The 144179-nt window shown below is 42.8% G+C and overlaps 5 protein-coding genes, 2 long non-coding RNA genes and 3 pseudogenes across 23 annotated transcripts in view; 3 read left to right on the forward strand and 7 right to left on the reverse strand.

Annotated features, from left to right (window-relative positions):
* Window positions 1–9314: 9314 nt before the first annotated feature.
* On the reverse strand, window positions 9315–13187 carry LOC118389258 (keratin, type I cytoskeletal 13-like). Its single transcript, XM_035779142.2, has 8 exons — window positions 12604–13187; window positions 12039–12121; window positions 11728–11884; window positions 11411–11572; window positions 11095–11220; window positions 9899–10119; window positions 9739–9752; window positions 9315–9639 (listed from the first exon to the last, which is right to left on the reverse strand). Exons 1-8 carry the CDS (start codon window positions 13093–13095, stop codon window positions 9590–9592), a joined length of 1305 nt encoding a protein of 434 aa, XP_035635035.1. The 5' UTR covers window positions 13096–13187; the 3' UTR covers window positions 9315–9589.
* A 19649-nt stretch (window positions 13188–32836) lies between these two features.
* Window positions 32837–37919, forward strand: LOC118389400 (keratin, type I cytoskeletal 50 kDa-like; annotated as a pseudogene).
* A 1129-nt stretch (window positions 37920–39048) lies between these two features.
* On the reverse strand, window positions 39049–75527 carry LOC118389259 (keratin, type I cytoskeletal 13-like). 7 transcript variants are annotated; one of them, XM_052527704.1, is made up of 8 exons: window positions 75500–75527; window positions 42116–42486; window positions 41622–41704; window positions 41137–41293; window positions 40702–40863; window positions 40437–40562; window positions 39897–40117; window positions 39049–39739 (listed from the first exon to the last, which is right to left on the reverse strand). In XM_052527704.1, the coding sequence occupies exons 1-8, from the start codon at window positions 75522–75524 to the stop codon at window positions 39502–39504; spliced, it is 1383 nt and encodes a 460-aa protein (XP_052383664.1). In that variant the 5' UTR covers window positions 75525–75527; the 3' UTR covers window positions 39049–39501. The 7 variants fall into 7 exon arrangements, with proteins under 7 accessions (XP_052383664.1, XP_052383660.1, XP_052383658.1 ...); XM_052527700.1 differs by lacking the exon at window positions 75500–75527 and adding an exon at window positions 63584–63843; XM_052527698.1 differs by lacking the exon at window positions 75500–75527 and adding an exon at window positions 63521–63843 and having other exon boundaries at window positions 42116–42429.
* LOC118389266 (uncharacterized) lies at window positions 49325–50140 on the reverse strand. Its single transcript, XR_004826700.2, has 2 exons — window positions 49953–50140; window positions 49325–49841 (listed from the first exon to the last, which is right to left on the reverse strand). It is a non-coding gene; the product is annotated as an uncharacterized LOC118389266 (long non-coding RNA).
* Window positions 71784–75422, reverse strand: LOC118389401 (keratin, type I cytoskeletal 13-like; annotated as a pseudogene).
* A 2787-nt stretch (window positions 75528–78314) lies between the features above and the next one.
* Window positions 78315–82158, reverse strand: LOC118389263 (keratin, type I cytoskeletal 13-like). Its single transcript, XM_052527705.1, has 7 exons — window positions 81529–82158; window positions 80941–81023; window positions 80461–80617; window positions 80062–80223; window positions 79797–79922; window positions 79252–79472; window positions 78315–78956 (listed from the first exon to the last, which is right to left on the reverse strand). The coding sequence occupies exons 1-7, from the start codon at window positions 82093–82095 to the stop codon at window positions 78758–78760; spliced, it is 1515 nt and encodes a 504-aa protein (XP_052383665.1). The 5' UTR covers window positions 82096–82158; the 3' UTR covers window positions 78315–78757.
* A 20894-nt stretch (window positions 82159–103052) lies between these two features.
* LOC118389268 (uncharacterized) lies at window positions 103053–112996 on the reverse strand. Its single transcript, XR_004826701.2, has 4 exons — window positions 112962–112996; window positions 106387–106580; window positions 104189–104304; window positions 103053–104030 (listed from the first exon to the last, which is right to left on the reverse strand). It is a non-coding gene; the product is annotated as an uncharacterized LOC118389268 (long non-coding RNA).
* A 2153-nt stretch (window positions 112997–115149) lies between these two features.
* Window positions 115150–144179, reverse strand: part of LOC118389261 (keratin, type I cytoskeletal 42-like) — a 68035-nt gene continuing 39005 nt past the window's right edge. For 2 of the 10 annotated variants that reach the window (XM_052527717.1, XM_052527716.1), the window contains exons 2-9: window positions 119036–119164; window positions 118554–118636; window positions 118168–118324; window positions 117654–117815; window positions 117374–117499; window positions 116860–117080; window positions 116108–116196; window positions 115150–115984 (exon numbers count right to left, since the gene is read on the reverse strand). In XM_052527717.1, the coding sequence (XP_052383677.1) occupies window positions 115878–115984; window positions 116108–116196; window positions 116860–117080; window positions 117374–117499; window positions 117654–117815; window positions 118168–118324; window positions 118554–118636; window positions 119036–119164 (1074 nt within the window). In that variant the 3' untranslated portion in view covers window positions 115150–115877. Of the gene's footprint in view, window positions 115985–116107; window positions 116197–116859; window positions 117081–117373; window positions 117500–117653; window positions 117816–118167; window positions 118325–118553; window positions 118637–119035; window positions 119165–121035; window positions 121231–121257; window positions 121305–132846; window positions 132890–143718; window positions 143762–144179 lie in introns of those variants that run through there. The other 8 variants (XM_052527715.1, XM_052527714.1, XM_052527713.1 and 5 more) reach the window with 8 other exon arrangements.
* Window positions 121438–144179, forward strand: part of LOC127932301 (uncharacterized) — a 24968-nt gene continuing 2226 nt past the window's right edge. The window contains exons 1-2 of one of the 2 annotated variants that reach the window (XM_052527719.1): window positions 121438–121516; window positions 144131–144179. The exon at window positions 144131–144179 is cut by the window's right edge and continues 136 nt beyond it. In XM_052527719.1, the coding sequence (XP_052383679.1) occupies window positions 121453–121516; window positions 144131–144179 (113 nt within the window). In that variant the 5' untranslated portion in view covers window positions 121438–121452. Of the gene's footprint in view, window positions 121517–143814; window positions 143978–144130 lie in introns of those variants that run through there. The other variant, XM_052527718.1, reaches the window with a different exon arrangement.
* On the forward strand, window positions 132942–135532 carry LOC127932303 (uncharacterized; annotated as a pseudogene).

Genomic DNA, 144179 nt, shown 5'->3' on the forward strand with positions numbered 1-144179 from the left:
TGTCCATTCCATACTGTCCTATTTTTAGGATATGTTGTTTGTTAATGAGTGCCATTTTGGTTAGGCTATTTAATCGGAGAAATCTGAGAAAATGTAACAAGTGTCCGTCTCATTACATTGTCATATATTTTATCTCCAACCTGTAGGCTACAGAAAAGGCCACATACTCTTTTTAGTTGTTGTTGATGAAACGATGGTGGAGCGCATCGGAGATGCATCTCTTCAACAGCACCCTGGGGAATGGACAAGCAAAATATTTTTCGCCCTTTCCTTTGACAAAGTGGGCACTGCTTATCAAAGGGCGGAATCAGCGCTCACCTAAAAAGCCCATTTCCCACTGGTTGAGAGAAATTGTCATTGTTTTTGGGCAGAATTACATGAGGTTCTATGTGTTGTTGTTGGAGGTGTATCTTGGTCAGTTGAGCTCGTCAATCTGCCATCATAGGCAGCCGACTAATCCTGCCTAATGAGCGTGCCGGCCGGCCGGCCGTGCCAGTGTCATATCATTGATTCACAGAGTCATATCATTGATTCACAGAGTCATACTATGGATGCCTTGTTGATGTTTATTACAGACCTATCCTCTACCTCCACCCCCACCTCCCACCATGAGCCCAGGATATCCAGGGGATCCAGTTGGTCCTCTAACACAGCTGTGCCAAGAAGTTTTACTGAGGGAAAATCAGCATCAGGCCGTCCCCCCAGTTGTGGCTGAGATTCCTCAATGCAATGAGGTGATGGGCCTGGAGTTGGGCCTGGAGCCACCCAAGGTAGAGGTCTCCCTGAAACAGAGGGAGCAGCTGAGTCATCAGGGGAGCGGTGGCTTGGTGTGCCTCCCAGCAGTGAGGGCCCAGGCAGAACCCAAGCTCTCTATGGAGGCTCCAGTAGCGGCACCGTCACAGCCAATGTACTCAGTGAGGAGGCTCCCAAAGGTAAATTCCACGGAAATGACAGATCTCACCCAGTGCTCTATCCATCGATGTACAGTACAACATATTTATTTCCCATGAAGCAGGCAATATGTAGCTTATACTTCAAGATGTATATTCAAGTCACTCAACTCACTCTTTTTTGAAACAGCGAGGTGTCATATCATTGATATGCAGTGTCATGTTAATGATAAGAAGTGTCATATTTTGCTTGTTTGGTTGATGTTTATTACAGACCCATCTTCATCCACCACCACCCTCCATGAGGCTCGGATGGCCAGGGGATCCCTGTGGTCCTCAACCTGTTCCAACAACCTGCGCACCTGGAAGAGGTGAGTAAAGACAGTCTTTTTGTTTAACAGCAGTGAACCTAGAGGCCTCCCATGTATGACTTTGAGTAAGCGTGCCAGTAACTAACAGGAGTAGTGTCATTTATGGAGACTGAGGCTTCAACGTTTATTGGCATGAATCTTGTCCTGGAGGCAGCGCTGAGTGGTTTCTGCTAGATTGGCCAGCCGCAATGTCAAAATTGGCTGTATCGTAAAAAATGTATGGAAACAAAATGTGCATTTTTGTCTTCATTTAAGGTTGGGGTTAGGCATAAGGTTAGCAGTGTGGTTAAGGTTAGGGGTATGTTTTAATGTGATTTTATGACTTTGTGATTGTGCCAGCTAGTGACCACCCTGAAGAGCTGCCTTCAGTACATGAATCATCCCAATAAATGTCAACCTGCCTTTCATGCTGGTGCCCTGTACTGCCTACAGAGGGTTGAGGTTGTGTCCGTCTGTCCTACTTGTCACAGACCCACGGAGCAGATACGTGGATGTCCTGAGCCAGGAATGGAAGAACAGCCCGTGACTAAATCTCCTGTGGTCCCCAACTGCCCCGCTCAACGACCCGTGGTCCAGAGCGCACCTGCTGCTGAGCCTCTCATTGTGAGGGCCAAGACCAGCGGAGAGGGCTGGCTTGGCTTTTTCCGTAAGAAGGAGGCACTCCTGCCAGAGGATTCCTCAAATCTGTAAGAAACCTGCTCTTCATATCCTGTCCTGAAACATTAGTGGACTAATACACAGAATCTTTGTATATTTTGCACACTGAGTTTGTAGATGGAAAATGTATATCGAGGGATAGTTAAAGATAGAGAATGGTAGATGGCTAAAGATTGATTCTCATTCCTATAATTTTCTTTGTCAGATTGTCTTGAATCCTATGCTCAACAGGTGGTTGGATATGAGCGTACCACGGGAGGAGGTATGAACTTTCAACTGACATTTTAAATCAGAGCAAAGCAATTGAATGAACTGTGTGTTATTAAATTGCTTTTACTAATTGTTTTTCAATTGTATTGATATATCTTTTTACAGACAAGCCTCTACCACGTCCCTCACCAATTGGGATGTACCCCCCTCCACCAATGGGGAACACAAGCTATCTGGGGGACTCTGGCAGTATTCCCAAGGGAATAAGTATTCCCAAGACTTAACTTCTCATACTGCTTCAGCCAATCAATGGTAGATGTCTGGTTTCTAAGTTTTCCCCCTACTTACAGCAGATCTGTGGGGTGACCCTAACCCCCAGGTGAACCCGGATGGGAACATAACTGAGGCCCTCAGCCAGAGTGGCAAACCCGGACCACAGCTGTTCGTGACAGACATGTAGGCTCTGATGGCACCGATGGAAGTCCCACCTGATGGTCAGTATTGATTATAAGTTGTTCTTGCTATTCTTCTACATGCTTGATAGGCTGGTGAGCTAAGGAAAGCTCCCACCATTTTGACTCCCTATTTGCTGGTAGTGGTCAGACTCCCATCAGTGCTTTTACTATGGACCTCCCAGTATGCCGTAAAGTTAGACAGCAGCCTTTCGGCCACAATCTACATGATTCCGTCATTCATTCAGTCTACAATCGTATTCATTCATATTTGAGCTAAGTGTTTAGAAATAGTGAGATATAGAATGTTTTTTTCTCTCTGCAGATTCAGAGAATTCAGCATGGTGGAATGGGAACCTTGCCTAAAATGCCATGCCCAAATGCCACCCTAATTCAAGAATGATCTATCAGCTACCAAGCATGAGAACCAAAAGGGCAGTTTTAATAAAAAGTAGTAGTATTTATAGCCTCTGGATAATTAGGAGTACAGCGATACCTTCCATCCCTGGATTGGAGTACGAAGTTCACAGAGGTGCAAACATATTGGCATATGGTCATTTCAACGAGGAGAGCCTTTATTCGAGTGTTCTTCCACTAGAGGACACCATCCACTTTGGAAAACCACCTTGAACTCAATGCGATTGGTGTGAGGCATAGAGATGGATAGAGGGCGCACTTTCCACAAAGATAGGGTGTGTGCTCTCTTTCGCTCTCTGTCTCACACTCATTGGTAATGGAGAGAATCAAACACTGGATGTCAGTGTGGTAACACCGTGGTACACTAAAATCCTTATCTGAATCAGTGAATGTGTTAGTCACTAAGACCAACACCAGTGATTTATGGAATTGTAAACATGCCAGAATGAAAGCACACTATAGAAAAGTAGCTAGTTTGTCAAAGTCCCACTGGTCAGGTAAGTGCACTAGACTTTTACAAAAGCATTCAAAGTTTGAATTGAGTCGTACCTTCACTTTCAGTGCCAACTTGATTGGAAAATGTGTCTCACAGCTCACATTCCTTTCTGATAGTTACTGTAGCAGTGTTATTCAATACTGTCGCTGCATCACTGTTAGGTAACTTGCTATATAGGCCTACCATTATTTGTACCACATTTGGTTGAACCAAACAAATATCAATGTTTATCTTGTGACAAGTATGTTGCATTGTGTACACTGTGCGGTTCCCTGTGGAGAATGCCTGTTTATGGGCATATGAAGGCAAATGACTTTCCACTAACTATAACAGACATATTAATGAAGAACAAATCAAGACTCATGTATACTTATCATCTTCCACTTTGTTACATGCTTATCTATATGTCACACCTGTTCACGATTTAAAGTATTAGTCCAGATGAGATGGACATTTGTCTTCTGCTTTTTTCCCCATCCCCTCCGGTACACACACACACACACACACACACACACACACACACACACACACACACACACACACACACACACACACACACACACACACACACACACACACACACACACACACACACACACACACACACACACACACACACACACACACACACACACACACACACACACATTAGGTTGGAGAGCCTGGAGCTGAGGGCATCCACAGTGCAGTGCCCAATGAGCAGTTTAGGGGGTTAAGTTCCTTGGTCAAGGGAACATTACATGTTAATGCAACAACAGAATGAAGACTAAATATCCTGGATGGCTTTGCTTTTTGATTATCTCGCCACCAAGAGTGATACATTATCTTATTTTATTAAGGATGTCATAATGTGTCTTCCTTCCACTATTTGTACAGCAGCTATGTATAATCACGGCGGTTAGCTAAATGATGGTAAGCTGTGATTGGTCTGTCTTTCTTGACCCCACGTATTTCTCACAGCAGTGTAATAGCTACTGTCAGTAGCATATAGCTGATAAGAACAGGCTGTGGTTGACACAGAACCAGTCTGACTGTTGCCTAAGTCAACTGGCTGGCCCCTTACCAGCCTCCATTCCTGATGTGTTGTCAACTTTATCCACTGCAACAACACCCCTTCATAATAGCTGTGAAACAAACTGCTCCCTTGTCATGGCAGTTATTGCGGCACATTTTCTATGGTCGTATGATGAATCACGCTATGATAAACAAGGAGAGAGATGTGGTGTGATGTCAGTGGCCGTCTATCTCAATGACACAACAGGGATGCTAGCACTGGCACATTTATGATAGTGTTTGATCCCATGGCACTGTGTGCAGACCCAAGTCAGAGCCGCGCTGTTGAAATTCACATCCAGCTATTGCTTGGCTATCTTGCATTGCCCTTGGAGATGCCCCAGTTCCACTGAGACCTGCATTCCAGTCGTTGTTTTGACTTTCACAGATAGTTATTGATGCCAATCATGCCATGCTGTGTCTGAAACTCTGGGCAGAGGTCAAGGGTTTTCTCCTCTCCTTGTCTATTCAGCAAAGTTAGAATACGCTAACATGAGGGCTATGAGTAGAATTCGTCACCTATGAGAAATGTTCCTTCTCTCACCTCACATAAGTCCCAAGCCAGATACATTTCTACAGACTTTTTGGGATGAGGAGGAGAATGTGTTCAACTTACTTTTGATACTAATCTGAACTTTGTACTGTACTGTAACAAGAAAGCACAATTTCTTCTAGGGATGTTTCAAACAAGTGTGTTTCATGATTGCTCTCATATTTATGATCAAAGTATCATGAGCAGAAATTCCACTACGCAAAAACTGGTTGAATTCATGTACTGTATGTTGACAAACAAATGTTAATCAAATTTGGATTTTGAACTGATGTCTGTGCACAGTGGGATGTGATGTAAGGGAGCTGGTAATTATTCCTTCAAAATAAATTAGATGAGATATTATGACAGTCCAAGCCATGTATAAGATGTACAGTTGAAGTCGGAAGTGTACATACACTTAGGTTGGAGTCATTAAAACACGTTTTCCAACCACTCCATAAATTTCTTGTTAATAAACTATAGTTTTGGCAAGTCGGTTAAGACATCTACTTTGTTCATGACACAAGTAATTTTACAAACAATTGTTTACAGATAGATTATTTCACTTATAATTCACTGTATCACAATTCCAGTGGGACAGAAGTTTACATACACTAAGTTGACTGTGCCTTTAAACAGCTTAGAAAATTCCAGAAAATTATGTTATGGCTTTAGAAGCTTCTGATAGGCTAATGTCATAATTTGAGTCAATTTGAGGTGTACCTGTGGATGTATTTCAAGGCCTACCTTCAAACTCAGTGCCTCTTTGCTTGACATCATGGAAAAATCCAAATAAATCAGCCAAGACCTCAGAAAAGGAATTGTAGACCTCCACAAGTCTAATCCATACTTGGGAGCAATTTCCAAAAGCCTGAAGGTACTACGTTCATCTGTACAAACAATAGTATGCAAGTATAAACACCATGGGACCACGCAGCCGTCATACCGCTCAGGAAAGCGACGCGATTTGTCTTCTAGAGATGAACGTACTTTGGTGCGAAAAGTGCAAATCAATCCCAGAACAACAGCAAAGGACATTGTGAAGATAACTGAGGAACTCAGAAAGGAAGAAGCCAAAGCTCCAAAACCGCTATAAAAAAGCCAGACAACAGTTTGCAACTGCACATGGGGACAAAGATAGTACTTTTTGGAGAAATGTCCTCTGGTCTGATGAAACAAAAATAGAACTGTTTGGCCATAATGACCATCGTTATGTTTGGAGGAAAAAGGGGGAGGTTTGCAAGCCGAAGAACACCATCCCAACCGTGTAGCACGGGGGTGGCAGAATTGTGTTTTTACATTTACATTTAAGTCATTTAGCAGACGCTCTTATCCAGAGCGACTTACAAATTGGTGCATTCACCTTATGACATCCAGTGGAACAGCCACTTTACAATAGTGCATCTAAATATTTTAAGGGGGGGGTGAGAATGATTACTTTATCCTATCCTAGGTATTCCTTAAAGAGGTGGGGTTTCAGGTGTCTCCGGAAGGTGGTGATTGACTCCGCTGTCCTGGCGTCGTGAGGGAGTTTGTTCCACCATTGGGGGGCCAGAGCAGCGAACAGTTTTGACTGGGCTGAGCGGGAACTGTACTTCCTCAGTGGTAGGGAGGCGAGCAGGCCAGAGGTGGATGAACGCAGTGCCCTTGTTTGGGTGTAGGGCCTGATCAGAGCCTGGAGGTACTGAGGTGCCGTTCCCCTCACAGCTCCGTAGGCAAGCACCATGGTCTTGTAGCGGATGCGAGCTTCAACTGGAAGCCAGTGGAGAGAGCGGAGGAGCGGGGTGACGTGAGAGAACTTGGGAAGGTTGAACACCAGACGGGCTGCGGCGTTCTGGATGAGTTGTAGGGGTTTAATGGCACAGGCAGAGGATGTGTTGTGGGGGTGCTTTGCTGCAGGAGGGACTGGTGCACTTCACAAAATAAATGGCATCATGAGGAGGAGAATTATGTGGATATATTGAAGCAACATCTCAAGACATCAGTCAGGAAGTTAAAACTTGGTTACAAATGGGTCTTCCAAATGGACAATACTTCCAAAGTTGTGGCAAAATGGCTTAAGGACAACAAAGTCAAGGTATTGGAGTGGCCATCACAAAGCCATGACCTCAATCCCATAGAAAATGTGTGGGCAGAACTGAAAAAGCGTGTGCAAGCAAGGAGGCCTTACAAACCTGACTCAGTTACACCAGCTCTGTCAGGAGGACTGGGCCAAAATTCACCCAACCTATTGTGGGAAGCTTGTGTAAGGCTAGCATTTTTTTTTTATACCCAAGTTAAACAATTTAATTCAATTCTACCAAATACTAATTGAGTGTATGTAAACTTTTGACCCACTGGGAATGTGATGAAATAAATAAAATCTGACATAAATCATTCTCTCTATTATTATTCGGATATTTCACGTTCTTAAAATAAAGTGGTGATCCTATTTGACCTAAGACAGGGAATTTTCACTAGGATTAAATGTCAGGAATTGTGAAAAACTGAGTTTAAATGTACTTGGCTAAAGTGTATGTAATATAATAATAATAATATATGCCATTTAGCAGACGCTTTTATCCAAAGCGACTTACAGTCATGTGTGCATACATTCTACGTATGGGTGGTCCCGGGGATCGAACCCACTACCCTGGCGTTACAAGCGCCATGCTCTACCAACTGAGCTACAGAAGGACCATATGTAAACTTCCGACTTCAACTGTATTGTATTGTGTGGATTGACAAGGAAATGGTCCGGAACTGATAAACATTCAATTGTCAATAGAAAATACCAACCACATTAGTTCCAGGCATCTGCCAGGTGATCAAAAGAAACCAATTGTGATTGCAGCTTTACAGCTGTAAACAATGGCACCTAAAGTTGCTGTCACTCCCCCACAAGACTCAAGCCTTGGTTTCTGTAACCAAGGCAGCAATTACAGTGTTTTAACAGGAAAAGATGACATATGATGAGAGCAGTTAAACATTTCATTTGACCACAATGTAAGCTAGGTGGTTATCCATCCCTTCTATGAACTCACCCCTATTCAACAAGCAAGAGCAGTGTGTGTGTGTGTGTGTGTGTGTGTGTGTGTGTGTGTGTGTGTGTGTGTGTGTGTGTGTGTGTGTGTGTGTGTGTGTGTGTGTGTGTGTGTGTGTGTGTGTGTGTGTGTGTGTGTGTGTCGGTGGAGACGACAACAGCAGACTCACCAATATAACAGCAATAGCAATAATAAGAACAGCCATTTTAAAGGACATTATTTAGAACCCGGCCTGACTATGCGTTTTTTTATTAATGTATTGTGTGTGCGCATATTTGGTATGTTTTGCACAAGGATGTGTGTATGCGTGTGTCTGTGAGTGATTGCGTATTTCAAACATGGTCCCCTTGCAGGAACTGCAGTTTCTAAATGTCCTTTTGATTCTGCTCCAATATCAACATTAGTCATATCAGTATACCACTGGAGAACTTTCGCAATTCTCATTTATGCATAGCATAGACAGATACACCTGTCAAGCATAAACATACAAAGTGTGTTCACACAGAAACAGACACAGGCAAGTACACACCCCTTGTGTGCTGCCCCCCCTCACTTCTGTACCCGACACCTCTGATTAGTTCCACTCTACTCAATCAGAGTTCCACCGAGAGCAAAGTGCAACACGGATACCAACCCTGTCAACAAAGACTTTCTTTGTTCAGCCGGTCAGCATTTGCCTCCTCAGTCAATGTTTTTCCACTTGTCTCTAGGCAACAATGCCGCTTGGTGAGTAGGAAACTCGGCATGTTGTGACACTGTGTCGAAATGCTAAAGTACGTCTGAGGGCATAGATTAGTTGTCCAGTTGGGTGTGTCCCGACTCACTTTTGAGGAGTCATTTTACCACACCCAGGGTCATATACTCCGTTCCGTGGTCACGGATACTGCTCCCTGCTCCCTTCTCCATTCAGTGGTGTTTGAGTACATAAGCTGCAAGGCACACAATACCTTCAGTAACCTTCAATGTCTCTCTCTCACATGTTCTGTTTTCCACAGTTGAGTTTTCAGCCATTGTCCACGACATCCTGACAACCTCCTGACAACCCCATTGTTATATCTAACACAGAGCCCAGAGAGTATTATTTGGTTGTCATGCTTTTGAATAAATACAGGCAACAGATGGGGTGGGGGGGGGGGACAATACAGGCTTATGATAGTCAACTTTTCCAAAAGCTGTCTACTTTATTGGAATAATTTCAGCCACACAATAGCGATTCATATTCACCAGAACATTTATTTTCAGAAACAGGATGGTCACACACACTTTGATAGCAAAAATGGTTCATTATTCCTACTTTCTCATCCTGGAACTCCAGTAAGGCTTCCTATGATTGGCAGATATCTTAAAGACAGGTATAGAGGATGAGAGGCATTGCAGTTTTAACGGTACTTCTCAGGTCTTTTATTTGACCGCTCTTAGTTGTAACAATGTGTGGTGTTTGTGGGTGTGTTTCTGATAATATTATGCACTGCCAGTAGAGATGGACACCTAGCTGGAAGAGCGCACTGTGGAGGTTGTAACTGTGGTTTTCGATCCCCCTGCAGAAAGAAAATGAGTTACAACATGCTGATAACCTACTATTACAACCATCATATATTATCATTATAATGCCATTATATAAAATAGATGATATTTACCTGAGCCAACAGTTCTGAAAAGACGGATGGTGAAAAAAATTAGTAGGAGTCGGTAGCCATTTTGTATCTGTCTGAATGACTAATAATAATAACTATGAGTATGGGCCGTGTTAAGTGTATGGACGTTTATGGGCATTTCCAATAAATTTGCAGGGTTTACCTGGACTCCTCCCCTTCCAGGAGGCCCCTGTAGGTGGCGATCTCCTGCTCCAGACGGGACTTGATGTCCAGCAGCATCTTGTAATCGTGGCCCTGCGTCTCGATGCTCTGGCGCACCCTGTTTAGCTCCTGTTCCAGCATGTCGATCTGGTTCTGGTACCCCGAGAGCATGGCGCTGTAGCGGCCATCTGTCTCTCTCAGTGTGTTCTCAAGAGCTGCTTTCTGTGTGGCGACAGAGGTGATACAGGGTCAGTAACAGGAAATGGATTTTTTGAAATAATGAAAATACAACTAAAACCAGCCATAGTTATTGCACTTAAACAACTTTAATAAGCAAATGTCATCAAACGTCTTCTAATAAACCATACCAAGACTATGTTGAGGGAAACAAATATGCCAGCTCCACCAAGCACAGCAAGGTCACTTTTTGAGGTGCTTATTTTAAATGAGATACTGAATTCTATGTATTCCCAAAAAATAAAAAAGGAACCGCAGCAGATATTTATTTTCTTTTAATGGCCTTTAGTGGGGGATGACTGCTCATAATAACGACTGGAACGGCGCTAAAGGGAATGGCTTCAAACACACAGAAACCATGTGTTTGATACCATTCCACTGATTCCACTCCAGCCATTACCACGAGCCCATCCTCCCCAATTAAGGTGCCACCAGCCTCCTGTGCTTTAGACCGACATGGAATGTTGCCTTGTTACTGCAGCGGGATGGATTGAGATAGCTTTACTGAGTTTGATAAGCCCCAGCTAAGTTTCCATGGGAGTTAGGCTCTGGCTCTGTCACCTCCGCATTCCTCTGGACACACTCATACTCTTGCTGTCTTCCAGAGAGAGTGCAGATGCCCGCAAAAAGCAAAAAACCTCTTCATAACCCTAACATCCCCTTGTCCACTAATCCCACCCCTTTAGCCTTTCCCCACTGCTTTCCCATTTCCCCTCTCCTACTCCATCCCTCTCCAAGCCCTCCCCTTTCTTCCCTCCCTTTTATCTCGTCAATCCCTTTCAACCATGTCTGTCTCGCTCTTTCCCTCTGCTGAAAGAGAGAAACTAAACTCCAGAGGATTGATAAAGAAAATGGTGAAAGAGAGTCAAATGTTGACTGTTGCCAAAAGTGGCATAAAGTTGTGTAAGTTATGGCCCATAAATTGTGGTCCGTTGCTAGACGTTAGTGATTCTGGCTCACCATGCTGAGCTGTGACTGCAGCTCGATCTCCAGGCCCTGCATGGTGCGTCTCAGGTCGTTGATCTCCGTTTTGGTGGTCTGGATGATCTCTGTGCTGGTGGCCACCTCCTTGGACAGGTTGGCTGACTGAAACACAAACAAACCAGGGCCGCCATTTTAATCCCACTGTAGCTCACTCTCCTGAAGAATTGAAACCACCATCTTCTAAATTATTACAGTTAATGACGGTCAGTTACATATTTTGGTTTTGAAGATTTAATTTCAAAAGATTAGTGTGGTAGACAGTTGGGGAATTTTGTGCCATGGCAACGGTTACCTTGTCATTGAACCATGTCTCCTGGTCGCGACGGTGTTTGTCGATGATGCCCTCGTACTGGGTGCGGATCTCCTCCATCGTCCTGGACATGTCCTGCTGGGGTGCTGCGTCCACCTCCACGTTCACTGTGCCGGTGAGTTGAGCACGCATGGCTGCCAGCTCCTGTGGAATCATGGGAAATGGAGTCACTCTCATCCCTCTTACTTTCTATCCAAATTTTAAAAACAATCCCCACCACTAACTTTCTCCTCTCTATTGTCACTGGGGTGTGTTTATATTGAATTACTGCAATGGAAAAAAGGGAATTGCCCCCACACCTCTATGTGGTTCTTCTTGAGGTAGGCCAGCTCATCCTGCAGCCCCTCGATCTGCATCTCCAGGTCGGCCTTGGTCAGAGTGGTCTGGTCCAGCAGGCGACGCAGGTTGGCGATGTCAGCCTCCACCGACTGGCGCATCATCAGCTCATGCTCGAACCTGATTGGTCGGGAGAAAGTGAGGAAGCTATCATGAGACATTTGAATCCAAACTTGTAGATAAGACCTATTGAGTGATGATTTGCTTGTTTGCCTCTAATAGCCTAGTGTTGTAAAAGCTGATACTATGGAGCTGATTGAGGAAGTGCCCTTACTTGGTCTGGAAGTCATCAGCAGCCAGTTTAGAGTTGTCAATCTGCAGCAGGATGTTGGCATTGTTGCATGTGGCACCGTTGATCTAAAAGAAAACATGAAAGACTTTCTTTGTTCACCATGGTTGAGTCGCAGTTAGTCAACTTGGAAGCTGATAGTATTTTAATACGCTGTTGCGTCTGTCCCAAAGCTTGTTGAATACACATTTCAGGAGTTATAGCATGAAACCTAAACATGAATCTACCAGAAAAAGCCATCTGTATCAGCTCCTGGAATGACCATGTCACCTTCATGCTTGAGATGTAATAAATGAGCTAAATTTGTTTAATTAATAGACATCATCTATAAATGTCAGTGACAGCTCATTGTTTGTATAACCCTCTGAACTCTGATTAAAAACTATAAGTCATTCCTGAAGTATACTTTATGAATTTTGTGTTTCTTATTCCTACATACTGTAAGCTGATTGTAGTTTCCATGGTAGCCTGTCAGCATGGCATACTTAACAATGCAAGGTACGAAATGATGGATTTGAACAGGCCATAGTAGACGAGGTCAGCACACTACCTTGTCCTTCAGGTCGTTGATGATGGCCCAGTATTTGCTGTAGTCCCTCTCAGCGGCAGGCCCTTTCTTCTCATAATACTCTCTGATCTGAATCTCCAACTTGGAGTTGGCCTCCTCCAGCGAGCGCACCTTATCCAGGTAGGTGGACAGGCGGTCATTCAGGTTCTGCATGGTGGCTTTCTCGTTCAGGTGGATGGCGCCGCCATCCAGGGCGCTGGACAGGTTGAAGCCACCACCACCGCCGGATCCATAGCCTCCACCACCGGATCCATAGCCGCCACCGAAGCCGGCCCCACCGCCGTACCCAGAGGAGACTGAGCGGACAGAGGAAGAGGAGATCCGGGTGCCACCGCCGGAACCACCTCCGTACACGCTGAAGGCCTTGGGGGCGCTGGACACGTAGCCCACCCGGCTTGACATGATGTTGGAGCCCCCGGAGAAGTTCATGGGGCCGCCGCCGCCGCTGGAGCTCTTGTATGAGTAGTAAGACATGCTGACTTGCTGGCTGCTGTAGGTCAGTGGGGTGGCGACGAGAGGAGAGAGGACCGTTGTAGAGCTGGAGCCTCCAGGAGTGTGGAGTTGGACAGAGGGAGGCTGGCTCCTGATATAGTCTGAGCCCTGGGGCGGGCCTCGTGGAGGTGGGAGAGGAGGACAAAACAGGGAACGGTCAGGGGGAGGAGAAGGTGACTTTACAACACTCTCCAACAGCCTTGGCACCGCCACAGTCTGTTTGCCTTTAAGGACCAGCGTTCAGTTTCCACCCCTGTGAGGAAACTGTAATGGAATGCCTGTGTGTGTGGGGGGGAGGGAGTGTGTGTGTGTGTGGTGTGTGTGTGCGAGAGGGGGTGAGTGTGTGTTATTTGCCAGTCGTTAGGTATACATGGTTGAAGTATGCCTTTTTTCCAAGCTAAAGTAAAGTGTTACCTGCCACACCTAAAGTAAACATCTTATTACAGGATAAGTGCTAAGCATACTATATCTATCATTAAAACTGTGGGTGTCTTTCATTAAAGAAATTAAATGTAGTGAAACCGTTAAATGGTTATTCCAAGTTACCTATATTGGTACATGAACTGCGTAGATATTTCAACGTAATCAGCTGAAGACCATTTTGTTTATTCGTCAACGAGTGATGAAATGCATCTCAGAGGTGTGAACATACTGTATATCAAAAATGTGGATTTTATAAAGAAGCAATGAATCTACCCATAAAGTGTTGCCATGCAGTCAATTACTATTGAGCACTTTCTTGATTGAAACATAATTTATATAGTAGAAAACATGACTGTATGAAGACCCCCAGACCTCTGTTGTTTTCCATACATACGCCCATGGACACAGCCCATTGTCCTCCTTCTACTCCAAACTTCCCCTTCAGCCCCATGGGCCGTGTCCTGTGTCTTTGTGTGTTAACGTGCAGTGTGCTAGTGTGTGTTAGTGTGTTATTGTTTATGTGTGTGTGTTAGAGTACAGTGTGTGTGTGTGTGTGTGTGTGTGTGTGTGTGTGTGTGTGTGTGTGTGTGTGTGTGTGTGTGTGTGTGTGTGTGTGTGTGTGTGTGTGTGTGTGTGTGTGTGTGTGTGTGTGTGTGTGTGTTCTGTGTTAGTGAACTGAGAATCCCAGTGCGGATGAAGTATGTTGTTTTTGGTCGGGTTGAGGTAGAGTGTATGAGGGATGAAGGATGATGAGGGAGAGAGAGCCTCAGGGGGGGTTGTGACTGTGTGTGAGATCAGCCTTGGACACTGGCCCGCTCCCACTCACATCTGGTATCAGCTGCTGAGAAACAGGGAGCAAGGAGGGGAATAGGGCCTCATACCTCATACAATCTCTGATAGGGTTGTGCCTGAGTTGGAGGGGGAGGGGAACGCCTTCAATTTTTCTTCATACATGTGAGAGATGTGAGTAAATTTGAGGGGAAACCACTTCCTGAATGCAAAGGAAGAAGAATTACACGCAAAACCTTGTTGCAGAATAATCCAACAATCCATTCAGCAGTATACCCACTTTAGACATTGTGAAAGCTGTGCAGGCTGTGCAGGCTGTGCAGGCTGTGAAGTGTACGATTAGTTTTAATCTACAGTAGAAATTGAAACATCTCCAATGTAATTTTGTATTCAAAACATTTCCAATGTAATTGTGTATTAATTCATTCCTTGAATTGCAGTGAATCTTCTGCATTCATTGGATTGAAAACAAATACAGAATATAGAACTCTGGTTCTAGAAGTCTCTCCGGTTCATGGAAGTTTTCTACTCTTGCACAACCCGGGGGATGAAAGTACCTGGCCTTGGCACAGGTGAGGTGAGAAGTGGGCATAGCGGGCAGATACCGGGCCGGTGAGTCGTCTGGAGCAGCAGAAGGATGCGGTCACTGACTCACACAGACACTTCAACAACCAACCCATTGTACCGTGTCACGTCGGAGCTTGCAACCTGTAAAAATCAACAACGTGACTTAGGCTCACGTCTGGGTGCCTGTTTTCACTTGCACTGAAATAATAATTCACCTTTACAGAGGTGAACAGAACTTTCTCTACTGTGTAGATTGTCTGTTTGCCTGCCGTAAAGATACTGTAGAGATTGTTATGAATATATGCTGAGTCTCAATTCTAAATTGACAAGACAATAAGGGGATATTTGCTGATGAAAAGCAGGTGATATAACAGTCGCAAAAGGTGTGGCTGACCTATCTGAACTCTCCAATGCGACTCTCTCTTTGAAGTATATGGCAGCTACTGTAGCTATGGTGCTACTACGAATGGAATAACAACCCCAAAGAAATCCTTAGGTATCGGGCATAAAACTGAATGAGGGTCCATTTATTTCACAATGCATTGAAACCCTGTGCCGTTTCTGTGTGTTTCAGTGCAGCTAAAAACTGGAGATATCCTATCCTTGCACGTATTGATAACAAGCTGTAGGGTGAGCAATAATTTCACTGTATTTTTCAAAAACTGACCTCAATCCAACTCTCATATCTTCACTGCTGTAACATCTATAACTTAACTGAAGCCTGTAACTGCGTATAACTCAGCTATCACTATACTCTTAATAAAATACATCTACGTAGAAGCCTTTTTGAAAAAGAGTTCTACCTGGAACCAAAAAAGGTTCTTCATGGAACCAAAAAGGGTTATCCTATGGGGAAAGCCTAAGAAACCCTTTCAAAATCTTTTTTTCTAAGATTGTATGTTTATGATGCTTTATGCAAAAGATTCACGGCTCTATTCAATCTGTATTGCTGAAGTGTTACAGATTGAGCAATAGAAATGTAAAGGTCATTTCAGATTGAGCCGACATATGCAGCGTTTACCGTGAATGCAGTCTCGCCTAAAAAGCATGAACATTTCCTTTAAATTAGAATCACGCAGTAAAGCTGAATTGCTGCGATGCAGATTGAATAGAGCCCTCCACCTGGACTGAATTGACTCAACTTGCCTTGTCTAGAACTAAGCTCTTGACGTTTGTGTAAGGTGCACTCAAGTCTGGCTTTGTCTGAAAGGGGTTTAAATCAAATGAGTTTAAGCCGTAGCTAAGAATGAGTCACTGTAGAAACACTGCTCCACCCATGCACTCTCTTTCTTTCCCCATCCCCCACTCTCTCCCCGGCCCTACAGCTTAGTTAAACACAGGGATAGAAAGGGAAGATAAGAACTCTTGAGAAATGGACTACCTTTGGCATGGGTGTTTTCGACCTGGGACTGAGGGAATGAATTTGGGCCAAGAAACTTATTGTTGGCATGACAACAAATACAAGGCAGATTGTCTTGTGTTTTTTTTATGGTTTACACTTGTTAGTAGTGTTACGGTCTAAAGATCAATAGGTTTTACTAGTTGGTAAAAAAACAACATAAAAACTGATTCAAATTACCTCAATTACCCTCAATGGGGTCCATGGAATCTGAGACATGCATTTATAGTGAATCAAAATGTAAATGTTGGTATGAGACACTTTCCTTGTACTTCAATAGCCATTATCAAGGATACCTCACTGATTTATAAATATCCTAAATCAGATTATAGAAGAGGCCATGGTTGAAAAATGATGGAGAGTTGGAAGGGGGATTGGCTTTGGTCTATACAGAAACTGAACAAGAACAGGTGGCTGCATATCCTCCACCAGCTCTCGTCCCTTTTTTGTAAGTAGGGATGTGGTTACTGTTGAATACCTCATCTATGATGTGAAATATTACCTTCGCTAGTTTGAAAAACAAAAAGCTGGTCGAAGTTAGTTCCTCCCCGGAACTGCCCATGAAAAAAACAGGCTTCTGGGAAACAGTTGTGCCAAATATTTTGGCCAATTTGCCACAAATCTGCCATATTCTGTCATATTTTGTCATCTGTGATATTTTCGAATGCAGATTAGTTTTGTGGCAAACTGTTGCAGAAAATTTGTGGTGACTTGGGAATTTCTGGCAAATAATTCTAGGAAATTCTACTGTTTGCCGCAAATTTGCTGCAAGAATATGCAAGGATTAATAACAATATTGAAAAAAAAATCACATATAACTTGCTTCTCACAGAGAAAACTAAACTAACCCTACAAAATGTACTAATATACTAAACAACATGTATTCAATTTCTTAACAGATAAAAATAAATCCAGCACAACTTGAACTCATCAGACATCCGGACGGGCTGGCCTCAGCTGGTGAAGGTAGGCAACAACACCTCTGTCATGCTGACCCTCAACATGACGGCCCCTCAGTGGTGTGTACTTCGTCCCCTCCTGTACTCCCTGTTCACCCACAACTGCATAGCCACGCACAACTCCAACACCATCATCAAGTTTGCTGAAGACATGACAGTGGTAGGTCTGATCACCTACGGCAATGAGTCAGCCTACACGGAATAAGTCAGAGACCTGGCAGTGTGGTGCCAGGACAACAACCTCTCCCTCAACGTCAGTAAGACCAAGGAGCTGATTGTGGACTGTAGGAGAAAGAGGGAAGAGCACGCCCCCATCCACATCGATGGGGCTGTTGTGGAGCGTATCGAGAGCTTCAAGTTCCTTGGCGTCCACATCACTAAGGACCTAACATAAGAATGGTCCACACACCCGCACAGTTGTGAAGAGGTCACAGCAGCGTCTCTTCCCCCTCAGTTGGCTAAAATGTTTTGGCATGGGCTCTCAGATCCTCAAAAGGTTCTACAGCTGCACCATCGAGAGCATCTTCACTGGCTGCATCACCTCTTGGTATGGCAAATGCACCGCAAATTGACCGCAAGCGCAACGGAGGGTGGTGCAGACAGCCCAGCACATCACTGGGGCCGAGCTCCCTGCCATACAGGACCTATATCAGGCTGTGTCAGAGGAAGGCCCAAAAAATTGCGAAAGACTCCAGCCTCCCAAAACAATAGACTGTTCACTCCGCTTCCGTCCAGCAAATGGTACCGGAGCATTCGCTCTCTGACCAACAGGCTCTGAGACAGCTTCTACCCCCAAACCATTAGACTGCTAAATAGCCAGACTGTTAAATAGTCAATTAATGGTACCTGAACTATCCAGCACTGACCCTACGCACACTCACTAGATTATATATGCAAACCATATATACTCATACACACTACAAACCCCACACACATTCACATACACTACACTTTTATGCTCCTACTCCTGTTCTTTATTTTACTCTTATTGTTATCTATCCTGATGCCTAGTCACTTTACCCTGCCTTCATGTACATATCTACGGCAGGTAGCCTAGCGGTTGGAGCGTTGGGCAAGTAACCGAAAGGTTGCTGGATTGAATCCCTGAGCTGACAAGGTAAAAAATCTGTCATTCTGCCCCTGAGGAAGGCAGTTAACCCACTGTTCCCCGGGTGCAGTGGATGCAGCACCTCTTTGATTCAAAGAATGTGGAAGACACATTTCAGACTAGGTATCCCCCTTTCCCTACCTCAAATACGTCATACCTCTGCACATTGATCTGGTACTCCCTGTGCATTTTGTTGTATTCCTCGTGTTACTATTTTATTTTTAAACTCTGCATTGTTGGGAAGGGCTTGTAAGCAAGCATTTGACTGTAAAGTCTCCTCTAGTTGTATTCAGCGCATACAAATAATATTTGATTTGATTCGATAGCTATCTGTATTTGTCACATGTGCCGTATAAAACAGGTGAAATGCTTTACTTTACAAGCCCTTAACCAACAACAAAAAATGTTAAGAAAGTATTTACTAAAATAAACTGAAGTAAAAAGAATACATATCTAAAAAAATACATTCATTAACAGTAGTTAGGCTATATACAGGGCTATCACATCAATTGTGCAAAATATGATAGCTAATGTTAGCTAACTAGCTAGCTAAGAGCTAGCCACTACTAACGTTAGCTAGCTAGCCAGTCAGTGGTGCTGACAAATTGAAACTGATATTGCAACAACATGTGTTTCACCCGATCCCATAAAGCATGACATTTCTAACCAGGCATCAATTAGCTAACACAAGTTTAGTAGGAAGTATATTTAATGAGTTAGGCACTAATGGGGGGTCATTGGGAAGGAATGTTTGTTTCCCCCAATTTATGGGCTTGGTCGAGGGGAATTCCTTATTATTACGTGAATATCAACCCAAAGTGATCCGATTTTTTTGTTGTTGGTTAAGGGCTTGTAAAGTAAAGCATTTGTTATGCAGAAATAACAAAACATACCCAAAAATGTAACCAGGTCAAAAATCCCATCCTATAGTTCGCAATGCTCCCACGTATGGAAATAGAGCCTGCGAGAAGAGCCCTGTGGCTTCATGCTATTTGATGTCAGAGATTGGGAAATGTGGGGAACCTGTGTCCAAGTAGGCTACACATCGCTATGTGTTTTGAAAACATTGAATCACAGGTAAGACATTGAACTTGTTTAGTATAGTTTGTTTGTGACGCCACTCACTACTTCCCAGCTAGCAATGAGGAATCCGCCCAGAAGCGGCCCTCTTCCAGGGGACCGGACCTGATTGAATCTGGCTGGAATCAAAATTAATGACTGCCCAGAATTGGCCTAAGTACATTGGGCCGTTTCCATCTACCGGAATTCAGTCGACTTTGCCGGCATCTTACCAGAATCCCCTAACAAGTGGCCTGATGCAAATTTAAATAAATGTATACAAAATTACCCAATTTAGTCATTTTAAATATTACTATTGTGCATTTTATGTATATAAATTAAACACATCCACCTCCAAAATAATTATGTCGGAGGAAACACCATACATCTGGTGATTGTGTCTGCGTGAATGCACCTGGCCCACCTCAGGAGTCGCTACAGCGCAATGGGACAAGACCATCCCAGGCGGCCAAACCCTCCCCCAACTCGGACGACGCTGGGTCAATTGTGCGTCGCCTCTTGGGTCTCCCGGTTGCAGCCGGCACGTGTATCGAACTAGCATCTGTAGCAACGCAGTTTGCGCTGCGATGCAGTGTCTTAGACCGCTGCGCCACTCGGGAGGCTCCAGCCACAAAGTTTTTAATGCTTATCAATTGCACAAAGTATCAAAATACAACAATGCAACTTAAACAGGACTCTTAAAGAATTCAATTTAAACATTAACTGTATTTTTTGATCACAGAAACAATGAGAAAATATGTTTACATTTTTTTTTAAATAATGAAATGTTAATTATATAAAGCAGGCCGTGTAATCAACTGCCAGAGAGTAGCCCTAATTGGCCCGAGACCCAAGTAATACATTTGGGCCAGATAACTCAAACCGGAATTCGGCCCGAGCTCAATCCCTGCATCCTAGCCATAAGAAATATTGCCTAAGGTGGCCCAGACGGCCGATTCTGACTTTGTGTTTTTTGGTCTAGCTTAATGTTCTGGTCGGTAGCTAGCTAGCACTCACATGGCTCGTAACAAGATCATGAAAAGGAGCATGGCGGAAGCCCTACAATATTACGTTTTTCTAAGTAGTGACAACACCCGGGAGAAGGCAATGTAGAAAAGTAATCTTAAGACATGCTGTACTTTTCTTAAATGTCGTTTTGTAATTCACTAAAACAAACAGACAACAAGAAAATTGTGTTTGAAAAAGGTGACGTTTTTTCTGTGAGCCCATGGGGTAATGTGGGTAACCACAGGTTGTTTTTCCCACAGGTGGGCAGGGCTGTGTCTTTCCATCTAAGATCGACTGGGACTATTGCCAAAGACTTTTAGAACTAACCCAAGATAGACCAGAGCCTGTTGTTTCCAAGGGAGCAAATTAATCATGATGGGCAAATATGCATTTACTTGCATATTTCTGTTAGGGAATGCCTGCTCTGTGAAGTGTGTGTGTGCAATAACACATTTTGCCCTTGCATTCCTTCTAAACAACGCAATTTTTTGAAACTTTGGCAAAGGGTAAATAAAGTCTACAAAAAGCAGTCCACTCTTTGATACAGATTCTACTTTTGGAAACAGAAAACTGTGTGGAGGTAAAATGTTTCATCGATGAGAAGATTAACAGAATGTTGGCCAAAATCCACCTCACTCCATCTTCTCCCACTGCCAGCCACTGGGATTCCTCTCATCACGATTTGGTAGTGTGTGGAAACGCCAACCGGATGCTTCACATTTATACATCCAGTTAAATATCTGTCTTGTTGTTCTATCTGTGCTATCGCTTGGTTTCCATTTTCCAACTGGATTTTCTTCTCCCACTGACTGGTCGTCAACAGTTACTCATCTTGGAACTCATGTCTTCACCAGAAACAGCTTCTGGTGAACTGTTTGCCACTAGTGGCAAAAAAAAATATTATTGTTGCCAAAGGTTTGCCGCAGATTCACCACTGGTGGCAAATATTTGAAAACTTTTTGGCAGCATTTTCTTTGCACACCTTAGTTTGCAGCAAATTTACCAAAACTTTGCAGGAAGTTTGCAACAACAAATAACTTTTTGGAAGGGTACCCACTGTTTTTCTGGAAATAAACAGTTTACTGTTCTGTATATCACTTCTACCCATCTGTCTCTAGTATGTTCTGTATCTCTCTATGGCATGGCCCAAACCAGGGGCCTGTATTCAAAAAACATAGACTAGGAGTAGGAGTAGTCAGATTAGGAACGCTTATCTAGGACCAGTTTTTTCCTTTAATGGATAGGATTATATGATCACTATATATGAGATGCTTTGTGAATATGGGCCATGGTTACTATTTATTTACAACATGGCTGCCATGGCGATTGCACCTGATCACCAGAAGGTGAATATATCATCATTGGGTATGAGTGTTTTCCTTACTCATTCCTGAATGTCTCCTTGTCTATTGTTAAAGTCTCGATCGTCTGGATTCCTATCATGAGTACAGACGGATACAGTGTAACAGTTTTGTTGTCATCAATCACAATAACCAATGACACAGTGAGAGCTGATGGCCGGTACACCGTTCCCATGCCTATCACAAGCCTGTAATTTCCTGTTCCTTCATTTCTGAGTGGCAGGTGAAGTTGTTAAATATGTTTGGGCTGCAGCATTGAAACCCAATGGTGCGTCTATTGTCACATACATAAACGTTCACGTAGCTTGTGATTGGACTGTAACAAAAAACATAAAAACAACTGAGATGCATCAAAAAAGACAACAAAGAAGTTGTTTATGTCTTTAATGCAGCTGTTTATCACCTGTGAATATGGTAAACAACAAAGGTTGAAGAGTACAATGGTGTGAGTATGGCAATCATATGTGTTGGGAACTAGCAGAAATACAGTATACAGTATACTTTATGTGAGACTCAGTGCACTGTTTGAGTGTATAATTAAAATATTTGAATTACTCCTCCTTGAGGTGCTTGTCATTAATAGTCATGAATGCTAAGCATGAATTCAATGTGCATTCATTAATTATATTGTGTCTTTTATGAGCTTAATTTGAAGTCACATACCATCATCTTTAGATACCCAAAATCCGCCATTGTGTTGTGCCTCCGTTGAGTAAACCCCTGCAATATAAACAAGGTTATTGTAAGCCGATTTCACTGGTATATAGGCCTACACTACATCATTGTAGTTTTGGATGTAAAAATGCATTCAAACATGATGTTGAAAAGGCTGGTTTTCATCTTTATCAAACTTAAGTTTGGAAATCTTTCAACGTCAATTCGACATGATGAGAAAATATTTTTGTATGATTATGAGCAAGCAGACAAAATATACAGACAATGTTTTTCATAGCAGAACATATGCTACTCTGTGATAATGGTAGAATAACATGATCATGTGGGTGTACATATCTATGTCTAAAATGTTATCCCAGGGCTACAGACAGTACAGACAGTACATTGCCGCAAAGCATAAAGAGTTGTTTAATTAAAATTTGATCTGTTCTTTTCATTGCACGTATCAACAGAGACAGAGTGCCTGTGTTGTCTGGCCATCCTTCGTCACCTATCCACACCCGTACAATAAGTCTCTATGGCCACACCCTACTGCAAGTCAACCTGATTGGTGGACATAATACCTGTGGTTATAGTGCGCACTCTAGTGGTAGCAGAGAGAGACATCAAAACCACTGAACCTTCCAGATCATATCACAACTGTTGCGTAATCATTGCCAGAAGTAAAGTCTATAATCCAAGGCACGTCCTTTTTTTATTTAGCCAAGTAGGACATGATCCTTGATCATGATTGTTTTGGTACCTGGATCAACAGTACAATACCAACAGGGTATAAACCAGGTTGTTTGGCTCCTGGATGCTGATTGTCTGAAAGCTGTGGTATATGAGACAATATACTATGAGTATGAGGAAAAAGTTATTCTTTACTGGTCTAATTATGCTGGGAACCTGTTTATAATAGCAAAAAGTCACCTCAGGGGTTTGTGGTACACTGTGGCGATCCTTCATTCAGAGCCCCACTTCATTTGAACCCCACCTGTTTAGCAAAAAAATATATACGTATATATACAGCACCAGTCAAAAGTTTGTACACAGCTACTCATTCAAGGGTTTTTCTAAATGTTTTACTATTTTCTACTGGCCTTCGTCCGTGGTGGCTTCCCAATCAAGATTGGATCCGGAGATACCTGCGTCAGCGTCCACGGCTCTGTCTCCCTCTCCGGTGGCTTCTACCGTGAGACTGCCAGAGAGACCGGCCCATTCAACATGACCAGCTATCATCATAGGCAGCTCTATGGTGAGAAACATCTCGGTCCCCAAGGCAAAAACCCTGTGCTACCGAGGAGCACGCATACAGGACATAACAAGGCTGCTTCCGACTGTTCTACCACAGATGCCGGGAGCTGACACTGTCGTTGTCCATGTGAGGTCAAGCGACATCAGGACGGCTAGCTCAGAACATTTGAAAATGGATTTTATATAACTGATTTTAGCATTAAAAGACTCAAAAAAACGGCCAATAATTTCAGATCCAATACCATCGTTGGGCCGCGGGTGTGAAAGATTCAGCAGATTGCTGGCATTACACATCTGGCTAAAAGACTACTGTAGCTCTGCTGGAGCCACTTTTATTGATAACTTTGACACCTTCTGGAAACAGAAGATACTCTCAGGAATGATGGAGTCCATCCAAATCATCTTGGCTCCTGGACTCTGTCCACGCATTTCAAGGCTGCATTGAAACAATGACTGGTAAATGAGCCAAGACCAGCTCAGTTAATCTGTTACACTGTTAGCACTGAGGCGATGTGCAATAGTAGGAAGACCACTTTATGCAGCTCACCCTGCACTATCATCTCCAATGTAAATAACATGAGTAAGTCTACCTCTGATAAGCTTCCCAGTAAAAGCATTAAAAACAATCAAGCAACCCAGAAAAGTGCTAAAAATAGCCCATATTAACATATGTAGCCTAAGAAACAAGGTCCATGAAGTCAATAACTTGCTTGTAAACAGATGACATTCATATTCTGACTATCTCTGAAACTCATTTAGATGATACATTTGATAATACAGTTGTAGCAATACATGGTTATAACATCGACCGAAAAGACGGAAACAGAGGCGGTGTTGCGGACTATATTCAGAACCACATTCATGTAAAGCTTAGAGACAATCTAATGTTAAATACTGTTGAAGTAATATGGCTACAGATTCATCTGCCGCACCTAAAGCCCATTCTTGTGGGAAGCTGCTATAGACCACCAAGCGCTAACTGTCAGTATCTGGATAATACGTGTGAAATGCTTGATAATGGTTGTGATATCAACAGAGAAATATATTTTCTGGGTGATTTAAATATTGACTGGCTATCATCAAGCTGCCCACTCAGGAAACAACTTCAAACTGTAACCAGTGCCTGCAACCTGGATCAGGTTTGTCAGTCAACCTACCAGGGTAGTTACAAACAGCACAGGAATGAAATCATCAACATGTATTGATCACATTTTTACTAACGCTGCAGATTGCTTGAAAGCAGTAGAAATATCCATAGGATATAGTGATCACAATATAATAACCATATCTAGGAAAACCAAAGTTCCAAAGGCTGGGCCTAATATAGTGTAAAATAAATGTTGTAGTGATTCATATGTTGATGATGTGAAGAATATTTGCTGGACTGTGTTGTGTAATGAGGAGCAACCAGACACAGCACTTGACGCATTTATGAAACTACTTATTCCAGTTATTAATAAGCACGCACCCATTAAGAAAATGACTGTTAAAAACTGTTAAATCCCATGGATTGATGGGGAATTTAAAAATGGTAAGGTTGAGAGGCATGAGGATAAAAGGTATGTCAATGGTATGTGTCACGAGTCCTACCGAGGGTGTTTCCCATTCCCGGGCGGTGGAGCTCGGCGGTCGTCGTCACCGGCCTATTAGCTGCCACTGATTGTTTTTCCTCCCCCTCCTTGTATGTTTAGTGGTAGCACCTGTTCATGTTAATTAGTTTGTCTTTATTAGACAGCGGGCCCGCCTGGTTGTTCAATTTGTAAGTCGCTCTGGATAAGAGCGTCTGCTAAATGACTTAAATGTAATGTAATGTAAATGTAAATGTTGTTGTGCGGGATTATTTCAATGTAACCTTCGGCTCTGTTGTAGAGGTACGTGTTAGTGCCTGGTCGTGATTTTTTCCATTGTATTTTTTGATTCCCTGTGTTTGGGAACGTAGCTTTTGTGAGCACCCTGTGGTGCGTTGGTACAATTAAAAGACGCACAGCATTGAACTCTGTCTCCTGCATTTGACTCCACACCCACGACACCCGGAACATTACAGTATGTCAATTAAGTCTGGCAGCCCAACTGATTGGAAAACGTACTGCAAATTAAAAAATCATGTGACTAAACTAAATAAAAATACAAATAAACTACACTATGAAACAAATATAAATTATATAAAGAATGATAATAAAAAGATTTGGGGCACCTTAAATGACATTTTTGGGGGAAAAAGCCATCTCGGCTCCATGAAACCCCATCTCTTTAAGGAATACCTAGGATAGGATAAGTAATCCTTCTCACCCCCCTAAAAGATTTAGATGCACTATTGTAAAGTGGCTGTTCCACTGGATGTCATAAGGTGAATGCACCAATTTGTAAGTCGCACTGGATAAGAGCGTCTGCTAAATGACATAAATGTAAATGTAATGTAGAATGTAAATTTATTGAATCAGATGGCTCATTCATCACAAAGCCCACTGATATTGCAAACTACTTCATGACTTTTTCATTGGCAAGATAAGCAAATTTAGGGATGACATGCCAGCAACAAACGCTGACACTACACATCCAAGAATATCGGACCAAATTATGAAAGACAAGAACTGTACTTTTGAATTCCGTAAAGTCAGTGTGGAAGAGGTGAAAAAATTATTGTTGTCTATCAACAATGACAAGCCACCAGGGTCTGACAATCTAGATGGAAAATTACTGAGGATAATAGCAGACGATATTGCCACTCCTATTTGCCACATCTTCAATTTAAGCCTACTAGAGAGCGTGTGCCCTCAGGCCTGGAGGTAAGCTAAAGTCATTCCACTACCCAAGAATAGTAAAGCCCCCTTTACTGGCTCAAATAGCCAACCAATCAGCCTGTTATCAACCCTTAGTAAACTTCTGGAAAAAAATGTGTTTAACCAGATACAATGCTATTTTACAGTAAACAAACTGACAACAGAGTTTCAACATGCTTAATAGGGAAGGACACTCAACAAGCACAGCACTTACACAAATGACTGATGATTGGCTGAGAGAAATTGATGATACAATTATTGTGGGGGCTGTCTTGTTAGACTTCAGTGCAGCTTTTGACATGATGGAAAAACGTATGTGTTATGATTTTACACCACCTGCTATAATGTGAATAAAGAGTTACTTGTCTAACAGAACCCAGAGGGTGTTCTTTAATGGAAGCCTATCAAATATAATCCAGTTACAATCAGGAATTCCCTAGGGTAGCTGTTTAGGCCCCTTGCTTTTATTTATTTTTTACTAATGACATGCCACTGACCTTGAGTAAAGCCAGAGTTTCTATGTATGCGGATGACTCAACACTATACACGTCAGCTACTACAGCGACTGAAATGACTGCAACACTCAACATAGAGATGCAGTTAGTTTCAGAGTGGGTGGCAAGGAATATGTTAGCCCTAAATATTTCTAAAATTAAAATAATTGTATTCGGAACAAAACACTCACTAAACCCTAAACCTCAACTAAATCTTGTACTAAACAATGTGGAAATTGAGCAAGTTGAGTAACACTACATTGTAAACTGGGGCGGCAGGGTAGCCTAGTGGTTAGAGTGTTGGACTCGTAACCGCAAGGTTGTGAGTTCAAACCCCTGAGCTGACAAGGTACAAATCTGTCGTTCTGCCCCTGAACCCACTGTTCCTAGGCCGTCATTGAAAATAAGAATTTGTTCTTAACTGACTTGCCTGGTTAAATAAAGGTTAAACATTTTTTTTTTTAACTGTCATGGTCAAAACATATTGATGCAGTAATAGCTACAAAAAAGGACTTAGGAAAATTGCAATTGGCTCAGAACAGGGCAGCACGACTGATGTACACAGAGAGCTAATATTAATAATGTGCATGTCAATCTCTCTTGGCTGATAGTGGAGGAGAGATTGACTTCATCACTACTTGTATTTATGAGAGGTATTGACATGTTGAATGCACCGAGCTGTCTGTCTTTCTAAACTACTGGCACACAGCTCGGACACTCATGCATACCTCACAAGACATGCCACAAGAGGTCTCTTCACAGTCCCCAAGTCCAGAACAGACTATGGGAGGCACACAGTACTACACAGAGCCATGACTACATGGAACTCTATTCCAAATCAAGTAACTGACGCAAGCAGTAAAATTACATTTGAAAAAACAGATAAAAAAAACATCAATACATTACCCATCCTCCAACACTGTCAACCAAGAGTCAAGAGTAAACCAATTCACCTTGGTGGTGTGCAGACTGGTTTTATACTATTCTTAACGATTTCACACAAACCAGAAACAATGCAACAATGTGTTTGTGAAACTACATATTCACAGTATTATGAATGAATTGTGGTTTGTTTGGTAACATTTCGTAGTGTGACTGATTTGACTAATTGCATTAGTACTGTACAAAGTTAGAGGTGCCCTATTTGATAGATTCTCCTGCTCCCCCTGCCTCGGGTTTCCAGTGGGAAGACCTGAGGTCAAACTACCCCCGCTCCCCTCCCCTCCCCATCATGCACTTATGAGTGGGAGATCTTTCCAGGCGGTAGCCTGACTAGCTCACAAACTAGAATCAGGGCGTTCACTCCGACAAGGTTAATTGACCCACAGTTCCACACGGTGACTGTGGGTCATTGACGAATCTCACCATTACAATTTTTTTGGTGCGGGCGGCCCGTACCGCCCCCACCAAGATGCCGCCCTGGGCGGTTGACCATGTCAACCATACCTAAATCCGCCGCTGTCTTTTTAATTTGACCTTTATTTAACTAGGCAAGTCAATTAAGAACAAATTATTATTTTCAATGATTGCCTAGGAACAGTGGGTTAACTGCCTGTTCAGGGGCAGAACGACAGATTTGTACCTTGTCAGCTCGGGGATTCAAACTTGCAACCTTTCGGTTACTAGTCCATGCTCTAACCACTAGGCTACCCTGCTGCCATAGAGTTACATGAGAAGTGCCCATCTAAGAAGGCTCAAGGTCATTGGCCACAGATAAAATGACGTCAAATCACGTTGCAAATCAAATCAAATTGTATTTGTCACACACGTGTTTAGCAGATGTTGTTGCGGGTGTAGCGAAATGCTTGTGTTTCTAGCTCCAACAGTGCAGTAATATCTAACAATACAATAAAGTAAAGTAAATGAATGCAATTAAGAATATATAAATATTTGGATGAGCAATGTCAGAGCGACATAGACTAAGATACAGTAGAATAGGACAGAATACAGTATATACATATGAGATGAGTAATGCAAAATATGTAAACATTATTAAAGTGACTAGTGTTCCAATTATTAAAGAGGCCAGTGATTTCAAGTCTATGTATATAGGGCAGCAGCCTCTAATATGCTAGTGATGGCTATTTAACAGTCTGATGGCCTTGAGATAGAAGCTGTTTTTCAGTCTCTCGGTCCCAGCTTTGATGCACCTGTACTGACCTCACCTTCTGGATGATAGCCGGGTGGACAGGCAGTGGCTCGGTGTGGCGGCAGCTAGCCTAGTGGTTAGAGAGTTGAGCCAGTTACCAAAAGGTTGCGGGATCGAATCTCTGAGCTGACAAGGTAAAAATATGTCGTTAAGAAGTTATTCTTAATTGACTTGCCTAGTTAAATAAAGGTTAAATAAAATAAAAAAATAATAATTAAATATCTACCGTGGCTTTGATTGGACTGGTCGTGTCAACATCATACTTTCAAAATAAATCTTAGCTATTAAGCTAGTCATCATCATGAATCACGTTGACAATCTACCAGCAAATCCTTTTCTTTTCAATCCGTGTCATATGAATAGAAATTATAGATAAAACGTATGAGTGCTCATTGGTCATTTGACATCAACATTACACAACAAGTTGCAATTTGCAAATTCAACAATGAGTGGTTTGGAAAGAATCAGTGGTTAACTGCAAAGATTGAAATGAAAAATGAGCTCAGACTGGAAAAATACGTTTTGAATGGTCATCCAACTCGGAATTCCAAGTCGGGAACTCTGGCCTCTTTCTAGATCTCCGACCTGAAGATTACTGACATCATGATTCAACCTTCTTTTTTCCCAAGTTCCCAGTTGTCTTGAAAGCACCATGAATCCAGAGAATGCCAGAATTTGATGACAAAGTTTGATGACAAAATATCCCCACAAAAAGGACCTTCCGCACTACCTTCCTGTTCAAGTGATCACAGCACTTGAGTACAGAGCACAGTGAGTCAAATTTACTGTATGCTGCATAAATTATGTATTATGCCAGGGAGATATGTATACTGTAGTTAAGAAAGTAATACTAAGTGTATGTTGTGTTGTAAGCTGTTACTACCCTAATAAGTTGGTCCCCTTTCCCCTCATAATTTAGCCTACTGTTCTTACTTGGTGGTGCACATGTAGCCTATAGCTTTTAGAGAAATGTACATTGAATATTGTAAGCGCTTTCATTGTCTGCTTATATGCTCCCTTTATTTATCCTATGGTTCTGACTTAGTGTACAGGGAGAATGCTGTAAGAATAGCCCATGTTCTGAATTCTGTCGCTGTACATTTCAAAAGTGCAAATAGTTATATTGACTGCGTCCATCCTAGCTCGCTCATTAATGTCTTATTGAAAATTACAGATTGCCTCTTATCAGCTCGTCTTCCCCTTATGCCATAGCTTGTACATATCAATTGTCAGGAGAAATCACATTTGTTTAAGCAAGTCATCCATATCAACTATGTTTTTTAAAGGCAGTAAATGAGGCTGAATGAACTGTTTTGCTGCCAGACAAGGCTCTGCTGATAGCCAGGTGTAGCAGTGGTCAGGATTCACTCCATGGTGCTGAAAAGAAAGCTCTGCTGTTGGGACAGCTTTATGTAGGTTTGTGGGCACTGTTATAGTGCAGTTAATGTATTGTTTAGTGCTGTGTTGTGTAGTGTCTTTGCTGGCATGCATCTACAACATTTGTTTTGAGTTTGCCCCACCAAGATTTACATGTTGATATTGCCACTGGTGGTATACAGTTGAAGTCGGAAATGTACATACACTTAGGTTGGAGTCATTAAAACTTGTTTTTCAACCACTCCACAAATTTCTTGTTAACAAACTATAGTTTTGGCAAGTCGGTTAGGACATATACTTTGTGCATGACACAAGTAATTTTTCCAACAATTGTTTACAGACAGATTGTTTCACTTATAAGTCACTGTATCACAATTCCAGTGGGTCAGAAGTTAATATACACAAAGTTGACTGTGCCTTTAAAAAGCTTAGACAATTCCAGAAAATTATGTCATGGCTTTAGAAGCTTCTGACAGGCTAATTGACATCATTTGAGTCAATTGGAGATGTCATTGTGGATGTATTTCAAGGCCTACCTTCAAACCCAGTGCCTCTTTGCTTGACATCATGGGAAAATCAAAAGAAAATAGACAAGACCTCAGCATTTCTTTTGTAGATCTCCACAAGTCTGGTTCATCCATGGAAGCAATTTCCAAATGCCTGAAGGAACCACTTTCATCTGTACAAACAATAATACGCAAGTATAAACACCATGGGAGGTTTGCAAGCCGAAGAACACCATCCCAACTGTGAAGCACGGGGGTGGCAGCATAATTTTGTGGGGGTGCTTTGCTCCAGGAGGGACTGGTGCACTTCACAAAATAGATGGCATCATGAGGAGGATAATTATGTGAATATATTGAAGCAACATCTTAAGACATTAGTCAGGAAGTTAAAGCTTGGCCGCAAATGAGGTCTTCCAAATGGACAATGACCCCAAGCATATTTCCAAAGTTGTGCCAAAAGGGCTTAAGGACAACAAAGTCAAGGTATTGGAGTGGCCATCACAAAGCCCTGACCTCAATCCCATAGAAGATTTGTGGGCAGAACTGAAAAAGCATGTGCGAGCAAGGAGGCCTACAAACCTGACTCAGTTACACCAGCTCTGTCAGGAGGAATGGACCAAAATTCACCCAACTTATTGTGGGAAGCTTGTTGAAGGCTACCCGAAACATTTGGCCCAAGTTTAACACTTTAAAGGCAATGATACCAAATACTAATTGAGTGTATGTAAACTTCTGACCGACTGGGAATGTGAAATAAAAGCTGAAATAAATCATTCTCTCTACTATTATTCTGACATTTCACATTCTTAAAATAAAGAGGTGATCCTAACTGGCCTAAGACAGGGAATTTTTACTAGGATTAAACGTCAGGAATTGTGAAACACTGAGTTTAAAAACGTATTTGGCTAAGGTGTATGAAACCTTCTGACTTCAACCAGCATACTGTACCACGGCTAAGGGCTGTATCCAGGCACTCCGGTTTGCGTCATGTGTAAGAACAGGCCTTAGCCGTGGTATTTTGGCCCTATACCAAAACCCCTCTGGCATTATTGCTTAAGTGTAGTTCAACCTGTTTAGAAATAGGATATTGTAATGGTAATTAGGCTACGGAAATAAGTATTACATCTAGATTTAAGTGGTGGTTGAATAACAGGCGAATTAGGCTTCCTGATAATTATATAACATAATTACATCATTACATCATTATATCATTACAAACAGCAACAACTATTTGGTTGTTTTATGATTAATTTAAAATAGCACCACCTGCAAGACAGTTTTTTTCTGGTTAACACAGAACATATTACAAACATATTTCTTGCTTTGCAAACACAACAGTGGTAAAATATGTTTTTATGAATGTGACAACACTTGTGACACCATGGATTACATTTGGGACTCCGCGGATTACATTTGTGACTCCACAGATTACATTTGTGACTCCACGGATTACATTTGGGACTCCATGTGTGTTAGAATTAGGGGTATTTGACAGCTGACAATGTTAACTTATTCCCACTAGCACCTACTCCATCATCTCTGTTGATTTATTTGCTGGCTCTTCTGTGTACAGGCAGTTAGTTATTGCATCTGTTCCTCTCTATGGGGGTGAGGAGGGAAATGTGTGTGAGATGGGATGGGGGTGTTTCAGCCAAAAGGAATTCTGGCAGAAGACGTTTTTGTTCTGTTCCTTGAAGGCCAATGCAGGTTACGTACTAAAATAATGTCATTAACTACAACTTCATACAACCAAATCTGAGTCGCAAATGGCATGATATTACCTCAAATGTTCCCTAAATTTGACCAGAGCCCTATGGGTCCTGGTCACAAGTAATGCACTATATAGGGAAAAGGGACACAGCCCAAGTCTCATTTTTGGAATTCCTGCTGCAGGTCACAGTCATCCAGACCCATTTGGCACCCAGGTCCAATACCAAGACTGTGCTGGACATTGACAATGCCAAGCTTGCTTCTGAGGACTTCAAGATGAAGTAAGGGGCTACTAACGACTATGAATCATGACACACTATTCATATAAAACCTTTGTCTTTCACTCAAGACTTTATACAACACACTCTGAGTCAAAGTTACCCTTTTAGATACAGAACCATAATCAGCCTACCCAAGCTAAATCTTATCCATAACTATTAGTGAGGAAAAGGCAAAACTGATCAATGGTCGTGTCCGATTACCCACACTAGCTAGCGTATTACATACTTAAACTGCATACTAATTTTGGCGTTTGATCTACCTGTAGTAGAATTCACTTGTCTTTTCCCGACTCACGTGTTGGACAACAGATTAATTGACATGCTGTACCAAAATGAACGAGTGGTGGGAGTCAATGCATTCGCGCATTAGATGATGCATTTGGATTACTATTTTCAAATTTCATTTATTTTTTGCACACTAATTAGTACGCTAGTATGGGTGTTCAGACACTGCAAGACTACAATCTTAAAACATATTGGTAGCCTGTGTGACCTTAGCATGACCTTTGACCTGCTCAGGTATGCGAAAGAGCAGGCCATGAGGATGGCAGTGGAGGCAGACATCAGTGGTCTGAGGAGGGTCCTGGATGACATGAACCTGGGCCGCTCTGACCTGGAGATGCATTACGAGGGTCTGAAGGACGAGCTCATCATGCTCAAGAGGAGCCACCAGGTGGTAACAGATTGTTCCGGGCCAACAGTTATTCACAGTACAACCACACTGTATAGCACAGGGGAGCTGTTTTTCACAGTACACCCATTCAAAACCACAAAGCGTTAGCAACACCAATCTAACAAAATGCTATACCTTCTTATCTTTGATGTCCACCAACGCCAACACGTTTTTACCTCCCTCCTCACATCCACACCTACAGTATAACAGATATGTTTGTTCTAGTGAATCTGAATAGGAATGACATGCATATGTTTACTTGGTAATACTGACCTAATAGTGCAAACAGTACTAGAACAATATATTGTTTATTTGCTTCGTGTTCAGTGACGATATACAATGGACCCTACATGTATTTCATTCCACTTACAGCAGCATAAAACTCACTTCAGCCGGCATCCACATGACAGTTGCTAGGCGGAAGGATATCATTGGCCACTAAGGAGTACTTAGCCCTGTTTTGTATGGGGTGTTATTAGAGCAGTTAATGTTCAGTACACAAATATGACATCTACCTAACCACTGCTGATATCACACCAGGATTTCCTTTACACAGATGGATGGGTGTTTTTTTTTTACAACACAGTTCCTCTCCCCCTCCTCACACTTCCTAGTATTCTTACTTTCTTCCATTAACTCACTATTACCCTTTGTGTGACTTTTACATGCACAAATTCACACATAACAGTTCATGTATGGTGAATAATGGGTAATATATTGACCAGTAGGAGACATTAGATTAGTTGACAATAGCTTAGTCCAGTAGGTTAAAAGTCCTCTGGTTGAAAAACATGTAATCACACGTGTGGTGCTGCACTGTAATAGCAAATACTCAGATCTAAAACATTGAGACCTGTTTAATCGCAGTCAAGCTACTGTTGGTTGTTATGGTTACTACCTGAGGTTACGCCCTCTGACCTTTGACCTACAGGAGATTGCCCTGGTGAAGACCCACGTGGGCAGCCAGGTGAATGTATCAGTGGATGCTGCCCCATCCCAGGACCTGAACGCAGCGATGACCGAGATTAGGAAGCACTACGAGTCTGTGGCCATCAAGAACCGCAAAGAGCTGGAAGCCTGGTACCAGGGCAAGGAGAGCTGAATGACCAAGATATCTTTACTATATGAAGTCATTTATCTAAAAGAGTTATTCTCTAAAGGTTTTTTTTTTCTTCATAAGAATAATGCAATTCAGCTGCCCTAAAAAATGTTACATTTGAAGTGTCAATTAAAAAACATGTTTAAAGCATGAAGAAAGTATATTCTCTGTATAGGATGAGGTCAATGATCTATTGATGCATGGAAATCAATTTAGAGAGTGAATGAGTTGGCTCTGAGGTAAACTGTGTTGACTAATGCTATTTCTTTTAACCTGTATAGCTGGCCACAGTGTGGATTGAAGTCATGACAAACATTGAGCAGCTGGTGAGCCACCTCACAGAGTCCGAAGGACACATACACACACACACGCACGCACGCACGCACGCACGCACGCACGCACGCACGCCATAAATACCCAGGCATGGGTGATAGCATGTATGCCAGGTCTCTCTGCATGTCGTTATTCTGACACCCATAAATACCTTACTGACATTTTGAACTTGGCAACATGTCCACCTCATGTCTGGACTTGCCCAAACATTTTTCTGGGTGTGTAGTCTATTGGAGCACCAGATTCACAACCGCTCACACAGTTTTGTGCAACAGAGTTATACAATAATCAAATATTATCCATGTGTGTAGTGCATTGGAGAGGGCACCCACTCTATCCCCCGCGAACAGAAGCAAAACTTGTGCAACAGTATCACATACTGTGGTAGCATGTCATTGGACAAGGCACCAGTATACTAACTAGTCCGCTCCAGGGGGAAGTTTTCCCTAAGTAAAGATCTAGGATCAGCTTCCTCTCCCCCAATCCTAAACTTAACCATTACTGGGGAGAAATGCAAAACTAACCCAAGATCAGTGTCTTGGTGCTACTTCACTCTTCACCCACTCATCCCTTCCTCTCCCTCCTCCCCTGATAGAAATCCTCCCTGGAGGCCACGCTGGCAGACACCCAGAAACGCTACTCTGCTCAGCTGGCAGGGCTCCAGAGCATGGTGACTAGCCTGGAGCTCCAGCTCTCCCAGCTCCACGCCAACATCGCCCACAACAAGCAGGAGTACGACATGTTTCTGAACCTCAAGACCCGGCTGGAGCTGGAGATTGCAGAGAACAGGAGGCTGCTGGACGGAGAGGACGACAGCTCCACCCAAGGTAAGTCATTGTATACAGCGGGCAATAAGCATTTGTAGGCTTCTTGCCAAATGCATCATCATGAGACTGATGAGACTTGGTCTTGCTTTATTTTAAGCTGAAAGCAAAATACTGTATCTTCAAAACTTGGAAGTTGACAATTATTTTGGACTGTATCAAAAGTGGACTAATGAAGAAGATATGAAGAAACAAAAATTATTCTAAAAGTATGCTTTAAAGTGCTCAGTATGAGTGTTGCAATGAGATTTATTCCATGTCCATTTTTGACTCCACAGTGGTTATAAAGATGATCACCGTGACCCAGACCATTGTGGATGGAAAGGTGATGGTTCTGTTAACAGAACCATCAATAAAGATTATGTGGTTGAATGAGAATGGGCTGTGTGGTTTAACTTGTTTCAGAGATATGAATGCTTTATAATAGACTGACTATATGAATCTGTGAGTATGGATGTCATAGCAGATACATTTTGTGTTCTCATTTCATATGACTTGATTTCAATTCGACATCTTCCCACCAAAACATGGTGTCCAGCACTAGAGTTGACTCCACAAACATCCTCTACACATTGTATATCTCTGAATCTAATGCTTGAAAAACTAAGAGTTTGATTACCTGTTGGGGATAGGGCTGTTTACTGCCCCCTCGAGTAATTGCGTGCCCATAGTAAACAGAATTTATTTTTGTCAAAAGTTGCTAATATATGCAAATAAAAAATATTATTGAATAGAAAACACTCTAAAGCTTCTAAAACCGTTTAAATTATGTCTGTATGTAAAGCAGAACTCTCAGGGCAGTCATTCTCCCAAACTCTCTCTTGTCATCAGAAAAGTTGACCCAACTTTGACGTCATCGCCCCCACCCTTCCCAAGCACCTACAGGTCTGGGAACAGTCTCTTTGTCTTCAGCGCGATGTCTGCTTCCAATGGGGCTTCTCATTGTGAGAATCGCGCACTCACGAGAGTTTTGGCGGGCCGAAACCTTTCGGTCACGCGAAAAAACAGGTTACTCTCATGCGCGCTCTGTCTTTTTTCCAAGATCGATTAAACGGTGCCTGTGTTTCTGTTCGTCCTCACAATTGCTGTACACCTTTATAACATGTTAAAGCTTGATTATGAACTTAGTTTGACAAGTTTAGTCGACATATAATATGTAATTTCAACGTTTTGGTGCGCATCCACTTGACTTTTGGCTGCATTTCAACCGAAATGTGTCGTGTTTGAGAACCGAAAGACACAGACTGCAAAACTAAACGCTGTTTTTGGTAAGTATAATTCCTTCCAGGTCTTCTGATGGAAGAACAGCAAAGGTAAGGGAGTATTTATGTGGTAAATTTGAGTTTCTGTGGACTCCAAGATAGAGGAGCCATAATGCTACTTTTGAGCGCCGACTCATAGTATAGCCTAGTGAACGAAACCTGTAACGTTAAAAATAAATGTAACACAGCGATTGCATTCAGAAGAAGTATATCTTCCTATATATATGTAGAACATGCATATTTAGTCAAAGTTTATGATGTATATTCCTTGTTAGCTGACGTTATCTGCCGGAGCTATCGTCATTTCTCAGGACATTTGAGTAGCATTTTTGAACGATGCATCATTGTAAACAGAGATTTATGGATATATATAGCATATTATTGAAAAAAACATAAATGTACTGTGTAACATGTTATATTACTGTCATCTGATGAAGATTTCAAAAGGTTAGTGAAATTATTTTTCTTTTAATCCTGCGTTTGTTGATTGCATATTTTTTTCAACTTGGCTATGCAAATTAGCTGTGTCTTCGGTGGTGGTTTGACATAAATATGTGCTATGTTTTCGCCGTAAAACATTTTAGAAATCTGACTTGCTGGGTAGATAAACAAGGTGTTTATCTTTCATTTGAGCCATTGGACTTGTTAATGTGTGGAGGTTAAATATTTTTAGGAATATTTTTGCGTTCCATGCGCCACCTTCCAGCTGAACGTGGGGGGGGGAGTTCCCAAATTGGAACCCTAATCCCCTTCTGGTTAATAGAGATAGAATGATGTAATTTTGCCGACAGCCAGTGTGGCGGCCCTGCCACTCTGTCTGCCGAATTCTTTCTCTTTGCTCGTTTTCCTTGGTAGGATGTCAGGGGGCGGAGCCGGGAGGGTCGTCAGCGAGGTGGGACGCACCTGGGCTCGGGTGTGTCCTGGGGATAAGTACACCTTTCCCTGTTCATTGAGGAGACTCTCTCCATGCAGACACACTGTTATTTTTGGTTGTGGCATTTTGTGGTTTGTTTGTTTTGGCACCTCTCAACACCCCTCATTTTCACCATCTATGCATGCAACCACTCACTGACTACACACACCATTGTTACTTGTATATAGTTTTAGTTAATAAATATTTAGTTAATAAATATATTTTTGTTTTTCCTTATCTCCACGTTGTCTCCCTCATGACTTCCACCGAAGGTGGTTCCTCTCCCTGTTCCGTCGGTGCTTGGGGGTCGGCGTCACCGGCCTACTAGCCATAACCGATCCATGTTTCTTTTTCCATTTGTTTTGTCTTTGGTTCATTCACACCTGGTTTTCATTTGCTTTAATTTATGTGTGTATATTTACCCCTGTTTCCCCGCTTAGGTTTGTGCGGGATTATTTTTCTTGTTGCTTGTGGAGGCTTTCCTCAGTGTATTTCGCATGCGGTTATTATAGTAAGATGCGTTGTGTTTTTGCACCTTACGAGAATACTGTTACTTCCCATTGTTTTGGGGTATTGTACTGTACCGTGTTTTTGGACTTGCCCAGATTAAAGTATACGCTACACTGACATCTCTGCTCTCCTGCGTTTGACTCCTCACCTACCTTCAGTGCGTAAACGCAAAACCCTCTTTGTAACTGGTTACGAGCCGGTTCGTGACACTAGCAATCAGACTTCTTATATTCACATTTCTATATTGCCAACTTTTAAACTCAACTCAGCAGAAGTGAATGTCATAAATTACACTATTCAAGATCATTCTGACACATATGCTTTCTCAAGACCATAGAATTGGCCTCATGTGCAAAAGATGACACTCTATATGATAGTCAGATGTATAGGAGCATGCCAGATCAGATACATCAAGTTGAAAGACACAGAAAACAGGATGATGAAGTCAGCAAGTCAGAGCATCTTTATTGTATTCACAATGGGGTCTGTTGTTGGTGTCCTATCCAGATGTAGTAGAATATGTTGTTCTGGAGGTGTTAACCATAGAAATAGAATTACCAGAAAATAAATCACCATTCAAGTCAATGTACCATGATAGGTGTCTGAGGGGCTTTAGCCATTCTAGAATGAATAGGAGGACGATATGCACATCTTTAACTACAGTTAACCCAAGCTGGCCTAAACAAATAATACAGATAAGGAAGACAGGGATTTTTCATCTTATGAAGACACTGTATAAGTTGAAACGTTGAATTTTAGGTTTCATGAACAAAGCACTGGGGAGCAGCAATATTCCATGTGATGGCCTCTAATTTCCTATACCCAGTCTAGCAATTATATTTGTATGGGGTTAACCCATTGCTTACTGCAGTGCTCGCTGTGTGTGTGGGACCTTAAGAGGTGTGTTTGGTTTCACTTGAGGAGACAACCTTGCCATCCACCATTTCCTCTGTGACGATCACCACCTTGCGTGTGGTGGAGGTGGATGAGCTGGGGCCGGAGCTGGAGGAGCTGAGGCCAGAGCTGGAGGTGCTGAGGCCGGAGCTTAGGCCGGAGCTGACGCCGGAGCTAGACGAGCTGATGTGGGAGCTGGAGGAGCTGTGGCCAGATTTCGAGGAGCTAAGGCCAAGGCTGTGAGGAAGAGAAAACGATGGTGAGCATAGTTAGGATCTATGATCATAATAACTATTTATTAAAGATCACATAGCTGATGATTCATGTCAAAAGTAACCATGGCTCATACTAAGGTCAATTCCAAATGAACATTGTTTATTCCATCCTGCCTTACCCGCTAGCCTCTCCGTCCAGCAGCCTCCTGTACTCAGCGATCTCCATCTCCAGGCGTGTCTTGATATCCAGCAGCATCTTGTACTCCTGGCCCTGGCGTTCCATGTCGCTGCGGAGAGACACTAGCTGCTCCTCCAGACTGGTCACTTGGTTCTGGAGGTGTCCCAGCTGCATGGAGTAACGGCCTTCAGTCTCCGCCAGCGTGTTCTCCAGGGAGCCTTTCTATTGGCCGGGAGAGATAGAGATGATGGGTCAAAAACATGTGGGAGTAGGTTTGGAATTTGAAATGTTTACTGTCATACTGAAAAAGTTAGCTCTCGTAATTGAATGTGTAGTCAGGTAGAGAGGTTGGCTATAGTAATGTAGAGGTGCTTGGCTATAACATCTTGAGGGACAGTGGAAGAGTCCAGGTGAAAGTGAGATACTTGAGATTTGGTAAAGAGAATGATGAGAGTCAAATGCTGATTATTGAAGAAAGTTGTAGAAAGTTGTGTAAGTAATGTCCCCTAAACTGTGGTCTGTGTAAATAATTACAGCTCACCATGCTGAGCTGTGACTGCAGTTCAATCTCCAGGCCCTGCAGTGTGCGACGGATCTCCGAAATCTCTGACTTGGAGGTCTGGAGAACCTCTGTGCTGGACGCCACCTCCTTGTTCAACGTCTCTGTCTGTAAAACACAATAAGTGGTCAACCATCACAGAAACAAACCAACATTTCAGCTCATGATAGAATGTGACAACGTTACCAACTAGAAGTAAAGGAACATCTACACCATGAACATAGTTTTGGGGTTCTAAAGGTTTCACCTTGGTCTGGAACCAGGCCTCCAAGTCGCGCTGGTTCTTGGCACTACCGGCCTCGTACTGCTCACGAATCTCAGCCATGACTCTGGACAGGTCCTCCTGTGGTGCTGCGTCCACCTCCACGTTGATCTGTCCAGTCATCTGAGTCCTCATGGCCAGCAGCTCCTTTGGAGAAAAACATAGAGGTGAGTGTAAAGGACTAAGAAGTGACTAACCTCTGCCTGATGTTAACAACTTGACCTGCCCTCTGTCTTCATTATACATTTGAACACCATTGCTTGATACAGATGTGCTTGAAAGCCAGCAGTGGTGTTCTAGTGGAGACTCTAGTGGAGACTCTAGTGGAGACTCTAGTGGAGACCCATAGCAGGTTGACATGGTCAATAGATGTAATACATTAAGGGACTGTATGGATATGTCCCATCAGCCCACACCCACCTCCTCGTGGTTCTTCTTGAGATAGATGAGCTCCTCCTTCAGTCCCTCGATCTGCATCTCCAGGTCAGATCTGGCCATGGTCATCTCATCCAGCATCCTCTTCAGCCCGGCGATGTCCGCCTCCACTGACTGACGCATGGCCAGCTCGTTCTCATACCTGAGAGATGGAGAGAGCTTAGGTCAAAGAACTGCCTGATTGTGTTCCTCTGTGAGAATAGCAGGGGAGTTATAGATTCTAGTATTCCATTAAGTTTGGGGAAAATAACAGAAAGTAACACCAGGCTTCTGATATGTCTGTTGGGAGGGTGTGGTTATGGTGTAGCTGAAGGGTAATGTCATTTGGTTTCTATTTTTGTAGATTCAATACAAAATGTAATAAAAAACAGTATGAGTGTTTTTACAGATTTGGGGTTATTCCATGTGGTTAGGTTAATGTAATGTACCAGCAGTGTACTGTATCTGTGGATGGTGTTGGATGTACTTACTTGTTTCTGAAGTCGTCTGCAGCGAGCTTTGAGTTGTCGATGCTGAGATAGATGCTTCCGTTCAAGCAGGTGGCAGCCTGGATCTGAGAGGTGGAGGACGGCAAAAACATTTCAGGATGGGGTATGCATGGAATATGACACGAATGCAGTACACACAAACAGTGATCCCACACTGTAAGCATTGAGTTCTGAGTTTCAGCTGCACTGTAAATTAGAGCTCATGGAAGCATTACAGGGAACCTGTGGTCGTTATGACCGTAAAGCATGGCACCTTTTGCAATCGCCTAGGGGCTCTTAAGAGAGAGGAAGGAACAGCGTCAATTATCTGCTTTATATACAATGCTGCAGCTAAAAATATGCATACTGTCTTTGCATCTATCTTTGGTGCAATATCTTGGTTGAATCAATTTTGGTTGAATAAAAAAAAATGTAATTTTGCATTGTCCAATATTCATAGGCATAACATTCATCATTGAATGCTTTCGCTTTCATACCTTGTCCTGCAGGTCGGCGATAGTAGCATAGAAGCCAGAGTAGTCGCGAGCGCTGGGGGACGTCTTGCTCTCAACGAACTGACGGATCTTCAGCTCCAGCTCGGCGTTGGCCGCCTCTAACAGGCGCACCTTCTCCAAGTAGGTGGACAGGCGGTCGTTCAGGTTCTGCATTGTGGCCTTCTCATTGACCGACACATGGAGGTCGGCTCCACCGCCGCCACCACCACCCCCACCACCCCCACCCATGCCAAAACTAAAACCGCCACCGCCGCCGCCCCCTCCCATTCTGAAACCATAACCGCCACCACCACCACCTCCACCACCGGAACCGAACGAGGAGCTAGAGATGCGCACCCCAGAGCCTCCTGCTCCTCCATATACACTGCCGGCCCTCATGGCAGTGACGCGGCCTCCTCCACCTCCACCACCACCACCCATCGAGGAGAAGCGGGAGGAGCCCATACCCATTCCACCTCCACCTCCAGACCTCATGGACATGGTGCCACCTCCGCCTCCACCGCCGCTGCTGCTGTAGGACATGCTAGATCTGGAGAAGGACATGGCTGCTGAGAGCGAGTCTGCCTGCCTGGGATGAGGAGAGAGAATGTGGTGCACGGCCCAGCCACTGTTCTCTTTTATGCTGCACAGGGCAGAAGGAGGGAGGGTGGGAGTTGGACATGGGTGGGAGAGGCAGAAGGGATGAATACAGGTAAGCATTACCTCATGTAGGGCAGGGCAGGACTCCTCCACCCACTTTGACACCCTGCGGGCAGACGCTAGGATGCAGGAGATGGAGGAAGATAGATAGATATGTGCTTTATGTGTTGATATTGAAAATATACTATTGCTGTGCAACTCCACCCTCCCCCATCTTGCTCTATATATGGTGTCTGCCTGCACAAACATATATAAGTTCACACCCTGTAAACAGATGGAATTCCTCTCCCATAAATAGCGTCTGGTAGAAAGCACAGACACACCTGCTTCTATTAGCCCCAGGTAGGTCAGTCAATCAGTCAACACACACAGTTTAACTTTGACAGGTGAGCTTTTCCGTGTTTCCTGATAATATAGATTGACACACAGAATGGCTATTTATCTGTACCTGTTATGTTACTAAGACAACAAGTTGCAAAGAAACTTCACTTCGTAGAATATGATCTATCGCTTGACACCCGGACAACATTCTCCCTGAACAGACCTGTCTTTGTCTCACACACTGATGTCTTGCAAGAAAATCTCCTGTCCTTTTCCCTAAAAGCAACAATCCATTGTTCCTTTTATGCACATACTCAGTTTACCATTGTATTAAGTTTCACTCAACTTCATGCATTTCCATCAACAGTAGGAGTCTGCAGGACTGACAAAAGTACCACTATATAGCCCCCATGGGATGAGTCATTACTCCAGGCATCTTACCCCAGGAAAAGAAACCTCAGATGGGATTAAAGTACCGTTCTTTTCCCTTAACACCTTGGAAGGGAACTTGGCATCTGCAACATGCAAGAACAAGCTGTCGCTTGTTTGCATATTTCCATATAACCAGAGCATTTCTTGCAGATGTGTTTTTATCATGCTCTAGAGGTTTCCATTTGAGTCTGACATTTAGTATGTGGAAAAGATGATTTGCATTTGGTTAATGCCAAAGAGCATTACAGCATTTATGTCCTCATGTTAATGATTTGCAGTAGAATGGATTATAGTCGCATTGGCGGAGATGTTGCACTATATACAGTGTACAGTTGAAGTCAGAAGTTTACATACACCATAGCCAAATACATTTAAACTCAGTTTTTCAAAACTCCTGACATTTAATCAGTTAGTTAGGATCACCGCTTTATTTTAAGAATGTGAAATGTCAGAATAATAGTAGAGAGAATTATTTATTTCAGCTTTTATTTCTTTCATCATATTCCCAGTGGATCAGAAGTTTACATACACTCAATTAGTATTTGGAAGCATTGCCTTTAAATTGTTTAACTTGGGTCAAATGTTTCGGGTAGCCTTCCACAAGCTTCCCACAATAAGTTGGGTGAATTTTGGCCCATTCCTCCTGACAGAGCTGGTGTAACTGAGTCAGGTTTGTAGGCCTCCTTGCTCGCACACACTTTTCAGTTCTGCCCACACATTGAGGTAAGGGTTTTGTGATGGCCACTCTAGTACCTTGACTTTGTTGTCCTTAAGCCATTTTGCCACAACTTTGGAAGTATGCTTGGGGTCATTTTCCATTTGGAAGACCCCATGTGTTATATGACATGGCAAAGTGCAATGTCATCTCATGCCTATACCTGCACTCTGCAGATGTAGAGAGGCTTTTATTCTCTATTTTGGTTAGGCCAGGGTGTGACTAGGGTGGGCAATCTATGTTCTTTTTTTCTATGTTTTTGTATTTCTTTGTTTTTGGCCGGGTATGGTTCTCAATCAGGGACAGCTGTCTATCATTCTCTCTGATTGGGAACCAAACTTAGCTCTTGCCCACATGGGTTTTGTGGGTAGTTGTTTTCTGTATTGTTAGTTTCCTTACAGAACTGTTTGTTTTCCTCTTTGTTGTTTTTTGTTCTAGTGTTCTGATTTTAATAAAATATCATGAACACGTCTCATGTTCCAGTCATTCACAGGAAGAGGATCGTTACAGCAGACTTTTACAAACCCTCAGAAACCGGCATCTGGGTGCTGGCTGGGGATTTGGGATTGTGGGAGGTGGGAGGGGAAGAGAATTAATAACGAATATAATCCCAGAAACCTGTATCTGGGTTGGTTCGTTCCATCAACACATCTCATTCTCCACTAGGAGCGATAAAGTCCTAGACCACTGTTACTCTATCCGCAAGCAAGCATACAAGGCACTTTCACGTCCCCCCTTCGGAAAATCAGATAATGACTCTATATTCCTGCTTCCTATCTACAAGGTCAACCAGGAAGTATCTGTGATGCTCTCCATGGAGAAATGGTCCTCTGAATCGGAGGCTATGCTACAGGACTGCTTTGCTAGCGCTGACTGGAATATGTTCCGGTACTCCGCTGATAGCATCGACAAGCTAACCACCTCCATCAATGGCTTCATTAGGAAATACATCAGCGACGTTGTCCCCACAGTGACGGTTCACTGCTTCCCCAATCAAAAGCCCTGGATTAACACAGAGGTTGGCGGTTTACCGCACAAAGGGCTATCGCTGCCAACACAGAGTCTACGGCTGAGGACACAAAGTCCCGCTACGATCTCCACTGAGCCATCAAACAAGCAAAAGAACAATATAGGAACAAGCTGTAATCCTATTACATAGACTCCACCGCCCACCGCATGTGGCAGGGGCAATAGTCCATTACGGATTACAAAGGAAGGCCCAGCCATGATCTGCCCAATGATGCCTCTCTACCAGAAGAACTCAGTTAATTTAATGCACGCTTCTACAAAAACAACACAGAGTCATGAATGAGGGCCACCCCAGATCCGGAGGACTGGTGGATCTCGGTAATCAGGTAAACACTCACAAGGCCGTGAGGCTGGACAGCATTCCAGGGCACGTTCTCAGAACTTGCGCAGAACAGCCATTTACAACCTCTCCTTGTCTCAGTCTCTAATCCCCGCATGTCTCAGGCTGACCACCATCATTCCTGTTCCCAAGAACTCTAAGACTACCTGCCACAATGACTATCGCCCTGTAGGACTCACATCTGTAATCATGAAGTGTTTTGAAAGGCTGGTTATGGCACACATCAACTCTATCATTCCAGACACCCTAGAACCTAGACCCACTCCAATTTGCATTCTGCCCCAACAGATCCATAGATGACGCAATCTCAATTGCACTCCACATTGATTTCACCCACATAGATAAGAGTAATACCTATGTGAGAATGCTGTTCATTGACTACAGCTCAGCGTTCAACACCATAGTCCCCTCCAAGCCCACGAGGAACCTGTGACTGAACACCTCCTTCTGCAACTGGATCCTGTATTTCCTGACAGGCCGACCCAAGGTGTTGAGGGTAGGCCTCCGCCACACTGATCCTCAACACGGGGGCCCCACAGGGGTGTGTGCTTAGTCCCCTCTTGTCCTTCCTGTTCACCCACGACTGCATGGCCACGCACGACTCCGACACCCTCATCAAGTTTGCTGACGACACAATGGTGGCAGAAGAGGACTGGCCACCCCTCAAAGCCTGGTTCCTCTCTAGGTTTCTTCCTAGGTTTTGGCCTTTCTAGGGAGTTTTTCCTAGCCACCATGCTTCTACACCTGCATTGCTTACTTGTTTGGGGTTTTAGGCTGGGTTTCTGTACAGCACTTTGAGATATCAGCTGATGTAAGGTCTATATAAATACATTTGATTTGATTTAATTTGGTAGGCCTGATCACAGGTGACTATAACACCGCCTACATGGTGGAGGTCAATGATCTGACAGCGTGGTGCCAGGACAAAAACCTCTCCCTCAACATCAGTAAGACCAAAGAGCTGATCATGGACGACATGAAACAGGGGTGTGAGCACTCCCCCATTCACATCTACGGGGATGTAGTGGAGTGGGTCGAGAGCTTCAAGTTGCTCTGTATCTAAATCAGTAAGGACTAAAAATGGCCCACACAGCCGTGAAGAAGGCATGACAGAGCGTCTTCCTCCTCAGGAGGTTGAAAAGATTTGGCATGGGCACTCAAATCCTCAAAAAGTTATACAGCTGCACCATTGAGAGCATCATGACTGGCTGCATCACTGCTTGGTATGGCAACTGCACCACCCTCGATCGCATGGTGCTACAGAGGGTGGGGCGGACAGCCCAGTACATCCCTGGGGCTAAGCTCCCTACAATCCATGACATCTATATCAGGTGGTGTGAAAGGAAGGCTCGGAAAATTGTTGAAGACTCCAGCCACCCAAGCCATAAACTGTTCTCTCTGCTTCTGCACGGCAGGCCGTACCAGTACGTGATATCAACAGGCTCCAGAACAGCTTCTATCCCCAGCCATAAAACTGCTAAATAACTCATCTCAGTTACCCAGAGGTTTCTCATGAAAGTTTCCATTTCCTGTTTTACTTTTGGAGGGATTATGATTACCTTCTTGCCAAGGAAGGAAGCGAAGTCTCCTCCCTTGCAAATGGAAACTCTCGGCCAAAGCCCTCCCTATCATGGCTAAAAAGAAGGGGGGGAAATGATATAGCCAAGTTTGACTTTGTGGCTGTGGAATCTAGTGGAAACCATTTATCATCTGCACACAGGCCTGAAAATCACTGCACCAGTTTACGCACTGCCTTCGCCCCAATTCTCATTCATCCAAATAATCAATGATGAAAACAGAAAACCAGGAACCACTGCCGCTCGTAATCACATTATTCTATGTGAGCCTTGACAGATTCTCGCCATTTCATCTGTCCATGAGATTTGACTAAAAAGCTAACAATCACTACACAGACAATCTGCATTACCCGTTGTATGTATTCTTTTTTTTTCCTGCACTGACTCAATGTACACTCACAGGACTCTACACACTCACAGGACTCTACACACTCACAGGACTCTACACACTCACGGGACTCTACACACTCACAGGACTCTACACACTCACAGGACTCTACACACTCACAGGACTCTACACACTCACGGGACTCTACACACTCACAGGACTCTACACACTCACAGGACTCTACACACTCACGGGACTCTACACACTCACAGGACTCTACACACTCACAGGACTCTACACACTCACAGGACTCTACACACTCACAGGACTCTACACACTCACAGGACTCTACACACTCACAGGACTCTACACACTCATAGGACTCTACACACTGACTCAATGTACACTCACAGGACTCTACACACTCACAGGACTCTACACACTCACAGGACTCTACACACTGACTCAATGTACACTCACAGGACTCTACACACTCACAGGACTCTACACACTCACTCACACACACTCACATCGATACTCCAACACACACACACACACACACACACACACACACACACACACACACACACACACACACACACACACACACACACACACACACACACACACACACACACACACACACACACACACACACACACACACACTTTGTTAAAATTTGTTAGATTACTTGTTAGATATTACTGCACAGTCGGAACTATAAGAACAAGCATTTCACTACACTTGCATGAACATCTGCTAACCAGGTGTGTGTGACAAATAAAATGTGATTTGATTTGACACACACAAACACTTCATTCTCTCACACACACACACATTCATGCTGACTCTACACACATACACACACACTCACACAATCACCATACACGCTGCTGCTACTCTGTTGATCAGACACAAGTGAAGAATGTTCATGTTTGACAGGAATGAACATGCAGGACCCCCCGGAGAAAATATATGAAGCATGAACTATGTAAAGTGACCTCTGCCTGTCCTCTCCCCTTCAAAAAGATGACAGACCGCACAATCTAGTGTGCCATGATTATGTCCTAGCTAAATTCCCAAATCTGTCCCTCCTACCGGGATGACTATCTTTCATCCCCTCACCTCTCCACTGCAACTTTTCATAAGTGGTTGCTATAAATAAGAATGTGTTCTCTTCTCAGTCAATTCACCTGGTAGAATAAGAGTTAAATAAACTCCCCACCTCTCAGTTTAGATTGCAGGATGTGCCTAACTGTGGCAGGTAGCCTAGCGGTTAGAGAGGTGAGCCAGCAAGCGGGTTGACGTCATCGCTACTTGTTTTTGTATGAAGTGTTGACAAGCTGAATGTACCGAGCCGTCTGTTTAAACTACTAGCACACGTCTCGGACACCCCCAAGACATGCCACCAGAGGTCTCTTCACAATCCCCAAGTCCAGAACAGACTATGGGAGGCGGACAGTACTACATAGAGCCATGACTACATGGAACTCTATTCCACATGCAAGCAGTAGAATCAGATTTTAAAAAACAAGTAAAAATGTGTCTCATGAAATAGCGGGGATTGTAAAGAGACACACACATGCATACATAGTAATAGGTTTATACGGTGGTTATATGACATTTTGTATCGTACATTTTGTATCGTCGATATGTAGTGGTGTAATAATGTTATATGATGTACTGTTTAATCTTTCGTTCTCTATGTAATGTAAGTGCTTTAATGTGTTTGGACCACAGGAAGAGTAGCTGCTGCCTTGGCTGAGGGTAATCCAAAATAAAATAAAAATTAAAAATACAGAAAACAGAATGATGGTGTCAGTAAGTCAGAGCATCTTTATTGTATTCACAATGGGGTCTGTTGGTGTTCCATCCAGATGTAGTGGAATATGTTTTTCTGGAGGTGTTAAGCATAGAAATAGAATTACCAGAAAAGAAAACCCATTGAAGTCAATGTTCCATGATGGGTGTCTGAGGGGCTTGAGCCATTCCAGAAAGAATAGGAGGATGGTATGGACACCCCATACTAGAGTTAAACAGAGCTGCCCTTAACAAATAACAAAGATAATGAAGATCGTCGTTTCAGGTGAATATTCCCTTTGTATAAGTTGAAACGTATTTTAGGTTGCATGAATAAAGCAATGGGGAGCAGCAATATTCCATGTGCTGGCCTCTCATTTCCTATACCCATTCTACTAATTATATTTCAATGGTGTTAACCCGTTGCCTACACCTTGCCGTCCACCATTTCCTCTGTGACAATCACCATCTTGCTTGTGGTGGAGTTGGAGGAGCTGGGGCCGGAGCTGCAGGAGCTGAGGCAGGGGCTGTGAGGAAGGGAAACCAATGATTAGCATAGTTAGCATCTATGAAAGTTGTAGAAAGTTGTGTAAGTAATGCCCCCTAATGTGTGGTCTGTGAAAATAATTATGGCTCACCATGCTGATGGAGTGGTGCCTGGCTACAACAACTTGAGGGATAGTGTTAGAGTCCAGGTGAAAGTGAGATACTTGAGGGATGGTAGAGAATGATGAAAGAGTCAAATGTTGATTATTGCAGAAAGTTGCAGAAAGTTGTGTAAGTAATGTGCCCTAAACTGTGGTCCTCGGTCAGATGTTTGTAATTACGGCTCACCATGGTGAGCTGTGACTGCAGTTTGGCTTCCAGGCCCTGCAGTGTGCGACGGATCTCCGAAATCTCTGACTTGGAGGTCTGGAGAACCTCTGTGCTGGACGCCACCTCCTTGTTCAACGTCTCTGTCTGTAAAACACAATAAGTGGTCAATCATCACAGAAACACACCAACATTTCAGCTCATGATAGAATGTGACAATGTTACCAACTAGAAGTAAAGGACATCTACACCATGAACACAGTTTAGGGGTTCTAGAAGTTCTACCGTGGTCTGGAACCAGGACTCCAGGTCACGCAGCACCAGTCCTGCTGGCCATCCTCATGGCCAGCAGCTCCTGTGGAGAAACACATGGTGCTGAGTTTAAAGGATTAAGACGTGACGGACCACTGACTGATGGTAACAACTTGACCTGCCCTCTGTCTTCATTAGGAATTTGAACACCATTGCTTATCACAGATGTGCTTGAAAGCCACCACCACCCTCCCATGATGAAACCATAACCGCCACCGCCGCTGCTACCCCTTCTATGACTTCAGTTTCTGGATTCTTTGACAATTTTTGGGGCCTTCCTCTGACACAGCCTAGTATATACTGTAGGTCCTGGATGTCAGGAAGCTTGGCCCCAGTGACGTACTGGGCTGTACGCACTACCCTCTGTAGCGCCTTACGGTCAGATGCTGAGCAGTTGCCATACCAGGCGGTGATGCAACCGGTCATTACCGCCTGTCCTTTTCCTTAAACTTAACAGTCCATTGTTGCTTCATAGTGTTTGTGATTTTATGCATAGACTCAGGTACCATTATATTAAGTTTCACTTAACTTTATTCATTTTCCATCCACTGTAGTTGTCTGCAGCTCCAACAAAAGTAGTTTTCCTTCCTTTTCCAACTTTATAGCACCATGGGAGGAGTCATTACTCCAGGCATTGTACCCCATGAAATATCACCCCAGATGTGATTAATGATAGAACGTACTGTTCTTTTCCCTTAACACCTTGGCATGGAATTTGGCTTCTGCAGCAAGCAAGAACAAGCTATTGCTTGTTTGCATATTTCCATATAACCAGAGCATGCTCCAGATGTTGCCATTTGAGTCCCATGTTCTGAATGTGGGAAAGTTGATTTGCATTTTGTTAAAGGCCATGAGCATTGCAGAAGTTATGTTCTCATGTTAATGATTTGCAGTAGAATGGATTATTGTGACATTGGTGGAGATGTTGCACTGCAAACAGCTATTGCCTTTAAGTCAACACGGCCTAACTAGAATATGTAACAAAAAAGTTACATTTAACCTTTGTTGGTAAATTGTCACCATAGCTGACATATTATTAACATGCAAGTTGCAGTGATATCTCACTGGGCTCACCATGTAATTTCTGTGACGAACACGAGGGAGACAGAGAGCTGGTTTCAAGCGCAGGGCACAGCAGATGTTTAATGTAAAGGAACATAGCAGGAGGCAGGTAGCTGGGTCCAGGGGCAGGCAGCAGGTCATACACAGGTGGTCCAAAAAGGCTAGTAAACGTAGTCCGGGAGATCAGGAAATAGGTAGATAACAGGAAATCTGATAGGCTAAAGACATCGTTAGTGAGGCAGGCAAAAACTATCATACATAGGAGGATTACGTCACGTGAAAACCAGCGCTCCAAATAGAAGTGTGTCAAAACCAAACAATACTTCACAACGATTGGGTGCAAAGAAATGAACTAAATAGTGTGTGATAATGACATACAGGTGTGTGAATAGGTGATCAGAATTAGGTTGATTGGGATCTGGAGAGTGAACTGTATGCAGGGGATCTATGTGTTTGAGAGTGTGAGCTGGAAAGTGGCCTGGGAAGTGAGCTGCATTCAGGGGATCTACGTGTATGAGAGTGTGAGTTGGAAGCAGACGTTACAATTGCAACATGGACAATTGGGTGATATTTGGTTGAGATGTTGATCAATGAGATTATAAACTATATTCACCCATTGAAAAAGACCAACAGTTTGTTGAATTCCCAATGTGTTATCACTATGCTTTAAACCATCCAAAAACAATGGAAAAACATGGTCAGATTTTTTGTTTCGTTGTTACCTAAATGTCTTATATCTGCACTTTCAACCGTTTAGCACAAGGTTCAAATGGCAAAACAATGACAAATGTTGTGTATTTGTACAACTCAATGTGTTGTCACTGTGCTTCGTCTAATAGCACAACCAAATGAGCTGAATTGCAGTTTGCATTAAAAGTACATGGTGCAAGCAAGGGCGGACTAGAACCAGAAATGTGTCCCTGGCATTTCTGTTTCAAAGCTAAGTTCCTGCAATTCTACTTCGTTTAGCATGACATCTATTGTTGGGTATGCTATTTCATGATAATAATTATGATCAAATGTAGTCTAGAGTAAATTGCACAGCCATATCCCACTCTTATCCCTCCATTCCCCACTTTCTTTCGTACCCACATTACTCTCAAACCCAGAGGAGTAAAATTATGCGAGGAGTGTTTTTGCCTCTGGTCACAAAAGTTTAAGTTTGCATTAGTCAAACATTTCTATCTCTATAACATCTCCTAAACTCTCCTGGTTTGTGTCATGCATATGTGCATCTCTCAAATATATAGAAAAACATGTGCTATGACATGGCAGTGTGCAATGTACTCTCATGGCCATACCTGCACTCTGCTGGCTTTTACAAACTCAGAAACTGGCATCTTGGTGCTGGCGTGAGATCGAGGATGGTGGGAGGGGAAGAGGTTCATGTGGTCCATAATAACCTTTTTCTTTTATACACTTCATTGTCTTCACCATCAGTCTTTGCAACCTCAAAAAATAAAATGTTCTGTCTGCATGTTGTTTTTAATGATTGGTATTGATAATTAATATATTCATAGAAACCTGTATCTGGGATGTTTTTTCCATCAACACGTCTCCTTCTCCAGTTGGGGCGATAAAGTCCTAGACCACTGTTACTCTATCCACAAGCAAGCATACCAGGCCCTTCCTCGTCCCCACATTGGCAAATCAGATCATGACCCTATACTCCTACTTCCTGTATACAAGGTCAAACAGGAAGTGCCCGTGACATGCTCCACAGAGAAATGGTCCTCCGAATCGGAGACTAAGCTACAAGACTGCTTTGCTAGCTCTGACTGGAATATTTTACGTTACTCAGCCGATAATATAATTCCATGGGGTTAACCCATTGCTTGCCCCTTGCCATCCACCATTTCCTCTGTGACGATCACCACCATGCGTGTGGTGGAGCTGGAGGAGCTGGGGCCGGAGCTGCAGGAGCTGAGGCTGGAGCTGAGGCTAGAGCTGGAGGAGCTGAGGCCGAAGGTGAGACAGGAGCTGAGGCCGGAGCTGTGGCCGGATTTCGAGGAGCTGAGAAAGAGGCTGTGAGGAAGGGAAACCAATGATTAGCATAGTTAGCATCCAAGAAATGTGTAGAAAGTTGTGTAAGTAATGCCCCCTAAATGATGGTCCGTGTAAATAATTACGGCTCACCATGCTGAGCTGTGACTGCAGTTCAATCTCCAGGCCCTGCAGTGTGTGACAGATCTCCGAAAATCTCTGACTTGGAGGTCTGGAGAACCTCTGTGCTGGACGCCATCTCCTGGTTCAACGTCTCTGTCTGTAAAACACAATAAGTGGTCAATCATCACAGAAACAAACCAACATTTCAGCTCATGATAGAATGTCACAATGTTACCAACAAGAAGTAAAGGAACATCTACAAAATTAACATAGTTTAGGGGTTCTAGAGGTTCCACCTTGGTCTGGAACCAGGACTCCAGGTCACGCTGGTTCTTGGCACTAATGGTCTCGTATTGCTCAAGGATCTCAGACATGACTCTTGTCAGGTCCTTCTGTGGTGCTGCGTCCACCTCCACGTTGATCTGTCCTCATGGCCAGCAGCTCCTGTGGAGAAACACATGGTGGTGAGTTTAAAGGATTAAGACGTGACTGACCACTGCCTGATGGTAACAACTTGACCTGTCTTCATTATACATTTGAACACCATTGCTTTATACAGATGTGCTTGAAAGCCACCACCCCCTCCCATGCCAAAACCTTAACCTCCACCACCACAGGTTAGTTGAGGTCATTTGTAAAAGTGACTATGCATAGATAATAAACAAAAAGTAGTAGCAGTATAAAAACAAAGGTGCAGGAGGCAATGGGAGTTGGGGGTCAATGTAAATAGTCTGGGTTGCCATTTGATCAATTGTTCAGCAGTCTTATGGCTTGGGGGTAGAAGCTGTTAAGGAGCCTTTTGGTCCAAGACTTTGCGCTCCGGTGTCGCTTGCCGAGAGAACAGTCTATGACTTCGGTTTCTGGAGTCCTTGACCATTTTTGGGGCCTTCCTCTGACACAGTCTAGTATATACTGTAGGTCCTGGATGTCAGGAAGCTTGGCCCCAGTGACGTACTGGGCTGTACGCACTACCCTCTGTAGCGCCTTACGGTCAGATGCTGAGCAGTTGCCATACCAGGCGGTGATGCAACCGGTCATCACCGCCTGTCCTTTTCCTTAAACTTAACAGTCCATTGTTGCTGCATAGTGTTTGTGATTTTATGCATAGACTCGGGTACCATTATATTAAGTTTCACTTAACGTTATGCATTTTCCATCCGCTGTAGTTGTCTGCAGCTCCAACAAACTTAGTTTTCCTTCCCCTTACCAACTTTATAGCACCATGGGAGGAGTCATTACTCCAGGCATTGTACCCCATGAAATATCACCCCAGATGTGATTAATGATAGAACGTACTGTTCTTTTCCCTTAACACCTTGGCATGGAATTTGGCTTCTGCAGCTTGCAAGAACAAGCTATTGCTTATTTGCATATTTCCATATAACCAGAGCATGCTCCATATGTTGCCATTTGAGTCCCATGTTCTGTACGTGGGAAAGTTGATTTGCATTTGGTTAAAGCCAATGAGCATTGCAGAAGTTATGTTCTCATTTTAATGATTTGCAGGGTCAAACAGGAAATATCCGCTCCATAGTGAAATGGTCCCCCGAATCGGAGACTAAGCTCCAAGACTGCTTTGCAAGCGCTGACTGGAATATTTTACATTACTCAGCCGATATCATCGACAAGCTAACCACCTCCGTCAACGCCTTCATTAATCGAAAGCCCTGATTTAACACAGAGTTTGGCACTAAGCTAAAGGACAGGCTTAGCTCACACAGGGATATCGCATCCAACCCCAAGGCTATGGCTGAGGACACAAACAAGTGCAAGAAGTCCTGTTACGATCTCCAGACAGCCACAAACAAGCACAAGGACAATATAGGAACAAGCTGTAATCCTATTACACAGACTCCGACACCCGCTGCATGTGGCAGGGGCTACAGTCCATTACGGATTACAAAGGAAGGCCCAGCCATGATCTTCCTTCTCTACTAGAAGAAAATGCATTTAATGCACGCTTCAACAAAAGCAACACCGAGCTGTGCATGAGCACACCCACCATTTCAGAGCCCTGGGTGATCTCGCTATTCAGGTAAACACTCAGTATTCCAGGGCACGTTCTCAGTGCTTGCGCAGAACAGCCATTTACAACCTCTCCTTGTCTCAGTCTCCAATCCCCACGTCTCAAGCTGACCCCCATCATTCCTGTTCCCGAGAACTCTAAGACTACCTGCCACAATGACTATCGCCCTGTCGGACTCACATCTGTTCATGAATTGTTTTGAAAGGCTGGTTATGGCACACATCAACTCCATCATTCCAAACACCCTAGACCCACTCCAATTTGCATACCGCCCCAACAGATCGACACATACTCAATTTCACTCCACACTGCTCTCACCCACCCAGAGAAGAGGAGTACCCACGCGAGAATGCTGTTCATTGACACCTCCCTCTCCAACTGGATCCTGAATTTCCCGATAGGCCAACCCAAGGTGGTGAGGGTAGGCAACATAACCTCCGCCACACTGACCATCAACATGGAGGCCCCAAAAGGGTGTGTGCTTAGTCCCTTCTTGTTCTCCGTGTTCACCCACGACTGCTTGGCCAAGCACGACCCCGACACCATCAAGTTTGCTGACGACACGACGGTGGTAGGGCTGATCACCGGTGACTATGAGACCACTTACAGGGAGGAGGTCAGTGATCTGTGTGGTGCCAGTACAACAACCTATCCCTCAACATCAGTAAGACCAAGGAGCTGATCGTGGACAACATTAAAGAGGGGGGGTGAGCACTCCCCCATCCACATCGAAGGGGATGTAGTGGAGTGGGTCGAGAGTTTCAAGTTCTTCGGTTTCCAAATCACTAAGGACTTAAAATAGCCCACACACACAGTCGTGAAGAAGGCGTGACAGTGCGTCTTCCTTCTCAGGAGGTTGAAAAGATTTGGCATGGGCCCTCAAGTCCTCAAAAAGTTATACAGCTGCACCATTGAGAGCATCATGACTGGCTGCATCACTGCTTGGTATGGCAACTGCACCAGCCTCGATTTCATGGTGCCACAGAGGGTGGGGTGGACAGCCCAGTACATCCCTGGGGCCAAGCTCCCTACAATCCATGACATCTATATCAGGCGGTGTGAAAGGAAGGCCCAGCCACCCAAGCCATAAACTGTTCTCACGGCAAGTGGTACCAGTACGTGACACCAATGGGCTCCTGAACATCTTCTGTCCCCAGCCATAAAACGGCTAAATAGCTCATCTCAGTTACCCAGAAACTTATCGTAAAGTTTGCCATTTCCTGTTTTACTTTTGGAGGGAATGTCGTTAACAATTATGATTACCTTTGTGCAATGGAAGGAAGCAAAGTTTCCTCCTTCGCCACATGGAAACTCTCTCAGTCCTCCCTTTAACTAATTTCACCAGTATTTATCATGACTTTGTGGCTGTGGAATCTAGTGGAAACCGCTTATCATCCGCACACAGGTTTAAAAATCACTGCACCAGTTTACGCACTGCCTTCGCCCCCATTTCTGATTCATCCAAATAATCAATGATAAAAACAGAAAACCAGGATCTACTGCCGCTCGTAATCACATTATTCTACGTGAGCTTTGACAGATTCTCGCTGTTTCATCTGTCCATGAAAATCTGTCGACGAGATATTACTAAATAGCGAACCAAATCACGACGCGGTCTATCTGTACTGACCCTTTTTATGGATTTCTTTATTTTTGCACTTACTTTATGCACACTCACAGGACTCTACACACTTACATTGATACTCCAACAAACACACACACACACACACACACAGTCTTGCACAGCTAACCGTGTGGGGACATACATTTCAGTCCCACTCAAAATCCAATTTTCCTTAAAGCCCTAACCCTAACCCGTAGCCTTACCTTAACCATAACCTTAAACCCATACCCTAACCTTACCCTAAACCTAACCCTAGCTCCTAAACCTAATTCTAATTCTAACCCTAACACTAATTCTAACCTTAACCCAAACCCGCTGGAAATAGCCTTTGTCCTTGTGGGGATCAACAAAATGTCTCCAGTTGGTATTCTTGTGGTGATTTCTTGTCCCCACAAGTATAGTTAACACACACACACACACACACACACACACACACACACACACACACACACACACACACACACACACACACACACACACACACACACACACACACACACACACACACACACACACACACACACATACACATACACACAGACATTGTTAAAATTTGTTAGATTACTTGTTAGATATTACTGCACTGTCGGAACTAGAAGAACAAGCATTTCGCTACACTCACAGGAACATCTTCTAACCATGTGTATGTGACAAATAAAATGTGATTTGATTTGACACACACACACACACAGAACACACACATTCATGCTGACTCTACACACATACACACACACTCACACACAATCATCATATACGCTGCTGCTACTCTGTTGATCAGACACAAGTGAAGAATGTTCATGTTTGACAGGAATGAACATGCAGAACCCCCCCCCAGGAGAAAATATATGAAGCATGAACTATGTAAGGTGAACTCTGCCTGTCCTCTCCCCTTCAAAAAGATGACAGACCGCACAATCTAGTGGGCCATGATTATGTCCTAGCTAAATTCCCAAATCTGTCCCTCCAACTGTGATGACCATCTAATCATCCCAAGCTTTCTAATCGACCTTTTCACCCCCTCACCTCTCCCCTGCAGCTATTCCCAGGTTGTTGCTATAAATAAGAATGAGTTCTCTTCTCAGTCAGTTCACCTGGTAGAATAAGGTTTAAATAAAGCAATGGTGTACACCCACCTCTAAATTGTTCCTACTGTGCAATCACCCATAAAGGGTGGCAGGTAGGCTAGCAGTTAGAGAGGGGAGCAAGATTGAATCCCGGGTCTGATGGGAAAAATCAGTCGGGAAGTGAGCTGGCAACCGGAGGGTTACTGGTATCAAGTCTTAGACATCATTGCCTGCTGTTGTGCCCTTGAGCAAGGCACTTAACCCCCCACAACAAAAGCTTCCCGGGCATCCAGTGTGGCAGCATTTTCTGGAATTGTCCAAGCCGTTTAAAGGCACAGTCAACTTCTGACCCACTGGAATTGTGATACAGTGAATAAGTGAAATAATCTGTCTGTAAACAATCATTGTGAAATTACTATTACTACACCTCTCCAGAAAATCTGTATGTATGTGTGGGTCGGGTAAAAAGAGGAAGTCATTTCGGATTGGACATTGTGTGCAATTGACCAATATAAAGTTCTTAATCTTAATCTTAAAAACAATAGAAACTGAAAGCAGATGAACAAGGTTTTGCAAAGTAAAGGAATACTTTTATTATTATTCCCCCTACTAAAATGTACTTTACAATGACATTCAGCCAGTGGCATGAAGTGTTCAGTTTTATTTTTAGTTTGATTATTTATATAAATAGAGCATGCAATAGCTTGTTTGTGTGTAAACACTACCGCTTAATTTTAGCCTCAACCTTTTATAATTCATAACTTATTATCTGGTTGTTCATGGATGTCACACGGAGCAGAGTACAGCAGTGCAACATAGAGCCGCTGTCACTCACCAGATTCACCTGTAACTCAACCCCTGTCCATTGGCATTACGTAACTGGTTCTTCCAGACATACAATGTAGAAACAAACAGACCCTCTTTGCCTGAACTAATATGTAATGAAGAAGACATTCTATAGCAATATTCTCTAGAACACAATCAAGTGATATTATGGCTTTTATAAACAATGCTAAATCAGAAATGAGCAGTCAGTCGGTCAGTCCGCATTGACATGTTCACACATAGAAGGAGCCAGGGAGAAGCAATCAGTTTAGATAAAAGCAATTAATCTGAATGCATGAATTACTATATTGGATGAAGGCAGAATGCATTTAGTTGTGCAACTGACAAGGTTTCTCCCTTTCCCTTACATGTGGTTTGCATATTGACTGATGGCTGTGCACCACCGTAAGTAGAGCACTACTTTTCAAGCCTTGTACGAGTTTCTCAAGTCTCCCACAGTCATATCTGTCAACACTAACTCACTCCACCGTGTGGTTTCACTGGTTTCAGAGATATGAATGCTTTATAATAGACTGACTATATGAATCTGTGAGTATGGAAGTCATAGCAGATACACTTTGTGCTCTCACTTCATATGACTTGATTTCAATTTTTACATCTTTCCACAAACACTCTTCATACAGTATATAACTCTGAATCTAATGCTTGAATAACTGAGAGTTTGATTGATAGAGATAGAATGATATAATTTTGCATTCAATGTTGCATTCAAATTTCTACAATCAGCATTTCTAAACAAATATTGGCAAGTATTAAACTCAGTACGAGTAAATGTCATAAATATATTCAAGATCATACTGACACATATACTTCCTCAAGACCATAGAATTGGCCTCATGTGCAAAAGATGACACTCTATATGATAGTCAGATGTATAGGAGCATGCCAGATCAGATACATCAAGTTGAAAGACACAGAAGACAGAATGATGGTGTCAGCAAGTCAGAGCATCTTTATTGTATTCACAATGGGGTCTGTTGTTGGTGTCCCATCCAGATGTAGTAGAATATGTTGTTCTGGAGGTTTTAACCATAGAAATAGAATTACCAGAAAATAAATCCCCATTCAAGTCAATGTTCCATGATGGGTGTCTGAGGGGCTTTAGCCATTCTAGAAAGTATAGGAGGACGTTATGCACTTCTTAAACTAGAGTAAACCAGAGCTGGCCTAAACAAATAACACTGATAACGAGGATAGGGATTTTTTATCTGACAAATACTTTTTATAAGTTGTAATGCTGTATTTTAGGTTGCACGAATAAAGGACTGGGGAAACGCAATATTCCACGTTCTGGCCTCACATTTCCTACAACCATTCTAGTAATTATATTTCTATGTGGTTAACCCATTGCTTGCTGCAGTGCTCGCTGTGTGTGTGGGACCTTAAGAGGTGTGTTTGGTTTCACTTGAGGAGACAACCTTGCCATCCACCATTTCCTCTGTGACAATCACCACCTTGCGTGTGGTGGAAGTGGATGAGCTGGGGCCGGAGCTGGAGGAGCTGAGGCCGGAGCTAGAGGAGCTGATGTGGGAGCCGGAGGAGCTGAGGCCAGATTTCGAGGAGCTGTGAACAAGGCTGTTAGGAAGGGAAACCAATGGTTAGCATAGATAGCATCTATGATCTATGATCATAATATCTATTAAAGGTCATACAGCTGTAGATTCAAGTCAAAAGTAACCATGGCTCAAACTAAGGTCAACTTCAAATGAACATTGTTTTTAAAATCAAATGTTGAGGGACACATCCAATCCCATTCTGCCTTACCCGCTAGCCTCTCCGTCCAGCAGCCTCCTGTACTCAGCGATCTCCATCTCCAGGCGTGTCTTGATGTCCAGCAGCATCTTGTACTCCTGGCCCTGGCGTTCCATGTCGCTGCGGAGAGACACTAGCTGCTCCTCCAGGCTGGTCACTTGGCTCTGGAGGCGTCCCAGCTGCATGGAGTAACGGCCCTCCGTCTCCGCCAGCGTGTTCTCCAGGGAGCCTTTCTATTGGCCGGGAGAGACAGGGATGAAAAACTGTGGGAGTAAGTTTGGAATTTGGAATGTTTACTGTCATACTGAAAAAGTTATCTCTAGTAATTGAATGTGAAGGCAGGTAGATGTTAGCTATAGTAATGGAGTGGTGCCTGGCTACAACAACTTGAGGGATAGTGTTAGAGTCCAGGTGAAAGTGAGATACTTGAGGGATGGTAGAGAATGATGAAAGAGTCAAATGTTGATTATTGCAGAAAGTTGCAGAAAGTTGTGTAAGTAATGTGCCCTAAACTGTGGTCCTTGGTCAGATGTTTGTAATTACAGCTCACCATGCTGAGCTGTGACTGCAGTTCAATCTCCAGGCCCTGCAGTGTGCGACGGATCTCCGAAATCTCTGACTTGGAGGTCTGGAGAACCTCTGTGCTGGACGCCACCTCCTTGTTCAACGTCTCTGTCTGTAAAACACAATAAGTGGTCAATCATCACAGAAACACACCAACATTTCAGCTCATGATAGAATGTGACAACATTACCAACAAGAAGTAAAGGAACATCTACACCATGAACATCGTTTAGGGGTTCTAAAGGTTCTACCTTGGTCTGGAACCAGGCCTCCAGGTCACGCTGGTTCTTTGCACTACCGGCCTCGTACTGCTCACGAATCTCAGCCATGACTCTGGACAGGTCCTCCTGTGGTGCTGCGTCCACCTCCACGTTGATCTGTCCAGTCATCTGCGTCCTCATGGCCAGCAGCTCCTTTGGAGAAAAACATAGAGGTGAGTTTAAATGACTAAGAAGTGACTAACCTCTGCCTGATGTTAACAACTTGACCTGCCCTCTGTCTTCATTATACATTTGAACACCATTGCTTGATACAGATGTGCTTGAAAGCCAGCAATGGTGTTCTAGTGAAGACCCATAGCAGGTTGACATGGTCAATAGATGTAATACATTAAGGGACTGTATGGATATGTCCCATCAGACCACACCCACCTCCTCGTGGTTCTTCTTGAGATAGATGAGCTCCTCCTTCAGTCCCTCGATCTGCATCTCCAGGTCAGATCTGGCCATGGTCATCTCATCCAGCATCCTCTTCAGCCCGGCGATGTCCGCCTCTACTGACTGACGCATGGCCAGCTCGTTCTCATACCTGAGAGATGGAGAGAGCTTAGGTCAAAGAACTGCCTGAATGTGTTCCTCTGTGAGAATAGCAGGGGGGTTATAGATTCTAGTATTCCATTAAGTTTGGGGAAAATAACAGAAAGTAACACCAGGCTTCTGATATGTCTGTTGGGAGGGTGTGGTTATGGTGGAGGTAAAGGGTAATGTCATTTGGTTTCTATTTTTGTAGATTCAATACAAAATTTAATAAAAAACAGTTTGAGTGTTTTTACAGATTTGGGGTTATTCCAAGTGGTTAATGTAATGTACCAGCAGTGTACTGTATCTGTGGATGGTGTTGGATGTACTTACTTGTTTCTGAAGTCGTCTGCAGCGAGCTTTGCGTTGTCGATGTTCAGATAGATGCTTCCGTTCAAGCAGGTGGCATCCTGGATCTGAGAGGTGGAGGATGGCAAAAACATTTCAGGATGGGGCATGCGTGGAATTTCACACTAATACAGTAAACTGTTAAATCACACACAAACTGTTAAATCACACTGTAATCACTCAGTTCTGAGTTTCAGCTGCACTGTAAATTATAGCTCACAGAAGCATTACAGGGAGCCTGTTATCTTTGTGAACATTGTAAAGCATGACACAAAGAAACTAATTGCACCTTTTGCAATCGCCTAGGGCGATTAAGAGAGTAAGGATTGGCTTCAATTATCCGCTTCATCTTCAATGCTTCAGCTGCAAATATGCATACTGTCTTGTCATTTATCTTCGGTGCAATATCTTGGTTTAATCAATTATTATATCATCTTGCATTTTCCAATGTTCATATATCACTCTCAGTAACTTGTTGGAAAATCAAGCCGATGTCACCTGTACTCTCTAGCAAAGGATAACATTGTCACTTTGCAGACATTATCATGTTTTGACATGCCGTGCTCTTGTCATCTAGGAAACATGTCACGTACCTTGTCCTGCAGGTCGGCGATAGTAGCGTAGAAGCCAGAGTAGTCGCGAGCGCTGGGGGACGTCTTGCTCTCCATGAACTGACGGATCTTCAGCTCCAGCTCGGCGTTGGCCGCCTCCAACAAGCGCACCTTCTCCAAGTAGGTGGACAGGCGGTCGTTCAGGTTCTGCATTGTGGCCTTCTCATTGACCGACACATGGAGGTCGGCTCCACCGCCACCACCACCACCCCCTCCCATGCCGAAAACAAAGCCGCCGCCGCCACCACCACCCCCTCCCATTCCGAAACCATAACCGCCACCACCACCTCCGCCGCCGGAACCGAACGAGGAGCTAGAGATGCGCACCCCAGAGCCTCCTGCACCTCCATACACACTGCCGGCCCTCATGGCAGTGACGCGGCCTCCTCCACCTCCACCACCACCACCCATCGAGGAGAAGCGGGAGGAGCCCAAACCCATTCCACCTCCACCTCCAGACCTCATGGACATGGTGCCACCTCCGCCTCCACCGCCGCTGCTGCTGTAGGACATGCTAGATCTGGAGAAGGACATGGCTGCTGAGAGCGAGTCTGCCTGCCTGGGATGAGGAGAGGGAATGTGGTGCACGGCCCAGCCACTGTTCCCTTTTTATGCTGCACAGGGCAGAAGGAGGGAGGGTGGGAGGAGGACATGGGCGGGAGAGGCAGAAGGGAGGAATAGAGAAGGGAGGAGTACAGGGAGGATTTACCACATATAGGGCAGGGGATCCTCCCCCACACTTTGACATGCAAGGATGCAGAAGGAGATGGAAGAGGATAGTTATGTACTGTGTGGATATGCAAATATTGAAAATATACTATTGTTGTGCAACTCCACTCTCCCCATCTCACTCTATGTATGGCATCTGCCTGCACAAACAAATAAAAGTGCACACACGTGTAAATAGTTGGAATTCCTCTCCCGTTTATAGCGTCTGGTTGAAAGCATAAACAAACCTGCTTCTATTAGCCTCAGGTAGGTAAATCAATCAGTCAACACACACAGTATAACTTTGACATGTTGTGACAGGTGAGCTTTGCCACGTTTTCTGAGCAAATTTTTTAAAACACTGAATGGCTATTTATCTCTAACTGTTATGTACCAAGACAGGGACTGGGGAATTTGTCAGGATCAAAATAGACATGAAAGGAGCAAAGCCCAGGTTGAACTCTTTATTTCACAACGGGAGAATTACACATATTTTAATGCCAAGGACATGCCAGAATGGCTTTCCAAGAGGTGTTGAGTTATCCTGAGTGGTCCAGCCTCAGTTCAAAAACAATGGATAAATGTTGCCCTAAGACTTGTCTAAAGTTTGTAAAAACTAAAATATACCTCATCACCTTACTTTGCCTTTTAATTATTCATAACTCATTTCCTGGTTGTATGTGGCTGTATACAACCCAGGCACAGAGAGCTGAGCCGAGCACATAGAGCCACTGACAGTCACTAGATTCACCCAGAACTCAACCGCTGTCCATTGGAATTCTGTAACTGGTTCTTCAGGACACACAATGTCCCCAACGTAGGAACAAACAGACCTCCTTCACATGAACAAATACAGTTGAAGTCGGAGGTTTACATACACTTAGGTTGGAGTCATTAAAACTTGTTTTTCAACCACTCCACACATTTCGTGTTAAGAAGGACATCTAATCAGGACATTACTTTTTGCATGACACAAGTCATTTCCACAACAATTGTTTACAGACAGATTATTTCACTTATAATTCACTGTATCACAATTCCAGTGGGTCAGAAGATTACATACACTAAGTTGACTGTGCCTTTAAACTGCTTGGAAAAGTCCAGAAAATGATTTTGGTTTTAGAAGCTTCTGACAGGCGAATTGACATAATTTGAGTCAATTGGAGGCATACCTGTGGATGTATATCAAGGTCTACCTTGAAACTCAGTGCCTCTTTGCTTGACATCATGGGAAAATCTAAAGAAATCAGCCAAGACCTCAGAAAATAGACCTCCACAAGTCTGGTTCATCCTTGGGAGCAATTTCCAAATGCCGGAAGGTACCACTTTCATCTGTACAAACAATAGTACGCAAGTATAAACACCATGGGACTAGGCAGCCGTCATACCGCTCTGGAAGGAGACACGTTCTGTCTCCTAGAGATGAACGTACCTTGGTGCGAAAAGTGCAAATCAATCCCAGAACAACATCAAAGGACCTTGTGAAGATGCTGGAGGAAACAGGTACAAAGTATCTACTTCCACAGTGAAACGAGTCCTATATCGACATAACCTGAAAGGCCGCTCAGCAAGGAAGAAGCTACTGCTCCAAAACCACCATAAAAAAGCCAGACTACGGTTTGCAACTGCACATGGGGACAAAGATCATACTTTTTGGAGAAATGTCTTCTGGTTTGATGAAACAAAAATGTAACTGTTTGGCCATAATGACCATCGTTATGTTTGGAGGAAAAAGGGAGAGGCTTGCAAGCCAAAGAACACCATCCTAACCGTGAAGCATGGGGGTGGCAGCATCATGCTGTGGGGTTGCTTTGCTGCAGGAGGGACTGGTGCACTTCACAAAATAGATGGCATCATGAGGAAAGAATATGATGTGAATATATTTAAGCAACATTTCAAGACATCAGTCAGGAAGTTAAAGCTTGGTCGCAAATGGGTCTTCCAAACAGACAATGACCCCAAGCATACTTCCAAAGTTGTGGCAAGGACAACAAAGTCAAGGTATTGGAGTGGCCATCACAACGCTCTGAACCCAAATCCTATAGACAATGTGTGGGCAGAAATGAAAAGGCGTGTGCGAGCAAGGAGGCCTACAAACCTGACTCAGTTACACCAGTTCTGTCAGGAGGAATGGGCCAAAATTCATCCAACTTATTGTGGGAAGCTTGTGGAAGGCTACCTGAAACATTTGACCCAAGTTAAACAATTTAAAGGCAATGCTACCAAATACTAATTGAGTGGGACTGACCCACACCACTGAAAGAAATAAAGGCTGAAATAAATAATTCTCTCTACTATTATTCTGACATATCACATTCTTAAAATAAAGTGGTAATCCTAACTGATCGAAGACAGGGAATGTTTACTAGGATTAAATGTCAAGATTTATGGTAAACTGAGTTTAAATGTAGTTGGCTTAGGTGTATGCAAACTTCGACTTCAACTGTATATCTAGAAGAAGACATCCTGAAGCAGTAATTTCTAGACCACAATCTAGTTGAAATGGATTCAAATCCAAAGTGTATCATTTGTGTCTTATTACAATTGTGAAATGATGGTATTTTCTGAGCAATGGTAAATCAGAAGGGTGCTTGCTGTCAGTCAGTTTACATTGGCGTGTTCACACAATCAAGGTGCCAGGCAAATGCATTCAATTTTTGATTAAATAAATTGATCTGAATGAATAAATCACTATATCATCTATCATACAATACATGGAAAAAGTATGTGGCTATTTCAGCCACACCCATTGCTGACAGGTGTATAAAATTGAGCACACAGCTATGCAATCTCCATAAACAAACATTGGAAGTAGAATGGCCTTAATGAAGAGCTCAGTGACTTTCAACGTGGCACCGTCATAGGATGCCACCTTTCCCTGCTATTGCTGCCCCAGTCAACTGTAAGTGTTGTTATTGTGAAGTCGAAACCTCTAGGAGCAACAACGGCCCAGCCGCGAAGTGGTAGGCCACACAAGTTCACAGATCCGGACCGCCGAGTGCTGAAGCACGTAAAAATAGTCTGTCCTCTTTTGCAACACTCACTACTAAGTTCCAAACTACCTCTGGAAGCAAGGCCAGCACAAAAACAGTTTGTCGGAAGCATTATGAAATAGGTTTCCACGGCCGAGCAGCAGCGCAAAAGCCTAAGGCCACCATGCGCAATGCCAAGAATCTGATAGAGTGGTGTAAAGCTCATCGCCATTGGACTACGGAGCAGTGGAAAAGTGTTCTCTGGAGTGATGAATCACGCTTCACCAACAGGCAGTCCGAGGGACGAATCTGGGTTTGGAAGATGGTGGTCTGAGGCTGGTTTTCATGGTTTGGGATATGCCCCTTAGTTCCAGTGAAGGGATATCTTAATGCCACAACATACAATGATATTCTATTAAACATCTTTGGGACGAATTGGAACGCCAGCTGCGGGCCTAATCACCCAATATCAGTGCCCAACCTCACTAATGCTCTTGTGGCTGAATGGAACCAAGGACCTGCAGCAATGTTCCAACATCTAGTGAAAAGCCTTCCCAGAATAGTGTAGGCTATTATAGTAGCATAGGGGGACCAGCTCCATATTAATACCCATGATTTTGAAATGATGTGTTCGACGAGCAGGTGTCCACGTACTTTTGGCCATGTAGTGTTTATGTGGTCTGCATCTTGACTTACGGCTGTGCACCACTTTGAGTCGAGCACTCAACTTTTCAAGAGTTTCCCAAATCTCCCACAGTCATATCTGTCAATGCGAACTGTACCATCATCTAACTCCAATGACTACTGATGTTGTGTAACTGTGGAGGCTCATCAGAGGAATAGGAGGACCACCCTACTCAGTGATTTTCAGAAGAAAAAAAAATCAAAAGAGATACTATGCTACATATACTCACATCACCAAATACCTGATTACCTAAAACACACTTCCGCAATGAAGGTCTACAGAAGTCTAAACAGGACCCTCTATTGTAGCACACTGGTGAAGCCGGAGGACAGCTATTTTCCATCCTCCTCTGGCTACATTGACTTCAATATACAAAATAGGAGGCTTGTGCGCCAGACCTACTTCCATAAACCTACATGGTAGTTCTGATGGAGACCACCCAGAACCTCGATGTGAATGTGGATGAGATCAAGTAATAATTTGTCAACAGAACCATCAATAAAGATTATGTGGTTGAATGAGAATGGGCTGTGTGGTTTCACTTCTTATAGAGATATTCATTCTTTATCATAGACTGACAATATGAATCTTTGAGAATGGATGTAATAGATGATACATTCTGTCATCTAATTTCAAATGAATTGTTTCAAATCTAAATTGTTCCACCAAAACATGGTGTCCAGCACTAGAGTTGACTCCACAAACACCCTCTACACATTGTATATCTCTGAATCTAAGAACTCGTCATTTATCTTGAAGAGATAGAATTATATAATGTTGCTGACAACTTTCAACATTTCTAAGATCACCATCAGATCAATGTACAAGTGAATGTCATAAAAATATTCGAGATCATACTGAAACATATGCTTTCTCAAGACCATAGAATTGGCCTCATGTGCAAAAGATGACACTCTATATGATAGTCAGATGTATAGGAGCATGCCAGATCAGATACATCAAGTTGAAAGACACAGAAAACAGGATGATGAAGTCAGCAAGTCAGAGCATCTTTATTGTATTCACAATGGGGTCTGTTGTTGGTGTCCCATCCAGATGTAGTAGAATATGTTGTTCTGGAGGTGTTAACCATAGAAATAGAATTACCAGAAAATAATTTCCCATTCAAGTCAATGTTCCATGATGGGTGTCTGAGGGGCTTTAGCCATTCTAGAAAGTATTGGAGGATGTTATGCACATCATAAACTAGAGTTAACCAGAACTGGCCTAAAGAAATTACACAGATAACGAAAATAGGGATTTTTCATCTGACGAAGACTTTATAAATTGAAACGTTGTATTTTAGGTTGCATGAACAAAGCAATGTGGAGCAGTAATATTCCATGTGCTGGCCTCTCATTTCCTATACCCATTCTAGTAATTATATTTCTATGGGGTTAACCTGTTGCTTGCTGCAGTGCTCGCTGTGTGTGTGGGACCTTAAGTGGTATCTTAGGTTTCACTTGAGGAGACAACCTTGTCGTCCACTATTTCCTCTTCGGTGATCACCACATTGCCTTTGGTGGAGGAACTGAGGCCGGAGTTGAGGCCGGAGCTAGAAGAGCTGATGTGGGAGCTGAAGGAGCTATGGCCAGATTTTGAGGAGCTGAGGCCGAGGCTGTGAGGAAGGGAAACCCATGGTTAGCATAGTTAGGATCTATGATCATAATAAGTATCTATTAAAGGTCACATAGCAGTAAATTCACATCCAAAGGAACAATGGCTCACATTAAGGTGAACTTCAAATTAGCATTGCTTCTAAATTGAAATGTTGAAGGAGACATTCATTCATTTTCACTTGTTTCAAGGACCCTTGTTTCAAGGACCCGTCTTCCCATCCTGCCTTACCCGCTAGCCTCTCCGTCCAGCAGCCTCCTGTACTCAGCAATCTCCATCTCCAGGCGTGTCTTGATGTCCAGCAGCATCTTGTACTCCTGGCCCTGGCGTTCCATGTCGCTGCGGAGAGACACTAGCTGCTCCTCCAGGCTGGTCACTTGGTTCTGGAGGCGACCCAGCTGCATGGAGTAACGGCCCTCCGTCTCCGCCAGCGTGTTCTCCAGGGAGCCTTTCTATTGGCCGGGAGAGACAGAGATCAAAAACTGGGAGTAAGTTTGGAATTTGGAATGTTTACTGTCATACTGAAAAGGTTAGCTTGAGTAATTGAATGTGAAGGCAGGTAGAGGTTAGCTATAGTAACGGACAAAACAAATATGCTTGTTCTAGGTCCCAAGAAACAAAGAGATGTTCTGTTAAATCTGACAATTAATCTTGATGGTTGTATAGTCGCCTCAAATAAAACTGTGAAGGACTTCGGCGTTACTCTGGACCCTTATCTCTCTTTTGACGAACATATCAAGACTGTTTAAAAGACAGCTTTTTTTCCATCTACGTAACATTGCAAAAATCTAAAACTTTCTGTCCAAAAATGATGCAGAAAAATGTATGCACGCTTTTGTCACTTCTAGGTTAGACTACTGCAATGCTCTACTTTCCAGGCTACCTGGATAAAGCACCAAATAAACTTCAGTTAGTGCTAAACACGGCTGCTAGAATCTTGACTAGAAACAAAAAATGTGATCATATTACTCCAGTGCTAGCCTCTCTACACTGGCTTCCTGTTAAGCCTAGGGCTGATTTCAAGGTTTCAACTGCTAACCTACAAAGCATTACATGGGCTTGCTCCTACCCATCTTTACGATTTGGTCCTGCCGTACATACCTACACATACACTATTGTCACAAGACGCAGGCCTCCTCATTGTCCCTAGAATTTCTAAGCAAACAGCTGGAGGCAGGGCTTTCTCCTATAGAGCTCCATTTTTATGGAATGGTCTGCCTACCCATGTTAGAGACACAGACTCGGTCTCAACCTTTAAGTCTTTATTGAGAATCATCTCTTCAGTAGGTCCTATGATTAAGTGTATTCTGTCCCAGAAGGTGAACGGAAAGGCACTGGAGCAACGAACCGCCCTTGCCGGTTCCCCTCTCTTCACTGGGATTCTCCACCTCTAACCCTGTTACGGGGGCTGAGTCACAAGTTTACTGATGCTCTTCCATGCCGTCCCTAGGAGGAGTGTGTCACTTGAGTGGGTTGAGTCACTGATGTGAGCTTCCTGTCTGGGTTGGCGCTCCCCCTTGGGTTGTGCCGTGGCGGAGATCTTTGTGGGCTATACTCGGGCCTTGTCTCGGGATGGTAAGTTGGTGGTTGAAGATATCCCTCTAGTTATGTGAGGGACTGTGCTTTGGCAAAGTGGGTGGGGTTATATCCTGCCTGTTTGGCCCTTGACCCCTCCTGTACCAGCCTCCAGTATTTATGCTGCAGTAGTTTATGTGTCGAGGGGCTAGGGTCAGTCTGTTATATCTGGAGTATTCATCCTGTCTTATCCTGTGTCCTGTGTGAAATTAAGTATGCTATCTCTAATTCTCTCTCTCTTTCTCTTTTCTTTCCTTCTTTCCTTCTTTCTCTCTTTCCTTCTTTCTTTCTTTCTTTCTTTCTTTCTTTCTTTCTTTCTTTCTTTCTTTCTTTCTTTCTTTCTTTCTTTCTTTCTTTCCTTCTTTCATTTCTCTCTCTCTCTCTCTCTCTCTCTCTCTCTCTCTCTCTCTCTCTCTCTCTCTCTCTCTCTCTCTCTCTCTCTCTCTCTCTCTGAGGACCTGAGCCCTAGGACCATGCCTCAGGACTACCTGGCCTGATGACTCCTCGCTGTTCCCAGTCCACCTGGCTGTGCTGCTGCTCCAGTTTCAACTGTTCTGCCTGCGGCTATGGGCCCCTGACCTGTTCACCGGACGTACTACCTGTCCCAGACCTGCTTCTTTCAACTTTCTAGAGACAGCAGGAGTGGTAGAGATACTCTGAATGTGATTGGCTATGACAAGCCAACTAACATATACTCCTGAGGTGCTGACCTGTTGCGCCCTCGACAACCACCGTGATTATTATTATTTGACCCTGTTGGTCATCTATGAACATTTGAACATCTTGACCATGTTCTGTTATAATCTCCACCCGGCACAGTTTTAGGCTGGGTTTCTGTACAGCAATTTGAGATATCGGCTCATGTAAGAAGGGCTTTATAAATAAAAATGATTTGATTTGATTTGGTGCCTGGCTATAACAACTTGAGGGATAGTGTTAGAGTCCAGGTGAAAGTGAGATACTTGAGGGATGGTAGAGAATGATGGAAGAGTCAAATGTTGATTATTGCAGAAAGTTGCAGAAAGTTGTGTAAGTAATGTGCCCTAAACTGTGGTCCTCGGTCAGATGTTTGTAATTACGGCTCACCATGGTGAGCTGTGACTGCAGTTCGGCTTCCAGGCCCTGCAGTGTGCGACGGATCTCCGAAATCTCTGACTTGGAGGTCTGGAGAACCTCTGTGCTGGACGCCACCTCCTGGTTCAACGTCTCTGTCTGTAAAACACAATAAGTGGTCAATCATCACAGAAACAAACCAACATTTCAGCTCATGATAGAATGTGACAACGTTACCAACTAGAAGTAAAGCAATATCTACACCATGAACATAGTTTAAGGGTTCTAGAGGTTCTACCTTGGTCTGGAACCAGGCTTCCAGGTCACGCTGGTTCTTGGCACTAACGGTCTCGTACTGCTCACGGATCTCAGCCATGACTCTGGACAGGTCCTCCTGTGGTGCTGCGTCCACCTCCACATTGATCTGTCCAGTCATCTGAGTCCTCATGGCCAGCAGCTCCTTTGGAGAAAAACATAGAGGTGAGTGTAAAGGACTAAGAAGTGACTAACCTCTGCCTGATGTTAACAACTTGACCTGCCCTGTCTTCATTATACATTTGAACACCATTGCTTGATACAGATGTGCTTGAAAGCCAGCAATGGTGTTCTAGTGAAGACCCATAGCATGTTGACATGGTCAATAGATGTAATACATTAAGGGACTGTATGGATATGTCCCATCAGCCCACACCCACCTCCTCGTGGTTCTTCTTGAGATAGATGAGCTCCTCCTTCAGTCCCTCGATCTGCATCTCCAGGTCAGATCTGGCCATGGCCATCTCATCCAGCATCCTCTTCATCCCGGCGATGTCCGCCTCCACTGACTGACGCATGGCCAGCTCGTTCTCATACCTGAGAGATGGAGAGAGCTTAGGTCAAAGAACTGCCTGAATGTGTTCCTCTGTGAGAATAGCAGGGGGGTTATAGATTCTATTATTCCATTAAGTTTGGGGAAAATAACAGAAAGTAACACCAGGCTTCTGATATGTCTGTTGGGAGGGTGTGTTTATGGTGGAGGTGAAGGGTAATGTCATTTGGTTTCCTTTTTATAGATTCAACACAAAATGTAATAAAAAACAGTATGAGAGTTTTTACAGATTTGGGGTTATTCCATTCCTCTTAGAGCTCCCCCTCTATACTGCCCCCGTTGGAGAAAGTGCGTGCCCATAGTAAACTGAAAATATTTTTTCCCAAAATGGCTAATATATGCATATAAAAATTATTATTGAATAGAAAACACTCTAAAGTTTCTAAAACCGTTTAAATTATGTCTGTATGTAAAGCAGAACTCTCAGTGCAGCCTTTCTCCCAAACTCTCTCTTGTGAAGAGAAAAGTTGGGTCAACTTTGACGTCATGGCCCCCACCCTTCCCAGGCAGCTACTGATCCAGGAACAGTCTCTATCTGTTCAGCGCGATGTCAGCTTTCAAATGGAACGTTCATTGTGAGAATCCCACGAGCCCTGCACGTTTGGCGGGCGAAATTGCTCGTGTCCCTCTGAAAAACAGGCACTCTATTGCGCGCGGCCGATTTGGAGTACAGTCTTTTTCCATGATCCAGCATTTGAAGCCGGATTGTCTGTTCGCGCTGATCTTTGTTCTACATGCTAAAAACACCATAAAGCTCGATTTTTCACATTGCTTGACCAGTTTAGTGGACATATAATATGTAAATTGAAGTTTTGATGCGCAAGAGTGCTGGACCAGAAGTCATTTTGGATGCATTTCAGCCGAAGCTGTTAACATGTGCTAATACAGAGACACACAACGTGAAACCAAACGATGTATTGGGTAAGTATGACTCCTTCTACGTCTTCTGATGGAAGAACATCAAAGGTAAGGGAATATTTATGTGGTTATTTGGTGTTTCTGTGGACTCCAAACGTAGAGGAGACATACTGCTAATATCTGAGCGCTGACTCATAGTATAGCCCAGTGAACGATGTCTGTAACGTTAAAAATAAATGTAATACAGCGGTTGCATTAAGAAGAAGTGTATCTTTGTAAATATATGTAGAACATGTATATTTAGTCATGTTTATTGCTTGTTATCTGACGTTATCTGTCGGAGCTATCATCATTTCTCCTGACATTTGAGTAGCATTTTTTGAAATGTCGTCATTGTAAACAGAGATTTATGGATATAAATGGCATATTATTGAAAGAAAATTAAATGTACTGTGTAACATGTAATATTACTGTCATCTGATGAAGATTTTCAAAAGGTTAGTGAATTATTTATTTTTTTAATCCTACTTTTAAATTTTATTTTTTCTGGGACAAAATGGCCGCCGCTTGCCTTTTGTTTCGGTGGTGATCTAATATAAATATGTGCTATGTTTTCGCCGTAAAACATTTTAGAAATCTGACTTGCTGGGTAGATAAACAAGGTGTTTATCTTTCATTTGCGCCATTGGATTTGTTAATGTGTGGAGGTTAAATATTTTTAGGAATATTTTTGCGTTCCATGCGCCACCTTCCAGCTGAACGTGGGGGGGGGTGTTCCCAAATTGGAACCCTAGTCCCCTTCTGGTTAATGTAATGTACCAGCAGTGTACTGTATCTGTGGATGGTGTTGGATGTACTAACTTGTTTCTGAAGTCGTCTGCAGCGAGCTTTGCGTTGTCGATGTTCAGATAGATGCTTCCGTTCAAGCAGGTGGCAGCCTGGATCTGAGAGGTGGAGGACGGCAAAAACATTTCAGGATGGGGTATGCATGGAATTTGACACGGATGCAGTACACACAAACAGTGATACCACACTGTAAGCATTGAGTTCTGAGTTTCAGCTGCACTGTAAAGGATAGACCATAGAAGCATTACAGGGAATCTGTTGTCGTTCTGATCATTGTATAGCATGACATGACACAAAGAAACATTTTGCAACTTTTGCAATCGCCTCGGGGCTATTAAGAGAGAGGAAGGATTGGCTTCAATGATCTGCTTTACTTTCAATTCTTCAGCTGCAAATATGCATACTGTCTTTGCATCTATCTTTGGTGCAAATTCTTGGTGGAATCAATTATAACAAATGTATATAATTTAGCATTTTCTAAAAGTCATATTAATTTCACTATTAGTAAGTTGTTGGAAAAACAATCTGATGAAGTGTACACCATGTACAGGTACTCTCTAACAAAGAATAACATTTTCACAATGCAGACGTTATCATGTTTTGACATGCTATGATGTCATCATTGAGTGCTCTTGCTGTCTAGGAGACATGTCACATACCTTGTCCTGAAGGTCGGCGATAGTAGCGTAGAAGCCAGAGTAGTCGCGAGCGCTGGGGGACGTCTTCATCTCAAGGAACTGACGGATCTTCAGCTCCAGCTCGCCGTTGGCCGCCTCCAACAAGCGCACCTTCTCCAAGTAGGTGGACAGGCGGTCGTTCAGGTTCTGCATTGTGGCCTTCTCATTGGCCGAGACATTAATGTCGGCTCCACCGCCGCCACCACCACCCCCACCCATGCCGAAACCATAACTGCCACCGCCGCCGCCAACCCCTCCCATGCCGCCACCACCCCCTCCCATGCCGAAACCATAACCGCAACCGCCGCCGCCACCCCCTCCCATTCCGAAACCATAACCACCACCTCCGCAACCAGAACCGAACGAGGAGCTAGAGATGCGCACCCCAGAGCCTCCTGCACCTCCATACACACTGCCGGCCCTCATGGCAGTTACACGGCCTCCTCCACCACCACCACCCATCGAGGAGAAGCGGGAGGAGCCCAAACCCATTCCACCTCCACCTCCAGACCTCATGGACATGGTGCCACCTCCGCCTCCACCGCCGCTGCTGCTGTGGGACATGCTAGATCTGGAGAAGGACATGGCTGCTGAGAGCGAGTCTGCCTGCCTGGGATGAGGAGAGAGAATGTGGTGCACGGCCCAGCCACTGTTCCCTTTTTATGCTGCACAGGGCGGAATGAGGGAGGGAGGTTGGGAGTAGGACATCGGTGGGAGATGAAGAAGGGAGGAATAGAGAAGGGTGGAATACAGGGAGATATTACCTCATGTAGAGCAGGGCAGGGCAGGGCAGGGCAGGGCTCTTCCACCCACTTTGGCAACCTGTTGGCAAACGCCAGGATGCAGAAGGAGATGGTGTGCCAAAGACACACCAGAATGGCTTTCCAAGAGGTGTTGAGTATTCCAGGGTGGTCCAGTCTCAGTCCAAAAACAATGGTTAAATGTTGCCATAAATCAGAAGGGTGCAGTCAGCCAGTCAGTTTATATTGGCGTGTTCACACAAACAAGGTGCCAGGCCAGTGCAATTAATTTAGATAAAAGTAATTAATCTGAACGCATTAATCACTATATCATCTATCATACAGTACATGGCCAAAAGTATGTGGACACCTCTTCAAATTTGTAGATTTGGCCATTTTAGCCAAACCTGTTGCTGACAAGTGTATAAAATCGAGCACACAGCTATGTAATCTCCATACACAAACATTGGCAGTGGAATGGCATTAATGAAGAGCTCAGTGACTTTCAATGTTACCGTCATAGGATGCCACCATTCCAACAGGTCAGTTTGTCAAATTTCTGCCCTGCTAGTGCTGCCCCAGTCAACTGTAAGTGATGTTATTGTGAAGTTGAAACCTCTAGGACCAACAATGGCTCAGCTGCGAAGTGGTAGGCCACACAAGTGGGGACCGCTGAGTGCTGAAGCACGTAGAAATAGTCTGTCCTCGGTGACAACCCTCTCTACCGACTTCCAAACTGCCTCTGGAGGCAAGGTCAGCACAAAAACAGTTAGTCTGGAGCATTAAGAAATAGGTTTCCATGGCCGAGCTGCCGCACAAAAGCCTAAGATCACCATGTGCAATGCCAAGCTTCGGCTGGAGTGGTGTAAAGCTCACCTCCATTGGACTCGCTTCACCATCTGGCAGTCCGACTGACTAATTTGGTTTTGAAAGATGCCAGGAGAAACACTACTGGCCCTAATGCATAGTGCCAACTGTAATGTTTGGTGGAGGAGGAATAATGTTCTGGGGCTGGTTTTCATTGTTCAGGATATGCCCCTTAGTTCCAGTGAAGGGAAATCTTCACGCTACAGCATACAATGACATTCTATCGAAGGACTTTGGGATCCCATCGAACACCTTTGGGATGATTTGGAAAGCTGACTGCAAACGAGGCCCATCACCCAACATCAGTGCCCGACCACACTAATGCTCTTGTGGCTGAATGGAAGCAAGTACCCCCAGCAATGTTCCAACATCTAGTGGGAGGCCTTCTAAGAAGAGTGGATGCTGTTATAGAAGCAAAGGGAGGACCAACTCCATATTAATGATTTTGGAAATAGGTTTTTGACGAGCAGGTGTCTACATACTTTTGGCCATGTATTTTGGGGTGGCAGGTAGCCTAATGGTTAGAGCGTTGGGCCAGTAACTGTAAAGGTTGCTGGATTGAATCCCCGAGCTGAAAAGGTAAAAATCTGTCGTTCTTCCCCTGAACAAGGCAGTTAACCCACTGTTCCCCAGAAGGCCATCAATGTAAACAAGAATTTGTTCTTAACTGACTTGCCTTGTTAGATAAAGGTTACATTTCAAAATAAAAAATGTAGTGTTTATTTGGTCTGCATCTTGATTTATGGCTGTGCACCACTGTGAGTATAGCCCTCTACTTTTCAAGCCTTTTATGAGTTTCCCAATTCTCCCTCAGTCATATCTGGCAAAACTAACTGTACCATCCTCTAACTCCAATGCCTACTGTGTTGTGTAACTGTGGAGGCTCATCAGAGGAACAGGAGGACCACCCTACTCAGTGATTTTCAGAAAAATACAAAAAAATAAAACATTTCAAAAGAGATACTTAAAAAAAAACTATGCTACATATACTCACATCACCAAATACCTGATTACATAAAACACATTTTCGCAATGAAGGTCTACAGAAGTCTAAACAGGACCCTCTATTTTAGCACCCTGGTGTAGCCGGAGGACAGCTATTTTCCATCCTCCTCTGGCTACATTGACTTCAAATAAAAAATAGGACGCTTGTGCACCAGACCTACTTCCATAAACCTACATGGTAGTTCTGATGGAGACCACCCAGAACCTCGATGTGAATGTGGATGAGATCAAGTAATAATTTGTCAACGTAACCTTCAATAAAGATTGTGAGGTTGAATGAGAATGGGCTGTGTGGTTTCACTTGTTATAGAGATATTCATTCTTTATCATAGACTAATAATATGAATCTTTGAGAATGGATGTCATAACAGATACAATCTGTCATCTAATATCAAATTAATTGTTTTCAAATCTAAATCTTTCCACCAAAACATGGTTTGCAGCTCTACAGTTGACTCCACAAACACTCTCTATACAGTATATATATAACTCTGACCATAGAATTGGCCTCATGTGCAAAAGATGACACTCTATATGATAGTCAGATGTATAGGAGCATGCCAGATCAGATACATCAAGTTGAAAGACACAGAAGACAGAATGATGAAGTCAGCAAGTCAGAGCATCTTTATTGTATTCACAATGGGGTCTGTTGTTGGTGTCCTATCCAGATGTAGTAGAATATGTTGTTCTGGAGGTGTTAACCATAGAAATAGAATTACCAGAAAATAAATCCCCTTTCAAGTCAATGTTCCATGGTGGGTATTTGATGGGCTTTTGCCATTCTAGAAAGAATAGGAGGATGGAATTCACATCTTAAACTAGAGATAACCAGAGCTTCCCTTAACAAATAAGACAGATAACGAAAATAGGGATTTTATCTGACAAAGACTTTGTATAAGTTGTATTTTAGGTTGCATGAACAAAACACTGTGGAGCAGTAATATTCCATGTGCTGGCCTCTCATTTCCTATACCCATTCTAGTAATTATATTTCTATGGGGTTAACCCGTTGCTTGCTGCAGTGCTCGCTGTGTGTGTGGGACATTAAGAGGTATGTTTGGTTTCACTTGTGGAGACAACCTTGCCGTCCACCAATTCCTCTGTGACGATCACCACTTTGCGTGTGGTGGAGGTGGAGGAGCTGGGGATGGAGCTGGAGGAACTGACAGCAGAGCTGACGCCGGAGCTAGAGGAGCTGACGTGAGAGCTGAAGGAGCCTTGGCCGGATTTCGAGGAGCTGAGGCTGTGAGGAAGGAAAACTCATGGTTAGCATAATTAGCATCTATGATCATAATAAGTATATAATAAAAGGTCACATAGCAGTAGATTCATGTCAAAAGTAACCATGGTTCATAGTAAAGTCAACTTCAAATTAACATTGATTTTGAAATCAAATGTTAAAGGAGACATAAATTCATTTTCAAGTGTTTCAAGGTCCCCTGTCACCGCTCTTCCCATCCCACAAAGATGTAGCACTCTCCTCCCCCATCCCTATCTGTCTCATTTCCCCCCCTCTGTCCAATCGCTTCCTGCCTTACCCGCTAGCCTCTCCGTCCAGCAGCCTCCTGTACTCAGCGATCTCCATCTCCAGGCGTGTCTTGATGTCCAGCAGCATCTTGTACTCCTGGCCTTGGCGTTCCATGTCGCTGCGGAGAGACACTAGCTGCTCCTCCAGACTGGTCACTTGGCTCTGGAGGCGACCCAGCTGCATGGAGTAACGGCCCTCCGTCTCCGCCAGCGTGTTCTCCAGGGAGCCTTTCTATTGGCCGGGAGAGATAGAGATGATGGGTCAAAAACTGTGGGAGTAGGTTTGGAAACTGGAATGTTTACTGTCATACTGAAAAAGTTATCTCTAGTAATTGAATGTGAAGGCAGGTAGATGTTAGCTATAGTAATGGAGTGGTGCCTGGCTACAACAACTTGAGGGATAGTGTTAGAGTCCAGGTGAAAGTGAGATACTTGAGGGATGGTAGAGAATGATAGAAGAGTCAAATGTTGATTATTGCAGAAAGTTGCAGAAAGTTCTGTAAGTAATGTGCCCTAAACTGTGGTCCTTGGTCAGATGTTTGTAAATACAGCTCACCATACTGAGCTGTGACTGCAGTTCAATCTCCAGGCCCTGCAGTGTGCGACGGATCTCCGAAATCTCTGACTTGGAGGTCTGGAGAACCTCTGTGCTGGACGCCACCTCCTTGTTCAACGTCTCTGTCTGTAAAACACAATAAGTGGTCAATCATCACACAAACAAACCAACATTTCAGCTCATGATAGAATGTGACAATGTTACCAACTAGAAGTAAAGGAACATCTACACCATGAACATAGTTTAGGGGTTCTAAAGGTTCTACCTTGGTCTGGAACCAGGCCTCCAGGTCGCGCTGGTTCTTGGCACTAACGGCCTCGTACTGCTCACGAATCTCAGCCATGACTCTGGACAGGTCCTCCTGTGGTGCTGCGTCCACCTCCACGTTGATCTGTCCAGTCATCTGTGACCTCATGGCCAGCAGCTCCTTTGGAGAAAAACATAGAGGTGAGTTTAAAGGACTAAGAAGTGACTAACCTCTGCCTGATGTTAACAACTTGACCTGCCCTCTGTCTTCATTATACATTTGAACACCACTGCTTGATACAGATGTGCTTGAAAGCCAGCAATGGTGTTCTAGTGAAGACCCATAGCAGGTTGACATGGTCAATAGATGTAATACATTAAGGGACTGTATGGATATGTCCCATCAGCCCACACCCACCTCCTCGTGGTTCTTCTTGAGATAGATGAGCTCTTCCTTCAGTCCCTCGATCTGCATCTCCAGGTCAGATCTGGCCATGGTCATCTCATCCAGCATCCTCTTCAGCCCGGCGATGTCAGCCTCCACTGACTGACGCATGGCCAGCTCGTTCTCATACCTGAGAGATGGAGAGAGCTTAGGTCAAAGAACTGCCTGAATGTGTTCCTCTGTGAGAATAGCAGGGGGGTTATAGATTCTTTTATTCCATTAAGTTTGGGGAAAATAACAGAAAGTAACACCAGGCTTCTGATGTGTCTGTTGGGAGGGTGTGTTTATGGTGGAGGTGAATGGTAATGTCATTTGGTTTCTATTTTTGTAGATTCAACACAAAATGTAATAAAAAATAGTATGAGTGTTTTTGCAGATTTGGGGTTATTCCAAGTGGTTAATGTAATGTACCAGCAGTGTACTGTATCTGTGGATAGTGTTGGATGTACTTACTTGTTTCTGAAGTCGTCTGCAGCGAGCTTTGCGTTGTCGATACTGAGATAGATGCCTCCGTTTACGCGAGTGGCAGCCTGGATCTGAGAGGTGGAGGATGGCAAAAAAAATCAGGACGGGGCATGCATGGAATTTGACACGAATGCAGTACACACAAACAGTGATCCCACATTGTAATCATTGAATTCTGAGTTTCAGTTGCACTGTAAATAATAGCTCATAATTGCATTACAGGGAAGCAGTTGTCTTTATGATCATTGTAAAGTATGGATCAAGGAAACAAATTGTGCCTTCTGCAATCACCTAGGGGCTCTTAAGAGAGAGGAAGGAATAGCTTCAATGATCGGCTTAATTTTCAATGCTTCAGCTGCAAGTATGGATACTGTCTTTGCATCTATCTTTGGTGCCTTGGTTGAATCAATTATAACAAATGTATATAATTGAGCATTTTTCAATGTCTCAGTAACTTGTTGGAAAAACAAGTCGATGTCACCTGTACTCTCTAGCAAAGGATAACATTGTCACTTTGCAGACATTATCATGTTTTGACATGCCGTGCTCTTGTCATCTAGGAAACACGTCACGTACCTTGTCCTGCAGGTCGGCGATAGTAGCGTAGAAGCCAGAGTAGTCGCGAGCGCTGGGGGACGTCTTGCTCTCCATGAACTGACGGATCTTCAGCTCCAGCTCGGCGTTGGCCGCCTCCAACAAGCGCACCTTCTCCAAGTAGGTGGACAGGCGGTCGTTCAGGTTCTGCATTGTGGCCTTCTCATTGACCGACACATGGAGGTCGGCTCCACCGCCACCACCACCACCCCCTCCCATGCCGAAACCAAAGCCGCCACCGCCGCCGCCGCCACCACCCCCTCCCATTCCGAAACCATAACCGCCACCACCACCTCCGCCACCGGAACCGAACGAGGAGCTAGAGATGCGCACCCCAGAGCCTCCTGCTCCTCCATACACACTGCCAGCCCTCATGGCAGTGACGCGGCCTCCTCCTCCTCCACCACCACCACCACCCATCGAGGAGAAGCGGGAGGAGCCCATACCCATACCCATTCCACCTCCACCTCCAGACCTCATGGACATGGTGCCACCTCCGCCTCCACCGCCGCTGCTGCTGTAGGACATGCTAGATCTGGAGAAGGACATGGCTGCTGAGAGCGAGTCTGCCTGCCTGGGATGAGGAGAGGGAGTGTGGTGCACGGCCCAGGCACTGTTCCCTTTTTATGCTGCACAGGGCGGAAGGGTGGAGGGAGAGTGGGAGGTGGACATGGATGGGAGAGGCAGAAGGGAGGAATACAGGTACTCATTACCTCATGTTGGGACACAGCAGGGCTACTCCCCCCACTATTAACACGCTAGGACGCAGAAGGAGATGGAAGAGGATCGATAGATATGTACTGTATTTGTGGATACGCAAAAATTGAAAATATAATATTGTGGCGTAACTCCACTCTCCCCATCTCACTCTATATGTGGCTTCTGCCTGCACAGTGCTTGCAGGAACTCACACAGACATATAAATGTGCACACACCCATAAAGAGTTGGAATTCCTCTCCCGGAAAAGTGTCTGGTTGAAAGCATGGACACGCCAGCTTCTATTAGCCCCAGGTAGGTCAATCAGTCAGTTAACACACGCAGTATAACTTTGACATGCTGTGACAGTTGAGCGTTGCCATATTTCCTGAGCATATTGATTGACACACCTAATGCATATTTCCTGCACATGTTATCTTACCAAGAAACAAGTTGCAGAGTTAATTGAAACTTTACGGTAAAATTGGATCTTTCGCATGACACCCACACAACATTCTCCCCAAACAGACCTGTCTTTTACTCACACACAGATATCTCGCAAGAAAATCTACTTTTCTTTTCCTTCAACGCAACAGTCCATTGTTCCTTAATAGTTTTTGTGAAAATATGCACATACTCAGTTTACCATTGTATCAAGTTTCACTCAACTTCATGCATTTTCCATCAACAGTAGGAGTCTGCAGGACCGACAAAAGTACCACTATATAGCCCCCATGGGGGGAGTCATTACTCCAGGAAAACTCACCCCGGATGGGAATAAAGTACTGGGCCCAGATTCACAAAACACTAGAAGCTTCTTAAGAAAAAAATAAGTTTATAAGATAGTTTGTAAGTGCAATTCCTCAACAATATCTTAATAATTAATTGTTTTCTTACAAACTTTTGTTTCTAGTTGACAATTTAACTAGCTATCTAGCTAGCAATGGCAATGGCAATCATGTTAGCATATTTCTTACTGAGATTACTGTTCTAAAACATGTTCATTGTGCACTAGCGACTCCTGTGGTGGGCTGGGCACAGTGTATGTCGACCAGGTCGCCAGGTGTACAGTGTTTTCTCCGATACATTGGTGCGGCTGGCTTCCGGGTTGGATGGGCTTTGTGTCAAGAAGCAGTGCGGCTTGGTTGGGTTGTGTTTCGGAGGACACATGGCTCTCGACCTTCACCTCCCCCGAGTCCATAGGGAGTTGCAGCGATGAGACAAGACTGTAACTAATACTAATTGGATACCATGAAATTGGGGAGAAAAAGGGGTAAAAAAATAATTAAACATGTTCAATTGTGTTTTCCTCTCACTGCCCTGATTTTCTTGGAATTAACAACATTTACAATAACTTTATGTTCAAGAATCTTGCTTAAGGAGAAACATAAGAACATTTCCAATAACATTTGAGGAATAGCAACTTTGCTTAACTTTCTTCTGAAGTCAGTTAAGAAGACATTTCTTCGTAAAAAGGTTTTGTGAATGTGGGCCCTCTTCTTTTCCCTTAACACCTTGGCAGGGTACTTGACATCTGCAGCGTGCAAGAACAAGCTATTGCTTGTTTGCATATTTCCATATAACCAGAAAATTCCATCCCGGTTACAATTTGAGTCTCACATGTTGTACATGGAAAAGTTGATTTACATTTGTTCAAGCCAATGCAAGTTATGTTAATGATTTGCAGTAGAATGCAATATTGTGACATAGGTGAAGATGCTTAAAAGAAATATAGCTAGCTAGCTCTCAGTCAACATGGTCTTATTAGAAGATGTCAAAATCAAAAAGTGACATTTAAACACTGTAGTTACAGTGCCTATTGAAAGTCTACACACCCCTTGCACGGTCTTCACATTTTGCTGCTTTAAAATGTATTCTAAATATGTGTTAAATTATATATTTTATACACAACCTAATCGTCATTTTAAAAGTGAAGGAAAAATTGTAATTGTCCAGCTGAAAAATAAAACTATCCCAGAGTTAGGTTTTCAGAAGATTGAGGCAGGTTTTTTTTTTTTTAAACCTGGGCTTTGCTCTTTTCATATTTATTTTGATCCTGACATCAACAACGCAGGTTGAAACCCTGTGTGTTTTCAAGCTTTGTGATGGCAAAATCATCTTATGGGTATGCCTGTCACCGGCAGGGACTGGGGAGTTTGTCAATATCAACTTTAATATGAACGGTGCAAAGCACTGCTAAAAAGGTGTATTTTTCAGCCAAAGATCCTTAAGAATGGCTTTCCAAGAGGTGTTGAGTGTTCCTGAGTGCTCCAGTCTCAAGTCCAAAAACAATGGATAAACGTTGGCCTAGGAGCCGTCTAAAGTGTTTTAGAATTGTATTATTCACAGCTGTAATGGCTGCCAAAGGTGCTTCCACCCAGTATTAACTGTGTGAAGACGCAAAATATTCTATACATTTTCTTTCACTAGTGGAGTAGGTTACAGTATGTAGATTGGTAGGAATTAAATCCAATTGAATCACTTTTGGATGTGATTTTAAGACAGCAAAATGTGCAGATTGTGCATGGGGTGTGTAGACTTTCTCTAGGCTCTGTATGGCATGTACTAGTTACGTGGCAGTTGCGGCAAGATGTATCAGTCCAAGTTTCTGATATGTAAGTTATAAGTGAATGAATGAGTGAGAAACTAATTAGCTGAGGTCATCTGCCTGGTTCTCCTGCTCACACTCTCACTCATATGAGTGATTTCCTCTCATCTTCACAAAACTTCAGCCTTTTCTCCACGTACTCTACGGATTACTAGTGTGTCTGTAATGCAACTCAGGGTTTAGACATAGAAACTCATTGAGCCTAATTCTGCTACTGACCAATGAGAAAGGGGGGTGGGTAAATGGCATAGCCATGTCCCACTGTCATCCCTCTAGTCCCCACTTTCTTTTGTACACACATGTTTCTAAGAGTGTGCGAGAGAGTGAGAGAGAGAGTGAGAGCGAGTGTGTGAGAGAGTGAGAGAGAGTGAGAGCGAGTGTGTGAGAGAGTGAGAGAGAGTGAGAAATGCTTTGTTCCTGTGTGCCCTGCAGCTTTCCTCTTCAAAGGAGAAAGCCACACCCAGATAAAACCACAGGAGTGTCTTTCTCCTGCCCTGACAATGACGGTAATGTATGATTTTCAGCATTTATCCATTTGATTTATGTCTGTCCCTCCTCTGCAATTATCAAAGAATGTGCAGGTTTCACAGGAATGAACATGCAGTAACCCCATGGAGAAAACGTATGAACTATGTAAACTGACCTCTGCCTGTCTTCTCCCCTCCAAAAAAGTTGACAGACCACACAATCTAGTGTACTAAGATTGTGTCCTAGCTAAATTCCCAATCTGGACCTCCTACGGTCATAATGGCCATCTAATCATCCCAGCTTTCCAGTCTCCTCTTTCACCCCCTCACCTCTCCACTGCAACCATGTCCAGGTTGTTGCTCTAAATAGCAATGTGTTCTCTTCTCAGTCAATTCGCCTGGTAGAATATGTGTTAAATAGAACAGTGGTGTACACCCAACTCGCAGGATGAGCCTACTGTGCAATCACCCATAAAACAATATAAACTTAAACTGACAGAGAAGACAAACATCATTTCACAAGCCTTTTGAAAGTAAAACAATAGCTTTCTCATCCTTCTTCCTACTAGAACGTACTTTACACTGAGTTTGAGCTAGTGACATGCAGTCTATGGTTTTAGTAACATTTTTGTTGTATTCTTTATATAAATATAGCACGCAATATTTTGTTTGCGTGTTAACTAAAATATACCTCCTCACCTTAGCCTCGCCCTTTTACCGTTCATAATATTTCCTGTTGTTTGTAGCTGTATTACAACCCAGTCACATGGAACTGATCCAAACAAACAACAAACAACATAGAGCCGCTGTCCGTCACTAGATTCACCTGAAACTCCACCCATGTCCATTGGCATTCCGTAACTGATTCTTTAGATACACAAAGTCCTCATTGTAGAGACAAACATCCCCTTTGCATGAACACATACAGTACCAGTCAAAGGTTTGGACACCTACTCATTCAAGGGGTTTTCTTTATTTTTACTATTTTCTACATTGTAGAATAATAGTGAAGACATCAAAACTATGAAATAACACATATGGAGTCATATAGTAAACAAAAAAGTATGAAACAAACCAAAATATTTGTTATATTTGAGATTCTTCAAAGTAGCCAGCAAAGTAACCAAGCTGCTGACAGCTTTGGACTTTATTGGAATTCTCTCAACCAGCTTCATGAGGTAGTCACCTGGAATGCATTTCAATTTGCAGGTGTGCCTTGTTAAAAGTTAATTTGTGGAATTTCTTTCCTTCTTAACACATTTGTGCCAATCAGTTGTGTTGTGACAAGGTATGGGTTGGTATACAGAAGATAGCGCTATTTGGTAAAAGACCAAGTCCATATTATGGCAAGAACAGCTCAACTAAGCAAAGAGAAACGACAGTCCATCATTACTTTAAGAAATGAAGGTCAGTCAATGTGGAAAATTTCAAGAACTTTGAAAGTCACAAAAACAATCAAGCGCTATGATTAAACTGGCTCTCATGAGGACTTCCACAGGAAAGGAAGACCCAGAGTTACCTCTGGTGCATATGATAAGTACATTAGAGTTACCAGCCTCAGGTTGCAGCCCAAATAAATGCTACAGAGTTCAAGTAACAGGCACATCTCAACATCAACAGTTCAGAGGAATCAGGCCTTTATGGTCAAATTGCTGCAAATAAACCACTTCTAAAGAACACCAATAAGAAGAAGAGACTTGCTTGGGACAAGAAACACGAGCAATGGACATTAGCCCGGTGGAAATCTGTCCTTTGGTCTGATGAGTCGGAATGTGATTTTAGGGGATCAAAAATACTGATAAATAATGTGTTGTGTCATTTTGGAGTCATTGTATTGTAAATAAGAATAGAACATGCTTCTAAACACTTCTACATTTTAATGTGGATGCTACCATGATTACAGATCATCCTGAATGAATCGTGAATAATGATGAATAATGAAGTGTTAATGAGGTGCTAACATTTATGACAGCAAATTTAATTTCACAAAAACACATTTTTTTTGTCTTTTGAGCTTCTAGTCAGGAAATCTATGCAGCCAACTCAATCACTTTTTATAGCTTCTGGCTAGTATACAGCGTTCCTCACTGAGTTCCCGGAACCTTGTAGTCATGGCAGATAATATTAACATTTTGGGGGATTTCAATATTCACATGGAAAAGTCCACAAACCCACTCCAAAAAGCATTCGGAGCCATCATCGACTGGGTTTTGTCCAACGTTTCTCCTGACCTACGTATTGCCACAGTCATAACCTGGATCTAGTTTTGTCCCGTGGAATAAATATTGTGGATCTAAATGTTTTTCCTCATAATGCTGGACTATCGGACCACCATTGCAATCGCATCAAATAATCTGCTCAGACCTCAACCAAGGATTATCAGAAGGCGAGCAGTAAATCCTCGGACAACCCAAAGATTCCTAGATGCCCTTCTAGACGCCCTCCACCTACCCAAGGATGCTGGACTACAAAAAACAATTAACCACCTAACTGAGGATCTTAATTTAACCTTGCGTAATACCCTAAAACTAAAATTCCTTTGTCACAACAAATGCAAATTACAGACAACTCTTTGAATCTGCATATTCCTCCAAAACTCTGTTGTCCTGAGTCTGCACAAAACTGCCAGGACCTAGGATCAATGGAGACACTCAAGTGTTTTAATCCTGTATCTCTCAACACGTTTACGAAAATAGTCATGGCCTCTAAAACATCCAGCTGCCTACTGGACCCTATTCCAACTAAACTACTGAAAGAGCTACTTCCTGTGCTTGGTCCTCCTATTTTGAACATAATACATGGCTCTCTATCCTCTGGATGTGTACCAAACTCACTGAAAGTGGCAGTAAAAAAGCCTCTCCTGAAAAAGCCAAACCATGACCCAGAAAATGTAAAAGACTATCGGCCGAATTGACCATTCCTCTAAAGAAAAATTGGAAAAAGCTGTTGCGTAGCAACTCACTGCCTTACTGAAGACAAATAATGTATACAAAATGCTCCAGTCTGGTTTTAGACCCAATCATAGTACTGAGGCTGCACTCATGAAGGTGGTAAATGATCTTTTGATGGCGTCAGACCAAGGCTCTGCATCTGTCCTCGTGCTCCTTGACTTTAGTGCCGCTTTTGACACATCGATCACCACATTCTTTTAAATATATTGGAAACCCTAATTGGTCTACACAGACAAGTTCTTGCCTGGTTTAGATCTTAGCTGTCGGAAAGATATCACATTGTCTCGGTGGATGGTGTGTCCTCTGACAAATCAGGTGTTCCTCATTGGTTCCGTTTTAGGACCACTATTGTTTTCACTATATATTCTACCTCTTGGTGATGTCATTCAGAAACACTTTCAATGCTATGCGGACAACACACAGCTGTACATTTTGTTGAAACATGGTGAAGCCCCAAAATTCCCTACCCTGGAAGCCATTGATTCAGACATAAAGAAGTGGATTGTGTAAATGTTTTACTTTTAAACTCGGACAAAACAGAGATACTAGTTCTAGGTCCCAAGAAACAAAGAGATCTGCTGTTTGATCTGACAATTAATATTGATGGTTGTACAGTCGTCTCAAATAAAACTAAACAACCTCGGAATTCTTCTAGACACTGACCTCTCTTTGGACAAACAATAATATTTCAAAGGCAGCATTGTTCTGTCTTCATAATGTTGCTAAAATCGGAACGATTTTGTCCCAAAATTATGCAGAAAAGCTAATCCATGCTTTTGTCACGTCTAGATTAATCTGCTACAATGATCTACTCTCCTGCTACCCGGATAAAGCACTAAATAAACTTGCTAAAGTGCTAAATATAGCTGCTGGAATCTTGACTAGAACCTAAGAATGGGATCATATTATTCCAGTGTTAGCTCTTTAAGCTGTCTTCCTTTTAAAGCTAGGGCTGATTTCAAGGTTCTACTGCTAACCTACAAAGCATTACATGGACTTGCGCCTACCTATCTCTCCAATTTGGTCCTGCCCTACATACCTACATGTACGCTATTGTCACAATACGCAGGCCTCCTTATTGTCTCTAGAATTTCTAACCAAACAGCTGGAGGCAGGGCATTCTTCTACAGAGCTCAATTTTGATGGAATGGTCTGCCTATCCATGTGAGAGATGCAGACCATGTCTTGACATTTAAGTCTTTACTGAAGACTCATCTCTTCAGTAGGTCCTATGATTGAGTGTATTCTGGCCCAAGGGTGCGAAGGTGAACGGCAAGGCACTGGAATGACAAACCACCCTTGCTGTTTCTGCCTGGCCGGCTCCCCTGTCTCCACTCGGATTCTCTGCCTCTGACCCTATTACAGGGGCTGAGTCACTGGCTTACAAGTGCTCTTCCGTGCAGTCGCTAGGACGGGTGCGTCACGTCGTGACAGGCTTCTTTGCGCTACAGTATGTTCGGCTTGAATGGGTTGAGTCACTGACTTGATCTTCCTGCCCAGTCTTGCGCTCCCTCGGCATGTGCGGTGTTGGTGCTCTTCGAGGGATATACTCAGACTTGTCTCAGGCTAGTAAGTTGGTGGTCTGTTGATATCCCTTTAGTGGTGTTGGGGCTGCGCTTTTGCAAAGTGGGTGGGGTTATATCTTGCCTGGTTGGCCCTATACGGGGGTATCGTCGGATGGGGCCACAGTGTCCTTTGACCCCCCCTTCTCAGGCTCCAGAATCTATGCTGCAATAGTCTAAGTACCGGGGGGATACGGTCAGTCTGTCCTATCTGGTGAAATTCTCCTGTCTTATCTCGTGTCCTTTGTGAACTTAAATATGTTCCCTCAATTCTCTCTCTCCCTCTCTCCCTCCCCTCCTGGAGGACCTGAGCGCTAGGACCATGCCTCAGGACTACCTGGCCTGATGACTCTTGGCTGTCCCCAGTCCAGCTGGTCGTGCTGCTGCTTCTACCTGTGGCAGAACAGTTGGAACCCTGACCTGTTCACCGGATGTACTAACTTGTCCCGGACCTGCTGCCTTCGAGTCTCCCTCCCATGCTCTCTCCCTCCCTCTATACCGCACCTGCTGTCTCAACCTATGCTCGGTTATGAAAAGCCAACTGACATTTACTCCTGAGGTGCTGACCTGTCGAACCCTCTACAACCCCTGTAATTGTTATTTGACCCTATGAACGTCATCTATGAACATTTGAACATCTTTAAGAACGATCTGGCCTAAATGGCCATGTACTCTTTATAATCTGCACCCGGCACAGCCAGACGAGGACCCCTCAGAGCCTGGCTCCTCTCTAGGTTTCTTCCTAGGTTCCAGCCTTTCTAGCGAGTTTTCCTTTTTTATTTTATTTAACCTTTATTTAACTAGTCAAGTCAATTAAGAATACATTTTTATTTACTATGACGGCCTACAAATTTCCTAGCCACCTTGCTGGGTTTCTGTATAAGCACTTTGTGACATCTGCTGATGTAAAAAGGGCTATATGAATACATGCTTGATTGATGAGTGAGAGAGTTGCAGACAAACAAATATCATATCCCCAAGACATGCTAACCTCTCACCATTACAAAAACAGGAAAGATTAGCATTTCTTTTTGGTGGGGGGGATATGATATTTGTGTGTCTAACTTTCCCACTCATCATTATACAATTAATTTACATCCATAATCATGGTAGCATCCACATGAATGTAGAAACATATTATACTTTTATTTACAATAGTGACTCCAAAATGACACAATACTTTATTCACCATTCATTTCTATTGGACACAAAATAATCTGAAACATAAAATGAAACGTCACAAGCTCTAAATGGTTCATAGCGATGAAAATACCAAGAAATGAAAGCTGACAGTCTGTACTTTAACTTCATAGTCATTGTTAGATTTCAAATCCAAACCTTTGGAGTATATAGCCAAAAGAAGAAAAAATGCTTCACTGTCCCAATAATTATGGAGGACACCCTATGTGGTCTGTGTCTTGATTTATGGTTGTGCACCACCGTGAGTAGAGCACTCTACTTTTCAAATCTTGTATGAGTTTCTCAATTCTCCCACAGTCATATCTGGCAAAACTAACTGTACCATCCTCTAACTACAATGCCTACTGATGATGTGTATTGTCTAACTAAACTAAACTACCCTGGTCCTACCTGTTGAATAGCCCTGGTAGGACCACACCTTTTATTCAGTCTGTCAGAGGGACATCAGGGCTGTATTGTATAGTTAAACCCTGTTTCTCTCCCACATTCTGTAACTCTCACACTCTAACCCCTCTGGCACTATAGAGTTTAAAGATCCCATGACTCACTGCCAGCATCGATTCCACAGCCATGGCTCTGTTCCATTGTACTATGTGTACATGGTCAGGACTGGTTTCTGCGGTTTCTGTTTATGCCCCACAGCTATTGGCTTACCTGGCCACACCCTACCTGACCCAGAAAGGACCCGACTAAGGAGGCACCTTTGTTCTGCAACTGTATGTAGGTAAAATAGAATACATGTTTTTAAAGAGTAACAATGTTTGCTCTGAGTCTAAGTTATAGTTCAGCTGTAATCGTTCTCAATCTAGGTTCTGTTTTTAGGCTTTATTTCAATTCATTCAAATACTGTCAAAGGGATTACTACTAATTACTGTATTCAGGGTTATGTTATAGCTTTTATAGCGACGAGTCACATTCATTCAATGAGTCACATTTTGAAGTAATAGATGGGCAGTTGATTACACACAATGGTACTATTGACAGTTATTAGTATTTCAATCATTTTAATTATGGTGTTGCTTACAGTACCTCCTCATTTTATACATGGTATCACACACATGCAGTTGATGAAAGCTATATTTAAAAAATATATATATTTCACTTTTATTTAACCAGGTAAGCTAGTTGAGAACTGCGACCTGGCCAAGATAAAGCAAAGCAGTGCGACACAAACAACAACACAGAGTTACACATGGAATAAGCAAACATACAGTTAATAATACAATAGAAAAAAGTGTATATACAATGTGTGCAAATGAGGAATGACAAGGGAGGAAAAGGCAATAAATAGGCCATGGTGGCAAAATAATTACTGGAGTGATAGATGTGCAGAAGATGAGTGTGCAAGTAGAGATACTGGGGTGCAAAGGAGGAAAATAAAGAAAATAAATAACAATACGGGGATGAGGTAGTTGGATGGGCTATTTACAGATGAGCTATGTACAGGTGCAGTGATCTGTAAGCTGCTCTGACAGCTCGTGCTTAAAGCTAGTGAGGGAGATATGAGTCTCCAGCTTCAGTGATTTTTGCAGTTCGTTCCAGTCATTGGCAGCAGAGAACTGGAAGGAAAGGCCGCCAAAGGAGGAATTGGCTTTGGGTATGCCCAGTGAAATATACCTGCTGGAGCGCGTGCTACGGCTGGGTGCTGCTATGGTGACCAGTGAGCTGAGATAAGGTGGGGTTTTACCTAGCAAAGACGTATAGATGACCTGGAGCCAGTGGGTTTGGCGATGAGTATGAAGCGAGCGCTGTCAAAGACAGCATATTTGTCGCAGCGGTGGGTAGTATATGGGGCTTTGGCGACAAAACGGATTGCACTGTGATAGACTGCATCCAATTAGCTGAGTAGAGTGTTGGAGGCTATTTTGTAAATGACATCGGTGAAGTCAAGGATCGGTAGGATAGTCAGTTTTACGAGGGTATGTTTGGCAGCATGAGTGAAGGATGCTTTGTTGCGAAATAGGAAGCCGATTCTAGATTTAATTTTGGATTGGAGATGCTTAATGTGAGTCTGGAAGGAGAGTTTACAGTCTAACCAGACACAAGTATTTGTAGTTGTCCACATATTCTAAGTCAGAACCGTCCAGAGTAGTGATGCTGGACGGGCAGGGAGGTGTGGGCAGCGATCGGTTTTTGGTGAACCAGGCGAGGCAGTCATTTGAGAGACCAAGGCTGTTGAGTCTGCCGATAAGAATGTGGTGATTGACAGAGTCGAAAGCCTTGGCCAGGTCGATGAATACAGCTGCCCAGTATTGTCTCTTATCGATGGCGGTTATGATATCGTTTAGGACCTTGAGCGTGGCTGAGGTGCACCCATGACCAGCTCGGAAACTGGATTGCATAGCGGAGAAGGTATGGTGGGATTCAAAATGGTCGGTGATCTGTTTGTTAACTTGGCTTTCGAAGACCTTAGAAAGGATAGATATAGGATAGGACAGGTATAGGTCTGTAGCAGTTTGGGTCTAGTGTGTCTCCACCTTTGAAGAGGGGGATGACCGCTGCAGCTTTCCAATCTTTGGGAATCTCAGACAATCGGAGAAAGAGAGGTTGAACAGGCTAGTAATAGGCGTTGCAACAATTGTGGCAGATCATTTTAGAAAGAGAGGGTCCAGATTGTCTAGCGCGGCTGATTTGCAGGGGTCCAGATTTTGCAGTTCTTTCAGGACATCAGCTATCTGGATTTGGGTGAAAGGAAAATGGGGGAGGCATGGGCAAGTTGCTGTGGGGAGTGCAGGGCTGTTGACTGGGGTAGGGGTAACCCGGTGGTAAGCGTGACCAGCCGTAGAAAAATGCTTATTGAAATTCAATTATCACAGATTTTTGGTGGTTCCTAGCCTCAGTGCAGTGGGCAGCTGGGAGGAGGTGCTCTTATTCTCCATGAACTTTACAGTGTCCCAGAACTTTTTTGAGTTTGTGTCACAGGATGCAAATTTCTGTTTGAAAAAGCTAGCCTTTGCTTCCCTAACTGCCTGTGTATATTGGTTCCTAAATTCCCAGAAAAGTTGCATATCGCAGGGGCTATTCGATGCTAATGCAGTACACCACAGGATGTTTTTGTGCTGGACAAGGGCAGTCAGGTCTGGAGTGAACCATGGGCTATATCTATTCCTGTTTCTACATTTTTTGAATGGGCCTTTTAAAGAATAACCAGGCATCCTCTATTGACGGAATGAGGTCAATGTCCTTCCAGGATACCCGGGCCAGGTGGATTAGAAAGGCATGCTTGCTGAAGTGTTTTAGGGAGCGTTTGACAGTGATGAGGGGTGGTCGTTTGACCGCAGATTGGGATGTATTTTATGATAAAGACATTCATGATAAAGATAGTCATGACAGAGACAGTAAAGATAAAGACAGTAAAGATAAAGACAGTCATGATAGAGACAGTCATGATAAAGACAGTCGTGATAAAGACAGCCGTGACAAAGACAGCCATGATAAAGACAGCCGTGACAAAGACAGCCGTGACAAAGACAGTCGTGATAAAGACAGTCGTGACAAAGACAGCCGTCACAAAGACAGCCGTGATAAAGACAGCCATGATAAAGACAGCCGTGACAAAGACAGCCGTGACAAAGACAGCCGTGACAAAGACAGCCGTGATAAAGACAGCCATGATAAAGACAGCCGTGACAAAGACAGCCGTGACAAAGACAGCCATGATAAAGACAGCCATGATAAAGACTGTCATGATAAACACAGTGACGATAAAGACAGTCATGATAATGATAGTCATGATAAAGACAGTCATGCTTGAACTGCTATAAGCCAGGGGAGAAAGTGAATGCAAGTAATTAATTAACATTGGTATAGATTATCAGGTTATGGACATACTGTAGTTGTCCTGACATTTTGTCAGTCGGTTAATGTCGGTCAAAAGACTGCCAGTCTCATGGTAATTGACCATTCATTAACATAAACACATATAGCATCTCCAGGCCTCGATGGATACAAGCTGTTGAACATCTACGTTTCAACATATATATACGTAAATCAATTGAATATACACCACACAATAAATCCATTATTTATTTTAGGCAGATCCAAAGAAACATTATGATATGAAGAATCTTTTTTTCAGAAGAACAGAATATGAGTTGGCCTACTGTATGTTATCTGGCTATGCGCCTTGGCCTAGGCTCTAGGCTTGTTCATTTAGCAGACAAGATATCCTTATAAGTCCCATGCAATTATTTTATATTATATGATTTTAGTAAGAAGAATATAATTTAACTTAGTTTAATAAAATAGAAAGGATATGTTTCCCATTACGGAGTCAGAGTGCACATATGAAGTGGCTAAGTTGAGCTTGATGAGTGATCATTTGAAACAGGTCTTATATGCTAGATTTAGAGTTATTTGGCATCTTCAATTGTGAATGATACAAACCATAGAACGCCTTAGAAATCAAAAGATGTGGGCTAGGCTCTGTTCCTTGCCTCAGGCTGCACACGCTGTTCTCTCATCAAGTGATCATATTTTCACCCATCAGACTGTTGCCTTTCCTAATATTTACAATTTGTTTTGATTTAGAACGGCCTATTATCAAATGGGCAGGAACCGGTGCAATACAAAAAAGACATGTAATCCGTATACAATCAAATAGAGAATGGAGGCAACTTTCCCACAAGTTCCTTTCACTCATTTTGAGTAGGCTACTCCAGTTTTTGTTGCCATGCAACAGGTGATATTCTGCCCAAACTCTGTATGCCATAGGCTCTCCTACCCTGTTGCTTAATTTGGGAAACCAAGTGAAATATGTTTGGGAACATCAATAGTAACATGTTTTCACAGCGAAACATATTTAATTCAACTGTTGAGAGCCCTTCTCCCTGGGCGCTGGAGAAAGGAATGAAGAAGAGCAGAGAGAAGATAGAAATGCACGGTGGTGAGATAGATAAAAGTAATGTCAGCCTATTAATTCATTGTGAAAATATAAAAACATGCCCTATTTCTAGGCTACTCAAAATCAAATACAAATGCACTATAATTGTAGGCTAACTCTGAATCGGTTTAATTTAGGCAAGACCAATTATGTACCAAAGATATATTAAATTAGTATTTTTTTAAGTGTTTTTCTGCCTCGTGTAATATGTGGTAGGCTATGTATTGAATATATGTATTGAATAATGGCACAATCATTATTTTAATTCAGGTATTTCTTCAGGCTTGGGCTCTAATATAGGCATATGCATAAACTCTAATATGCATAAGGGATTTATCACCACCTTAGAAATCATTATCCATTTCGTTAAGTTGGTAGAGCATGGCACTTGTAACGCCAGGGTAGTGGGTTCGATTCCCGGGACCACCCATACGTAGAATGTATGCACACATGACTGTAAGTCGCTTTGGATAAAAGCGTCTGCTAAATGGCATATATTATTATTATTATTATTATTATATTATTAAGCTTTGAAACAACATCCACAACGACCTTGTTTTCCACTCAGTTTCAACTTCTTTCTTCATATTGATCAATCAAAGCACATACTGTTTTGATTATAGGTGTTTGATGTGATTTTCGATTGCATTTGCATTGATGTCAGAGTGGTTAGAGGGACAATGGAGCTTTGAGTGCCAGGCCATTAGGACCTGATGGAGGGACAATTGAGCTCTGAGTACCAGGCCATTAGGACCTGGTGGAGGGACAATAGATCTCTGAGTACCAGGCCATTAGTGACCTGATGATCATTAGCAAGTTGGGTACTACTAATGCATGTCCAGAGTGCAGAGGAGATAACTGTGACTCAGCAAGCACATAGATTTTTACTGCGGTCATGACTCACGAGCTAATACAGCCCTAGGTGTATGCATGTCACGTAAAAAAGCAATTGTTATGCAAGTTATCACCTTACTTGTGTACCGATCATCAGTCAGTCCGTCAGTCAGTCACAAGGACACACCCTGCTCTTCAGTGCGCCCACATGAGGTTGAACACGTGAACAGCAAAGCCACACCCAGATCTACTGTTGTTTTTACTTGCAGAGATACAATAGAAAGTGAAGTGGGGAGGGTTTGTACCGTGAATGAATGAAATCAAGTCTGTATAAAGATACAAATGTTCACTTAAAAGCTGAAGACGAGGATCTGAATATACTGTATTTTGGTTTTCAACTGGGCATGTTTAATATTCTCCTATAACTCAAACTAGTATTGAGCCAAAGTCGCAATCACCCTAGAAATACAACGAGAACACACCAGTGGAGACTCGTCAGAGGAGGAAGGGAAGGACCATCAGCGAATGGACCACTCAGCGAATTTCATAAAAATAAAAATACTGAAACATTTTCAAAAGTTTTTAAAAACTATACTAAATATATTCACATCACCAAATAACTGATTAAAACACAATGTTTTGCAATGAAGGTCTGCAGTAGCCTCAACAACACTCTCTGGGGTAGCACTATGGTGGACAGCTTTTTCCACCCTCCTCTTCAGTACAGAACCTAGGAGGCTCATGGTTCTCACCACCTTCCATAGATTTACACAGTAATTTTGACTAATTCTGGAGGATGTCCTCCAATCTACCAGAGCACTTGTTGCATGAACTGACATGTTGTCCACCCAATCAAAGGATCAAAGAATGAATCTAGTACTGAAAGCATAAGCTACAGATAGCTAGCACTGCAGTGCATAAAATGTGGTGAGTAGTTGACTCAAAAGAAGACAATAGTTTAACCTTTTTGAACAAAGTAATTTCTTCAAAAATTAAGGGGAAGCAGCAGGAGAGAGAGAAAGATATACTTAGTTGTATTTTTTAACTTACTTAGCTACTTAATGCAGCCAGCTAATTTAGCCTACTCAAACACCCCGCTCAAACGGAGAGAAATGCTATTTATGATAGTTAGCTGGCTAAGGCTATCCAACACTGGAACTCTTCCAAGTCAAGATAAGCTTTAAGTTGTATTATTTATTGCCACTGGAGCCCACCAGTGTAACTGGTAAACTTCTTGATATGCACTGTACTGTGTGATTGTAGTGGATTAACTACCGCGTTAGTTCTAATAACTATGTTAGCTATGACGTTAGCTAATATGGTGACACTGCCATCACAGGAGGTTGGTTGCACCTTAATTGGGGAGAACGGGCTTGAGGTAATGGCTGGTTTCCATGTGTTTGATGCCATTTCATTTGCTCTGTTCCGGCAATTATTATGAGCTGTTCTCCCCTCAGCAGCCTCCTGTGATTGACAACAATGTAGAGGGAAGGGGGGGTGCTGAAGCATCCCCTGATAAATCACAATTTATAAATCACGAATTTAAAAAAAGAATATATATATATATATAAATGCACTAGGCCTTTATTACTCCTGTATGAGTGGAGCAGAGCAAAATACTAGTCAGTATAGCGGGAAGAAATTCAGCACCCCCACCCCAAAACATTTTTCCACGGCCATGGTTAGTGGCTATGGTAGGATTGGCTTGGTCACAAGCACTGAAGTCCAACATTGAAGAGAAAAGGTGAGAGGAGGAGAGCACGTAGATGCGAGAAGAAATAATACAACAAGCAAAGTGATGATGTTGTTTGTATGTGGTGGCTACACAGAAAACTGTGTGCGCGGGTGATCAGGGTTGTATTCATTCTGCCGATTCTGTTAAAACGTTTCTTAAACAGAAGCAAACGGAACAAAACGGGGATAAACCTACCAGAATTTATCCAATAGAAACTCTCATTTGCAACTGTTTGGAGTAATTATTACACCCTAGATCAGCTAGGGAAAATGTTTGAATCAAGTAGTAGCCTAAACCTATGGATGTACATTGATGTACATTGAGCTGGGAGATGAATGACAGTCATCCAATAAGCTGTAATAGATTTTTTTTATTTTTTAAATAAACGGCCTTCCCAAACGACAATGTCTGTCACTGGAACAATTAAGTAAAGGTCTGTTTTTGTTATGGTCAAAGCAACCTGTTCAAATTTGACGAGGCGATGCATCTCCTTTTGGCAGGTCTATTTGACTATCCTACATATTGTTTGTATAAAAGGAGCCTCACGTCTCTACTTGATATAGCCCAACACTTTTGGAGCTGCTTACCAGTATAATGATGACTCACCCATGAACTCTAGAATCAACAGAGGCAACTCTTTGCACAGCAAAGTACATCTAATTCCTCAGTGAATTCTTAACACAAAGAATTGGCTTAACACTCACATTGACTGATACAAATAGACCTAACTTCTTATGTTACTTATTCAAACATGTTCTCAGAGCAGGCAAACATTGAAAATGGAGAGGAGGTGGGAATACCAAACTGAGTGCAGGCTGGGAAATAGACATGTCACATGGTGGGATTCAAAAACATTTGTGGGAAAAGGGGAGGGAGGAAGAGGAAGAACAAAATTCTGCAGGAGCGAGCAGCAAGAAAGCAAAACAAGTTAAGTTGAATACAGCTCGCAAATTGTTCATTTTGCACATTAATGTCCTGTATCCAGCTAGTCTAAATAATTAATGAAATACTAAATGTGATGCAAGCTAAAGTTAGTTAGCTAAAATTGTATTTTCTAAGTAATGTTAGCTCGCTCAACAGTTTTAGCCTCAGGTTACCAAGCTAGCTTGCTAGTAAACAATTTAAGCCTACAACCAGCTAACTATCCAGCGAAATACAGTGCATTCTGAAAGTATTCAGACCCCACATTTTGTTACATTTAAGCCTTATTCTAAAATTGATTAAATTTTTGTTTTTTTCTCTCATCAATCTACACACAATATACCACAATGACAAAGCAAAAATAGGTTTTTAGACATTTTTGTTAATGTATTAAAAATAAAACACTGAAATATCACATTTACATAAGTATTCATACCCTTTACTCAGTACATTGTTGAAGCAGCTTTGGCAGCAATTACAGCCTCGAGTCTTCTTGGGTATCATGCTACAAGCTTGGCAATCCTGTATTTGGGGGGTTTCTCCCATTCTTCTCCGCAGATCCTCTCAAGCTCTGTCAGGTTGGATGAGGAGCGTTGCTGCACAGCTATTTTCAGGTCTCTCCAGAGATGTTCGATTGGGGTTCAAGTCCGGGCTCTTGCTAGGCCACTCAAGGACATTCAGAGACTTGTCCCAAAGGCACTTCTGCCTTGTCTTGGCTGTGTGCTTAGGGTCGTTGTCCTGTTGGAAGGTGAACCTTCGCCCCAGTCAGGTCCTGAACGCTCTGGAGCAGGTTTTCATCAATGATCTCTCCGTACTTTGCTCCGTTCATCTTTCCCTCGAAGCTGACAAGTCTCCCAGCCTCTGTCGCTGAAAAACATCCCTCCTTCACCGTAAGGATGGTGCCAGGTTTCCTCCAGATGTGACGCTTGGCATTCAGGCCAAACAGTTCAATCTTGGTTTTATCAGACCAGAGAATGTTGTTTCTCGTGGTCTGAGTGCTTTAGGTGCCTTTTGGCAAACTCCAAGTTTGGTGTCATGTGCCTTTTACTGAGGAGTGGCTTCTGTCTGGCCACTCTACCATAAAGGCCTGATTGGTGGGGTGCTGCATAGATGGCTGTCCTTCTTGTACAGTAGCTTCTCCCATCTCCACAGATGAACTCTGAAGCTCTGTCACCACCCTGACCAAGGCCCTTCTCCCCTGATTTGATCAGTTTGGCTGGCCGGTCAGCTCTAGGAAAAGTCTTGGTGGTTCCAAACTTCTTCCATTTAAGAATAATGGAGGTGTTCTTGGGGACCTTCAATGCTGCAGACATGTTTTGGTACTCTTCCCCAGGTTCTTGCCTCGACACAATCCTGTCTTGGAGATCTAGGGACAATTGCTTCGACCTCATGGCTTGATTTTTGCTCTGACATGTACGGTCACCTTAAATAGACAGGTGTGTGTCTTTGCAAATCATGTCTAATCAGTTGAATTTACCACAGGTGGACTCCAATAAAGTTGTACGAACATCTCAAGGATAATCAATGGAAACAGGATGCAACTGAGCTCAATGTCTCATAGCAAATGGTCTGAATACGTATTTAAATAGGTATGTCTTTTAACATTTTGAATACATTTGCACACAAAAACTTTAAACTGTTTTCGCTTCAACAACTTTAGAATAAGGCTGTAACATAACAAAATGTGGAAAAAGTCAAGGGGTCTGAATACTTTCCATTTGCACTGTATGTTGCTGTTCTAGTAGCAGCATAAATTAATAGGGAGCGCTGCGGCTTTTGGAACAGAACTTTGTTAACCACAGTAGATAGTGCTGCTATTAAATCAGTCAACTGGGACTTCTGCTGCTCCAAGAGTATAAGTCTACTGTGTTATCTTGATGTTGCTGCTCTGGGAGCAGCTCAGGTAAACTATCAGCGGTGCTACTCAACTAGGCCTAGATTTTGCTGTTCTAAGAACAGTTTGAGTCAACTGGGTTGTCGGCTGTTCTAAAAGCAGAACTGTACTGTCATTTATGTTGCTGTTCTATGAGCAGTATACTGGGAGCACTGCTGCTTGTAGAACCTCTGTACAGCGTCATCTTAGGTTGTTGCTCTAGGAGCAGCTCAGGTAAACTATCAGCGCTGCTGCTCTTAGAACTTAACTAGATATTGCTGCTTTAAAAGTAGTTTGAGTCAACTGGGTCTTCTGCTGCACTGACAGCAGAACTGTCAGTAGTGGCCATCAACACAGTCAGTACGACACAATAAGCATTTTATGTCATAGTTTACATGACTGAAATACAATATGAATCTATTTTTTTATTTTACCTTTATTTTACTAGGCAAGTCAGTTAAGAACAAATTCTTATTTTCAATGACAGCCTTGGAACAGTGGGTTAACTGCCTGTTCAGGGGCAGAACGACAGATTTTGTACCTTGTCCTGTACTGCATGGAGACTTGGCACTGATTATATAATTGACACAGCAACAGTACCTGAGCTCAGTATTCTCTATCAATACAGCTCTTGTCATTGTATTAAGTCAGCATGCATCCAATAGTTGTATTTATCTTCTTTATTTAACTAGGCAAGTCAGTTAAGAACAAATTCTAATTTACAATGACAGCCTACACTGGCCAAACCCAGGCAACGCTGGGCCAATTGTGCACCGCCCTGTGGGACTACCAATCACAGCTGGTTGTGATACTGCCTGGATTCAAACCAGGATGTCTGTAGTGACACCTCAAGCACTGAGATGCAGTGGCTTAGACCACTGCGCCACTTTGGAGCCCAAGATGAATTGATCACCAAATAATTATGGAAGCATATACAGTGACAAAGTATTGGGACAGTGACACATATTTTTGTTTTGGCTCTGTACTCCAGCACTAATGACTATGAGGTTAAAGTGCTGATTGGCAGCTTTAATTTGAGGGTATTTTCATCCGTATCAGGTGAACCATTTTAGAAATTAGAACACTTTTTGTACATAGTCCCCCCCCATTTTAGGGGACCAAAAGTATTGGGACAAATTCACACTTGTGTATTAAAGAAGTCAAACATTTAGTATTTGGTCCCATATTCCTAGTACTCGATGATTACATCAAGCTTGGTTGTGTTTCAGATTATTTTGTGCCCAATAGAAATTCATGGTAAATAAAGTATTGTGTCATTTTGGATAAGAATAGAATATGATTCTAAACACTTCTACATTAATGTGGATGCAACCACGATTACGGATAGTATATATTTCTGCGTCTAACTTTCTCACTCATCATGATTCACAATTTTATTCAGGATTATTCGTAATCATGGTAACCAAATACTAAACTTGACTACTTTAATAAACATATACTTGAATTTGTCCCAATTGCTGGGGTACAGAGCCAAAACAACAACAATATGTGTCACTGTCCCAATACTAAGTGTCAAATCTATTTGAAAAGCAAATTACATTGACATTTTGGTAATTTAGCAGATACTCAGCCAGAGGACTTGCAGTCGATGGTGATATTGATTTATCATTATACAATTGAAATTGAATTGACAGATGACAGAGCAGTGGTAATTTGGAAACGTTTGAAGATGCAATAAAAAACCTTCATAACCTGGTGTTGACGTAATTTAATGTGTAATAAACACGATGGGAGAGAGAGAGCTGGTTTCAAGCACAGGGCGCAGCAGGTATTTATTGTAAAGGACCACAGGAGGAGGCAGGTAGCTGAGTCCAGGGTCAGGCAGGTCAAACACAGGAGGTCCAAAAAGGCAACAGTACAAGCAGGGAAAAAGCTATTTAACATCATCCAGAAGATCAGGCAATAGGTTGATAACAGGAAAGTACAGGGGAGGAGTATATTACAGGAAAACCAGCGCTCCGGCTAGAAGTGTGTCACAAAACAAACAATACCTACAATGATTGGGTGCAAAGAACTGAACTAAATTGTGTGTGATAATGACATACAGGTGTGTGAACAGGTGATCAGAATTCCGGTGATTGGGATCTGGAGAGTGAGCTGCATTCAGGTTATCTATGTGTTTGAGAGTGTGAGCTGGAAGCAGACGTTACATCATGATTACATTTATAATATATATTTATTTTTTGAACACTTAACAATATAGCCATTGAACAGACATTAAAGCATAATTTATTTTATAAGTTAGCTACAGTACTCTTGACAGGCGACACCACTACACTGTTCCATCTCAAAGCAGCATAACAAACTATTCAGAGTGTGATGGACGTTGTTATTCTCAGGAAAGCAGATTGCGAACCATGGATGGCCTTCAATTGTACTTCCTTGATTCTTCATGTCCTCTATCCTTTCCTGAAAATGCATTCGAGGAGAAGATGCAAGGTCCCTCCCTCTGACCTTCTCCACCAATGCATTTCTAGAAGGAGACGAGGAAATGGACACACAGGATCAATGAAAGGCAAAATGAGATCCACCACCTGTGTTCTTGGAAGGGGCGGAATAGAGAGGGGTCACCTGGGGGCATGTGGGAGAGGTGTGGGCCCTCGCAGGCTAAAGGCCCATGTCGACACTCGTCCAGTGGGGACGAGTGTCGACATGTCCCTTCCACAAACCAGAGACTGCTCCGCCTATTTGATCTCCATGGATTGTTGAGCTCTGCTGCTTTCCTCCACATAGCTGGGGGAAAGAGAGGGAGGAGGGAGGGAGGAGAGGAAGATGAAGAGAGAAAATAAGGCTCAGAAAGAGATATGGGGTTGATGACAATGATGATAAAACTAGTCGTTCAGCTTATAGTACTGTATGTATATTAACACTAAGATGGTGTGTGTACTCACCTGAGTACAGCTAGGTTCTTCAGTGTCTCTCCGACCTGTGGGTGTGAGCATCCCAGACTGTCCTCATACACTCTCATAGCCTGTTTATACAGGGGCAGCGCCTCACTGTGCTTTTTCTGTCAGACACACAAATAACACACAGTCAGACCAATGTCCAGATAGAATTAAGGAGAAACAGTCTGATTTGAAGTCAAATTAAGCTGGGAAATCAAATCAAACCATACACATGCTGTATGCTTTCCAGCAGTTCCCATCTTTCCCTAATATGCATGCAGCAGACCTGGGTTTAATGTGAAAAATCATTTCAAACACTTTATCTGTGCCTGTTTGAGCTTGCCTGGTTTAATAAACCAAAACAAGACCCAAAACAGCAAACCCCGTACATCTGGCACTCCTGGAAAACTCATTTGAACCCGTGTCTGGTATGCAGTGAACTGTTAGCACTGTTGGTCCTCTCAGCACTTTGCAGCAGAGTATAGCCAGGTGGAACAATAATGTGGCCATACTGGGGTGTTTGGGGCCAAAACTCTTCTTCTCCCTGATGTCCAGAGCGAGCTATATGCATAGGAATAAACTTCTTCAGCTTTCCCTGGACAACACACATCTTCTCTGTCAGCTTCACAGGTCAGGATTGCACACAAGCTACAAGCTAATAGAATTCAAGGTCTCTAGGCTAACTGCCAAACAGTAATGCACATAACGCTACCAGACATGGGATGGTTGCACAGACTCAGATCAAGCCTACATCTGGAGTGGACTAAATGCAATTTTAACGTATACTCTCTTTAGACGAGGACTTGACAAAAGTACTTATTCCATTGTCTTTATATGTTTTGTGTTTATTTGATTGTGGCATGGAGCATTGTGTGGTGTTCACTTTGTTTATTGGGTCTGTAAAATCAATAACAATGTTAAAAGGAGTGGTTCACATATTCTGAACCAAATCTCTATTTTTGATGTATATGGCATGTTATAGAAGGGTCCAGACACTGTTTTAGTGATTTCACTTGGTTTTGAGAAACTTCCTCATTGCTTGTTCTGCAGTATGGGAGCTGTGTATAAACATGAACAAAGGCTCCAAAATCCCCCAAAATTCCTTTTAGAAACAGCAAAGTAATTATTTATTTTTTTACCACTTTTTCACGGTATCGAATTGGTAGTTACAGTCTTGTCTCATCGCTGTAACTCCCGTACGGACTCGGGAGAGGCAAAGGTCGAGAGCCGTGCATCTTGACACAATGCCCACTTAACCAGCGTTGGAGGAAACACCGTACAGCTAGCGACTGTGTCAGCGTGCACTGAGCCCGGCCTGCCACAGGAGTTACTAGTGCGAGATGTGACAAGGATATCCCTGCCAGCAAAACCCTCCCCTTACAACGCTGGGCCAATTGTATGCCAACCTATGGGTCTCCTGGTCACGGCCGGCTGTGAAAGAGCTTGGACTCGAACCCAGAATCTCTAGTGGTACAGCTAGCACTGCAAAGCAGTGCCTTAGACCACTGCGCCACTCAGGAGACACAGCTCTCAGTATTTTGACGCCGGTCTTTAGATGTTGTACACATGAAATTGTGTCATTCAGAACTTTTTTCGTAACATTATGTTGTGACTAGAGCGATACCTCTCCATCCATTCAAGCAGCAGGCTACACGGAGAATGGAACAGCTGGCACACAAAATGGTGTAATGTTGCGGATAAAGTTCGGAATGGCACAATTTCATGTGTACAACATCTAAAGACACACAGCAATATACTGAGAGTGTTTTCGTTTTTAAGAGGACATATTTGGGTGTTATTAATCAATCAATCAAATGTATTTATAAAGCCCTTTTTACATCAGCCGATGTCACAAAGTGCGATACAGAAACCCAGCCTAAAACCCCAAACAGTAAGCAATGCAGATGTAGAGCCATTGTTCATGTTTTTTTGGCTCCCCCATTCACAACAAGGATGAGGAAATGTATCGCTGGTTGGAGTAAGTTTCTCAAAAACAAGTGCGGCGGTCTGTACACCTCTATAACAGTCTGTACACTTCTATTTCTATTCTTCACTTCTACAAGCATGCCATTTGCATCCAAAATACAGATTTGGTTGTAAAAAAGTTAACTTCTCCTTTAAAATGTAAAAATAAAATGTGTCTAAGACTTGGCTTAATTGGATTATATGCAACAGCACCATGGCATCTTGAGTTGAAACCATACCATCTTCTCAACCTTCCCTGCATTTTTAGAGCAGGCCCAGGTGTTTGAGGGTGTACTGTAGGCCAGGGAGGGGGATCCAGGCTCTCATCCTGATGTGCAGGGCTATCTCCTACTCTGCAGTCTCGTACTCCCTCCTCTAAATGTGAATGACAGCTAGGTTTTTGAGGGGCACAGTCGGGAACACTTTGGCTGCCCTGAAAAACACAGTAGGGAGAGACAGTTTAACATAACAACATGATCAAAATCATTGGATGTAGCGAGTAAGGCTCCGGAGGGGGTGGCTGCAGTTTTACGGGCTCCTAACCAACTGTGCTATTTTGTTAGTTTTTCGCATTGTTTGTAACTTATTGTTTTACTTATTTTGTACATAATGTTGCTGCTACCGTCTCTTATGACCGAAAATTACTTCTGGAACATCACAACAGCGATTACACACCTCGAACTGGGCAAAGGTTTTTTCTTTAACGATTCCGACGCAAAGGATATACTGCTTTCTCAAGAATGAGCCCAAATCTCTGTCATTCTGCCTTCAGAAAATTCATAGACGAGTGAGTAAACCTCTGCTACCATCTGTTCTATTGGCCAACGTGCAAGATTTTCCTACCAACGGAACATTAAAAATGTTTCACAGAGTTGTGGCTGAACGACAACATGGATAGAAAAGAGCTGGCGGGATATTCCATGCATCGGCAAGACAATGAAGCTCTGTCTGATAAGACGAGTGGCGGAGAAGTGTGTCTATTTGTCAATAACAGCTTCTGCTCAATGTCTAATATTAAAGAAGTCTCGCCTGAGGTATCATAACCACCAACGATAAAAGACAGTACTGTGCAGCCGTCTTCATTGACCTGGCCAAGGCTTTCGACTCTGTCAATCATTGCATTCTTATCGGCAGACTCAATAGCCTTGGTTTCTCAAATGACTGCCTCGCCTGGTTCACCAACTCCCTCTCAGATAGAGTTCAGTGTGTCAAGTCAAGAGGGCCTGTTGTCCGTACCTCTGGCAGTCTCTATGGGGGTGCCACAGGGTTCAACTCTCGGGCCGACTCTTTTCTCTGTAAATCTATCAATGATGTTGCTCTTGCTGCTGGTGATTCTCTGATCCACCCCTACGCAGACAAACCATTCTGTATACATCTGGCCCTTCTTTGGACACTGTGTTAACAAAGCTCCAAACGAGCTTCAATGCCATACAACACTCCTTCCGTGGCCTTTAACTGCTTTTAAATGCTAGTAAAACTAAATGCATGCTCTTCAACTGATTGCTGCCCACACCCGCCCACCCGACTTGCATCATTACTCTGGACGGTTCTGACTTAGAATATGTGGACAACTACAAATACTTAGGTGTCTGGTTAGACTGTAAACTCTCCTTCCAGACTCACATTAAGCATCTCCAATCCAAAATTTAATCTAGAGTCGGCTTCCTATTTCGCAACAAAGCCTCCTTCAGTCATGCTGCCAAACATACCCTCGTAAAACTGACTATCGTACCGATCCTTGATTTCGGCGATGCCATTTACAAAATAGCCCCCAACACTCTACTCAACAAACTGGATGTAGTCTATCACAGTATACAGAGCCCCATATACTACCCATCACTGCGACCTGTATGCTCTCGTTGGCTGGTCCTAACTACATTTTTGTCACCAAACCCACTGGCTTCAGGTCATCTATAAGTCTTTGCTAGGTAAAGCCCCGCTTTATCTCAGCTCACTGGTCAAATCAAATCCATTTTTATTTGTTACATACACATGGTTAACAGATGTTAATGCGAGTCTAGCGAAATGCTTGTGCTTCCAGTTCCGACAATGCAGTAATAACCAACAAGTAAACTACTACCTTATACACACAAGTGTAAAGGGATAAAGAATATGTACATAAAGATATATGAATGAGTGTGCAGCCGTCTTCATTGACCTGGCCAAGGCTTTCACCATAGCAACACTCACCCATAGCACATGCTCCAGCAGTTCTATTTACCTGGTCATCCTCAAAGCCAACACTTCCTTTGGCCGCCTTTCCTTCCAGTTCTCTGCTGCAAATGATTGGAACTAATTGCAAAAATCACTGAAGCTGGAGTCGTATATCTCCCTCTCTAACTTTAAGCATCAGCTGTCAGAGCAGCTTACCGATCACTGTACCTGTACACAGCCAATCTGTAAATAGCACACCCAACTACCTCATCCCCATATTGTTATTTATCCTCTTGCTCTTTTGCACCCCAGTATCTCTACTTCCACATCATCATCTACACATCTATCACTCCAGTGTTAATGGTCAATTGTAATTATTTCGCCTCTATGGCCAATTTATTGCCTTATACCTCCCTACTCTTCTACATTTGCACACACTGTATATATATGTTTCTATTGTATTATAAACGTTTGTTTATGTGTAACTCTGTTGTTGTTGTCGCACTGCTTTGCTTTATCTTGGCCAGGTTCGCAGTTGTAAATGAGAACTTGTTCTCAACTGGCCTACCTGGTTAAATAAAGGTGAAATAAAAAATAAATGAAAGGTAGAGTACATTATGATAAGCTGTAGGCCACACTATCTACCGAGAGAGTTCTCTTCTATATTATTCGTACCTGTCTATTTACCACCACAAACTGATGCTGGCACTAAGACCGCACTCAACAAGCTGTATAAGGCCAAAAGCAAACAAAAAAAGGCTCATCCAGAAGCAACGCTCCTATTGGCAGGGGACTTTAATGCAGGCAAACTTAAATCCATTTTAATAGATTTCTACCAGCATGTCACATGCGCAATTCTGTAGCTCAGTTGGTAGAGCATGGCGCTTGTAACGCCAGGGTAGTGGGTTCGATCCCCGGGACCACCCATACGTAGAATGTATGCACACATGACTGTAAGTCGCTTTGGATAAAAGCGTCTGCTAAATGGCATATATATATATAAGAAGAAAAAACAAAAAACAACTCTGGACCACCTTTACTCCACAGAGACGCATACAAAGCTCTCTCTCTCCCTCTATTTGGAAAATCTGACCATAATTATATCCTCCTGATTCCTGCTTACAAGCAAAAACTAAAGCATGAAGTATCAGTGACTAGCTCAATACCAAAGTGGTCAGATGACGCTGATGCTACGCTACAAAACTGCATTGCTAGCACAGACTGGAATATGTTCCGGGATTCATCCAAATACCATCTCAGTCGTCGGCTTCATCAATAAGTGCATTGACGACGTCATCCCCACAGTGACCGCACGTACATATCCTAACCAGAAGCCATGGATTACAGGCAGCATCCACATCGAGCTAAAGGCTAGAGCTGCCACTTTCAATGAGCGGGACACTAATCCGGAAAGCTTATATAAGAAATCGCGCTACGCCTGCAGATGAACCATCAAAAAGGCAAAGCATCAATACAGGATTAAGATTGAATCCTACTCCCATTGTTCTCTGCAGATCCTCTCAGGCTTTATCAGATTTAGAAAACAATTACTTATAGAGTTAGTGTGTGTTGTAACATACAGTCGAAGCAGGCGGTCTCCCTCATGAAAAAGTACTGCTGAATTACTACTACACAAGATCTGCACAAAACCTCTCTATGATGAGCCGGACGTGTTCAAACATGGCGTGCTCACTCACACCTGACTACATCCAGATCTGACCCAGCTCGTTACATGCCTAGGAGAAAAAAAGACGACCCAACATATATCATCTGATCCTCACCAACTCAATAATGAATGTTTTACAGTCAGGATATAATGACATGTTAGTAACTAAAGTTTTATTTTAAGTGCATTTCACATGGGTCACAAGTACACAACATCATTAATAGGGAATACAATCATGTAAGGCAAATGTGGAAAGAGGAATGTGGAACTGACTGTGTTGATGGCTCGTACTGACAGTTCTGCTCTTAGAGATTCAGTTGACTCAAACTTCACTTAGAGCAGCAAAAGTATTTACTAGCAAGCTAGCTTGTTAACTTACAACGAACCTTATGTCCTTAATAGAAAGCATTATGATTGAGGTAAAGCAAACACAACACATCACTGAGTACCACTCTTCATATTTTCAAGCATTGTGGTGGCTGCATAAACTTTATGGGTATGCTTGTCATCGACAAGGACTGGGAGTTTTGTGTGATCAAAATGAACGGAAACGAGCTAAGCATATGCAAAATCCTAAAGGAAAATCTGGTTAAGTCTGCTTTTCAACAGACACTGGGAGACAAATTCACCTTTCAGCAGGAAAATAACCTAAAACACAAGGCCAAATATACACTGGAGTTGATCAATAACCAATTTGACAGAGCTTGAAGAATTCTGAAAAGAATAATGGGCAAATATTGCACAATCGAGGAGTAGAAAGATCTTAGAGACTCACAGCTGTAATCACTGCCAAAGGTGCTTCTACAAACTATTGACTCTGTCATGTATCAGTATGCAGAGGTGAGTACAGAGTCAGGCGCAGGACACAGAACTGAGTAAAATAACGTGCTTTACTCGGAAAGTAATCAACCATAAATTCCACGCAGGGAAAACACACCATAACACAGAGGACTGAAAACACTAGACAAGGAACAATCACGCACAAAACATCATAGGAACCAGAGGGTTAAATAGGGAAATAATTATAACGTAATGGGTACCAGGTGTGTACAATGAAGACAAAACAAATGGAAACAGAAACGTAGATCGGTGGCAGCTAGAAAGCCAGTGACGACGACCGCCGAACGCCACCTGAACAAGGAGAGGCACCAACTTCGGCGGAAGTGACAAACTCAGGGGTGTGAATACTTACAGTACCTGTCAAAAGTTTGGACACACCAACTCATTCAGGGGTTTTTCTTTAATTTGACTATTTTCTACATTGTAGAATAATAGTGAAGACATCAAGATTATGAAATAACACATATGGAATCATGTACTGTAGTATCCAAACACTTGTTAAACAAATTAAATATATTTTAGATTCTTCAAAGTAGCCACCCTTTGCCTTGACAGCTTTGCACAATCTTGGCATTCTCTGAACCAGCTTCACCTGGGATGTTTTTCCAAAATGCTTGAAGGAGTACCCATATATGCTGAGCACTTGTTGGCTGCTTTTCCTTCACTCTGCAGTCCAACTCATCCCAAACCATCTCAATTGGGTTGAGATAAGGTCATTGTGGAGGCCAGGTCATCTGATACAGCATTCCATCCCTCTCCTTCTTGGTCAAATAGCCCTTATAGAGCCTGGAGGTGTGTTGGGTCATTGTGCTGTTAAAAAACAAACAATAGTCCCACTAAGCGCAAACCAGATGGGATGGCGTATCGCCTTAGAATGCTTTGGTAGCCATGCTGGTTAAGTGTGACTTGACTTCTAAATAAATCACTGACAGTGTCACCAGCAAAGAACCCCCACACCATCACACCTCCTCCTCCATGCTTCTTGGTGGGAACCACACATGCGGATATCTCCGTTCACCTACTCTGTGTCTCAAAAAGACACGCAATTTTGCAGGAGCGATCAGCAAATAAGCAAAACAAGTTCATTTGAATATAGCAAGTTCTTCATTTGGTGCATTAATGTCCTGTTTCCAGTTAGTCGAAAGTATTGATTAAATACTACATGTAAAAAATGAGTCCTAAAATGAGTTTTTCTAGTTAATATTAGCTTACTACACATACACCTAGTATTACCTTCTTAGCTACAGGATATATATCTCTCTGGCATCCTACGTAATTTATGAAGCAGCATAAGACATTTTTGGGCTCACGTTGTTGTGATGTGCTTGAACAGGAAAGTGGCGCGGCGGTCCTTCGTGGGCAAATTGTGTCATCAAAGAGAAAGATGCTGGATTTACAATTCCGAGTTGTATGACCGTTCAAAACGTATTTTCCCAGTTTGGGCTGTTTATTCCCGACTTCCCAGTTGCAATGCTTGCAGTTAGCCACTGTCACCGATTCCTTACAAAACACTCATTGTTGAATTTGCGATCTACCAAAATTGTTGTGTAATGTTTACGTCCAGTGGCCAATGAGCACCAATACTTTTTGTCTATATTTTCTCTTCATTATTTCTCTTCATACGACAAGGAATAAAAAGGATTTGCCAGTAGACTTGATTCATGATGATGACTGCTGGCTAAGATTGTGAAAGTAAGATGTTGACATGATGAGTCCAATCAAAGCTACTGTACATATAACGTGATTTCATGTCATTTCTGTGGCCAATGACCTTGAGCCTTCTTGGAAGGGCACTTCTAATTTAACTCTATGGCAGAACCCAAAGGGCTATCTACCCTTTCTAAGGACTTAAGCTTGGCGATTACGTAAGGTCCCCATGAGTGACAGAACACTGAGCCAATCACGGCGCAATGCTCCTATTGTCTGCTTAGCATGCCCCACCACCACAGAAAGCACTGAGCTAGGCCTGGAACACCTGCATTTTGGAGCTGCCTTACTCAAGAAAATAAAAAAGAGACCATGTTTGTATGCGGCTTGATTAATTAAATTATATATATATTTTTTACATTGTTCGCAAACTGATATGTGACACGTATTTATGGCAAAATAGCATGCAAAAAAAGGCTAATTTTCTTCTTGCTCTGCCCGACCTACCGTGAATGGAGAGTCGCCACTGTGCCTCCTCCCACCTCCTCTCCATTTTCATTGGGTGCCTGATGCGACCAATCATAATCCGTTCTGCTCTGAGAACATGTTTGAGTAAGTGAAACTCCCATGAGTGTCATTCTCATATAATGTATGGTACTGTATGTGTGTTGGCCTGATACAATCTGCAAAGGTGTTTCTTTTAAACTTTTTAGAGGACAGCAATGGACCCTAAATTATGATAGTGTCCTGAAATGCATTGACATCTAGATTTAATCCACAGCCAAATGTATCATGTAGCGTCAGTGTCATAGGTCTACAGAACATGAACTTTAAACCTGTCTTAGAGTACAGAGAACATTTATGGCTTGTGGTCCTGGGAGTATACAATGGAGCTAAAATACCTTTATAATAGCTGTTGAAGCAAATCTTATTTTCCCTGATGTCACTTATGTAACTGTACCAATCTGTTTTCAATTTACTCAAATGAGATTATTTTCACTTTTAATTGGGCTACCCAAAGATATTTAAATGAGATAATGCCACCTGGTGGCAATGAATGGAACAATGGGAAAAACACATTCTAGAAATAATATTTAATTGGCCATATGATAGAGCCATATAAGAGTTATTAGGAGTTTTCAGCTTTCTGGGAGTTTTCATCTCGTGCTTGGCGTTAAAGAAACCCTGACAATCTCCCTCTGTACTCAATGCAGTAACTCGCAGGATGCTGGTGATCTCATTAAGGTCTGGTAGTGACATTTTAGCAAAGAACATGAGTAAATTACATCAGTTATCATTCAGCTGATGCAATACTGTCAAAAGGGACATATTACAGTATGCGACCATGAAATATATTTGCATACATATACAGTTGAAGTCAGAAATTTGCATACACTTAGGTTGGAGTCATTAAAACTTGTTTTTCAACCACTCCACACATTTCTTGTAAACAAACTATAGTTTTGGCAAGTCGGTTAAGACATCTACTTTCTATATGAACTAATTTTTCCAACAATTGTTTCAAGATACATTATTTAACTTATAATTCACTGTATCACAATTCCAGTGGGTCAGAAGTTTACATACACTAAGTTGACTGTTCCTTTAAACAGCCTGGAAAGTTCCAAAGATGCATGTCATGGTTTTAGAAGCTTCTGATAGGCTAATTGACATCATTTGAGTCAATTGGAGGTGTACCTGTAGATGTATTTTAAGGCCTACCTTCAAACTCAGTGCCTCTTTGCTTGACATCATGGGAAAATCTAAATAAATCAGCCAAGACCTCGAAAATGGTTGACCTCCAGAAGTCTGGTTCATCCTTGGGAACAATCTCCAAACGCCTGAAGGTACCACGTTCATCTGTACAAACAGTAGTACGCAAGTATAAACACCATGGGACCACATAGCCGCCACACCGCTCAGGAAGGAGAAGCGTTCTGTCTCCTAGAGATTAACATACTTTGGTGGGAAAAGTGCAAATCAATCCCAGAACAGCACAGGACCTTGTGGAAATTCTGGAGGAAACAGGTACAAAAGTATCTATATCCACAGTAAACAAGTCCTATATCGACATAAACTGAAAGGCCTCTCAGCAAGGAAGAAGTCACTGCTCCAAAACCGCCAGAAAAAAGCCAGACTATGGTTTGCAACTGCACATGGGGACAAATATTGTACTTTTGGGAGAAATGTCCTCTGGTCTGATAAAACAAAAATAGAGCTGTTTGGCCATAGCAACCATCTCTGTATGTTTGGAGGAAAAGGGGGAGGCTTGCAAGCCAAAGAACACCACCCCAACCGTGAAGCACGGGGGTGGCAGCATCATGTTGTGGGGGTGCTTTGCTGCAGGAGGGACTGGTGCACTTCACAAAATAGATGGCATCATGAGGTAGGAAGATTATGTGGATATATTGAAGCAACATCTCAAGACATCAGTTAAAGCTTGGTCGCAAATGGGTCTTCCAAATAGACAATGTTATATTTATTTAACTAGGCAAGTCAGTTAAGAACAAATTCTTATTTTTAATGACTGCCTAGGAACAGTGTGTTTACTGCCTGTTCAGGGGCAGAACGACATTGTACATTGTCAGCTCGGGGATTTGAACTTGCAACCTTCCAGTAACTAGTCCAACGCTCTAACCACTAGGGTACCCTGCTGCCCCAATGACCCCACGCATTCTTCCAAAGTTGTGGCAAGGACAACAAAGTCAAGGTATTGGAGTGGCCATCACAAAGCCCTGACCTCAATCCCATAGAAAATTTGTGGGCAGAGGTCTACAGAACATGAACTTTAAACCTGTCATAGAGTACAGAGAACATACATGGCTTGTGGCCATGGGAGTATACAATGGAGTGTATAAATTATTTTTTACCAAATGTTGCTTAAAATGTGAGACTTTGCTTTTTGTCGTTATCGATGCAAAAAAACTATGTGGGGTAAAAATAGAGAGAAAAAGGGAAACTTTCAACAGTAATGGCAATGTTGTCATAGTTTCCCTGTTGCCACTTATGTAACTGTAATAATCTGTTTACACTTTATTCAAATGAAATCATTTTCACGTATGCACTGGCCAAAGATGTTTAAATGAGAGATGTCACCTGGTGGGAACAATTGTCGGCAACAAATGGAACCACAGGAAAAACACCTTAGAAATAATATTCAATTGTCCACATGATAGAGCCATATAAGAGTTATAAGGTAACATGAGTAAATTACATCAGTTATCATTCAGCTGATGCAATCCTGTCAAAAGGGACATTTTACAGTATGCGACCACAACATTATTTATATATATATATATATATATAGACAGGGCTTGATCACCCGTCATCAGTTGTATGGGTGGTCCAGGGGTATGGGTGGTCCAGGGGTATGGGTGGTCCGTTAACGCTTCACCAGATTCCGGAACTATCTGGCCTTCTCAGTTAGGTCATATCCTGGACCTTCTCATCTACTGAGGTGGACACCACCTTCCCATCCACCATCTCCTCCACGATCACCCTCACCCGCTTCTGCATGTGTGGATTATACTCTGTGGAAAGAGCCACCAAACAGGAATTCATTCATTCATTCATTCATTGTGTGTATTATGGGGAACAACACATGATTCTTTCATTGATTCATTCATTTAATTAATTATTCTCTGCTTGCTCACCTTCCACCACTTCCTGGATTTGTTGTACTTCCTGGACCTTCTCGACCACGATCACCTTACTGATCTCCTGTCTGGTCTCCACATTCCTACTGGTAGACACAGGCGAAGAACACTTGTGGTCAGCTAAACTCACCAACACACATCTTGATCTACTAGTTTGCAATCAGTGGTGTAACTTAAGTCGTTTTTGGGGGTTTCTGTACTTTGTTATTTACATATTTGACTACTTTTACTTTTACTTTACTACATTGCTTAAGAAAATATTGTACCTTTCCTCGACACCCAAAAGTGCTTGTTACATTTTGCATACTTAGTACAATTCACAAACTTATCAACCAAACATTCCTGGTCATCCCTATTGCCTTTGATCTGACGGACTCCCTAAACCGACATGCTTGGTTTGTTAGTTATGTCTGAGTGTTTGAGTGTGCGCCGGCTTTCCGTAAAAAAAAAAAAAAAAAGAAATGGTGCCATCTGGTTTGCTTAATATAAGGAATTTCAAGTGATTTCTACTTTTATTTTTGATACTTAAATATATTTTAAACCAAATACTTTTACTCAATTAGAATTTTACTGGATGACTTTTACTTTTATTTGAGTATTTTTCTGTTCAGGTATTTTTACTTTTATTCAAGTATGACAGTTGGGTACATTTTCCACCACTGTTTGCAATATGAGGTGCCAATAAACAGCTGTCATCCCTCCATCCCTTCTCCCTCCTTCTATCCTGCCCCTCCATTATCCCATCTCACCTGAGTCCCTCTCCATCCAGCAGCCTCCTGTACTCAGCGATCTCCATCTCCAGCCTCATCTTGATGTCCAGGAGGATCTGGTACTCAGAGGCCTGCTGCTGGATGCTGACGTTGAGCTGCTGCAGCTCCTCCTCCATGCTGTTGATACAAACCTGCAGCTGGCTCAGCTGGGAGCCGTGGCGGCCGTTTATATCAACGACGCTCTGCTCCAGGTACCCCTTCTAGGAATGTGTTTATGTTTGTAAGGGATGAAGATGAAGGAAAGAAGGAGAGGGTAGTATAAATGCATAAAGAGGGAGATGAAGAAGTGTAGAGATAGTTGTGCATAAAGGTGTTAGAACACCTTGACATTAGACCACTGTGGAGGTCTGAAAACATCTAACAAACTTTGATTTTGGAGTGTACTGTTCTTTTAAGACCTAAAGGAATTCCATATTTTAGGAACAGAGGTAGGGTAAAGAGAAATGCTATATGTTTAGGGATGCTGATTCAGTAACATGGTTTGACATCATACCTGAGTGAGCAGGCCATGTAGTTCAATCTCCAGGCTCTGGAAGGTCCTCTTCAGGTCGGTCACCTCCGACTGAGAGGTCTTCACCTCTGTGGTGCTGGTGGTGATCTGGTTCTGAAGCACCTCCACCTGACACACACACACACACACACACACCGTATTGGTCAAAAGTGTAGTACCACTTCACAAAATACATGTCAATTGTGCCTCTCACAAAACACATTTAGGGACCCATGCCCACATCTTTCGAGTCCCCCTGTCCTATTTTCAGAAGTTGTCTCACCTTGCTCTCAAACCACTTGGCAGCATCTCTCTGGTTCTTCGTTATCATGCCCTCATACTGGGTCCTCATCTCCTCCAGCACCTTGCTCATGTCCACTGAGGAGGCACAGTCCATCTCCACATTCACAGCACCACAATGCTGCGTCCGCATCAAATGCATCTCCTAACAACATGAAAAGGGGGACAAATTGTTCTATAATATCTGGGATTTGTAGTTTACGTATACACAGTGAAGGGCAAAAGCACCTGAAAGCAATTAGTTACTGTATATTTGAGTACTAATAACAGTGAAGTTGCCCTAGATTTGTTGTGGGCGAGTTTTGCCCCCTTGTGGCCAAACATGGAAAGATCTCAAACCCACTGAGAATTGATAAATACATTCAAAGCGAAAACTTAGCAAAAACTACAGGGGGTGCCATTGTGTCCTAATGAAAAACCACATGTGGCTGCCTGCAGCATTCAGACTTCAGCCAACAGCACAAGTGTTACGACTTGAGTGTGTGAGGAGAAATGACCTCCTCGTGGTTCTTCCTGAGGTAGATCAGCTCCTCCTTCAGCCCCTCAATCTGTATCTCCAGTTCTGCTCTGGTGAGTGTAAAGCTGTCCAGGACTCCTCTCAGACGAGCCACATCCCCTTCTATATTCATACGCACGTTTGCCTCCGTCTCTAACCTAGAGGGGTTGATGAAAGAAGAAGGATTGATTAGTTCCTTCTCACAACAAACCAAGATACAACTTGCCCAACCATAAACTGATCCATAGCCCTGCCTACCCCCATACGCATTTCTGTAGATCTGGGAGGATTGCATCTACTCAATCTCAAACCTATAGGCCAAGAGTTACAAACAGAATCAGTACACTCACAGAGGCCATGTACAGTACAGAGAGGAAGTGCACCTACTTCATCTTGAAGACATCAGCTGCATGTCTGGCATTATCCACCCGCAGGATCATCTGAGAGTTCTCCACAGACCTGGCTTGGATCTAGGAACAGGAGGACAGCCACAGTCAATGGGATGTAATTACAGAGTCAACTATGTATAGGATATCATGTGTTTAGATCAACAGATCTGGTTCATGTCTACTGTTCATTCATTTACAACAGAACATGTTTTTCAACAATCAACAAGATAAATACTGAGAGACAATAGGAATTATACCTCAAATCTATCACTTATCTAATTCATTCTAGTGACGCTCTTCATTCACAAAGCTGTTGGCGTCTTCTCAATCCTATCCTCACCACCCTTCCCACTGTGACAGACATCAATTCAACGTCTATTCCACGTTGTTTTTTACATTGCAATTACATGGAAACAATGTTGATTCAACCAGTGTGTGCCCAGTAAGTCACTACATTAAGACTACATTACCCAGAAGTACCTGGTTGAGGATGTCTGAGATGGTGGTATGGAACCCACTGAGGTCCTTCTTGTGAGTCGGTGATCTCATCTCGTAGAACTCCTTGATCTGCAGCTCCAACTTACTATTAGCTGCCTCTAGAGAGCGTACCTGTGTACACAGGGAGTGGAGGGAATCATTTGGGCTCCCGAGTGGCACAGTGGTCTAAGGCACTGCATTGCAGTGGGGCTAGGGTCATCACTACAGAACCTGTTTTGATCCCAGGTTGTATCACAACCGGTCGTGATTTGGAGTACCATAGGGCGCTGCACAATTGGCCCAGCGTCATCTGTGTTAAGGGAGAGTTTGGCCGGGATAGGCCGTCATTGTAAATAAGAATTTGTTTTTAACTGACTTGCTTGGTGAAATAAATCCAAATAAAAAGTTCAGTTCATGGGTCTATCTGAAATGGCACCCTATTCCCTATATAGAGCACTACATTTGACCCTGTGGGCCCTGTTGTGCACTACATAGGGAATAGGGTGCCATTTGGAGCGTAACACATCACGTTATGAGAATCAGTACTCTCCCATTAGATAATCCCCAACATAATGGAATTTAAAATAAATGATCAAATCCTGCTATGTCATTGTCCTCACTATGTATGTTGTGTTGCTACCATGCTGTGTTGTCATGTGTTGCTGCCTTGCAATGTTGTTGTCTATGTTCTGCCTCGTTTAGCAAAAGAACCCAACAAAAGCGAAAGAGTGAGTCATTGTCTTTGGCCTACATGCAAAAGACAATAACATGCAATTCCTTCCAAATGTCAGGTGGAATGATCAGTGGTGGAAAAAGTACCAAATGTCATACTTGAGCAAAAGTAAATAGAAAGTTACTCAAGTAAAGGTAACACAGTAAAATACTACTTGCACAAAAGTCTAAAAGTATTTGGTTCTAAATATAAAAAAGAGGGACATAGCACAGACTGGGCCAGCACAGTCTGTGCTTTTTTTGCTTTAATTATCCTTTTATTTCCCTTAAAAGATGAGTTTCTACTATACACCCTCTTCCACACACCCCAGTTACCACACACACACCTCCAGTCTTCCTAGGAAAGAGCCCCCCCTATCTATTCTCATCATCCTTGGAGTGCCAGATACTGACAGACTGGCTTCCAGTTTTTCTATATACATGAGTTGATACTTTACATCTTGTGAAGTGCACAATGTAAAGAGACATCAGGTCCATGTTAAACCATTATCACTTGTTTCCTATTTCCATAACAGCATATCACTTTGGCTGTGGTATCCTGACAACAATTCCAGTGTTTAAAAAATTATAATATTGACAAGCTTCATTGACAACATTCTAAACGGATATCATATCTATGTAGGAAAGTCCACCAACGCTTTTGCCAGAGAATTGACTGTTAAATTCTCGACATAAGCCGCCTCCAATGTCGTTTTAGAGAATTTGGCAGTACGTCCAACCGGCCTCACAACCGCAGACCACGTGTAACCACTCCAGCCCAGGACGTCCACATCTGGCTTCTTCACCTGAGGGATCCTCTGAAACCAGCAACCCTGACAGCTGATGAAACTGAGGAGTATTTCTGTCTGTAATAAAGCCCTTTTGTGGGGAAGAACTCATTCTGATTGGCTTGGCCTGGCTCCCCTGTGGCTGCGCACTTGCCCTCCCAGTCCCATCCATTGCTGCACCCCTGCTCTCCCAGTCCCACCCATGGCTGCGCCCCTGCCCAGTCCTGTGAAATCCATAGATTGACTGATTTCCTTATATGAAATGTAACTCAGAAAAATCTTTAATTGTTGCTTGCGGCGTTTACATTTTGGTTCAGTATAGTTAACGTTAGCGAACTCTGCATTCTATACGGGTATGCCAATGGCCTGCTGTGATACCCACTATATAGAGCTTTTCAGATCTATTCATATATTTAGCTACGGCAGATAGCTAGATCGGTGATGAGATGACCATTCAGTATGTAAACTAGCGGGCTCGGCCACCAATTAAATGGCTGGTCTTACCTTATCCTTGATCAGCATTTTGACTGTCGCATAAAATACGCTTTAAATCGATGTAAAAAGACCTAATCCACACTTAGTGTGGTACTGTCAAATTGAGCAAACCAGATTCTTCAATCTTTTTGATTCAACTTTATTTCCTGTGTAAGTAACTATTCTGTCCGTCCATCGTGTTTTGTGAGACGCTTTACAGACTACTTTATGGGGAAAAGATGTGACTATTACCATTTTTACTTTTAAAACCCATAAAAATTCAAGGATGTTTTCAGACCAGGAAATACCAAAAGTGATGATGTTGGTAGGTTTTTAGGTCTATAATTATCGCTCCTTGACCTCTCACGGGTGTTCAGAATTAAGACGATTAGGATCAATTGGTCCATAAATATTTCTAGTTTGTAGGCACTCCTAGATCATTCAGTCATGTCACTCCCTTGGCAATGTGCAATTGTTTTGGCTGTCGTAGCAGCAAGCGCTGCCAATGAAGGTACGTCTAATAATGAACGCATAATATGTAGCGCTGATACCATGTTAACTTGAATAGGCTACTTATCTCATGCTGACCGCCTAACAGACTAGCCAAGTTGTGGTGTTGGCTCTTGAGATGTGAATGATGACATTATCAAATTTATATTTTTAGATTTTAATGTGGATTGTGAGAAACACTCCATTAAAGTGACATGGAAGGTCAGTCCAGAGTTGGTTGAACATGCTGCCCGTCTTTTCCTTGGACACTGTGTTCCGTCCACATTTTCTGTTCTTCCCACGGGAGAAGGGATGGCGACATTCCACTACAACCTCAATGGCTGTGCCATCAAGAAACGGGTAATGTCTAATTCTTGACCCAATGTATGCCATTTTGGATCCTGCGACAACTAATGCTTCTCCTTCTATTCCCCAGGTGACTGGCAAAAACACATCTATTCAACCAGCCTGACTTACAGACCTAACCGAAAGCCCAAACCTGCTGCTATTAGTCACCATATTAAGTGTGTTTACATAAGGTAACCATCTATGCCAGGGGTACTCAACTCTTACCCTAAGAGGTATTTCGGTTCTACTTTATCATTAATTGCACACACCTGGTGTCCCAGGTCTAAATCAGTCCCTAATTAGAGGGGAATGATTTATTTTTTTAAATGCAGTGGAACTGAGTTGAGTTGTAGGGCTCTCTTGGGTGTAGTGTACTCTAGCTATGGTGTTGGAATGAAATCTTCCTAAGCCTTTGCCACCTTCATTATTAAACTAAACATTCCCCCTTGTATGTAGACCTGAGGGATGGATTCCCCCATTCCTTATCCCTGCCTATGGTAGTGCTGAGGGTCATGGAGGATTGGTTTTCCACATGGCACTCCTCAATGGTGAGTGACTCATACAACATCAATTATTGTAAGAATATGTTCAGTCAACTTACCTGGTAAAGAAATTCCTAGCAGAGGACACTGCCCAAAGCTAGTTGAAACCTGTGGCTGTACAGTACGTATGAGCATTGCGCCCCTTCCCCTCTCTGTTGCATGTAGAAGACCTTACTGGTCTGGCTAAGAGCAGCCTGTTTCCCCTGGGCTCTTTCATCCCCATCTGGGCAGCAGTGGATCAGAAGGACCATCAGCCCTTGCTGCTGCTCTTGGAGGAGTGTGTGGCGGCCACAACACCAGAACTGCAGTCTGCGAGCCTGGTGTACCCCATCATCACCAACAAGGGGTATGTACCAGACCTGGCTATGGCCATGTAGGGTGCACGTTTTGGTTTTTGACTGCCTAGCGCTAAACAGCCTACTCAAATGTTGAAAAGTAAGCTTATTTGCTGGATGGAAGTTCTGTTTGTCTGCTCATTGCACAATGCATTTTCAGTTGCCTTGCAGATGGGAAGACTGGGAACTCCAGGTTCCTGCCTAGGTACCACTCGTCTGCTATTCTGCTTTACCTGCAGTCCTTCAAGTTTGCCTTAGGCGAGGAAGTGAGTGGACCACAAGTTCTCGGTATGACTGAGTAGTTTTCATACTGTAGCTCTTGACTGTTCTCTTATTTCACCCCAGGTGTATATTCATTGTAAGCTTGTTGCATGGGACCCTGAGGTTTTTGATATAGAAAAGAAGGCCTGCCACTACATTAAAGAGACTGGAGAGTAAGTATTGGTCACATAACGACCATAATGACGTTAGTGCCAATGCAACAGCCTACTTTTTATTCATAGATGGGAGCTGCTGGATGACCCGTCTCAAAGTGACCTCTGCAAGTGCTGTGACTCGAGTTGCAAGCCTCGGTTGAAGAGGGCTGTGGATTCAGGTATTTTAAGGCACTTCATTTCAAGCCTGACTAAACTGTAGTTCCATATTCATTTGAGCTGATCACTCTTGAGTTCTGATGGGACTGCAGCTTGAAGTAATTTATATATATTTTTTCTCAGAACCCCAGGGCCTGGTTCAAAACTCTGTTCTTGGACCGCTCACAATAGTGGAAAACTCTGAAACCCGGATCCCCAGTGAATTTGTAAAATATCCTACTGTAGAACAAGGTTGGTGATTTTGGCATTGAAGACTATAGTTTACACTTGGCTTTTAATTGTATGAGCTTTGATGCCAAATGAACTTGAACCTGTAACCTAGTCATCTGTCATTGTGTTCTGTATTCAGTTGACTGGTTGGTGTAATGGTCTGGAACACTTTGCTTGTCAGGTGTGTGTGCTGGTTATTTTACTGTAACATCCCCCAACGGCAATGAGATGCATGTTACTAACACTTCTTCAACCTGTTACAGGGATGGCTGTCTTTTCTGTCTCTACAGCCATCTAATTGGAGGTGGCCTGAAGGGTGCATCACTTTCCACTATCCCCAGTATGGATATGAAGTCCTTTGACTTGAGCACGTTTCAATAAAATGAATACTTTACAATGGTGTTTGTTTCTAATGGTTGTCAAAATGCTATGATCCTGATGAGATGTACCCTAAATCCAGTAGTGTGGCGCCGGTATCTACACAAAATAGCCAAGATGTGACCATCTGGTTGTAAGATGATCTCAATGAGAGTGCTCAGTGTTTTGTGACTTCCCAGTGTCCTGATTACTCTTGAACTGTAACACTACTTTTGGCATAATTAGTTTGCTAATGATAGTCACAGCAGGTGTTCATGCAATGGTAACGCTATTTGAAAGATTGTCATAAGTGAACCTGCTTATTGTTGGCTATCAAATTGACAAGCCAAGTTTAGAGATTGTAGGTGGCTGATGGCCATGCTTAATGGCTGTGATAGGAGGAAACTGAGGCTGGATCAACAGCATTGTACATAGTTACTCCACAATACTAACCAAAATTACAGAGTGAAGAGAAGGAAGTCTGTACAGAAAATAATATTCCAAAACATGCATCCTGTTTGCAATAAGGTACTAAAGTAAAACTGTACAAAATTAGGTCAAAGAAGTAACTTTGTCCTGAATACAAAGCATTACAGTATGTTTGAGGCAAATCCAACACATGACTGAGTACCACTCTTCATATTTTCCAAGCATGGTGGTGGCTGCATCATGTTATGGGTATGCGTGTCATCGGCAAGGACTGGTGACTATTTTAGGATCAAAATAAATGGAATAGAGCTAAGCACAGGCAAAATCCTACAGGAAAACCTGGTTCAGTCTGCTTTCCAACAGGCACTTGGAGACAAATTCAGCAGGACAATAACCTACAACACAAGGCCAAATATACACTACTGTTGATCAATAACCAATTTGACAGAGCTTGAAGAATAATGGGCAAATATTGCACAATCGAGATGTGGAAAGCTCTTATAGACTCACTGCTGTAATCTCTGCCAAAGGTGCTTGTACAATGAGATATTTCATTTGCAAACATTTCTATAAACATGTTTTTACTTTGTCATGATGGGTGATTTAAAAATATATTTAAACATATTCAGGCTGTAACACAAAATGTGGAATAAGTCAAAGGTACGAATACTTTCTGAGGGCACTGGAAGGCAAAAACTGTTGAGCTAGCTAGCAGCTTGGTAACTAAGGCTAAACTGTTGGCTTGCTAACAACGTAGAAAACACATTTTACCTAACTAATTTTAGCTTGCATCACAGTATTTAATCAGTTAATTAGTTAGACTAACTGGAAACAGGACATTAATGCACAAAATGAAGAACTATATTCAACTTTGCTTATATGCTGCTCGCTCCTGCAGAATTTTGTACTTCCTATTCCTCCCTCACTTTTTTCCCAAACGTGTTTATTTTGCCTATCAAGTGACATGTCTACCTGCCTGCTCTCCGTTCGGTATTCCCGCCTCTTCTTTTTCATTGGTTGCCTGATGCAACCAATCATAATCCTTTCCGCTCTGAGAACGATTGAGAAAGTGAAACTCCTATGAGTGTTATGCTCATATAATGTAGGGTACAGTATGTGTTGGCTTCATCCACTCTGCAAAGGTGTTTTTTTCCCAGCTTTTAAGAGGACAGCAATAGAGCCTCAATTATGATATCAGTGTGCTGAAATGCATTGAGATGTATATTTTAATAACAGCCAAATGTATCATGTAGCGTCAGTGTGATAGGTCTACAGAACATGAACTTTAAACCTGTCATAGAGTACAGAGAACATACATGGCTTGTGGCCCTGGGAGTATGCAATGGATTGTATAAATTATTTTTTACCAAATGTTGCTTAGAATTTGAGACTTTGCTTTTTGTCGTTATCGATGCAAAAAAAACTATGTGGTGTAAAAATAGAGAGAAAAAGGGAAACTTTCAACAGTAATGGCAATGTTGTCATAGTTTCCCTGTTGCCACTTATGTAACTGTAATAATCTGTTTACACTTTATTCAAATTAAATCATTTTCACGTATGCACTGGCCAAAGATGTTAAAAAAAAAATTGTAAAAAATTATATTTTATTTTAGCATTTTCCAATTAAGAACATTCAAAACAAAAGTGAAAAGATTTTAGACAGCGATAGGACAAAGTGACAGTAACAGACGAGCGTAACAAAAATAAATTATAATTATAATTATATAAACAAACATACAATAATACAAAAATTTAAAAATAACGAGACATTGGATCACCTGCCGTAGGCTACATATTATACATTACGTGTGAAACATTTATGTGAGGATTATATATAGATTCAATCAATGAGATGTGGGGAGATTCTCCATATTGTCAGTAAAAGGTTGCCAAATTCTGTAAAATGTCTTTAACTTATTCCTCAAGCAGTAAGTGATTTTCTCCAAAGGGATACAACTATTAACTTCCGATAGCCACATTGCAACTGGCAGGGAGGAATCCAATTTCCATTTCAAGGCAATACATTTCTTGGCAATCGCTAGCAATATTTCTGTTAGCTTTATAGTATGGCTTTGCCTAAGATTGGTGTTAGTAAAGTTACCCAGTAGACAGACCTCCGGGTCTAAAGGAAATGCAACCCCGTGAATTGAGGATATGGTATCGCATACCCCTGCCAGAAACCGTGTAGTTTTGAACACTGCCAAGTGGAATGGAGGAATGTTCCTTCATCTGAGCCACATCTAAAACATAGGGAGGAGATATCTGGGTTGAACTTGCGCAGTCTAGATGGGGTGATATAGAGCTGATGGAGGAAATTAAACTGGATCAGTCTGTATCTGGAGTTCAATGTGGATGTAACACCATCCCTGCATAGGTCACTCCATAGATCCTCATCAAGATCAATACCCAGATCTTTCTCCCATCTAAGTCGGGGTTTATCTAGCCCAGGCAGTGTTAGTCCTGACATAAGAGCATTGTAAACACGGGAAATGGGCTTGGACAGTGGTTGGTCTGCGTGGCAGAGTTGTTCAATAGGTGACATCTTAGGTAGGTTCCATTGTCCCTTGAGAGTCACCCTAATAAAGTTTCGTAGTTGTAGGTAGCTAAAGAAGTCCCTGTTAGGCAAGTGGTATTTCTGTTTCAGCTGATCAAAAGACATAAGAACTCCCTCCTCGTAAACAATGTTCCAGAAGAGTGATCCCCTTATCAGACCATGGTCTAAAGTTACTATTCTGGAAAAACATAGGGATCAATCTATTGTTCCATAAAGGGGTTTTAGGGGAAAGGAATCCCCCTCGTCCGAACAGCTCATGCAGTTTGCACCATGCCAGGACAGAATGTATGATTAAAGGGTTGTCTGTGATGGTTTTTATAGATTTTCTGTCCCATTTGTTAAACAAATCTGCCCCAGTGTCATCATTTACCTCAAGCTTTTCAATGTTCAACCATGAGGGAGAGGGACCATTGTCAAACCTCTGAGCCAGAAACCTAGACTGTGCAGCCCAGTAGTACATTCTAAAATTGGGGAGGTTTAAGCCCCCTTGAACTTAATCAAGGGTCAGTTTATCCAGGCCAACCCTAGGGGTTTTGCCATGCCAGATAAACCTCCACCTTTTGCAACAAACTGGCCAGATTGAGTTTATAGAGGTTGTTCAGATTACCATCCGCCATTATGCCCAAATATGTGAAGCCCATAGGCGACCATCTGAAAGGAAACTTGTGCTTGATGGTATGATGGTCAAAGACAGACAACGGTAAGATTTTGCTTTTATCAAAATTGACCTTATATCCAGAGAAAGAACTATAACACTGTAGTAGGATCTGCAAGTGAGAGAGGGAGTGTTCTGGGTTTGTTAGAAATAAGATAAGGTCGTCCGCAAAGAGTGATAATTTATGGGTATGGGGGCCCACCTCAAAGCCATGTATGTCAGGGCACGTTCTAATAGCCTCAGCCAACGGTTCGATGGCGAGGGCAAAGAGGTGGGGGCTAATTGGGCAACCTTGTCTGTTCCCCCTATAAAGAGGGAAAGAGGAGGAAGTAATCCCATTGGTAGCAATCCTAGCTTTAGGAGATTTGTAGAGTGATTTTATCAAATTTACAAACACGGTACCTAAACCGAACTTTTCCAAGACGCGAAAGAGGTATGACCATTCAACCCTATCAAAGGCCTTTTCAGCGTCGAGGGAGACTGCGACACTAGGTATTTTGTTTTTGTTAGCAAGGTGAATTATATCAAAGAACCTTCTGAGATTATTGGAGGACAATTTATTAATTATGAAGCCAGTCTGATCTGGGTTGACCAACAGGGGAAGACATGACTCCAGTCTCTTAGATAGCATCTTGGTGACCAGTTTACAATCTGTGTTAAGGAGAGAGATTGGTCTATAGGAGGTGCACTTTAGCGGGTTTTTCCCTTTCTTGTGGATTACAGTAATCACTGTTTGAGAGAAGGACTCTGGAAAGCAGTTGTCTTCTCTGGCTTTTTTAAGTACCTCCATAAGGTAGGGGACCAACAGCTCCCTAAATTCTTTATAGAACTCTGGAGGGAGATTTATTAGAAGGTAAGGATTTAATGGCCTCCAACAATTCAGGAACTGAGAAGTGTTCACTCAGGCGCTCGCTGTCTTCCCCTGACAGGCATGGGAGGTTGAGAGAGGAGAGAAAGGAGTCTATCTCTGATAGATCATCGCTTGATTGGGAAGTGTAGAGGTCTTCATAGTATTTCTTAAAAGTATTATTAATTTCAGTAGGGTCGAAAGATATCTCTTTAGTAAGAGTTTCTATGGCATTAATTGTCCTCTTACTTTCCTCTGCTTTCAGTTGCCATGCCAATACTTTGTGAGCTTTCTCTCCAAGCTCATAATAACGCTGTTTTGATTTAGTGATGGCCCTCTCAGCTTGATATGTGTTCAGAATATTATATTTAAGTTTTTTATTTACCAAAAGCCTGTATAGATCTTTAGTCAGGCCTTTTTGGTAGGTTTTCTCTAGCTCAGAGATTTCAGATTCAAGGGCACTCAGTTCCGCACCGTGTTTTTTCTTCAGCCCTTTAGTATAGGAAATAATCTGTCCCCTCAGATAGGCCTTCAATGTGTCCCAAAGAATGAAGCTGTCAGGAGCAGAGGGTTTTGTTTGTCAAAGTAAAAATATTGATCTGCTCTTTGATGAATGCACAAAATTCAGGTTGCTTTAGGAGTGTAGAATTTAGTCTCCATTTATATACTCCATTTACCTTGGTAGGAATGGGCATTGATAATACCAGAGGTGTGTTGAAGAGATGGCTTTGGCCTTTGTACTGAACTTTCATCCGCGCAGGGTGGATGAGGTAGCCGGTGATGTTCTTCTCCTTCAGTGCTTTGGCGGCAGGTCTGAACTGCTTGCGGCGTCTGGCGAGATCCGCGCTCATATCTGGGAAAAGGCTGACCCTCTTTCCATCGATGGTGATGTCCCCTTTGGCTCTTGCGAGTTGCAGTATCTTCTCTCTGTCTTGGAAACGGAGGAACCTGATCAGGATGGCTCGTGGGGGCTCATCTGGCCGGGGTTTCGGCGCTGATGTTCTGTGGGCGCGTTCGATTTCCAGCGGCTTGGTGAAGTTGATTATGCCTAGGACCTCCGGGATCCATTGAGTGAAGAAACGGACCGGGTCACGGCCCTCGCCGTTTTTGATTTGTTAAAAAAGTTTGAAATATCCAATAAATGTCGTTCCACTTCATGATTGTGTCCCACTTGTTGTTGATTCTTCACAAAAAAATACGGTTTTATATCTTTATGTTTGAAGCCTGAAATGTGGCAAAAGGTCGCAAAGTTCAAGGGAGCCGAATACTTTCGCAAGGCACTGTATATTCTCATCAACTCCTCCCATTCATAAATGGAGCATTTGTCTGTAACATCTCCTCTATATGTAGGAGGTTCCTTTATGTCTGATTGCATGATGAACTTAATTTTACTGAGATCTACATATCCTACCGACTCTGAATGATGATCACTTATCTTTTCTGTACTTACTGGTGGCTCATAAGTACTGGACCTGCCACTCTGTAGTTCTTCCCTAATGGAGCTCCCTATTTCCTGGGCTCGCTGAGTGACCAGCTCAGCTAGACCATCTACAGGGGCATTTGGATTAACACCAGATGAAGGGCTTTCATCCAATTTTTTGTGGAGAAAAACATGGGGGAATCTCCTGCACCTACACACTTTACAGGGGTTTGATCAGTGTATGAGAAAAACCTCCCCCTCCCAGCAGTGAATTTGGGTTCATCACCATTATAAGATGCCATGCCACTAAACCACTAATGTTACGTTAAAATGTCTGTTGATGAACACACTTCTATGTTGGTTAACAACACTGTCATCTCAGATTTTCAAAATATGCTTTTGAACCATAGCTAAACAAGCATTTGTGTAACAGTATTGATAGCCTAGCATAGCATTAAACCTGGCATTCAGCATGCAACATTTTCACAAATACAAGAAAAGCATTCAAATAAAATAATTTACCTTTGAAGAACTTCAGATGTTTTCAATGAGGATACTTTCAGTTAGATAGCAAATGTTCCGTTTTTACAAAAATATTATTTGTGTAGGACAAATCGCTCCGTTTTGTTCATCACGTTTGGCTACGAAAAAAACCTGTACCCAGGAGTGTAATTCTCTCCGCAAGCTCATTAGCATAACGCAACGTTAACTATCCATGAAAATCGCAAATGAAATGAAATAAATATATTAGCTCTCAAGCTTAGCCTTTTGTTAACAACACTGTCATCTCAGATTTTCAAAATATGCTTTTGAACCATAGCTAAACAAGCATTTGTGTAACAGTATTGATAGCCTAGCATAGCATTAAGCCTGGCATTCAGCATGCAACATTTTCACAAAAACAAGAAAAGCATTCAAATAAAATCATTTACCTTTGAAGAACTTCAGATGTTTTCAATGAGGACACTCTCAGTTAGATAGCAAATGTTCAGTTTTTACAAAAATATCATTTGTGTAGACAAATCGCTCCGTTTTCTTCATCACGTTTGGGTAAGAAAAAAAACGAAAATTAAGTCATTACAACGCAAACTTTTTTCCAAATTAACTCCATAATATCGACAGAAACATGGCAAACGTTGTTTAGAATCAATCCTCAAGGTGTTTATCACATATCTATCGATGATAAATCATTCGTGGCAGTTTAGTTTCTCCTCTGAAGAAATGGAACGCGCATGGAGCTAGAGATTACGCAATAATTTCGACGCAGGACACCGGGCGGACACCTGGTAAATGTAGTCTCTTATGGTCAATCTTCCAATGATATGCCTACAAATACGTCACAATGCTGCAGACACCTTGGGGAAACGACAGAAAGGGCAGGCTCATTCCTGGCGCATTCATAAAGAGACATTGGAACACAGCGCCTTCAGAATCTGGGGCATTTCCTGTATGAAATGTCATCTTGGTTTCGCCTGTAGCATTAGTTCTGGGGCACTCACAGATAATATCTTGGCAGTTTTGGAAACGTCAGAGTTTTTTCTTTCCAAAGCTGTCAATTACATGCATAGTCGAGCATCTTTTCGTGACAAAATATCTTGTTTAAAATGGGAACGTTTTTTATCCAAAAATTAAAAGAGCGCCCCCTATCTCAAAGAAGTTAACTATAAACAGCGCTCTCAATGCATCGTTGTCAGAAACAAAATAAACAGGAAAAAAGACTGTAGTTCCGATTTTTGCCACAAGGCGGCAAGAGTACCTCAATGATATAATTAGTCTCTAGAGCAGCAGCGCCGCGGTGATTGAGCTGACGTCGATCAACGATGAATCCGGGTCTAGAAGGCACCGATGTAACCGGTGCTATACTGCACCGCTGTAACTCTGCGTTGTGTGTGGTTGATTGAGACTATAGACGTGGACTTTGGAGACCAGGTAGTTTTAATTAAGCAGAAGGGTAGACTGAAGAGGTTAATTAAGCAGAACTCACTCTCTGCATCTTGCATCTGCATCCAAAAGGAAATAAAACATTTGTAGAGCACATATGTTCTGAGAATCGTCGCCTCTTTCTACAACAGATGCACAATAGGAGGGATTGGGATCATTCGAGGAGCAAGCCATCGTTCACACATACAATAGCATACAAAATGCAATTGCCATGTTGACTGTAGGAAAGTCCACCAAAGCTTTTGCCAGAGAATTGACTGTTAATTTCTCGACATAAGCCGCCTCCAATGTCGTTTTAGAGAATTTGGCAGTACGTCCAACCGGCCTCACAACCGCAGACCACGTGTAACCACTCCAGCCCAGGACGTCCACATCTGGCTTCTTCACCTGAGGGATCCTCAGAAACCAGCAACCCTGACAGCTGATGAAACTGAGGAGTATTTCTGACTGTAATAAAGCCCTTTTGTGGGGAAGAACTCATTCTGATTGGCTTGGCCTGGCTCCCCTGTGGCTGCGCACTTGCCCTCCCAGTCCCATCCATTGCTGCACCCCTGCTCTCCCAGTCCCACCCATGGCTGCACCCCTGCCCAGTCCTGTGAAATCCACAGATTGGGGCCTAATGAATTTAATTCAATTGACTGATTTCCTTATATGAAATGTAACTCAGAAAAATATTTCATTGTTACTTGCGGCGTTTACATTTTGGTTCAGTATAGTTAACGTTAGCGAACTCTGCATTCTATACGGGTATGCCAATGGCCTGCTGCGATGCCCACTATATAGCGCTTTTCAGATCTATTCATATATTTAGCTACGGCAGATAGCTAGATCGGTGATGAGATGACCATTCAGTATGTAAACTAGCGGGCTTGGCCACCAATTAAATGGCTGGTCTTACCTTATCCTTGATCAGCATTTTGACTGTCGCATAAAATACGCTTTAAATCGATGTAAAAAAGACCTAATCCACACTTAGTGTGGTACTGTCAAGTTGAGCAAACCAGATTGTTCAATCTTTTTGATTCAACTTTATTTCCTGTGTAAATCACTATTCTGTCCGTCCATCGTGTTTTGTGAGACGCTTTACAGACTACTTTATGGGGAAAAGATGTGACTATTACCATTTTTACTTTTAAAACCCATAAAAATTCAAGGATGTTTTCAGACCAGGAAATACCAAAAGTGATGATGTTGGTAGGTTTTTAGGTCTATAATTATCGCTCCTTGACCTCTCACGGGTGTTCAGAATTAAGATGATTAGGATCAATTGGTCCATAAATATTTCTAGTTTGTAGGCACTCCTAGATCATTCAGTCATGTCACTCCTTTGGCAATGTGCAATTGTTTTGGCTGTCGTAGCAGCAAGCGCTGCCAATGAAGGTACGTCTAATAATGAACGCATAATATGTAGCGCTGATACCATGTTAACTTGAATAGGCTACTTATCTCATGCTGACCGCCTAACAGACTAGCCAAGTTGTGGTGTTGGCTCTTGAGATGTGAATGATGACATTATCAAATTTATATTTTTAGATTTTAATGTGGATTGTGAGAAACACTCCATTAAAGTGACATGGAAGGTCAGTCCAGAGTTGGTTGAACATGCTGCCCGTCTTTTCCTTGGACACTGTGTTCCGTCCACATTTTCTGTTCTTCCCACGGGAGAAGGGATGGCGACATTCCACTACAACCTCAATGGCTGTGCCATCAAGAAACGGGTAATGTCTAATTCTTGACCCAATGTATGCCATTTTGGATCCTGCGACAACTAATGCTTCTCCTTCTATTCCCCAGGTGACTGGCAAAAACACATCTATTCAACCAGCCTGACTTACAGACCTAACCGAAAGCCCAAACCTGCTGCTATTAGTCACCATATTAAGTGTGTTTACATAAGGTAACCATCTATGCCAGGGGTACTCAACTCTTACCCTAAGAGGTATTTCGGTTCTACTTTATCATTAATTGCACACACCTGGTGTCCCAGGTCTAAATCAGTCCCTAATTAGAGGGGAATGATTTATTTTTTTAAATGCAGTGGAACTGAGTTGAGTTGTAGGGCTCTCTTGGGTGTAGTGTACTCTAGCTATGGTGTTGGAATCAAATCTTCCTAAGCCTTTGCCACCTTCATTATTAAACTAAACATTCCCCCTTGTATGTAGACCTGAGGGATGGATTCCCCCATTCCTTATCCCTGCCTATGGTAGTGCTGAGGGTCATGGAGGATTGGTTTTCCACATGGCACTCCTCAATGGTGAGTGACTCATACAACATCAATTATTGTAAGAATATGTTCAGTCAACTTACCTGGTAAAGAAATTCCTAGCAGAGGACACTGCCCAAAGCTAGTTGAAACCTGTGGCTGTACAGTACGTATGAGCATTGCGCCCCTTCCCCTCTCTGTTGCATGTAGAAGACCTTACTGGTCTGGCTAAGAGCAGCCTGTTTCCCCTGGGCTCTTTCATCCCCATCTGGGCAGCAGTGGATCAGAAGGACCATCAGCCCTTGCTGCTGCTCTTGGAGGAGTGTGTGGCGGCCACAACACCAGAACTGCAGTCTGCGAGCCTGGTGTACCCCATCATCACCAACAAGGGGTATGTACCAGACCTGGCTATGGCCATGTAGGGTGCACGTTTTGGTTTTTGACTGCCTAGCGCTAAACAGCCTACTCAAATGTTGAAAAGTATTGAATACATTTTAAAGTTAGCTTATTTGCTGGATGGAAGTTCTGTTTGTCTGCTCATTGCACAATGCATTTTCAGTTGCCTTGCAGATGGGAAGACTGGGAACTCCAGGTTCCTGCCTAGGTACCACTCGTCTGCTATTCTGCTTTACCTGCAGTCCTTCAAGTTTGCCTTAGGCGAGGAAGTGAGTGGACCACAAGTTCTCGGTATGACTGAGTAGTTTTCATACTGTAGCTCTTGACTGTTCTCTTATTTCACCCCAGGTGTATATTCATTGTAAGCTTGTTGCATGGGACCCTGAGGTTTTTGATATAGAAAAGAAGGCCTGCCACTACATTAAAGAGACTGGAGAGTAAGTATTGGTCACATAACGACCATAATGACGTTAGTGCCAATGCAACAGCCTACTTTTTTTATTCATAGATGGGAGCTGCTGGACGACCCGTCTCAAAGTGACCTCTGCAAGTGCTGTGACTCGAGTTGCAAGCCTCGGTTGAAGAGGGCTGTGGATTCAGGTATTTTAAGGCACTTCATTTCAAGCCTGACTAAACTGTAGTTCCATATTCATTTGAGCTGATCACTCTTGAGTTCTGATGGGACTGCAGCTTGAAGTAATTTATATATATTTTTTTTTCTCAGAACCCCAGGGCCTGGTTCAAAACTCTGTTCTTGGACCGCTCACAATAGTGGAAAACTCTGAAACCCGGATCCCCAGTGAATTTGTAAAATATCCTACTGTAGAACAAGGTTGGTGATTTTGGCATTGAAGACTATAGTTTACACTTGGCTTTTAATTGTATGAGCTTTGATGCCAAATGAACTTGAACCTGTAACCTAGTCATCTGTCATTGTGTTCTGTATTCAGTTGACTGGTTGGTGTAATGGTCTGGAACACTTTGCTTGTCAGGTGTGTGTGCTGGTTATTTTACTGTAACATCCCCCAACGGCAATGAGATGCATGTTACTAACACTTCTTCAACCTGTTACAGGGATGGCTGTCTTTTCTGTCTCTACAGCCATCTAATTGGAGGTGGCCTGAAGGGTGCATCACTTTCCACTATCCCCAGTATGGATATGAAGTCCTTTGACTTGAGCACGTTTCAATAAAATGAATACTTTACAATGGTGTTTGTTTCTAATGGTTGTCAAAATGCTATGATCCTGATGAGATGTACCCTAAATCCAGTAGTGTGGCGCCGGTATCTACACAAAATAGCCAAGATGTGACCATCTGGTTGTAAGATGATCTCAATGAGAGTGCTCAGTGTTTTGTGACTTCCCAGTGTCCTGATTACTCTTGAACTGTAACACTACTTTTGGCATAATTAGTTTGCTAATGATAGTCACAGCAGGTGTTCATGCAATGGTAACGCTATTTGAAAGATTGTCATAAGTGAACCTGCTTATTGTTGGCTATCAAATTGACAAGCCAAGTTTAGAGATTGTAGGTGGCTGATGGCCATGCTTAATGGCTGTGATAGGAGGAAACTGAGGCTGGATCAACAGCATTGTACATAGTTACTCCACAATACTAACCAAAATTACAGAGTGAAGAGAAGGAAGTCTGTACAGAAAATAATATTCCAAAACATGCATCCTGTTTGCAATAAGGTACTAAAGTAAAACTGTACAAAATTAGGTCAAAGAAGTAACTTTGTCCTGAATACAAAGCATTACAGTATGTTTGAGGCAAATCCAACACATGACTGAGTACCACTCTTCATATTTTCCAAGCATGGTGGTGGCTGCATCATGTTATGGGTATGCGTGTCATCGGCAAGGACTGGTGACTATTTTAGGATCAAAATAAATGGAATAGAGCTAAGCACAGGCAAAATCCTACAGGAAAACCTGGTTCAGTCTGCTTTCCAACAGGCACTTGGAGACAAATTCAGCAGGACAATAACCTACAACACAAGGCCAAATATACACTACTGTTGATCAATAACCAATTTGACAGAGCTTGAATAATGGGCAAATATTGCACAATCGAGATGTGGAAAGCTCTTAGACTCACTGCTGTAATCTCTGCCAAAGGTGCTTGTACAATGAGATATTTCAGTATTTCATTTGCAAACATTTCTATAAACATGTTTTTACTTTCATGATGGGTGATTTAAAAATATATTTAAACATATTCAGGCTGTAACACAAAATGTGGAATAAGTCAAAGGTACGAATACTTTCTGAGGGCACTGGAAGGCTAAAACTGTTGAGCTAGCTAGCAGCTTGGTAACTAAGGCTAAACTGTTGGCTTGCTAACAACGTAGAAAACACATTTTACCTAACTAATTTTAGCTTGCATCACAGTATTTAATCAGTTAATTAGACTAACTGGAAACAGGACATTAATGCACAAAATGAAGAACTATATTCAACTTTGCTTATATGCTGCTCGCTCCTGCAGAATTTTGTACTTCCTATTCCTCCCTCACTTTTTTCCCAAACGTGTTTATTTTGCCTATCAAGTGACATGTCTACCTGCCTGCTCTCCGTTCGGTATTCCCGCCTCTTCTTTTTCATTGGTTGCCTGATGCAACCAATCATAATCCTTTCCGCTCTGAGAACGATTGAGAAAGTGAAACTCCTATGAGTGTTATGCTCATATAATGTAGGGTACAGTATGTGTTGGCTTCATCCACTCTGCAAAGGTGTTTTTTCCCAGCTTTTAAGAGGACAGCAATAGAGCCTCAATTATGATATCAGTGTGCTGAAATGCATTGAGATGTATATTTTAATAACAGCCAAATGTATCATGTAGCGTCAGTGTGATAGGTCTACAGAACATGAACTTTAAACCTGTCATAGAGTACAGAGAACATACATGGCTTGTGGCCCTGGGAGTATGCAATGGATTGTATAAATTATTTTTACCAAATGTTGCATAGAATTTGAGACTTTGCTTTTTGTCGTTATCGATGCAAAAAAAACTATGTGGTGTAAAAATAGAGAGAAAAAGGGAAACTTTCAACAGTAATGGCAATGTTGTCATAGTTTCCCTGTTGCCACTTATGTAACTGTAATAATCTGTTTACACTTTATTCAAATTAAATCATTTTCACGTATGCACTGGCCAAAGATGTAAAAAAAAAAATTGTAAAAATTATATTTTATTTTAGCATTTTCCAATTAAGAACATTCAAAACAAAAGTGAAAAGATTTTAGACAGCGATAGGACAAAGTGACAGTAACAGACGAGCGTAACAAAAATAAATTATAATTATAATTATATAAACAAACATACAATAATACAAAAATTTAAAAATAACGAGACATTGGATCACCTGCCGTAGGCTACATATTATACATTACGTGTGAAACATTTATGTGAGGATTATATATAGATTCAATCAATGAGATGTGGGGGGAGATTCTCCATATTGTCAGTAAAAGGTTGCCAAATTCTGTAAAATGTCTTTAACTTATTCCTCAAGCAGTAAGTGATTTTCTCCAAAGGGATACAACTATTAACTTCCGATAGCCACATTGCAACTGGCAGGGAGGAATCCAATTTCCATTTCAAGGCAATACATTTCTTGGCAATCGCTAGCAATATTTCTGTTAGCTTTATAGTATGGCTTTGCCTAAGATTGGTGTTAGTAAAGTTACCCAGTAGACAGACCTCCGGGTCTAAAGGAAATGCAACCCCGTGAATTGAGGATATGGTATCGCATACCCCCTGCCAGAAACCGTGTAGTTTTGAACACTGCCAAGTGGAATGGAGGAATGTTCCTTCATCTGAGCCACATCTAAAACATAGGGAGGAGATATCTGGGTTGAACTTGCGCAGTCTAGATGGGGTGATATAGAGCTGATGGAGGAAATTAAACTGGATCAGTCTGTATCTGGAGTTCAATGTGGATGTAACACCATCCCTGCATAGGTCACTCCATAGATCCTCATCAAGATCAATACCCAGATCTTTCTCCCATCTAAGTCGGGGTTTATCTAGCCCAGGCAGTGTTAGTCCTGACATAAGAGCATTGTAAACACGGGAAATGGGCTTGGACAGTGGTTGGTCTGCGTGGCAGAGTTGTTCAATAGGTGACATCTTAGGTAGGTTCCATTGTCCCTTGAGAGTCACCCTAATAAAGTTTCGTAGTTGTAGGTAGCTAAAGAAGTCCCTGTTAGGCAAGTGGTATTTCTGTTTCAGCTGATCAAAAGACATAAGAACTCCCTCCTCGTAAACAATGTTCCAGAAGAGTGATCCCCTTATCAGACCATGGTCTAAAGTTACTATTCTGGAAAAACATAGGGATCAATCTATTGTTCCATAAAGGGGTTTTAGGGGAAAGGAATCCCCCTCGTCCGAACAGCTCATGCAGTTTGCACCATGCCAGGACAGAATGTATGATTAAAGGGTTGTCTGTGATGGTTTTTATAGATTTTCTGTCCCATTTGTTAAACAAATCTGCCCCAGTGTCATCATTTACCTCAAGCTTTTCAATGTTCAACCATGAGGGAGAGGGACCATTGTCAAACCTCTGAGCCAGGAACCTAGACTGTGCAGCCCAGTAGTACATTCTAAAATTGGGGAGGTTTAAGCCCCCTTGAACTTAATCAAGGGTCAGTTTATCCAGGCCAACCCTAGGGGTTTTGCCATGCCAGATAAACCTCCACCTTTTGCAACAAACTGGCCAGATTGAGTTTATAGAGGTTGTTCAGATTACCATCCGCCATTATGCCCAAATATGTGAAGCCCATAGGCGACCATCTGAAAGGAAACTTGTGCTTGATGGTATGATGGTCAAAGACAGACAACGGTAAGATTTCGCTTTTATCAAAATTGACCTTATATCCAGAGAAAGAACTATAACACTGTAGTAGGATCTGCAAGTGAGAGAGGGAGTGTTCTGGGTTTGTTAGAAATAAGATAAGGTCGTCCGCAAAGAGTGATAATTTATGGGTATGGGGGCCCACCTCAAAGCCATGTATGTCAGGGCACGTTCTAATAGCCTCAGCCAACGGTTCGATGGCGAGGGCAAAGAGGTGGGGGCTAATTGGGCAACCTTGTCTGTTCCCCCTATAAAGAGGGAAAGAGGAGGAAGTAATCCCATTGGTAGCAATCCTAGCTTTAGGAGATTTGTAGAGTGATTTTATCAAATTTACAAACACGGTACCTAAACCAAACTTTTCCAAGACGCGAAAGAGGTATGACCATTCAACCCTATCAAAGGCCTTTTCAGCGTCGAGGAGACTGCGACACTAGGTATTTTGTTTTTGTTAGCAAGGTGAATTATATCAAAGAACCTTCTGAGATTATTGGAGGACAATTTATTAATTATGAAGCCAGTCTGATCTGGGTTGACCAACAGGGGAAGACATGACTCCAGTCTCTTAGATAGCATCTTGGTGACCAGTTTACAATCTGTGTTAAGGAGAGAGATTGGTCTATAGGAGGTGCACTTTAGCGGGTTTTTCCCTTTCTTGTGGATTACAGTAATCACTGTTTGAGAGAAGGACTCTGGAAAGCAGTTGTCTTCTCTGGCTTTTTTAAGTACCTCCATAAGGTAGGGGACCAACAGCTCCCTAAATTCTTTATAGAACTCTGGAGGGAGATTTATTAGAAGGTAAGGATTTAATGGCCTCCAACAATTCAGGAACTGAGAAGTGTTCACTCAGGCGCTCGCTGTCTTCCCCTGACAGGCATGGGAGGTTGAGAGAGGAGAGAAAGGAGTCTATCTCTGATAGATCATCACTTGATTGGGAAGTGTAGAGGTCTTCATAGTATTTCTTAAAAGTATTATTAATTTCAGTAGGGTCGAAAGATATCTCTTTAGTAAGAGTTTCTACGGCATTAATTGTCCTCTTACTTTCCTCTGCTTTCAGTTGCCATGCCAATACTTTGTGAGCTTTCTCTCCAAGCTCATAATAACGCTGTTTTGATTTAGTGATGGCCCTCTCAGCTTGATATGTGTTCAGAATATTATATTTAAGTTTTTTATTTACCAAAAGCCTGTATAGATCTTTAGTCAGGCCTTTTTGGTAGGTTTTCTCTAGCTCAGAGATTTCAGATTCAAGGGCACTCAGTTCCGCACCGTGTTTTTTCTTCAGCCCTTTAGTATAGGAAATAATCTGTCCCCTCAGATAGGCCTTCAATGTGTCCCAAAGAATGAAGCTGTCAGGAGCAGAGGGTTTGTTTGTCAAAGTAAAAATATTGATCTGCTCTTTGATGAATGCACAAAATTCAGGTTGCTTTAGGAGTGTAGAATTTAGTCTCCATTTATATACTCCATTTACCTTGGTAGGAATGGGCATTGATAATACCAGAGGTGTGTTGAAGAGATGGCTTTGGCCTTTGTACTGAACTTTCATCCGCGCAGGGTGGATGAGGTAGCCGGTGATGTTCTTCTCCTTCAGTGCTTTGGCGGCAGGTCTGAACTGCTTGCGGCGTCTGGCGAGATCCGCGCTCATATCTGGGAAAAGGCTGACCCTCTTTCCATCGATGGTGATGTCCCCTTTGGCTCTTGCGAGTTGCAGTATCTTCTCTCTGTCTTGGAAACGGAGGAACCTGATCAGGATGGCTCGTGGGGGCTCATCTGGCCGGGGTTTCGGCGCTGATGTTCTGTGGGCGCGTTCGATTTCCAGCGGCTTGGTGAAGTTGATTATGCCTTGGACCTCCGGGATCCATTGAGTGAAGAAACGGACCGGGTCACGGCCCTCGCTGTCCTCTTTTAATCCCACCACACGGATATTACTACGTCTACGCTGGTTCTCCATCTGATCTACCTTGTTTTTGAGGTAGGCATTGTCCTTTTGCAGTTGGGTCAAGACCTGGTCATGTCTAGTGATGGTATCTTCAACTGTGCTAATCCTGAATGGTCGTCCAAAGTATTAACTTAAGGGGGCTGAATAATTTAGCACGCCCAATTTTTCCGTTTTTGATTTGTTAAAAAAGTTTGAAATATCCAATAAATGTCGTTCCACTTCATGATTGTGTCCCACTTGTTGTTGATTCTTCACAAAAAATACGGTTTTATATCTTTATGTTTGAAGCCTGAAATGTGGCAAAAGGTCGCAAAGTTCAAGGGAGCCGAATACTTTCGCAAGGCACTGTATATTCTCATCAACTCCTCCCATTCATAAATGGAGCATTTGTCTGTAACATCTCCTCTATATGTAGGAGGTTCCTTTATGTCTGATTGCATGATGAACTTAATTTTACTGAGATCTACATATCCTACCGACTCTGAATGATGATCACTTATCTTTTCTGTACTTACTGGTGGCTCATAAGTACTGGACCTGCCACTCTGTAGTTCTTCCCTAATGGAGCTCCCTATTTCCTGGGCTCGCTGAGTGACCAGCTCAGCTAGACCATCTACAGGGGCATTTGGATTAACACCAGATGAAGGGCTTTCATCCAATTTTTTTGTGGAGCAAAACATGGGGGAATCTCCTGCACCTACACACTTTACAGGGGTTTGATCAGAGTATGAGAAAAACCTCCCCCTCCCAGCAGTGAATTTGGGTTCATCACCATTATAAGATGCCATGCCACTAAACCACTAATGTTACATTAAAATGTCTGTTGATGAACACACTTCTATGTTGGTTAACAACACTGTCATCTCAGATTTTCAAAATATGCTTTTGAACCATAGCTAAACAAGCATTTGTGTAACAGTATTGATAGCCTAGCATAGCATTAAACCTGGCATTCAGCATGCAACATTTTCACAAATACAAGAAAAGCATTCAAATAAAATAATTTACCTTTGAAGAACTTCAGATGTTTTCAATGAGGATACTCTCAGTTAGATAGCAAATGTTCCGTTTTTACAAAAAGATTATTTGTGTAGGACAAATCGCTCCGTTTTGTTCATCACGTTTGGCTACGAAAAAAACCTGTACCCAGGAGTGTAATTCTCTCCGCAAGCTCATTAGCATAACGCAACGTTAACTATTCATGAAAATCGCAAATGAAATGAAATAAATATATTAGCTCTCAAGCTTAGCCTTTTGTTAACAACACTGTCATCTCAGATTTTCAAAATATGCTTTTGAACCATAGCTAAACAAGCATTTGTGTAACAGTATTAAGCGGTGATTGAGCTGACGTCGATCAACGATGAATCCGGGTCTAGAAGGCACCGATGTAACCGGTGCTATACTGCACCGCTGTAACTCTGCGTTGTGTGTGGTTGATTGAGACTATAGACGTGGACTTTGGAGACCAGGTAGTTTTAATTAAGCAGAAGGGTAGACTGAAGAGGTTAATTAAGCAGAACTCACTCTCTGCATCTTGCATCTGCATCCAAAAGGAAATAAAACATTTGTAGAGCACATATGTTCTGAGAATCGTCGCCTCTTTCTACAACAGATGCACAATAGGAGGGATTGGGATCATTCGAGGAGCAAGCCATCGTTCACACATACAATAGCATACAAAATGCAATTGCCATGTTGACTGTAGGAAAGTCCACCAAAGCTTTTGCCAGAGAATTGACTGTTAATTTCTCAACATAAGCTGCCTCCAATGTCGTTTTAGAGAATTTGGCAGTACGTCCAACCGGCCTCACAACCGCAGACCACGTGTAACCACTCCAGCCCAGGACGTCCACATCTGGCTTCTTCACCTGAGGGATCCTCAGAAACCAGCAACCCTGACAGCTGATGAAACTGAGGAGTATTTCTGTCTGTAATAAAGCCCTTTTGTGGGGAAGAACTCATTCTGATTGGCTTGGCCTGGCTCCCCTGTGGCTGCGCACTTGCCCTCCCAGTCCCATCCATTGCTGCACCCCTGCTCTCCCAGTCCCACCCATGGCTGCGCCCCTGCCCAGTCCTGTGAAATCCACAGATTGGGGCCTAATGAATTTAATTCAATTGACTGATTTCCTTATATGAAATGTAACTCAGAAAAATATTTCATTGTTACTTGCGGCGTTTACATTTTGGTTCAGTATAGTTAACGTTACCGAACTCTGCATTCTATACGGGTATGCCAATGGCCTGCTGCGATGCCCACTATATAGCGCTTTTCAGATCTATTCATATATTTAGCTACGGCAGATAGCTAGATCGGTGATGAGATGACCATTCAGTATGTAAACTAGCGGGCTTGGCCACCAATTAAATGGCTGGTCTTACCTTATCCTTGATCAGCATTTTGACTGTCGCATAAAATACGCTTTAAATCGATGTAAAAAAGACCTAATCCACAGTGTGGTACTGTCAAGTTGAGCAAACCAGATTGTTCAATCTTTTTGATTCAACTTTATTTCCTGTGTAAATCACTATTCTGTCCGTCCATCGTGTTTTGTGAGACGCTTTACAGACTACTTTATGGGGAAAAGATGTGACTATTACCATTTTTACTTTTAAAACCCATAAAAATTCAAGGATGTTTTCAGACCAGGAAATACCAAAAGTGATGATGTTGGTAGGTTTTTAGGTCTATAATTATCGCTCCTTGACCTCTCACGGGTGTTCAGAATTAAGATGATTAGGATCAATTGGTCCATAAATATTTCTAGTTTGTAGGCACTCCTAGATCATTCAGTCATGTCACTCCTTTGGCAATGTGCAATTGTTTTGGCTGTCGTAGCAGCAAGCGCTGCCAATGAAGGTACGTCTAATAATGAACGCATAATATGTAGCGCTGATACCATGTTAACTTGAATAGGCTACTTATCTCATGCTGACCGCCTAACAGACTAGCCAAGTTGTGGTGTTGGCTCTTGAGATGTGAATGATGACATTATCAAATTTATATTTTTAGATTTTAATGTGGATTGTGAGAAACACTCCATTAAAGTGACATGGAAGGT

The sequence above is a fragment of the Oncorhynchus keta genome, chromosome 10 (genome assembly GCF_023373465.1).
Source record: "Oncorhynchus keta strain PuntledgeMale-10-30-2019 chromosome 10, Oket_V2, whole genome shotgun sequence".
NCBI classification, from domain to species: domain Eukaryota; kingdom Metazoa; phylum Chordata; class Actinopteri; order Salmoniformes; family Salmonidae; genus Oncorhynchus; species Oncorhynchus keta.

What these genes read in the sequence shown, in the direction of transcription:
- LOC118389258 (XM_035779142.2), bottom strand. Translation starts at nt 13,095, where the DNA reads ATGTCTTACTACTCATACAAGAGCTCCAGCGGCGGCGGCGGCCCCATG. An exon ending in TCAAGAAGAACCACATAGAG is followed by an intron (nt 11,573 to 11,727) that starts GTGTGGGGGCAA and finishes ATGATTCCACAG; the next exon opens with GAGCTGGCAGCCATGCGTGC. An exon ending in TGCAGTCACAGCTCAGCATG is followed by an intron (nt 10,120 to 11,094) that starts GTGAGCCAGAAT and finishes GTCGCCACACAG; the next exon opens with AAAGCAGCTCTTGAGAACAC.
- LOC118389259 (XM_052527698.1), bottom strand. Translation starts at nt 63,773, where the DNA reads ATGTCCTTCTCCAGATCTAGCATGTCCTACAGCAGCAGCGGCGGTGGA. An exon ending in GCAGACGACTTCAGAAACAA is followed by an intron (nt 41,294 to 41,621) that starts GTAAGTACATCC and finishes TCCATCTCTCAG; the next exon opens with GTATGAGAACGAGCTGGCCA. An exon ending in TGCAGTCACAGCTCAGCATG is followed by an intron (nt 40,118 to 40,436) that starts GTGAGCTGTAAT and finishes CCCGGCCAATAG; the next exon opens with AAAGGCTCCCTGGAGAACAC.
- LOC118389263 (XM_052527705.1), bottom strand. Translation starts at nt 82,095, where the DNA reads ATGTCCTTCTCCAGATCTAGCATGTCCTACAGCAGCAGCGGCGGTGGA. An exon ending in GCAGACGACTTCAGAAACAA is followed by an intron (nt 80,618 to 80,940) that starts GTAAGTACATCC and finishes TCCATCTCTCAG; the next exon opens with GTATGAGAACGAGCTGGCCA. An exon ending in TGCAGTCACAGCTCAGTATG is followed by an intron (nt 79,473 to 79,796) that starts GTGAGCTGTATT and finishes CCCGGCCAATAG; the next exon opens with AAAGGCTCCCTGGAGAACAC.